The 135,182-nt window shown below is 38.7% G+C and overlaps 3 protein-coding genes across 5 annotated transcripts; all 3 read left to right on the forward strand.

Annotated features, from left to right (window-relative positions):
* Positions 1 to 5,254: 5,254 nt before the first annotated feature.
* LOC306871337 (histone acetyltransferase KAT6A-like) lies at positions 5,255 to 53,740 on the forward strand. Its single transcript, XM_079419176.1, has 17 exons — positions 5,255 to 5,379; positions 7,123 to 8,361; positions 23,639 to 23,747; positions 24,653 to 24,768; positions 26,324 to 26,405; positions 26,570 to 26,684; positions 28,282 to 28,637; positions 29,559 to 29,674; positions 32,753 to 32,868; positions 34,799 to 34,940; positions 40,301 to 40,462; positions 40,847 to 40,940; positions 42,291 to 42,522; positions 43,687 to 43,876; positions 45,566 to 46,255; positions 47,127 to 47,385; positions 48,537 to 53,740. The coding sequence occupies exons 2-17, from the start codon at positions 7,741 to 7,743 to the stop codon at positions 51,707 to 51,709; spliced, it is 6,573 nt and encodes a 2,190-aa protein (XP_079275302.1). The 5' UTR covers positions 5,255 to 5,379; positions 7,123 to 7,740; the 3' UTR covers positions 51,710 to 53,740.
* A 1,684-nt stretch (positions 53,741 to 55,424) lies between these two features.
* On the forward strand, positions 55,425 to 64,807 carry ap3m2 (adaptor related protein complex 3 subunit mu 2). 2 transcript variants are annotated; one of them, XM_079419179.1, is made up of 9 exons: positions 55,425 to 55,507; positions 55,836 to 56,124; positions 57,137 to 57,308; positions 57,394 to 57,531; positions 57,656 to 57,741; positions 60,493 to 60,626; positions 61,962 to 62,169; positions 62,968 to 63,112; positions 63,771 to 64,807. In XM_079419179.1, the coding sequence occupies exons 2-9, from the start codon at positions 55,852 to 55,854 to the stop codon at positions 63,869 to 63,871; spliced, it is 1,257 nt and encodes a 418-aa protein (XP_079275305.1). In that variant the 5' UTR covers positions 55,425 to 55,507; positions 55,836 to 55,851; the 3' UTR covers positions 63,872 to 64,807. The 2 variants fall into 2 exon arrangements, with proteins under 2 accessions (XP_079275305.1, XP_079275306.1); XM_079419180.1 differs by lacking the exon at positions 55,425 to 55,507 and having other exon boundaries at positions 55,586 to 56,124.
* Positions 64,808 to 87,568: 22,761 nt separating this feature from the next.
* LOC306871338 (methylcytosine dioxygenase TET3-like) lies at positions 87,569 to 120,543 on the forward strand. Of its 2 annotated transcripts, XM_079419177.1 has the most exons (11): positions 87,569 to 88,113; positions 88,515 to 88,574; positions 104,978 to 107,900; positions 109,457 to 109,547; positions 113,068 to 113,161; positions 113,415 to 113,623; positions 114,234 to 114,384; positions 115,032 to 115,121; positions 115,582 to 115,719; positions 116,319 to 116,667; positions 117,503 to 120,543. In XM_079419177.1, exons 3-11 carry the CDS (start codon positions 105,026 to 105,028, stop codon positions 119,209 to 119,211), a joined length of 5,706 nt encoding a protein of 1,901 aa, XP_079275303.1. In that variant the 5' UTR covers positions 87,569 to 88,113; positions 88,515 to 88,574; positions 104,978 to 105,025; the 3' UTR covers positions 119,212 to 120,543. The 2 variants fall into 2 exon arrangements, with proteins under 2 accessions (XP_079275303.1, XP_079275304.1); XM_079419178.1 differs by lacking the exons at positions 87,569 to 88,113; positions 88,515 to 88,574 and adding an exon at positions 102,481 to 102,770.
* The last annotated feature ends 14,639 nt before the right edge of the window (positions 120,544 to 135,182 follow it).

Here is a 135,182-nt window from a genome sequence, read left to right on the forward strand (position 1 = left end):
GATTGTGATGTTTTTATCAGCTGATGATGGATTTGTTTCAGCTCAAGATGTTAACTGATGGACTGGAGTGGTGTGGATTATTGTGATGTTTTTATCAGCTGTTTGGACTCTCATTCTGACGGCACCCATTCACTGCAGAGCATCCATTACTGATGCAACGGTACATTTCTCCAAATCTGATGAAGAAACAAACTCATCTACATCTTGGATGGCCTGAGGTGGAGTAAATTTTCAGCAAATTTTCATTTTTGGGTGAACTATTCTTTTAACATAATTTTGTCCTAGACGTCTGCCAAAATTTAAAGGCATGAAAGATCATGAAAACAAACACTGGAATAACATGCACTGATTAATCATGTACAATGTGACCACTAGCATATAAAGGAATTAAATCTGGTCAGTTTTGAATTAATGTTGACTATAAAGTGCGTGCCAACAGATAGGTTAGTTGAAGTGGGTGGGGGGCATGTTCTCTCAGTTATGCCTGGACATTTCCGTTGTATGTCTCCGTCTGCTCCAGGATGGAAGGGGTGTGTGCGTGTGTTATGGAGAAGTAGAGCAGTGGTTTGGGACTGGAGTTGGGGTTTGAGAGTTGGCCATGAGCCAGACCCAGCAGGAAGCTTGCTGATTCACACGGACAAAAGCAGTAATGACTAGTTCCAAGGATGTCTGTGGTGGACATGACTGTCATCATCCACCCCAACCCCCTTCAACAGTGTCTCTCTTTTTATTCAAAGCCAATGTCCGACCCATTGTAGACATTGAGAAAACACTTTAAATCCATAGAATTGTTAGTTATGCACTTTGTGTGCACCTTCTATATATTAGTATTTACCCAAGCTTGTGGAAAAACTAATTCATTATGTGGCTGTCTCTTGATTTTAAGGTGGTTGTCAGTATATTATCAAGGTAAAAAACAGACTTTGGCCACCTCAGGTGCCTTTTTTTATATATACCATGAATTTCATATATTTTTTTAAGTGTGTGGTTACATGACTTACATTCTCTAAAAATCATCTGGAAACCAACTGGTTAAAAATGAGAGCTTAAAACAATAAGGTTGGTTTTGAGAAAAGTTACAGATGTCACTTGTTTTGATATTTTGATATTAGCATTAATTTTAGTGTGATTTAAGTGTCAAAATAATTTGTGGGACCACTGCATTGTTTTTGCAAGAAGTATTTACAGAATTCACTACTTAACAGAAACACAAAGTTTAGAAACTTTTCTCCATGGTTTTTGTCTGTTGTTGCTTTGACCCTAACTTTCTTCAAAATATTTTCTTCTGTGTTTCATAAAAAGCAGAAAGTCATAAGGGTTTGGAATGACATGAGGGTGAGTAAATGAAGACACAATTATAATTTTTGAATAAACATTTTAGATCTCTTTTAGCAATTTGCACTGTTACAAATAGAATAGAATAGATTTGTTTATCAGCAATAAGCTAAAGCCGGTGGAATTTATTCCACTTACTTCCAGGTCGATGGCACACATGTGTTGCATTGCATCTTAAGTTACAGGGACGGTCCCACTGGAGCAACCTAGGGTTAAGTGCCTTGCTCAAGGGCACAATGATGATAGTACAAAGATCAATCTTATAACCTACAACCTGTTTTCACTTGTCCCGATCTTTATCCACAAAGCCACATTAGAGAAACCAGTGTTTGACAGAGGAGTATGGGTCTTTTAAAAGTTCAAGTACATACTAACAATAGGTCAGAGGATGTTTTTCTAACCCGAATTGTGCTCGCAATTTCTCAGTGTGGAGCCTAGCAACGCAGATGACCCCCAAAATAACATCATCTTCTCAAAAAATGTATGTACAAATTGCTTTTGTGTTGCAGACAAGGTCAGTACTGCTCTTTTATTCCACTACAAGTTGTGTGCTTGTTCTTCTTTTCATTTACCAAACAAACATGCTTTGATCCTAGTTAACACTTCATGCTTATCACAATGGGACTGACTCAACAGTTAAACTAAATGTTTTAATTAAACTGTGATGATCTTTATTTGATGAAGTCTGTGCTGCAGGGCAACTACAGCTCGCCCACATGTGTTATGAAAGTCTATCAGATGCCATTGCTTCCTCCTCATAGTACAGCTTTATTTATTTATATATGTGTGTGTTTCTATAGTGACAGTGCTGGTAGCACTCGAAAACAGGACAACCCCCTCATTCCTTGAGAATGTTGACATGATGCTGTACTCACACTTTCACCAGCATTCAAATATTAGAAGGACTCCCAAAATTGAGGATTTATTTCACATAACATTAGGAAAAAAGACTACCAGAAATTACTTTAGAGGTGAACAACCCATAGGCATCAATGAGCAACTGGAAAAATATTTGGTTGTTTTCAAATACTTCAGAGTATTTAAGGAATAGTTCACCCAACATTGAAAACTTGTTGAAAATGTACTCCCCCTCAGGCCATCCAAGATGTAGATGAGTTTGTTTCTTCATCAGATTTGGAGAAATGTACCGTTGCATCAGTAATGTATGCTCTGCAGTGAATGGGTGCCGTCAGAATGAGAGTCCAAACAGCTGATAAAAACATCACAATAATCCACACCACTCCAGTCCATCAGTTAACATCTTGAGCTGAAACAAATCCATCATCAGCTGATAAAAACATCACAATCACCCAAATCGTCTCTAGCCAAAATATCACTACATATTCCATAATAGCGCTTCCTCCAGTGAAAAAGTCTATCCCCTGTTGTCCTCTTACATCAGAATCCACCAGCATATTGGTTTAGATCTGTTTTCACTTGTATGCATTGCCTGATCTGTGCAGATTTCTTTACTGATTCAGAAGAGTTTTCATTTGTGGGTGAACTATACCTTAGAGAACCCTTTAAACATAAAGCCAAGCAAGAAACCAAAGTTAACAAATACTGAGGCTTAAAATCTGGTCAGATTGGTGCTTAAATTACTGTTATTTAACAGCACAATTGTTTACAGTGATAAGCGTTACTTAAGTCAAATTTACAAACAAAGAGTCAATAAAAGTTACTAGGAATTCTCAAATAAACTTACCTTTAAAAAAGGCTACTAATAATGTGTTTGGGCTTTTACATTACATTTACATGTATGCATTTAGCAGACGCTTTTATCCAACGCGACTTACACTGCATTCAAGTTACAGTTTTTACATTTTATCAGCTCTTTTATCAGACTTTTACTTGTCCACTCCAATTTTTTTACAGTGTGGTTGAGTTATAGTACCTCTGAGTCATGTTGGCACAAATGAACCATGAAACAACTTTTATCTATTTTTTTTACTGCAAGCGTTTAAGATGAAAGGAGAATATACTGTGTGTGCTTGTCACAGCATCATAGTGGTTTTAGTATGTGAAATTAGTTTATGTTTATAATATATCAGTGATATATTATTCAAAACGGAGTATGTGTTCTACAAAGTAATTGTGCTGTGCATGATGTCTCTTCATAACTGCAGTTCATAGAAATAAGATTTGAGAAGTATGTTGAAGACTTCTCACACTCAACTTCCTTTTGGAAAGTTCAGATCTCACAAAGCCTGTCAGGTCTCTTGCTCATTTTCATCTTGTCCACCTTAAACACAGTGATAAAAAAGAAAGCATATCTATTCCACTATATATGAGAAACTGGAGGGCAAAGTGGGCAAATCTGTCTCCTTGACTGTGCATCAATAAAATGTCTAGATGATACTAACAGTAACAGTTGAGCATGGCGCTAGCAATGCAAGGTCATGGGCTCAGTTCCCAAGGAAAGCAAAAGCTGAAATCTGAAATAAAACATGAATGCAATATGTCACTTAAACGTGTCTAATGCATAAAAAAGTCAAAATGTAATCGTTTAATATCTTTCAAAAGACTACAGCTTTAAAATAAATGGTCACAAATAGCTTAAATGTGATCTTTCCTTAGTACAACGTCATCCAACAGGTGAGCCAAAAAGCTTGATTTATAAATACACACAAGCCTTGACCAAAACCTGATTTAAAATTCTGAATTCAGTTCCCTTTTAGTAGTTCCTGTTCTTAAAACAACACACCTGCCAGCTAGCTCTGCATCTGACAGCTGTCCTTAAAAAGACTGCAACATTCAGAACTTCCTGACTGCTGTTTGTAAAGATGTATAAACACATTTAAAGCTGGCTGTCTAGATACCTTTCGAGACCTTGACACCAGTGAGCCACAAAGCTGCGGGGTGCTTTTCAGGAAATAATACATGCAAACATATGATATGAACATGCATTGGTCCACTGGCTCACGATGTGAGTTCATGGCAAATGCACCAAGCATATTTTCTAAGATTAATTTTGGCTTTCATTTACATGTTTTCACTTATCATAGCATATAACACTGGTTTCTGCCATGGTCATTCACAGGTGATGTATCAGTGTATGTCATGATATGTATGATGATCCGTTAATAGATGTGGCAAATAATAAAAGCATGTTTAGGCTATTACATAATCGCAATTAGGCTATTCTGAAACAATTAAGAGAGTATTTACTAATTCATATTAAAGTTTTCCTCTATTAAGATTCAAAGATGGTCTAGAGCATGCCCTGAATAGTAATTATGCATTCATAATATTAATATATTCACGCAGCTCAAACATTACATCAATTACAACGCAACTACATCATATCATAAATATTCTATTAATGACTTCTGATGGCATTATCGCAACAGATTCACATTTCCCGAGTGGGTGTTAAATTGAAAACATCTCTGGCGTGGGTCACCTGTCATCCCTGCCTCATACGGCACTGCGGGACATTTACATAAACCTCTCTATAGTGTCTCTCGCAGGCAACCCAAAATAAAAACATTTGCTTTGTCACGAGCGCTAATGCATTTTTCATTGCATTATGAGTCCTGTTGGAAACAGGAGCAGAAAGGCTACGCAGAAGCACGATGGGAGGTGTGGAGGGGCCGTCTTTGATCTTTAAATACCCTCTAACATTAAAATCTCACTCCGTCGCTTTGATTTCTCTCGGGCGGCTGCAACATTCAGACGCTCCCTAAGCGCGCCACATCGCCTTTTCTTTCTTTTTTTTTTGTTTCTTCGCTTTACCATCTGTCCCTTTCTTCCATTTCACGCAGAAGCAACGGACATTCGCCCTTCAGATGTGTGCAGCCGTATCCCCCGCCTCTCTTTCTTCTCTCCTCCCGCTGCAGTCCCATCTCTGATTCGGATTCGCACTTCGCAGACGCTCCCTAGCGCCGACTGTTCCCCCTCCCCCACGCGCAGAGCTCCTGTTTCACTCAAAGATGGCGTCAGCTCTGGAGCCACTGCTCTCTGGCTGTATTTTTGGGCTTGTTGTTGTCTGTGTTTCGAACGCGTTCTGGCACCTTCTCCTCGTCCACTCGACCCAAAATCCCGGTGAGTACCACACAAGTACATGTAGCGATTAAAATGGTCTCGGTTAGTGAGACTCGTGGTTCTGTCTTTCAGGGAAGAAGCGGGAGAAGGTAGAGGGAAAGGGGGGGAACGTTACGCGGAGATGAAGGGGGAGGGTGGGGAGAAGCTAACGTTAACCGAGGCCTAACTACTTCCCTCACGGGCCTCGTCTGAGGAGACCGCAGATTTGGTTTACAGTAAGCGGGGAAGGAAGTGGGGGAGAAAAATGGTGGAGGAAGCGCGGAGAAGCAATCTAGCGTGAGGATTGTTATTTGTATCAAGCGCTTCTTCGAGGCACAGATTGAGGCAGAGCGAGGCAAGGAAGGATCTTGGCGATCTTTTTTTAACGGCTGAGGCGCGCGGTAGCCGCTGGCATTGTGTGTTCAGTTACACTGCGAGGTTTTTTAACGGAAAACAAGGATGGAAAGGTCTAGAAAAAGCCGTTTTCCGATCGTTATGATGTGAAATCTCAGGCTATGAAGGGAACGTTGTCCTTATTCTCAGCTGCTGCACGTTGCTTGTGTTTTGAAGCTAACATCATCCGTCTAGTGCACTAGCATCAGTAACGTTACTTACTTAAAACTTTACATCGTTTGGAATTGAAACTGATGCTTAAATAATCGACACTAAAGCATATTTTCACGTGTTATGCCACTGTTACGCTGCTGTGTGTAATACTGTTTACATTTTTTCCAGCGTTCAAGCTGTGTTGTTTACTATTAGCCATGTGTTGACATTTAGTGCTTTCCTTTTTGCAGTTTGACACGTGATTAGCACCTAATTTACACAGAATTTACCATGTCATAGTGTTGTGAAACTGCTAAACTTTTGTTTGAAGTTATAATAAGACATTGCATTATAACATTTAGATTGCTGTGTACATAAAAGAACCACTGATTCTGTTTTCTCCCACTCATATAACTTTGTTTCAGGCACTTTTAGACATATTTTTAATATAAGCCTTTTGTGTGGAAATAGTGTATTTTAGTGAGTTCACAAGACAGCTCTCTGTTTTTTGGGTTGCACTGTTTTAATTCTCTTGTTACAGTGTAATTACACATGTACTGACTAATATTAATTAACTACGGTGTTTGGCTTCAAGTTTGCTTTAGTAATAACATCAAATGACGCAATAATTAAATACAAATAGAAGGACAGTAAAATAAAATGTATTGCTGATAGTGGCTTTAACTTGTTTAAACTGTATTTTAACTGATTGTATTTGAATGCAGAACCTAACATGTGCATCAGTTGATGCATGTATTGTGAACATGCAATACTTGCATTTAAAATCATCTGTATGCTGTAATTAATTTCTGAAATTATATCTACTGCTGCAGTTGCCCCATCTTTAAACCTAACAATCCCACGTAACCTTTGCCTAACTTTAACCGTATCCCACCTCAATACCAGTAGAAGTGTTTAGCAGTACAATAAGTACATTGTACATAATTATTAAGAGCATAGTAGTACAAACTCCTGATATCATGTGGGGCCCAAACTTTTTTGAAGTGTACTGTGGAGTTGTTGTAGTTCGCTGTCATTGTGCAGTAGATGCATGTAGATTAATTCCCCTTCTTTAGCATGTCCTATGTGCTTCTGTAGAACTGTTTTTTGCCCTTTCTATGGGCTAGATGATTAATATAGATGTGTTCAAAAATTTTATCGGTTGCAGTGTGTTTTGTGTATTTTTCAAAGTCTGATCCTTTCATGTTTTTCTTGCAGGTTGCAGGAGCTTCTGAAGAATACTTCTCTGTTGGATGATGGTCAGCCTGCGTTGCTTTCTGGAGTGAGGGATCTGCTCTGGACGGCTTGTTCCAACAGGTTCAAGCCAGACAGTATTTTCACACTTCGTTAAAAGAAAGTCTACAAAAGTGCTGCTACAATTCTTTACAAAGATGCTCCATCTAAACGGATAACACTAATCGTCAGAATTAAGGATTCTACCAGACTGACAGCTTTTGAGACGGACGGATAAGACGACACCTAAGGCTCTTGCAACTCTACTTTCTCTTGGAGTAGTTGCTGTCTGTTGCATACCTCACCTCTTTGCTTTGGTGTGGCAGCCCTTCAGAAGGAAGGGTCACTGGGTTTGAGGGATCTGTTCTAGGTTGGGGGGGGGATTTAGGGAGCCTATGCTATGGTGATCGGCTCCCTCTCTAACAGCTCCTGCTCAGGCACAGAGAGACTTACTACACCTCCCCGGGACAAAGGATAGCCTCCTGGACGAAGAGAGAGGAGGAGGAGAACAACGACGAGGCAGCGCCAGGGCTGAGGCCACTGGGTGCTTCCTAACGGTTGTGAGAGTGTGTTGGGCCTCGGCCCATCAGTATTACAGCAGCCATGGTGAAGCTGGCCAACCCGTTGTACACCACCTGGATCTTAGAAGCCATCAAGAAGGTAAAAAAGCAAAAGCAGCGGCCGTCCGAAGAGCGCATCTGCAATGCTGTGTCAATGTCCCATGGGCTTGACCGCAAGACGGTCCTGGAACACCTTGAGCTCAGCGTTAAAGATGGCTCTGTACTCAAGGTGTCTAATAAGGGGCTCAACTCCTACAAGGACCCCGAAAACCCTGGGCGTTTGGGGTTCACAAAACCTCGGGCGGGAGGCAGTTCCAGCACCTCCAGCTCTGGTAAAAAACCCGGTCTGGACTGGAACAAGCTCATCAAGCGCTCTCTAGAGGGGCTTCACGAACCCGGCGGATCGTCCCTGAAGAGCATCGAACGCTTTCTGAAGTGCCAGGCAGATGTTGCAGGTTATCTGTCTGGCAGCGGCTCTATGGGGCCGGGCCTTTTCCACCAGCAGCTCCGACTGTCTCTGAAGCGGGCCGTTTCTCACGGACGGGTGGTAAAAGAAGGGCCGCTCTTCCGGTTGGTAAGCAGGAGTTCTCATAACGACGGGACGGGCTGCGTGTCTCTGGATTCTCTGCCTCCGGTTCGTCTGCTGCCTCATGAACAAGATCGGGTGAGTCAATGAAGCTGTTTCCATTGTTAGGTGGAAGTTTTGTGCAAAGCACACTTTCGGTTTCCCTGTCTGATGACCAGTATTTACATATTTCACTTCTGTTTAGAATAGCGGCTCTCACCTGTGACATGATTTGAGTAAGCAAACAGCTTTCCGAGACTCGCTAAAACGTCCAGAAATAATTGAAAGCAGGTCAAAGTGCATGTTAAATTTCTGAAATTTACTTATAGGCCTTAACATGTTCACATGGCTTCCTAACAGACCAATTTGGAGTAGATGTCACAGTTACATCACTTGCATTGTGGCGACAGAAAAACACTGGTAACAAGTGGAGGGAAATGGGTAAAATCCGTGGAATAAGAAAACAAATATTTTTGTGTCTTTGGATGTCAGAATCGGAGTGCATATTATTTTTGTAGACTACTGTCGTCAAAGATGCCACTTGAAGCTAAATGCAGACATTTAAATGGACAGACTATGGATGAAAACTGCTATGATTACTCTACTTTTAAAGCATAAATTTGATTTAATAAGTCTACATAATATATTCTCACATGCAGTTCATAGGGGACATATTCTATTAGTCCTACAGTTACAGCATGAAATACTATTTAAACCTATTACTATTAACATTGTACGTAATACGTACCTATTTTCTCACAATTCTGACTTTTTCTCGCAAATGCAAGTTTATATCTCCTAGTTCGGACTTTATAACTCAATTTAATTCTGAGGGAAAAAAGCCAGAAGTGTGTGATATAAACTCATGATTCTGAGCCGAGGAGAAAAGAGAGAACGGCGAGCTGTTTTTCCTTATCAGAATTGAGATATAATCTCCAAATTGTGAGAATAAAGTCAGAATTTCGAAATATAAACTCAAATTTACCTTATTCTTGTATTCCATACTTGAAAACTGTCATTTTCTGCCACCATATAGGCTCCGGACACAAAAAAAACGTCATCACTGTTTGCGAACACCGAATTTATCTATAGATTTCAATACATACGATACATCTCTGTATTTTCTACATTTTTCATATTTTCATATTTATTTTAATATCCTGTCTAAGCTGATAAGCATTGTACATTCTAACATTGTAACATTACAGTCTAAAAACAAAAATAATGCTTTTTATAAAACAAAAATAAAGCAGAAGTTCAATTCACTAGACTAAAAATGAAAGTAAAGAATCACAAGAGCACAGGTTATATTTTGAGTACCCCATTACTGCTATCTGCCATCATAAAATGCACTTATGATAAGTTTAAAATTCTACATATGACACAATTATTGTGCTCTTATTCTATTGCGCTCTGTCTGTTTGGTGCGCATGAGCACTGCGTCGCTCGTTCCCTGAAGTCTGTGAAGTTTAGCGGAGAATCACATGAAGAAGGCTCATGCACTCCTGACAGCAAAATGGAAATATTTCCATGACTTTCTAACATTTACAGATGGAGAATATACCTGTGAAATGTAAGTTATGAACTGAGGAAAACAGCACATCTCAGATGCATTAAACAGCACCAGCAGCGTCTCTGTCAGTGGCACATGAGTCTATCAGAGCATCTGACGGCCCGAGCCGCTTTAAACTATAGACTGCGTGTTAACTATATCTTACGAGTAATTTTAAAACAAGTCTCATGCTCACTCCATGTTCTCTGTTATTATTCAGATGCGCTCGTGTCAAGCTACTGTACTATTGCCTCTTACCGTATCGCACAAACTCGATATACCGCCCAGCCCTACTGAAATGCTTTAAGTGAGATGGTCTGAAAGAAAACATGGCAGAGATGGTCAAGAATGGGCGGTCACGTGAGTTTTGCTCCCTGCCGAGGCTGCCAGCTGCAAGATGTGCCGCTGTTGGTGGGGAGAGACCGAGAAAGAGACAACGTGTGACTGAATGAGAGGGCGTGTGTTCGTTTTTATGTTTGGAAATGTAAGAAAAAACTTATGTGTTAGACCAGATGGGAGAGGTGAACTGGAAGTGTGTAGTGGTGGAAGAAAAGAGCCACACATGCTCCGACTGATAGACTCCATACCATCCTGCACGAGATGGAGCGAGGGATGAAGAGAGAGAGAGAGATAGATAGATAGAGGCTGAACTGCAGACATACAGGCGGCAAGAGCAGCACAATACACACCCACTTTTTTGTAACCTGATAAATAACAGCTCTGCCTTATGCTCCCCAGAGGCTAAACACACACGCATTCACACCCACCCACCTACCCCTCCTATCACATCTGATATGGGTCACATCCATGATGTGCACTGCAGGGTGTTGCTGTCAGAATGATGCCATGCTAAATTTGAGCTCGGTTTGCGGCTGTTCATGTCTGTGTTTTGATTCGGGAACTTGATGTTGAAGTCGTTACGTGCAACCAAGATTCTCCAAGTGTGTTGTGTCTGGCTCAGGATTCAAGGCTTCCACAAGTGGCCTGAAGTCACATGACAACTCCAGGCGTCTGCAGTAGAAGAAAAGGCTTAGAATTTGCCAATGGCTTTTTTTAAGATTAGATCACTATTGTGATGACAAGTGTTTTAAGATGCATTTTTTTTAGGATGCACAGGATTTTACATTTATTGTAAATCAAGCATTGCAGGAAAAATTAGAGGAAATGTTGGGCCTAGTTGTTGATGCGATTTTATATTTATAACATGGAACATTTTAATACTTTCGGTTGTGTGTAATTTAAAGTTTGATTGTCTTTCTTCCTCCTGCTGGTTTGCTTTTTCTAGAGGTCTGTGTTTTCTGTGATATTTTTGTCATCTATGTGAGTATTATCAGCAACTGTGTTATAGTCTTTGCCATACATGACATAAATGGCATTTCTAGGCCATTTACTTTTTTTTTGTTGTGAATTTTAGTTTTAAAGTTAAAACTGTAAAATGTTATTTGCTAAATATTCCTCTTCACGAGTCCAATCTCTACAAAATGTTTAAAGTCATTGTCCAGCAGTGAAGCCTGACAGGAAAAGTCATTGAAATTCATTGGTCAAGAAGTTTGGGAACCGTGAGGTTCATTAAAAGAATAGAACAATAGTCACGTCACTATATCTCATTATATTTTTGAACAGAATCTGAATGCTGTACACCCATGCCTGCAGTGAAGCTGCGTTATATGGAGAGAGCATTATAAGATGAGAATGTGTTTAAGAATTGGCATTGGGTGATAAGTCCCACAAAATATATGTAATCGCAGTTTGAATTGATTTCATGTTCAGACCAGATAGTTTTTACATTGTATTGCAATTCACATGCAGCGTTTGTCATCATTGCTTTTTACGCAGCCTTCACTAGGGTTTTTAGGTTCATCTGGATCCAGGTTCAGGAAACTCATTTAGTGCAAACAAAACACTTGTTTTCCTCACAAAGTTATACTTTTACTGCAGGAATTATCATTTGAGGCCATTGAATTGTTTGTGATGCAGCTTTGATTTTATGCTTGAATTTAGAAGAATGCACTTGATTTTTCACCAGCAGGTGTGTGTTTGTCTAATATATAGGCGGCTGTCAGTGATGCTGTTTCCAGCTTGACTGTTTATTGTCGTATATTGCTGACTCTGCCCATGCAGCCAGTATACGATCATTGAGGGTTCTGCTTCAGTGCAGTGAGGAAGGGAGCAAAACAAATGGGTGAGCACTGGCTGTGACCCCGATATAGAGGAGAGATTTGTGTAGTCAACACACGAATGACACACTCCTCCATTTAAACATGATCGCAGACTCACTCACATGTTCTTCCTCTAATAGAGGGTCATTGCCAGGGCATTTGTGGGGAGTAAGGGGGGGCTGGAGTCAAACAAGGGGCATGGAGGTATAGATGGGAAATCACAGAGCTTTTGGGGGGTTATTATGGGAGCGTGTGTATATAAGACATTAAGTGGGCTGGTCCTGATGAGAGGGTTTTGTGTAAGAGTCAGCAGTAAGAGGGATGGGAGCCTCGTGTTGCCCTTTCACAGCTGAAAGCTCAAGGGTTGAAGGAAAGTTCCTCGGGCGGTCATTCTGGGACGTGTGAAAATTCAGATGATGCTCTGGATGTGAACTTGCCGCCTGATGACGTTCAGTTCATAGTCAGCAGCATAATGTGAGCATAGACCACTGTAATGGTGCTCAGGGTAAAACCTGGACATTTTTCTTCCTAATTATTCCTAGTAAGTGTGTTTTCTGCTATTCTAGTCAATTAAGTTGCCAGAAATATAATAAAAAGCAGTCTGCACTCCAGGTTTTCATTGTAAGGTTGTCATTTCCAGGTCCAAATTAAATCTGTAGGTTTTTTTCACTTATTTTTGTGGAAAATCTGCAGAATTTGTTCAAATGTTTTAAGTTGGAGCTGAGTGTACTGCGCTTGTATTGGAACCTGAAGCATAATCAAATTATACAGAAATATTTAATAAACAAAACATGCTGGCAGGGCGATGTGTAGAACTTCTATGTATCCGCCATATTTTAATACCATATACTGTATCCATCATGTTTTAAACCCATCACCCACGTTATTTTAACTGTACTAAAATGGTCTGTTATGCTGCTTGATATCGCAAACTAGTATTTGTCATCATATTACTTTATTATCGTACTTATGAACACTATTTTTGTGACGCAGATAGTTTTACCGTTTACTGCACTTTGTTGCAGTTATTTACTTACAGCAGAAGTCTTCAAAGTCTTAAACATTCACAGAAAATAACTTGGGTGTTGCATAATAAGGTGGACACTCCCTCCAATCCTCTGGACAGCATTGTTGAAATGACCTGCACCCCTCAAACCCATCAGTACATATAAATGTGTACTTTTTCACCTTATTCTTGTTTCAAAGTGAAGCTGTAGAGAATACAGGAGACATGCATACAAAACAGCACCGACATTGATTATGTGTCCGTGTTAAGGGAGGTATGTAAGGTAATCAGTGTTGGCCCTTTTGTCCTGACTGCCCTGGTGTGGCACGAGTTGACTAGAAGCGCTTCTAGAATGTAAAGAAGCTCACAGGACTTGAATGATAACCATTGGCAATGCCATTATCCATCAAATGGCATTAGAGCATCAGAATAGTTGTGTACCTTGTAAGTAAACCAGGCGTTTATAGCCTCGTTCTCTATCTATAGTTACATTTTCATTGGTATGAAAGCTATTTTTAATGGTATGCTGATGCAGTCTGGCAAATTATGTAATATCTGATAAAGATAACGTGATGAAATGACAGCAAATGAGATGCACAATATTTGCAAGGCTATTGGTAGATTTTGTATATTTTCCATTAATCAGCCAAAATGCACGGTTATGAGCGGACTTTGCTTTCTCAATAGTTTAAAATCCAGCTGCTTGTTGTGTATTAAACATCAGTTGTGTTCTGATTGTCTGTGTCTGATTGGGGTGTAAGCAAATAGAAAGTAGGGGTTGTATTTGATGCTTTTGTTGTATTTTAAATATGGATAGCCAAATGTTTCACAATTTTTGCACCTTGGTTTATGTACCACTTTACGCTGACCCTTGTATGACCTTAGGAATGGTTTGGTCGTCATGTCCTATGATGGATTTGAGCTCTACAAGGTTGAATGTGATTTAGCGCACACATGTTCTCTGCTTCATTACTCCCTGCTGTAAGATGTATTTGCAGCTGCATGTTGTTTGTGTCACTAGCATGACCTCCAAATTTGAATCCCTCACGTTAGTTAGTAGGTCTGCGTAGAACAATGGATTTTGGCTTGTTTGCCACTTCTGTTTGTGAAGCCACCCTGAGACTTGATAAACCAAGCAGTGGACTTCATTTCTCATTGCTTCTCGAGTCAGCAGGAAGCTTTTTGTCAGTTGCACCTGATCTGAAAGGTGTTTTATTGTTTGGATTGCCATGAAAGGGCTTTTAGAAATAGAGGAAATACAGAATCTGTCAAGAATGTATCCATCTGTCATACTGTTGTTGTTGTTGTTCGATCTATATATCATTACACACATCTATCTAAAGATTAAGGGATGCACCGAAATGAAAAGGTTTGGCTGAAGTCTAACAAAATGAAACACTGGACCGAAGGCCGAATACCAAACATGTTTTTTTTTTTTCCATATGTGACCCTGGACCACAAAACCAGTCATAAGGGTTAATTTTCCGGAATTCAGATTTCTACATCATCTGAAAGCTGAGTAAACAATCTTTCCATTGATGTATGGTTTGTTATGATCGGACAATATTTGGCTGAGATACAACTATTTGAACAGCATTAATCTGAGGGTGCAAACAAATCAAGATATTGAGAAATTCACCTTTAAAGTTGTCCAAATGAAGTTCTTAGCAATGCATATTACTAATCAAAAATTAAGTTTTGATATTTATGGTAGAAAATTTACAAAATATCTTAATGGAGCATGATCTTTACTTAATATCCTAATGATTTTTGGCATAAAAGAGAAATGTATAATTTTGACCCATACGATGTATTTTTGGCAATTGCTACAAATATACCCCAGCGACTTAAGACTGGTTTTGTGCTCCAGGGTCACATATTTTGGCTTTTTTTAAATTTTCTTATTTCACCATTGCATAAATTAAATAGCCAGAATGTGCTATTCACTGCTTTGTCTAGCTTTTCAAAGAAAAAATCTATTACAAAACAACAATTTAAAAATATTTACTTAAAATATATTTTTTTAACATTCTAGCAGACGCTATACCAACAAAGCACAATTTAACTTGAATAAGTTGGTAAAATAATAATGTTTGGCCATTTTTGAGATCAGTTATGTATATTTTACTGTACAAATAAATGCAGCCTTGCTGAGCAGAAGAGAATTCTTTTAAAACATTAGAAAATATTGCATATCCCAATATGAACACTGTGTGGGTGTTATAATGTATTAGTAGAGCTATTGTAATTATTATCATTATTGTCTTTTCTTATTTTATTTTAAAAATGTTACTAAGCAGCTGATGAGTAACACTGTTTCAGCGCAGATTTTCGGTTGCCGAACATTCAGTGCATCCCCACTAAAGGTGTTTTTAAAAGGCAGTTGACTCAAAAATGAATTATTTACCAACATGTTACGTTGTACAGTACGTTGAGACTGATAGAATGTGCACTGTAGCATGATACTACGATGTTTCTTCAAAGCAGATCGTATTTTAATCATCCATGATCAAAAATCGTGATATCCCACACCCCTAGATCTCATTGACTTCCATTGTGTTTTTTTGTCCATACTATGAAAGCTAATGGGAACCAAAACTGGTTACCAACACTCTTCAGAATATCATCTATAAAATCCCTTTTAGTTTAAAAGTTAATCGTTGTAATAGTGTACATTTAATAGTTCGAGTTTGCCTTTGTTGAAGGTACCATGCAATGTGGTTAAAAACTCTTTAAGGTCTAGGCATATTCCCATCCAAAAGACATACTGTTGTTTTGGTCGTATGCAGAACCGGTGGGGCTGTAAGAGCTCGTCTTGCCCTGTCGTTTATCAGTACTGTTGCATCTGCATGTCTGCATCTATTGTGGTTTTCTTTCTGCAGGGATCAACGCTAAGGATTTTTTCTACTGGCCTGGTCAGACCAGTGGTTCAATTTTTATTTGCCCTGCCAACATTTTCACTGGCCCTGACACAAAAAAAAAAAAAATAGTTGCTGTTATCATTGTTTTGTTATCATCTCTACTATAATAAATAGGCTTATATGACACCAATATTTTAGATAGCAAATCAATTTTACAATCCTCTTTCAATTTCGATATCACAGAAAAAATTACTTGCCAGAAATAAACATAAATATAAATCTTAAAAATTATTAAAAATGTATAAACACATGAACACAGACCTATAGCACAAATATAGAAATGAAATAATGCTTTAGGTTTTTATGTTTGTAGATGTTCAGGTACAGAAATTGAAAAATCACACATTAAATAACATTTGCATATTCTTCACTCTTTGTTGCACCTTGAAATTAGAGACAGCCACTGCATTTTAATCATGAATTGATCCCAAAAAAAAAAGTGCAAGGTTTGATTTATATTAATCTGAAGCAAAAACAGAATGACCTGACTTTAGCTTTGTGAAATTATGCCACAAAACATCTGCATGCATGACACAGAAACAGCCAAGTATATCGTTGCAGCCCGGAGACCTCCAAGTGGGAGGGAATTATGCCGCAAGTAGGTTGGGACAGCTCCAAGAGGGAGGGTAGGTTTAGGGTTGGGTTTGGTATAGGGCATATTAACAAGGCCCAACCTATTTGAAGCTGACCCGCCCATTTGGAGCTAACTCCGACCTCTGTTTATATCTCGAAACAGCAGGTGGGCTGAATGAGATGCAGTTTCACTCTCTGCCAGCAGGTGGCGCTTATAGAACAACTCCTTGGTTACCACTGCAAACAGAGCAGCGCTGCGGGTTACTAATTAATACTAATTGAAATGCATTATACAGAGACAAATGAAAAGAAAACGGCATTTCTAAAAACAGACAGTTCCCCTCAGAAACATTCATATAAAATTCAACATTTGGATTTTCTTCCTATATTTCACGCATCATGTGAACAGTGATCTTGAGCTGTCTGCTACAGTATTTGTTTCCTCTTTGCATCCGTCTTCAGCGTCTCTGGCCTCTGTTAACGGACGTTTACAAGCTAATTATAATAATAACGTAACATTTCCACACAAATGGTATTTGGGAAAATGATTGCAGTGCAATTTGTGTGCAAGCACGGGACAGAGATGGTCTGAAATAAAACAAAATATGTCCGGTCGATCGGTGCATTTGTACTCTTGTGTTTAAATTAGACTAATCATTGTTAAAACTACAAAGCTTTATTTTGATATACTTTTGTATGTATCCGTTCAGGCGGCTCGCGGCTGTCTGTGCGCGCGCTGTTCACACAGAGTACTAAATGCTTTTTAATCGCTTGAATTTTTAAACTAACAAGGCTTTAATTAACACATGCAAATGATCAAATTTTGCCACGACGATGCTGTGGCCCGATCGGGCAAGTGACAAATCCATCTGCTCTCCCGAACGTCTTTCACACTGGCCCTGGGCCATCGGGTAGTCCTTATTGTCGAGCCCTGTTTTGGTTTCCTTTCTCTCACCTGTTTGTGTTTGGGTGTGTTTTTAGTGTGTCCCGCTGTCTCCCTCTGTGTGTTGATCAGGGAGGTTCTTGCACAGGGTTTGTGGGTGATGGGTAAGGGGCTACACAGTCAGGTGAATGCAGAAATGAGTTTCACATGTTAATGAGAACCTTGATGGAGCCAGAGACAAGGACAGTAGGTTTTGTTCTCCCTTCCCCTGCCATTCCTGTTGTATCCTGTGTACTCATTCAGGTTTCCAGTGTCTGATTGCCCACGCACAACATGCACTCAGCTTTTTGTACATTAAGAGGAAATTGAAGGCTGCATTAGAATGGGAAAAACTGGCAGATTGATGCATGCATGCATGCGAGTGTGTGTGTGTGTGTGTGTGTGTGAGGGGGCGGCTTTTGTCCTGTCAGATGTGCTTCTGTAAAGAATCATTTTTCTCTCCTACAAGAAATATTTTTAGATTTCCTGCGGTGGTCTTCTGCTTTGCAGCTGTGCTTTAATTTTGCCTTGTGAATAGTTTGCTCCTCTCATCTGAGTTGTTGTGCTGGTCTTTATGAAGAATGAAAGAGTTGTTGTATGAACGCAAGGTGTGTCCACAAAACTGCCCGGGTTTCTCCACTTGTAGTGACTTGTTCTGAACAAAAACAATTAACAAGTTGTATCAAGGCCAATACAGGTTGCAAGCTATCCTATGCTTTGCAGGTGTGTGTGTGTGTGTGTGTGTGTGTGTGTGTGTGTGCAAACTTAAATAAAAACAGTACTGTTCGAAAGTTGGTGTCAGTAAGATTTTTTTGTAATTAATAATTTTATTTAGAGATCGACCGATATATCGATTTACCAATATTTTTCCCGCTTTCATATTGCAATTCAATCAGCGGTTGATGCTCGAGAAATGCTCAGCACAGCCACTGCATGTAACTTTTAACAAGATTCACTTTTTTGAAGCATCCTAAATTGTATTCACACTTACTATATAACCATTATTTAGTTTATAAACATCTAAATTAATACAACTCTATGGGAATTAATTACTTATTATCTCTGCAATCGGTGGCAGTTTGAGTAGCCTATAGTTCTGTGTAAATGCAGATAAACCGCGCTGTCAGCAGCATAATTTAGAGCATGCCAGTTGAGAAATGCAATAAAATACAATGCTTGTTATATTCCAATATTCCAGAGAATATTATTCCGTGAATTAACATTATCCAGTGAATTATTCTTCACTCTTTATCCTATTAAACAGCTTATAAACCTACTAAAACTGTAGTTAAAAATGAAGTTGATATGACTCCTTTCCTTTATTTTCTCCATTTGAAAACATTAGACTTTCTATGTTCATTTTGCTTACTGCTAATATTAGTGTTGCTGCTAAAGCTTTTTATAAATAAAATGTTTTTATTGTTGTTATACGAAGATTAAATTTAACATGACAGGGCTCTAGACTGCGACCAAAATGGTAATTTTTTGCGAGTTAAAATAAGCAGACGGAGTGCAATGGAGGATTTTGTTTTCAAACTAAAGTAAAAGACCGCTTCTTAAACCAGAGAAGGTGAACATGCTGGTGTTCTTGTAGAAAAACATGCAAGTCCTGTCAGCGACAGCCAGTTTAGTTTGACTTTTCTTTTTGTTTTCATTTTGAGAAGCTTGTTATCTTTGCTGTTTACCTCACGTTACGCTATGGAGGCTTTCCTTAATTTTTTAATATTTTTATTATTTGATTCCTCAGTGTTTGCTAAACATTCTGTAATTTACAGAATATCGTATATAATACAGCATGTGATGTGTCCTGCCATGCCTCGTCTTATTAGCTTTTGTTAAATGTTATGTAAGCTAGTTTGTCATTGTTACCTACAGTTTTATTGTTGTTGTGCTTTTTAATTAAGAATAACAATGAATCCATCTTTTGTTTTAGTCTTAAAAAGTGAAAGATGTAGATATAAGCAAAACAGACAATTATCTTGTAAAATGTGACCCCAAGATCGCAAATTTGAAAGTGAAAGCGCACGAAAAAAGGAATTCCTGTTCACAAAATTTAAATCACAAATAATACAGATAAAAAAGAACGAGTTGAATGTTGAACACTTTCATTAACATATAACTATAAACTATGATAAAAGATCATCAGCATGGATTGGTTAATCAAATGTTGTAGCAAAAATAAAAAACAAATTGCAACCAAATTATGTGCTCGTGTGACCAACTGAGAAAGTTAGTCGCAAAATTGAGATCAGTGGGAAGAATGAGTCTAGAGCCCTGCGTGAAAGACTGCTAATTCTCAAAACATTTTTTGTTAAGAGATGACTGAAAGGAGGAAAAACCAAAGAGAAGTATGGACTTACTTCACGCAGTCATTTATTTACTTTATAACAGGAAATAAATATCGGTTCTGCATATCGGTTATCGGGCACATAAACATGCAAATAATTGGTATCGGTAATAAAAATCAATATCGGTCGATCACTACTTTTATTCAGCAATCATGCATTAAATTGATCACTTTTATATAAAAAAAAAATCTATTTTCTTTTATAATACTAAAAAAGATTTAATTTCAGATAAATGTTTAACTTTTTATTCATTTAAAGAATCCTCAAAAAATTTACACAAATGTTAAGCAGCACAACTGTTTTCAATAATGACAATAAGAAATTATTCTTGAGCATCAAATCTGCATATTTAAATTATTTCTGTAGGATCATGTGTTACTGACGATTGGAGTAACAACTGCTGAAAATTCAGCTTTGCTGTGACAGGAGTCAAACACATTGTTAAAAAAAATTAGAAATAAAATAAGTGGTTATTTTAAATTATAATATTATTTTGCAATGTGCTGTTACTGTATTCTTGATCAAAAAATGCAGCCATGATGAGCGTTAGACGCTTCTTTCATAAAATTGTACTGTCCCCAAACTTTTGAACAGTTGTGTGCTTGTGTATGTATATGTGTGTATATATATATATATATATATATATATATATATATATATATATATATATATATATATATATATATATATATATATATATATATATATATATATATATATATATATATATATATATATATATATTGTGGTGGGAAGAGCAAACGACAGACACAGTGGGCGTGGCGTCAGGCCTCGGAGAGGTTTTCATTAAACAATAAAAATCAAAATATTGTCCAAAATAAACAGGGGATCTGGTGTCCTCGTCGTGCTGCAGGGTACGTGAAGGAGGGCAGTGTTAGAAAGGAAGGGTCCAGGGAAGGGGCGGAGTCCGGTGGCCGCACGCGCTCCCCTCTCGGGTCCGGGAGCGAGTGGCGGCGGCTTCTCTCGAGCGGCTTCGTCCTACTCCTTGGCCCCCGGAGCTTCTGGGGGATTAAACGGCCCAGCATCCTGGTCCATCAGCCGTAACGGGTGCGGCAGTCTTCCTACTCGACGCGCCCTTCCTGGACCTGCGAGGACACCAGCGTGCATGCACGGGGAAGAGACCGGTCTCCCGAGGAGAGGCGCGCTCGGCATTTAAACGGCGGCGGTGATGAGGCTCTATTCTGATCAGGTGCGCCTCATCACACGCCGCCAGCCCTGGCTGTTTCAGCGCCCCTCCTCTCACACACACCCACTCCCGTCGGGAGCCTGGTGAAGGGCGGCGAATACGGGACGGGGTGGTGATGATGATAAGGGGGGAGGCAGCCGACTCGTCACTATATATATATATATATATATATATATATATGCATGCATACACACAAATATGCCAAAAATCATATTCCAGTTTAGGGATGGTCGATATCTTATCATTTGCAATATACCGGTAAAAGTTCTCCCCATGATAAGAATTAGTCTTTCCAGGTTAATAACGATAAAATCTGTTTGTTGACACTGACAGTAAACTTGCATTTTTGATCCACTTTAGTTTGTCTACATTGAACAGTTTAAAACTCTAGGAAAGTATGTTGAGACATGATAGGATTGTGAAAACTCATCATGTGTTTCTACGAGAGCTTTTGTGCTCCTGCATGAGCGGCAGAGCGCCACTGAACATCTGAACAAACTCTCAATATGACATGCACTTTGATGGCTTTTGTTTATCAAGATATAAACAAATGTGCTTGTTCAAGCACATCTTTACAACAACAGCAGCATTTCTTGTCAAATGCCATTCCAAGTTACCCACCACAGTGACTGGTAGATTAGCAAAATTACTGGCAACTGCTTAAAACATACCTATATTTGGCTGGTTGTGAGTGTTCGTTAGGGCAGATTGTATTATGTTTGTCAGCTAGTTATTCACTGAACAGTTAGATCTTAATATATTATTTTTTCCCCCTAATGATTTTCATTCTTAATGCAATAACAGCAGATGTTCAATCAAAACAATGTTCAACCAGGGCAGAGTAATGCAGGAAAATAAATTAGGTTTTTATTTTGTGAACTTGAGTGACATTTGTTTTCGTGGGGAAATCATCTGTTGTAGATTGCTCATGATTGTAAACGGTGCAAAATGTTTCTAGCTCATTCTCTCTGGCGGATCAGATAAGATGCTAAAGGTAGTAAGATTTCTATATCCTGTTGTGTATCAGATATGTAAAGTCTTAGTTCTGTTACAACATAAATGGAGAAGAGACATTAAATGGTTGAAGTATACAACAGTATTCTATTTAACCTAGTTCTGATTGGGTCTTTTGGCTAGGAGAAGTGTGTGTGTGTGCATGGGTTTGGTTTTCTTTCTTCGAGTCCCACCCTTGAGTATGTATGTGTGTGGACCTGAGTCAGAGGAAAATGAACCCAATAAATCACACTGTCCTCTCTCCTCCCTGCCTGGACCTGCTTTCTTACACACACACACACACACACACACACACACACACACACACTTAGAAACACCCTCATATGCGCACTGACCTTTTTTCTCCCAGCCTAAATCTGCCATTTCTTAATTCTTTCTGCAGCCAGTCAAGAACACCATATGAACACAATGTCCTTGTCTTTTTCTTCACAGCTACTGCCATGATAGCCTATTGGATTGATACAATCACATGATCAGAACCGTAGTAGCAGTCTTTGTTTGTACTGTTGCACAGCATCTGTATAGCTCTATACATTCAGCTCCTCTTCAGCAGAACCTTTTCCACACATCTGTCTCCTTTCATTCACATGCATGTGTTTGTTTGTGCACTGTGTGTGTGGTGTATGATGCATACTGCTTCGTGGGTGGGTCTCTCTTGGACACACTGAAAGATTAATGGTGCTCCAGAAGCAAATGTCAGATGGTGTGGCTTAGAATAAGCATCAACACATGCTTTTGTGCCCACACCCTGACAGTAAACCCACCTCTAGCCCCACACATTCACTGTGATCACGCCCAGTACAGCCTTTGATCCTCAAAAACTGAGCCACTGTGGTTTGTGTCAGTAAGGTCTTTGGGGGCTTTTTGATGCCCACTTATCGACTGACTGAGAGCTTTAAAAATGCCTTAAAACTCCCATTGAGTGATACCACTTTTTGTTGTAAAATTTGTTTGAAAAAAAATAATCTAAAGGAGTTTTAGGTGTAAATTGACCTTTGAGCACAATTTGTAACATTTATGCACTACGGGTCAAAAGTTTGGAATAATTAAGATTTTTAATGTTTTTGAAAGCCGATTATACTCAAGCCTGTACCGATAATTGATAATTTGGAAGAAAAAATAAAAATTGATGATTGAGCATTAAATCAGTATATTAGTATGATTTCTGAAGATCATGTGACACTGAAGACTGGAGTAATGATGCTGAAAATACAGCTGCAGATCACAGAAATGCTTTTCATATTAAATTGAATTAAATTAACAGAAAACGGTAAGCTGTAATAATTTTTCACAATATTACTTATTTTACTGTGTTTTTGAGCAAATAAATATAGCCTTGAGCATATGAGACAAACATGTTCAAAAACATAAAAAAAAAATATTCCAAAATTTTGACTGGTAATGCATGCAGATTTATTTTTTTCTTCCTGAACCAGAATATAAAAGTCGGTCTATTTTCTTCAGGCTTTGCTAAATCTGTGAAGAGGTATTAGTAGTGTCCTCAGCTCGGAATTGAATGACGCAGACCTTAATACAGTTAATAAAGGGCAATTAATTCATCCAAACTGTCCTCAGTTACACAATATTCAGACCTCTGTTTTTCACCATATTATTTGGATCCGTTTAGCCAATAACTCTGTCTTATTTGCTCTTATCTCTGTTTTTCTCTCTCAGCCTGTGGCAGAGCCCATACCCATCTGTAGTTTCTGTTTGGGGACCAAGGAACAGAACCGCGACAAGAAACCCGAAGAGCTCATCTCCTGTGCAGACTGTGGGAACAGCGGTAAGGAAGTGGTCAAAGTTCATTCGAACTTAAAACATTTTCATTATTCATTTATATAATAAGACATTAAGTATACTATAAGATGTCACAGAACTTACTATGTATGTTTTAAGTCAAGAATATTGTCCAAAATCATGTTCCCTGCATGACCTTAAAGTTGACATGTTTTAAATGAAGTTTTATCATGTTTTAATGTCATAAGAATGTAGTAAACGGTACAACAAAAGTCTTGAAAGTCAAGATGCAGACACATTCTACTGGCTCAAAGTAGATCGCAAACCGTGAATACCGCACATTTATGCCAAGCTTATGATCTGCTGTTAATGAATTATGACTCTATTTACTTGGTTTTCATGTTATAATGTTGTAGATGGATGTAAGAGTGTATTTAATCTTTTTTTTTTTCTTTTTCTGAATGAGCAGCTGGAAGTAGTAAATTAGAGACATTAAAAATAAGACTCCCAGTGCATATTGGGCTTGTTTATAATTAAAAGTCCCGCATTATAATATCTTTCTGGTTGTTATTGGTATTCTGGTTACACGATAAACTGTATGTGGCATTTAACGCAGTATAATCTCTTGTAGCTTCTCTTGGGGCCGTTCTGTCATAGGAAGGAAAAACATTACCACAGTCAATAGATTTCCAGATTATGGCACAATAATCAGTTTTTTGCTTTTATTTAAACTCAGTGTTGTTGAATCAACAAAAGGCAATATTGTTTGGCCTCTAATTTGTATGTATTGACATTGGTACGTAAACCAATTTCAGTGCATATGTATGCATTGAATAAAATCTGTTTAGTTAAGTGAAAAATGGACATACAGTGTTCAAGTGGGACTGCACTGTCTTCTCATCGGGATGAGGCTTTATTGTAGTTATTTAAGGCTGTCTCGTGTTTTCTCAGGGCACCCATCCTGTCTGAAGTTCTCTCCGGAGCTCACAGCACGGGTCAAAGCTCTGTGGTGGCAGTGTATCGAGTGCAAAACCTGCAGCAGCTGCCAGGACCAAGGAAAAAATGCAGTAGGTTTTTTTGTTTTCTTTATTGTTGCTGCCAGATCATGTTAATTTAGGCTGTGTCCTCATTTACACTACCGTTTAAAAGTTTAGGGTTGGTTTTTAAAATGTTTTTGAAATAAGTCTCTTATGCTGAACAAAGCTGCATTTATTTGATCAAAAATACAGTAAAAAAGTAATATTGTAAAGTATAACTTCAATATAAAATAGCTGTTTTATTTTTTAATGTTTCAAAATTAGGCACAGCTGATCACAGCAGTCTTATACTATTATGATTTAATTCTGATTTAATTTCTTCTTAATTTTGAAAATGGTTGTGTTGTCTAATATTAGTGGAAACTGATTGTTTTTTTTTATTAATTGAAAGTTCAGAACAACAGCATTTATATGAAATAGAAATCTTTTTGTAACAGTGCAAGACTTAACTGTAACTTTTGATCAGTATAACACATCCTTGCTAAATAAAATATTTACATTTAGTCATTTAGCAGACGCTTTTATCCAAAATGACTTACAAATGAGGATTGAGTATACAAGTCTCAGTTAGCTTAGTCTCAGACTCAGACGTCACATCTGATGCATATGGCACACTTTTCTGGAAACACTTCAGGAATGTCGAAGTCCTCGTCTGACTGGTTGAATTAAACCGGATTTCCGGGAGATGCGAGTGTCGTGTTTATATTCGGTCCGTCGGGAAACTAGGATTCCGTGGCGCCAAACCCCCTCACGAAAGCCGTCGTGTTTACAACGGTGACGACGAACGCTTATCAGGGTCAACTAAACACTGGATTTCCAAAAGTATGTGAAATATTTCATGTTCGTGGCATATCTTTAAAATACATCCGGGAGTTTCACACGTCGTGTTTGTTATTGTGGCGACATTTCCACACCCCTAAATGTGACGCTAAACTAAACGAACGATGATTGGTTGTTTGACATGTCGGTCAATGAATGCGGCCATCTATTCCAGACCTTCAGTCTGGCTACGCGAGACTACAGTTAGCTTAACGCAGTACACATAGCAACGTTTTTTTTTTAAATTATTATTATTATTATAAATAGGAAGAAAACCGATAGAATAGAAAAAGAATAGTGCAATAGTGCTAGTGTTAGAGGCCTTCTTTGCTTTTGTTAATTGTATAATAAAAAAAGATTAGAAAAGCCTTTTATTTTTTATTTTTTTTTATATAAAGAAAGCAGTTGTAAATGAATAGAGTGCAAGTCTAAAAGGGGCAAGTTTTTTTGTTTGTTTTTTTTTCTTCAATGCACTTCAGATATGTACTGGTTATGGGGACTCACAATAGTGGGTCAATGAGGACGTACTACGATGTCATAATGTCTCCTGATACCACAGATGTTTAGTTTTGTACATTAAAAAAATAAATTATATAATGCATTTTTTGTTTACTTTAAAATCTTTTTTTATTACTTTAGCCTTGTGATCCTTATCACTTCTCTTCAATTGACAAAAATAACTCTAAGAGCAGTCACTATCTCCTTTAGTGTTCAAAATACATAATGTCCTTGACGCTTGTGTTGTCTGTGTGTTTGTATTTTACAGGACAACATGTTGTTCTGCGACTCCTGTGACCGAGGTTTCCACATGGAGTGTTGTGACCCCCCACTGATGCGAATGCCAAAAGGTGACTGTCCACACACTCAAATGCAAGCCTATTGTACGTCGTGTAATCATTGCATTTGTCTCTAGGCACACTCTAGTAACTGTATATTGTGTTGATGTATTCATTTACACAAGAATTAGTTTTCTCTGTAATTATAGTAAGGATTCTTGATTGCTGTTCTGCAGGCATGTGGATCTGTCAGATCTGTCGACCAAGAAAAAAGGGAAGAAAGCTCTTACATGAAAAAGCAGCACAAATCAAGCGGCGATATAATGCACCACTTGGGCGGCCGAAGGGCAGGTATTATAAACCGTTTGATTCTGTTTACAACCACATTTGTGACCCTGGAACACAAAAGCAGTCATGAGTAGCACAGGTATATATGTAGCAATAGCCAACAATTGACTTCTTGACTCTTTCCTTCTATCTTTCGCTCCCCTTACTAGCTTGTACTTATTTGAACAATGACTGAGACTTGGTGTTACGAGCACTTCCTCTGTCTGATTGCCTCTTCAAGATTAATCGCTTTTTGTATTCCCCAATTGTAAGTCGCTTTGGATAAAAGCGTCTGCCAAATGACTAAATGTGAACAATACATTGTATGGGTCAAAATTATACATTTCTCTTTTATGCCAAAAATCATTAGGATATTAAGTAAAGATCATGTTCCATGAAGATATTTTGTAAATCTCCTACTGTAAATATATCAAAACTTAATTTTTGATTAGTAATATGCATTGCTAAGAACTTAATTTGAACAACTTTAAAGGTGATTTTCTCAATATTTAGATTTTTTTGCACCCTCAGATTCCAGATTTTCTAATAGTTGTATCTCAGACAAATATTGTCCTATCATAACAAACCATACATCAATGGAAAGATTATTTGTGCTGCACTCACAACCCACCACATGGTGAAATTTTTACCTATTATAGGTTTTGATACCATATAAAAGCTGGGTTCATGCCATTTCCAAAACTGTTTTTATTTTTATTTAGCTTGAACATAAAAGTTATGGCTATCTGAAGTTTGCTGATCACTATGATTTTTAGGAACAGAATTTTGAGAAAATCTGGTTTAAAGAGAGGCAATGAAAGCAAAAGCACAACAGTCAAGGATCACAAGTAAAAGTCACTTTACTGTGGTAAAAGACTTATTTTAGTCTCTGTACATGTTGTAAAAGATACAAAATGACCCTAAGGAACACACAACACTTGCAAACATTTGAACATTAAGTGTATATCTGTTCATATAACCTCACAGATTACAGCATGCATCTCCAGTTTTTCTCCTGTTCTACTTCTCTGGATTTATAATACATAACCAGACACCGTTAAGAACTGTAACTTGTAGTTTTGTGTTCTAAGCTTGTAATTTTATTTCACGCTGTCACCGTTTGAACAAGCCAGCCAATGTTATTTAAAAACAATCGTGACGATATTAGCCAGCTCGTTATTTATCCTGAAAACGTGTTTTTAATTTGGTTTTTGCGTTATTTTGCATTGCTAACAAGTCTTCACTAGCGTTCATGTTTGAGGAATAATTGCGCTTTTGCTACCTGTTGTAGCAAAAATGTACATAATGTACAAAAATGGGGAAAAATGTACCCTTTTGATTTAATAATTGTTATTAATAATCATCAAAATAATTGTGATTATCAGTTTAACCATTATTGTGCAGCCCTACTTTCAACCTATTTTTTTTTCATTTCCTGAAAACATCCCAGCGTGACATCCGATGGGTTTTCCTAGATCGCATCACGTTTATTCAGCTCTCAGATTGAATAAATCTCAATTTCAAACAACTGAACCTTATCACTGGTTTTGTGGTCCAAGGTCACATTTGCAGAACGCTGAAATTATATGCAAAAGACTACTACAAGTTCTCTTGTCCTCAGACCGGGCCGTCCCTTTAAGAAGCTTCGAGGTGGTGGGCGTGGCAGAAGAAGGCGGGGTGCTGGAGGCCATGACCAATGCTCACAAGGCTCCTCCTCCCCACACTCCTCCTCCAGTTCCTCGTGCGAAGGCTATCCCGGCGACGATCGCATGCTGTTCTCTCTCAGAGAAGACGATTCTGCGCATGGTGGCCTGCGTTTTAACAAGAAAACAAAGGGTCTGATTGACGCCCTCAGCAAGTTCTTCACGCCATCCCCGGACGGACGGAAAGCCCGCGCTGAAGTGGTGGACTATTCCCAGCAATATCATATACGCAAGAAGAGCAACCGCAAGGGCGAGCATGATGACCGGATAGGAGGTGAGACGAGTAAAGAACTAAACCTAAATTTTAGCTCCGTGGTCTCAAACTCATTTCCTGGAGGGCCACAGCTCTGCAGAGTTTAGCTCCAACCAGCTCCAACTCCCACCTGCTTGGACATTTCTAGTGATCCTGAAGACCTTGATTAGCTGGGTCAGGTGTGTTTGATTAGGGTTGGAGCATAACTGTGCAGAGCTGTGGTCCTCCAGGAATCGAGTTTGAGACCAATGGCTTAGCTTTCAACATCTGTGTTAGATGATCCATGCTTGCATGAAAAGGAAGGTAAATGCATTGAGAAATGGGCATTTCTTCCAAAATGTCACGTGTGTGTGTGTGTGTGTGGTGAGATTAAAACTGAAAGGTATTTCTTTTTGTGCTTTACAAAAAAAAGTAACACTTTAACTTGAGTCATGTACATTACGGTTCACAAACGTGAAGTTTATAAGATTTTTTTATTTTCTTTTGTTAGCAGTCTCTAATGCTCACCAAGGCTGCATTTATTTGATCAAAATGCAGTAAAACTGTAATATTATGACATTACTATTTATATATATATATATTTTTTTTTCTTTTTTTTTTTTCTTTTTTTTTTCTATGGAATTTAGTCCTGTGATTGAAAGTAGAATTTTTTTTTTTTTTTTTTTTTTTAGAATTTTTTTTTTTTTGTGATCCTTTAGAAGTCATTCTGATAGGCTGATTTGGTGCTCAGGAAACATTTCTTATTATCAATTCTGAAAACAGTTTTGTTGCTTAATATTTTTTTGTGAAAATGATGATTGTTTTTCAGGATATTTCAATAAATAGAACGTTTAAAAGGACAGCATTTATTTGAAATCTTTTATGGTAACGCTTTATTTTAAGTTGTCCTTGTTACACGTTACATGTATATTTTAACTGTCTTGGTGTTTTTCTGAATCATAGACAATCAGGAGAGTGGAGATAACTGGCGGGAGGATGAAGACAAACTGCCAGGACACGAGAACCTAACTGAGAAAGACGTGGAGCTCTTTAGGCACATTCAGGAACTGGCACTACAGGTACAGAACGGGACATTTTGCCACACAAATACCAATTAATTTGCTTTTGTGTAATGTCCCATCTGAATTTCATTCATAAATAATCCTTTTTTAATTTGCTGAGAAACATGCTCCTTTATGGGCTGCGTGTGTGAGAGACACTTTAAGTTTGTAAAGCCACACAGAACAGAATGATACTGTTAGAAGTCAAATTTAATAAATGCATTAACAACATAAAAATTCAGCGTTAAACATTTAATTAAACCCATATGCTAATGTGTAAACTTCGACGGCTTTTAATATAAACAAAGTGAATCCTTCTTGTTGATAAACCGTATGCTTGATGGTAGTGGTGCCTGTTGTTTGTTTGCACTCACTGATTCTATTTTGCTGTATTAGCAAAGACTTGGAAGCTGTGAAGGCCTTTATCTCTGCAGAATGTAATGTGGGGGATTTGAGAGTTTCCATTATCTTGACAGCTGGTGCCTCTCTTAGTGATACACACACAAACACAAATGCACATGTGTAGACTGATTGGCTGATTTGTGTGTGTGTGTGTGTGTGTGTGTGTGAAGGTCCCAGCAGAAGGAGCCAGTCTCTAACTGCCTGAGGCCATCAGTCGAAGAAAAACACTCTAACCCAGAGAGAGAGACAATCATATTCACACGCAGCATCAGACAGATCCAGCTTGCTTTTGTTTAGCAGCCAGAAAAGAAAGATACCATGCTGCAGTCTGACAGTATTAACTGAATGTGGGCTCTATAACATTTAGGACTTGTACACACTGCAAAGTTTAGGGAGCGATAGCTGCATTTAAGATTGAATCACCCCAAGTTATTATTCTGTATGTGTACAGAAATATGAGTCATTCTTGCGACGGCAACAATAATGCAACTTTAGGAATTCAAAAATGAGAGAGAGATGCAATACCAGCTCCAAAATATTGTATTGTATATTGTAGGGATGAGATGAGATCTCGTGGCACGTGAAAATATCCTCGCACAACATTTTGCAGTTTATTTTAGAGCTGCACCATTAATCGTTAAAAAATTTAGATCTTGATTCAAACACGCACGCAATGATATTCCTGAATGACAACGATTCAGCTATGTCTATTACGACTGTTTCACATCGCGAGTGTCAGCCCAGGTGAAAAACAAGTACACTTCCATAATGTACTTAAAGTGCTCTATTTCCGCGCACTACTGTACTTAATATACTAAAAATTATCCTTTTGTACTTCTTAAGATGAACTTAAGATCATCTAAGTGCACTCAACTATGCTATTTTGAGACACCATGAATATGAACTAAAATGCACTTTTAACATAATATCTTTGTATTTAAAATGTATTTAACTACCACTTGTCGTACACTTGAGTGTACTAGTGAATGAAAGATAGGTTCAAGTGTACTACAAGTGGTAACTTTTTAAATACAAAGATAGTATGTTAAAAGTGCATTTTAGTTCATATTCATGGTGTCTCAAAATAGCATAGTTGAGTGCACTTAGATGATCTTAAGTTCATCTTAAGAAGTACAAAAGGATAATTTTTAGTATATTAAGTACAAAATTAGTGCGTGAAAATAGAGAAAATAATGCACTTGTTTTTCACCTGGGAGTGGAGCATGAGAAGCACGTTTTGTCGCTGCCCATGTTAATGAATCAGATGGTCGGCCATCATTACGCTTCAGATGTGAGCTCTGCCATTCACTGATATGGGCGGCGACAAAACATGCGCTGCTCACGCTCCACTGATGCTTACGATGCGAAACAGGTGTTAAGGACATTCAAATCTGCTTCATGCTGCTGCTGATCCAGAAAGAGCAACATAAGCAGTCTTTTCAACAACACATCATTATTATAGTGTTAGACATTTAAAAAACAGAAGTACTGGGATAAAAGTTTATAGTTTGGGTATAAACACTTATTGTCTACAGTAGCGATCAAAACGAAAGTATCTTAACACTTATGTATTGTACCGCTTATCCTCTTCCACCAGGAGGTGGTGACAACCCGTTTAAAAAAGTATCTGTCATTGAATCATTCATTCAAAGAGATTTCAATAGTGAAAAGTCTTTGAAGTGATTTGTTGTTGTTGTTCAAATGAATATATATTTTTAAAAGACTTGAGCAATGAACATTTTGTCAGAACCACTAGTAAATTACGTTATTTTGTTTAGTTTTCTAATTTTTGATCTCAAATTTATAAAAAATAATTGTGAGTCTCAGTTTATCCAGAATCGTGCAGCTCTAGTTTACAGCATTATAATTCATTAAAATAGAAGTTTAATTTCATAAAGTACAAGTTGATTTCAAAAGGCACCTACATCTTTTGCATTTTTGTTTGTTTCAGTTGAATAGAAGACTATTTTTCCCTATATATTTTGAGGATTAAAAAAAAATCTTCTCGCCTCGTGTCTCGTCTCGTGGGATAAGTGTCTCCTCACTCCCCTAGTATATTGTTATTGCTATTATTAATATTGCAACAAATACATCTTGTAGGCTATTCACTGAACATGCACAAACTATTTCTATTGATCCACGTGCAGCCTGATTGCTAGCACTTGTTATATCAAGTGTAGACCTGCTCAGATTTGCCTTTGCTTTCATTTGTGTGGGCATGTTTATTTCCTCTTTAACAGCACAGTGATTGCAGTAATTATTTTTGAACATGGAAATGGTACAATTCACAAACATTTATATTTTTAAAACCAACATGGCATGTTCTGAACGACGGTTCGGCACAAGCTGTTTCACCTCCACTTTGCGTATGTGTATGAGATGCAGAGCAGTGTGTGATCACTACTGAGTGTCAGCAGGCTGGCAAGTGGCAGATGCTCTGAATTTCCACTTGGGCTGGGGATAAGAGCTAATAATAATCCTGTAAGCTTGAGTGTGGTGCTGTATGCTTGTGAGAATCTGTTTGTGATTATTAGAACAAAAGGCAGAGCCTAGGCGTATTTCTTGTGTTAAAGAGTGACTGTTTTTTGTGCGTGGCGGGATGCTCTAGGGAAAAAGGCATAGTGGGCTAATAGTCTCTAAATTGTAAATGTACCCACTTTATCAGTCTTAACTTTTGTACTTCATCTCTTATAGAAAGTCGGGGTGACTGGTCCACCGGATCCCCAAATGCGCTGCCCATCTGTTATAGAGTTTGGGAAGTATGAAATCCAGACGTGGTACTCTTCTCCATACCCACAGGAGTACAGCAGGTAACATACAACATGTGTCATAATCATCTACAAACTTTGACATTTTTCCATTAAAATAATAATATTCCCATTAAGATAATATTGTTCATTGCAGCTTCAGCATCCTAGAGTGCGTTCACACTTGTAGTTTGGTTCTCTTGTTTCGTTTGGTCCGGGCCAAAAAAAGAAAACGAGATATTTGGTCCTGGTCAGCTTAACGTTCACACTGGCATTTTTGACAGCAAACCTAAAGATACCGAACCTAAAGGCATAGTCTTACATTCACAACCTGATTGGTTGGGTTGAATGATGTATATTTTGTGACGGAACTTACCGAACTCCCCAACAACAAGTGTGTTCGGCTTAAAGTGGCGCTGCGCAGACCGATCAGTAGTGATGTGCGATAGGGGCTTAAAAATATATCACAATTTCTGGTATTTATTGCGATAATGATATCAATGACGATAATTTAGAGAATCTTATGCATCCACTAATAGACTAAAAAAAAAATCTTGTTTCTTTAGAGAAAGGTATTATTTTTCCCAAAAGAGGGTGTTGTGAGTGAATATTACTGAGTACACAATGTTTAATTCGTACTGGAAGCTGGAGGGGGCCCTTGTGCAGAAACTCCACACATGCATCACAGAAGTATTAGCATTGACAACGCTCCAGGAAATCCCTAATATGGACAAAGGTATCCAGTTATCACAGTAGCTAGAGAGATTTTAACTGATGAAACTTGAAGACGATAAACATACGTAAAACATTCCACAAAAAGCTGCAATTCCTGGTTTTCAAACAGAGATGGCGACAAAGAGGCAAAACTTACGGACTGCAGCTTTAAGTCGAGTGTTTGAAATAACTTTGATCGTTATTATCACAGAAAGACTAATTCTTATCGTTGTGAGAATTTTTACCGGTATATCGCCTCATTTTGTCATTACATCCCTTTTTTTGGTTGGTTCATTTAGTATTCGGTTTGTGTTGCGTTCATATTTCATTCGAACCGCACCAGAGTTTGTTTGGGAGCAGACAGAGACCCATCTTTTCAGCAGTCTCGGTCTGCTTGTTTTTTGCGCACCAAGGTTCGGACGGCAGTATTCAAAACTTACTCAAATGTACCACACTAACAGAGCAATTGCACCAGAGTTCGTTTTAATCAAACTAAATATAACAAGTGTGAACACGGCCTTAATCTATTCGTGTTCAAGAATATACATACAAGAATATTAGTGCTAAAAGGTCATATATTGGCCGGGTATGACTGAATCCTATTTGGCCATTTAAAATTTCTCCATCATCCAATAGCCATGCCCACTTTTCTGATTGACAGAATTGTTATTAATTGTGTCAAAAAAATCAGCTAGTAATCTTGGATGAGGTACATTTTATGACTTCCACTATATATATTTTTTATATTCTACTTGGGGCTGGGCGATATATTGCATGCGATGTGCATCTCGTCAGTAAAGCTGGTTCCTTGATTAGCGGTAAATCTCCATCACCTGTTTTCAAATGGAGCAGCATTTAATACACCGAGCTGTAGTTCACTGACAAGCTACACAATATCGCTTTCATCACATATCGCTGCTATATTGCCTTCGATAATGAACTCGATATTGCGTAGCTTGCCAGTGAACTACGGCTCTGTGCCGCTCCATTTGAAAACAGGTGATGGAGATTTACTGCTAATCAAGGAACCAGCTTTACTGACGAGATGTGCATCGCATGCAATATATCGCCCAGCCCTAATTCTACTGTCAATTTTACATGGTAGTTTAACAGTGATGTTATTGTTAAAGGGGTCATGAAATGGAGAATCGGTGTCAAACATCTTAACCTCATTTTTTTTGTGTGTGTGTGCGTTTATATGCATTCACAAGAGAGATGTGGTTATGCACCTTTGATGTTAGGCTGTAAAAACTGATGTGTGATTGTTTGGATGTGACAGGCTCCCTAAGCTCTACCTCTGTGAGTTCTGTCTGCGCTACATGAAGAGCCGAAGCATTCTCTACCAGCACATGCGAAAGTGCAACTGGTTTCACCCGCCTGCCAACGAGATCTACAGGAAGGACGACGTGGCCGTGTTCGAGGTGAGGAAAAGAAATCTCCACCCAGATAAAAACCACAAACACACGCAGACACTCGTGCACACTCGTCTTTGTTTATATGCACTTGGCAGCAGAGACAGATGCTCGTCGACACTCTAATCATGCACACGCAAATGTGTGTTTTCATACGTTCTGAGCCAACAAAGGAAATCTCATTCACACTGATATGTGCGCACACTCCCACACTGGCTCAGGCAATAACATCCGCCCGCTTACCGCCCTCACAAGGTGTTGTAATGATGCCACTCAGTGAGGTCATAAATGTAGAACGGTAAGCTCTCATAGTTTTAGAATCACTAATGATGATTTACTACATCCTTTGTGTTTCTATAAAATACCATTTAGGTGTAAACATGACATGCAGATCTGAATAAGTCGATGCTGCCAGACCAGATTTTACTGAACTTACATGGTTATGTCTGCAGATTGACAACCACAAATAAATTAAGACATTTTTAAGATGTTTAACTACTATTTGTAGCATTGGGATCTGAAAGCTAAATACATAAGCTTTCCATTGATGTATAAATCTCAAAATTTGCCCTTATGACTGGTTTTGTGCAAGGTTATTATAGTTTTAAATTTTTTAATTCGTTTTATTTTAATATCGTTTTCAAATTTGCTAAGAAGTTTTTATTAGTTTCATTAGTATTTTCGTTAGTTTTAGTTTAGTTTGTATTTTGTGAACACATTTTAGTTTCAGTTTTAAAGTTTAGCAGAATCAACCGATCACTTCCAGAGCGAAGGCCAAAGAAAGACTTTAACCTTAGTGAGGCAAACGTTTAGCGACAAAATTAACTCATGCTGAGATTGATAGACAGTCAAAGTATACAAATATACACCAAAGGAAGTTTACTACATAAAGCTACACAAGTTGCGCTTAATGTCATATCTAATGGTGTGTTGAGATATTTAATATGAAAATAAACGCAGCCTAATATGGCTATTTGGTTAACCATAATTATGATATTTTAACTGTCTGTGAACATCCGCGCATAAATCATAACTGGGACTAATGAAATTCAATAACGGCAATCGTAGGCCTATTTAAAGGCTTACATTTGAATGTGTTATTTTCTTTATTTATGAATAATTATAAGCATGTGCATGATGTGATTTAGCCTATGCATATTTATTTGTTCGAAGGTTTGGCAGTGATCACGAAATGCTAGGGCAAGTTTTGTATTGTTTACAGAAAGGTGCGTTCTCATCTTTTTTTCTGTTAATTATCATGTTGCGTGTCTGTTTTTCTTCAAAGCACCAACTTGCCTAATGTTGGTTTGATTGCTTGTGTTAGATGAGAAAATAAATAGGTTTGCCTTCCTGATGTTGTAGATTAATGCGGGTCCGGTTCGGGTCGCGACTCTGTCTTTATGTCAAACGGTTCTGGTCTGGTAGGCTACAGAAATAAATGAGTGCTGCTGTCGATAACGGGTCGGTGTTCTGTAAGTACTGCAGGACTCTGCTTTAAACCGCTTTGCGTTTCTCCGTCAGAGATGCGCCATTTACAGGTATTTCCCTAAACCGCCACACAGCTCATATATTTTTCAGCCAAGGGGTGAGAACTTAATGATTATGAAAACGATTATTTATTTTTGTTAATTATTTTCAGTTAGTTTTTCAATAACTGTTGTTAGTTTCGTTTTAGTTTTTCAAATATTTTTATTTTTTATTTTATTTTTTCATCAATCGTCTTAGTTTTAGTTTACGAAAATAACCTTGGTTTTGTGGTCCAGGGTCACATGTGATATGGCCTAATATGATTGCTATAAATGTGAGTGCTGTATGTTTAAAATAAAAAGGCGTTGGCTCACAGTTTCAAAGCACTTGCAAACAAATGAATAGTGTGCATTTATGACAGATGATTTATTATGATCTACTGTTGATAGATTATGGCAGTGTTTACTTTATGGTATTTATATTGTAATATGTTATAAGTGGTTGTAAGAGTGCATATTTTCTCACCTGTTTTGAATGAGCAGGTGTGAGTATTAACAGATTACATTACATTTATTTGTTTAGCATACACTTTTTAACCAAATTGATTTAGAAGTTAAGAAACAAATCAAGCAATTTATCTTGGAGTCAGTAGTATGAGAAGTGCTAGGAAAATTCTAACACTTTTTCAAATATAAAAAAATAAATATTTATTATCCTTCCCTGACACACAGGGGTGGGCGATATGGCAAAAATATCATATCACAAATTTGTTTTTAGAAATATTGCGATTTTCACAATTCTTTGTCATGCTGGTTTTACTATTTTGTTTGAGCAGTACAGCCAAAATAATTTCCCTGTTATAAAGACAAAACCTTTCAAGGTAACAAAATGTAAAAAAGAATGGTGGATATTTAGGTCAAAGTGGGCAAAGATAATTTAGTCATTATTTTATTTGTTATTAACAAATAAGAACAAACATGCACTAGAAATTCACATCTAATACGCAGGCGCGACCCGCGTGTCCGTTTCTCTCAACTGTTTACATTCGTTTTAGACATAACCAACAAGTCTACATGTAAATCTTGTGTGTTTTCACAGTATTAGCTCAAAAGATACCCGAGTAATCAGGCGCCGTTAGGTTTTTTGGTGCGCGCGCTTCAGGTGTACGGGCTCAGAAAAAAGGTACGTCAGAATGAAAAGCCTAACCGTCAAGGCTTTAAAACACGCAAATAATGTACTTTTGTGATTGTGAATAAGTGCAGTGTAACACTGAAGTGAATGTATGTGGTGTTGTACAGTATATTGAGACGGCGGCGCCAGAACTGCTTTTTAAAATCCCAAATATTTTTAAAACGGGTGCTTTTGAATGCAGTTTTGAAACCATTGTCTGTCTTGCCTCACTCTTCTTGTCAGCTTCCCCTCACGTGATAAATTAAATGAGATCTGTGATGCAACTGTTGTTCGGCACGCTGCATTGAGCAGCCGCGTTCAGTTTTAATTGTAGTGTCTTTTCTCTAACTGAACTAAATTATTTTTATTATTATAAAAAATCCAAATGATTGTGGTGTCGCAGTGGGCAAGTGTCTTCACACCGGTAAACACCGACTATCGCAGCAACCCTAATGTGATGTAACCATGTTTAACTCTCTTAACTGAACCGATGCCTGTATTCTGCTGCTGCGTGACCATAGCCTGTATGTTCCACATTAATCAACACTGCTTTGTTGTTGGGTGTGTTACTGCTTGCCTTCCTGTTTGGCCAGTTGGTTCTAGAGGCTCAGGTTTCAGTCTGGTCCTGACTCAGCAGGATACCTGTGGTGGCAGCACTGCTAAAACCTGACACTGTTGGCATTCAGCCCATTGGAAAAGCAGCAGCCGTGCAATTTATCACAGCCTCTGCTCCTGTGGAGCGAGTTTCGTGCCAGTCTCTGCTGCACGACTTCTTTCAAAATGTTGATTTAGTAATTGAGTCTTACAGACATTGCATTTTGCAAATATGAATTATGAATGAGTTAATTGTTAGTGTTACAGTATCTGAATCCTAGCAATGTCACTTCATGTTGGCTACGATTACATGCAACCAAATAATCCTTTTGTAATCGGACCTTCATGAAAACACCTTAACCGATCCGATTGAGCTCGATCTGAACAAAATTTCGAACAGATTTAAAAGAGGTGGTTTATTCCTTTTCTAATGCGATTGAGAGTGCATGTAAATGCTTGATCGGATTGAAAACCAAAACTGAAATGACTCTGCATGTGCAATGACGTAGAAATAGCATAATGACATAAGTCGTGTGGAGCGAGAGATTCTTCCTTTGAATAAAGTGTAGTAATGCGTGTCGTGTCATTCTAAAACTGTCATTTCATTTGGCAGCTATGAAGTGGAGCAGGAAGATATACGACTGGTTTTGGGTGCGGGAAGGGGCATTTTTACTGCGTGATAAATATAAACGGCACGCCACAGCCATGTGCTTATTTTCACCAAGTTATGGCCAGAAATGGATAAATATTAATTCTGCTGTTTAAAACAAATAAATAAACCTTGTAGGAGAACGGTTATGTGCAAACCGCAAGAAACTCTCTGTATCAGGGGTCTCCAACTTTATTTCATTCGGGAGCTACTTTTTAAAAATGCCTGAATGAATCAATCGTTTAAACGATTAGTTCAATCGCAATGACTCCAGCTGGTGGTTTTAATTTCACATTTACAGTATTTAAAAAGTTTTTTTTAATTTCAAATATCAGTATTCAACGTTTTATGAATCAAAACATTATTTATTCATTTGTAACGGCAGATTAAAGCATTCCATGCCCCTCAGAGCTGCATTAACAGAGAGTAAATATATCTATTCCTCTTCAGATGCACTTTCTGTGTTTCCTCTGCACTGCAAAGATGAATTTGGTTGATACTGATTTCATTTGTTTGGCAACAGCCCAAATGTCTTATTATACTAATTGCCTGATTAAATTGAACTCTAATTTAAAAAAAAAATAAAAAAATTAAGTTTTACATATAAAGTATATTTGCGTTTTATTTTTAAGTTTAATATAAAATAATTGTATTTGTAATTAATACTTTTTATTTTAAAATATAACAGTATTATCACACTTTAATTTTTTTCATTTTATTTAAAAAGAAAAATCTAACTAAATAAACTAAATGTGTTTTGTACAACTACAATAAATAATTATATTTATAACTCCATTTAAAAAAATAAAATTCTCTCTCCGGGCAAGTAACTTTTATTCTCGGACAAGTGAATGACAAATGTACTTGTCCAAAGGACAACCACATGAGAGTGCTTAATGTCAAGCCCTGCTTTGATTAGTAACAACCCCACAATAGGTACATCGACTTGAAAAAACAAGTTTTATGACAAAAGCAAAACAAAAATTAGCAGCACTATGCACTTTTTGTTTGCATAAACGGTGCAATAAAAACATGTAAAAATATGCATTCTAAAAATCTGAGCACTTCTGATAATAAGGTAGCCTATTTTCCATCGACCGGTTAAGATTTACAACAAACATGTGGTCTGATTTTTGCGCCGGTCTGAACAAAAATATGGCTGGCAGACTGAATGAATTTGTAAATCCACAGTTTGACAGCAGGTGGCACTTATGAGCAGCAGAACAGAGCTGCGTTATTATGCATTACATGCAAATGCCATCGAAACTTTTCTGAAGACAGTCGGTTTCCTGTTATGCATTCATACAAATAATTCAATCATACAGTTCATTCTTTCATATAATTTCCCTCAGCAGTCTGCCTATGTCCTCACACAAAACGAAACTATAGTCTGCGTGTTGCGTCTGCGTGAGACTCTTAACTTTGATTAAAGCTGAGTTAGGACACAGTAAGTCAACCAAAGGCTGAAAATGTATTTTCTACACTCCAGGTGGATGGAAACGTCAGCACAATATACTGTCAGAATCTGTGCCTGCTGGCCAAGCTCTTCCTGGACCATAAGACGCTGTACTATGACGTGGAGCCCTTCCTCTTCTATGTGCTCACACAGAATGACAGTAAGGGCTGCCATCTCGTAGGATACTTTTCAAAGGTGAGCTAAACCTTTTTTGAGTTACTTGACAATGTTGAGCAATTTGGGTTTGTGGTTAATGCTACTTTTTGCACATTTTTACTGCTTTTGTGGCTTGCTCACAGTAGATACTTTGTTTGATTCCTTATGGGTTGATTATCCTCCTGGAAAAGATGCTTAAAGTGAAAGATTTTTGTTTCTTCTAATTAAGAGGTTTTTGCCTATTGTGGGGGTGAATTGTGGATGCTGTTTATGCACTCTTTAAATAACTAAGACAGCTGTGTATGGTGTTCAGAATACAGAAACCGAATACGATCATACCTGACAAATACATTGTGTGGCACATGGATAGAAGTGTATTTGTTACATTTGCTTGAATTTTACTATCCCCCTTTTTATCCCCAGGAGAAGCATTGTCAACAAAAGTATAACGTATCCTGCATTATGATTCTTCCACAATACCAGCGCAAGGGCTATGGGCGATTCCTCATTGACTTCAGTAAGCACTCTGCATTATCTTTCCACTGTTTACTCAGTCTGTGCTCTTATTTATTCATTACATTTTTGTAAAGAAAATATTAGACTTTTTTCCAGTCTTAATGAAATTATTATTTTTATTATTAATCTTGTTGCTAATAACATGTTGTATTTCCTTTTTTAAAGTTATACTACTAATATCGGTTATTAATCTGTTAGATACTATTTAATTTGTATGCTCCCTCCCCCACCCCTAGACACAATCACACACACACACGCATGCTCTCTCACACACACACACACACATGCTCTCTCACACACGCATGCTCTCACACACACACACACGCATGCTCTCTCTCACACACACACGCATACTCTCTCACACACACACACACACGCATACACACACACGCACACACGCATGCTCTCTCTCACACACACACACACGCACACACGCATGCTCTCTCTCACACACACACACACACACGCATACTCTCTCTCACACACACACACACACACACATGCTCTCTCACACACAAACACACACGCATACTCTCACACACACACGCTTGCTCACACACACACACACACACGCGCATGCTCTCTCTCACACACACATACGCATACTCTCACACACACACACACACACACGCATACTCTCACACACACACACACACACACACACGCATACTCTCACACACACACACACACACACACACGCATACTCTCACACACACACGCTTGCTCACACACACACACACACACACACGCATGCTCTCTCTCTCACACACACACACACACGCATACTCTCTCACACACACACATGCTCTCACACACACACATGCTCTCTCACACACACGCATACTCTCACACACACACGCTTGCTCACACACACACACACGCGCATGCTCTCTCACACACACACACACGCATGCTCTCTCACACACACACACGCATGCTCTCACACACACACACACACGCATGCTCTCTCACACACACACACGCATGCTCTCTCACACACACACACACACACGCATACTCTCTCACACACACACACACACACGCATACTCTCACACACACGCATGCTCTCACACACACACACACACGCATGCTCTCTCACACACACACATGCTCTCACACACACACATGCTCACAGACACGTGAATGCAAATACAGGAGCTAATCAGAATGGACTTGTAATGTTGGCTATCGGTATACATGTTTGTTTGTCCAAGTGATTCTATATTTGGCACATGTAAATATTGTCACTGTTTACTTGCATAATTAAATAAAATAAAATATTTGAGAATTTTACTCCTTCAGATAGTGTGATTAGACACTGAGGATAAACGGTTATGATTGTCTCTGTAGGTTACCTGCTGTCCAAGAGGGAAGGCCAGCCGGGCTCACCAGAGAAGCCATTGTCAGACCTTGGCCGGCTATCCTACATGGCATATTGGCGTAGTGTAGTGCTGGAGTGCCTACATGAGATCAGAGATCGACAGCTCACCATCCGCAAACTCAGCAAAGTCACTGGCATTTGTCCCCAAGATATCACGGCCACTCTGCTTAATCTGAATATGCTGGAGCAGAGAGGAGACCGGTGAGAGAGATGCTCACACACTACAGCGGCTGATTTTCATTGATTATACATGGTTTAGTGCTAACAGTAAATGAACACAAGGATGCACCACACTGATCAAAAGTGACTGAAGAGACATTTGTTACAAAAGAGTTCGGTAACACTTTATTTTAAGGTGTCCTTGCTGCACATGTTAAATGTACTTGTATAATTGCATGCAAGTCACATTAAGCCAAACTCAGTAGCACTTTATTTTACAGTCCTGTTCCTCATGTATGTACTTATTAATGTTATTACAATAACTAGGTACTAACCCTGAATATACCTCTAAACCTAACCCTACCCCATTTAGTTACCTTATTACCATTACTTTCTTAGGTAAGTACATGTAAGTACACATACTGTACAATAAAGTGAACCCCAAACTCTAATCATAACCATTTAGTTAAGTACATGTAGTTAATTAATATTAGTCAGAATCAGAAAGAGCTTTATTGCCAAGTATGTTTCCATATACAAGGACTTTGTTTTAGTGTCACAAGCTTCCAGTACACAGAGACAACAACAACACAGATTATAAAAAATGTGAATAAAATACACACGTGTATATATAAATAAACAAGAAATGGAAAATATAAATTGACAAATAAAATAAATTGTATATTACATGTGTGCTATAGATATAATATAATATATTACTCAATACTTAAATGTATAATTACACTAGGACACCTTAAAATAAAGTGTAACTAAGCGTTCTGTTACAAATAAGTGCTTTTCTTTTTGAACTTTATATTTATCAAAGAATCCTGATAACATTTTTTACAGTTTCCACAAAAGTATTAAGCAGCAGAACTGTATCAGTATTGATAATAAGAAATGTATCTTGAGCAGCATATTTGATTTCTGAAGGATCGTGTGACACTGAAGACTGGAGTGAGTAATGATGCTGAAAGTTCACATACAGTATATATTACAGTAGAAAACACTTGTTTTAAAGTGTAGTATTTCTCCATATGACTCTTATTAATTGTTATATCAAAGGCAGGCTTGGTGAACATAAGAGACTTCTTTCCAAAACATTAAGAAATCTTACTGACCCCAAACTTTTAAATGGTATTGTATATTTGTTACATTTGTATCAGTCTGTATAGTAGTTTCCTGATTTGTCCTTTCTTGTTATAGAGTGATTATCCTGCGAAGAGAGAAGCTGGTGTCCTCTCACATGACCCGACTCAAAGCCAAACCTCGGCTCCTTGAAGTTGATCCAGACTGCTTACGATGGACACCTGTTATCGTCACCAACACGGTAGTATCTGAAGGAGAAGGGGATGAAGACGAGGAAGAGGAAGGAGGACAGGAGAGACCTAAAGATGTAAGCGTCTTGACTTTTTTTCCCTAGGTTCAGTGGATGCAGTGTTTGTGAACCAGTTACAGCTGCACGATTAATCATCAAAAGATCATGATCTCGATTCAATCACCCATGCAGTCTTATTTCTAAAATGGAGCAAATCATCTTTTGAAAGTAATTGTTGCTTCAATAATGTTTAATTACAATGTTGATTACATTGTTTCACCACTAGGTGGCGACACGTGACTGGTAAAGGGGACCTATAATGCCCATTTTTACAAGATGTAAGATAAGTCTCTGATGTCCCCAGAGCATATATGTGAAGATTTATCTCAAAATACCCCAAAGATACATTTTTATAGCTTGTTAAAATTGCCACTTTTAGGGTATGAGCCAAAACATGCTGATTTTGAGTGTTGCTTTAAATGCGAATGAGCTGTGTCTCCCGGAGAAGAGGGCGGAGCTTCAAGAGCTCAAGCTGGAGCATTAGCCTTTGCAAATAAACATTCCACTATTAATACAAGCCTGTTATCTTTACAGACAGTGTACTCTGTTTCAAAGTCAGTCATCTGATTATACTGTGCATAATAAATTCATGTTTATGAATTACACAGACGGGGAACACGGCGGGATAAAAATAACAACATAGCTGGTCTCATGCTATCACCAATTTTATAAGTCCCTCTTCTGATTATGAGCTCGACAACTTCAAGCAATCGACTCACGCAACTTTTAACTACCGCAGTCCTATTCACAATCATTCTGATAGCACTTGAAGGCAGCATCAGTGAAAACAGACAGAGACAATGATAGCTTTAGCAGTTAGCCTTAAGTGTCAAGAAGCTCTTTCAAGAAAGGCAGTTTGGAAAACAAACGCATGACACTTTGTCTGGAGCTGACGTTCACGCACGAAGCATTGGTATTAATTCATAAACATGTAGGGGATGTTACCGATTTTTTTTTTTTTCCAGGATATTTCCTTCGAAAATGATATTTAACCACAGTGTCCTCGGCTCAGGGGAGGTTATGGCGACTCCTATGTTTATTAGTGCATCCCAAAACACAACACTTGTAAAGCCTCTTTGGCGCTGGCATTGTATATATCTGCAGTAATGGCGGACCGCAGCTTCTCACTCAGGGCTGTTTATGCTAATAGGGCAGAGAGCGTCACAAATGGGCGGGACTTTTTCCCCTCAGTGACGAGCACAGAGGGAGAATCTGAAACAGCTCGTTTGGAGATACTGTTCATGATTTATTGGTTTTATAAAGATAAAAAAAAAGGAGTTGGTGGAATTTTAACATTATAGGATGGATGTTTTCTCACACTGCAGCCACACAACTGTGTTCAAACACCTTTAAGTGATTTTTGCATAATAGGTCCCCTTTAAATAAGGCATTTGCCATTGAATCATTCATTCAAGAGATTTGTTCAAAACTGCTGATTCATTTAGTAATGGACCAATTTAAGTATTTCATTCAAAAATAAATTAAACATTTTTGAATAGAATAGAGGCAATTAGTATTTTGTCACAGCCTCTAGTAAATTTACACGTTATTTTGCTTAGTTCAGAATCGTGGGTGAATTATGATCTCTTTTCAAAACAAAAAAAGTGATTCTCAATTCCAGAATTGTGCAGAATTGTCCAGAATTGTGCAGCTCTAGTACCAGTACATACTGAAGCTGAACTTTTGTTCTCTGCATCTCTCCTACAGATCAAACCCAGCCACAAGAGCTCCCCACTCTCTTGGCATATGAAAGGGGAACGGGAAAAGGAGGAAGAGAAAAAGAGCTTCCCAGCGTTCCCAAAAAACCAAAGCTCTCCTCCATCCTCTTCTGTTTGCAACAGTGTTCTCAGTCCTGAACGTTCTCCCCTTTTTCTTACGGCTAATGGGGAGCGCAGGGGACCTGGCCGCCCTCCCAAAAACTGGTTATTGGGCAAGGTGAAGGATGTACCACGTACAGGACCAGGTCGACCACGTAAACTAAGGCCCCCAGAGGAGGAAGAGGAGGATGAAGAAGAAGAGGAGGAGGATGATGATGATGAGGAAGAGGATGAAAGAACTGGCATTAATAAAGTGACATCACCACCAATGATCTTGGCCTTAGAAAATGAGCCTGACTCCACATCAGCCTGTCCCATGGAGGCTTCTAGGCACCCCGCAGTTCCACAGTCACGCAGCAGAGGGCGGCCTCCGCGGAAAAAGCGTGGCCCAAAACGCAGGCTTATTGAGGAGCCTGAGGATGACCTGCCATCGTTGCCCCACACCACAAGGTTGAGTGAACCCGCGCTAGCCTTCATCAGTGAGAGCAGTGAAGATGAGGATGATGATGAAGATGAGGAAGAGTTGAGGAGTCGCTCACCACCTGTCCTCACCAAGCCCACATTAGGGTTTAAATGCAAGGTATGACACAAACAAGTCTGTTTTCGCTGCACATTTCAAAGCGAAGAGCCCTCTTCGTTCATGTGATCAGCTCATGATCCGGTGTTTTCCGCCCCTCAGAACAGTTCCGTGAATGAATGCAGTGAGCTCTTTATTGCTCATGCTGTAAGTTTAGCATGCATCTGGGAACGCAACGACCACCAGTTATGCTTTATTTTCATGGCAGATGATTACAGCATTTCACTAGATTTGTAGAAAGACGTGTTTTTGTAAGCCTGTTTTCACTGAAGCTGGAGTTTCCCTTCAAAATTATAGCTCTACTGCAGTTTCCGCCAAAATAAAAGCTGTCTTAAAATGAAAAGTGCAGTATGAATTGCTAGCGGTTTAAATGCAGTCCAAATTCAAAATATCTCTTTCAAGTGTAGAAATTAGGAAAGAAGTATTGTAATTTCCCTACTGCAGTGTAAAGCAAAAATAATATACCTATGAAATATTCACTTATTTATTTTACAGTGCAATTGTTTTACAATATATGGCCATTACTATCATAGGAATAACAATAATATAAAATTGTTGTTATTATTCTAATTAGTTTGGCTTCCTAAAACAGCAGTGTGAATGAAATTTAGATTGAGACAGTATATCACAAATAAAAAGAGTTCCCTTTAAAGTTCAGGTACAAGTCAAGGCTTAAGTTTTCTTAGTTAAGAGCATGGGTTGGAGCATTTTTTGCAATAAATATCACACGGTGGACTTCGTAAAGATATTATCATATTGTGAGATTTTGATACCGTTACATCCCAAGTAGGATTTTTCTAAGAGGCTAGAAAAACCTGGAAATAAAAATGTTGTGGCTTATTCTAGATCTTTCTTTGCTTTCCTCCTCTTGTAGTCTCAAAAGTCCTTACGCAAGAGGCGTGTACGTCAGCGCAGCCATCCCCACAGCAGCGTCATTACAGAGACCATCTCGGAGACAACTGAAGTTCTGGATGAGCCATTTGTTGATTCAGATTCTGAAAGACCCATGCCCAGACTAGAAGAAGAAACTCCATTTTGCAACCCTATCCGACGCTACGCAGCAGCCCGCAAACACATGGGACCTGCCCCAAAAAGCATCAGCAGAGGCAATCTGACTGAATCGGAGGAAGACGGTTAGTACAACTAATAGGAGTGGGAATCTTTTGGTACCTCACAATTCAAATCATAGCGATTCTTGGGGTCAGGATTCATTTAAAAAGTCGATTCACGATTTTATCAAGTTTTTTTGTGCACACTGGACGTTAAACGCACAGGATTTTGATACAAAAACACACCAGTATGGGTAGTCCTGATTCAAGAAATCAGTTTCCTATTAACTTCCGGTAACACTTTATAATAACGTTCAGTTGTAAGTCATTTTGAAGTGATTATTTAATGATGAACTAATCATTTACAAAACGTTCATAAGCAATTAATAAGTGATATGCTAATAATTATCAGCAGTAGCTAATAATTTGTGTATGTTTTGTTAATTCATTTACAAGTCATTTGTTTATGATGAACTAATCATTTACAAAACATGCTAACGATTTACAAATCTGTCATAAGTTATCTTTAAAAAATAGCATCATGAAATAATCAAACAGATCCTTAATGGTTAATACTTACTAGTTAATATATTATTAATCACTTATAAGTCATTGAAATGTCAACACTGTACTATTATCTCAATAAACATTATAAATCATTTACAAAGCTTTCTACATCCCCTAATCTAAAGTGTAAACTACTCATCAGTTGTAAATGTTTTACTAATTTTATGGTTTCCAGTTGTGTCTAAGTAAATAAATATATATATATATATATATATATATATATATATATATATATATATATATATATATATATATATATATATATATATATATATATATATATAACACACAGACAACCTGTAACCGGAAGGTTTGTAAAACATTTACAACTGCTTTGTAAAAAGAAAAGCTTTGTAAATGATTTATAATGTTTATTGAGATAATAGTACAGTGTTGACATTTCAATGATTTATAAGTGATTAATAATATATTAACTAGTAAGTATTAACCATTATAGGTGCTGTATGTAGGATTGACACCTAACGGTTGAACTAGGTATTGCAGTCCAAATTCAAAATATTGGAGAGGGTTTTTTTTCACCTGGCCAAATACTTTGGTGAGTTAATAAGAATATTGGTAACTCTTTAGTGTCCAATTCTCACTATTAACTTAGCATGAATATTACTGGCAATTAGTGTGATTTTCTAAAATTCTTCTCTTCTGTTCAGATCCCACTCCTGTGCTGAAGCCGGTTGCTATCCTGAGAAAACCTGAACCTTCAGAGGCCACACAGAGAACAGGGGCAACAGCTGAGATGCCTGAGGTTCCAATAAAAAGAAAGAAAGGTTGGCCTAAGGGCAAGAGTCGCAAGCCACTCCACTGGAAGAAGCGTCCAGGCAGAAAGCCTGGTAGTGGAGCCGGTCAGACAGCTGACACCAGTCTAGTAGACCCATCCTCGGAGGACCCACCACCTCCAAAGATCAAAATGAAGCCTGGCCGGAAACCTCGCAGCTATTACCTGCAGCGTGCACAAGAGGAGGCTGCCAGACTGGAGTTTGAACAAAGCCGATTAGCTCCGGAGCAGCTAGACAATTCAACGCTGGAGGGCAAAACTTGTAAAAAGACAGCCAGAGCCTTAACATCCGACCTCAGTCCTGAGAAACTGAAAGACTCAGAAGAGGAGGACGATTTCCTTCAGGACTTCAGAGAGCCATCCAAACCCAAAAGGCGAGGTCGGCCTCCAAAAAATGGCAACCTACCTCCCCCTGTACCCAAACCTCCTCCTGTGTCTGAGCCAGAAGAGGAAGATGAGGAGGAAGACCGACCATGGTCAGTTGAGAAGATCAGCCGTCCTCCTTCTCGTACCATGTCGCAGTCTTCCAGTACAAGAGCTTCTCAGCCGAGAGCAGAGGAAGATGAAGAGCGGGATGATGAAGATTGCGATAACGGGGTTAATCGGAGAACAGCAGCAACACCCGGCTCAGGAAGCCGGCGCAGCGATGATCACGATGCCGACGACGAAGGAGATGGTCGTCTCGAAGAGAAAAGTGACAGCAGCAGTAGCAGTAAAAGAAGAAAGGGCCAAGACTCTGAAGATGATGTTGAGGAGCAAGAGGATGAAGAAGAGGAACCATCATCACCTGCTCGCTCTCCCCCCGTGAAAGAAGAACCCCAGAGCAGTGAGGGTTTTTTAGACATGCAGACAAACGTGGCAAGGGATTACGTCAGCAAACAGGAAGAAGTTGAAGATGAGGAGGAGGATGCCGAGGAAGTGCAGGAGGTGAAGACTAGCTCTGCAGATACGGATGAACGCCGTCGACGAGAGCAGGAGGAATCTGCAGCGGCCGCGGCGGCTGTAGAGACTGTAACCGTAATCGCGGTGCCTTCTGAGCCGCTGGAAATGCATCCTTTACACGTCGAGGATAAGACCGTGCTCATGATGGAGGCTGAGCACTCACACCAGCATCCCGACTTCAAAGATGACCTGAGCCACCAGCAGCACACACATCACCACAGCAGCGAGCTGGATCTGGAAACTGTGCAAGCTGTACAGTCTCTCACGCAAGGCGAGGCCCAAGAGGAGGATGCAGAGTCCCATGGAGCTTACCAGGATTGTGAAGAGACGCTAGCTGCTTGCCGGACTCTGCAGAGCTACAGTCACGGTGAGGGTGAGGAGGAAACGCTAGCTCTGGTGGAGGATTGCGGAGCCTCCCAGCACAGTCCCATGCCTAACCCACCCATGCCTACGTTACCGAACCAGTCTGTCCGTTCAGTCAGCAGCCCTGGCATGACTCCTGGTCCTATGGATCCTGGATCAGGAGTGCCTGGTCCTACAGGAACTGGAGCAAGTGGAGCATATACCCAAATAACCCCAGAGCATCCCAGCTCTCTATCCGCTCCCTCATTGCAAAACATGGAGACCTCTCCTATGATGGACGTGCCGTCGGTTTCTGATCATTCCCAACAAGTGGTAGACAGCGGATTTAGTGATTTGGGCAGCATTGAAAGCACTACGGAAAACTACGACAATCCGAGCAGCTACGATTCAACGATGGGCGGCAACGGAGGAGGGAGCGGAAGTAACGGAGGTGGCATGTCCACAGCGGTGGTAGCATCTTCCTCGTCTTCATCCTCAAGTTCAACCACACCATCATCGTCATCGTCTTCGCAAGGCAGCAGCTGCTCCTTCATCTCCACGTCCTCCAGCACAGGAGTCGGCTCTCAGATCGCCATGGGCAGCTGTAGTCTTATCCAGCAAGCGGGTCCTGGGCAAAACGGTGGAAACGGTGTACCACAACCACCTCCTCCTCCGCCTCCGCCTTCCTCTAGCACTCCAAGTTGCGGAATAAAATCTCCGCAAGGCTGCGTCATCGAAAGACCGCCGAGTGCTAGCCAGCAACAGCAACAACAGAAAAAAGTCTCTCAGCCGACTCAACAAAACCCTCAACCGCAGCCTCCACCCTCCGCTCCTCCACCTCCTCCTCCTCAACAGCAATCGCTCTCGCAGTGCAGTATGGGAAACGGCTTCGCCTCCACACCCATGATCATGGAGATTCCCGAGAGCGCGGGCAGCGCCGGAGGAGGCCGGAGTTTGTATGACCGCATGGGACAAGACTTTGGTGCCGGCGGTTACAGTCAACACTCTGCTTCGTTCAGTTTAGCCAAACTCCAGCAGCTAACCAACACCATCATGGACCCCCATGCAATGTCTTATTCGCATTCGGCCGCGGTCACGTCATACGCGACGAGCGTTTCCTTGTCCAACCCAGGCTTGGCGCAGCTCGCTTCTTCCCCACACCCACCTTTGCCCCAAGCTCAGCCAACTATGACTCCACCTCCAAATTTGAGTTCTGGCTCCATGAATCTCGGTTCCTCTTTGATCCAGTGCAACATGACAGGCGCCAACATTGGATTGCCTCCTCCGCATACGCAGCGTTTGCAAGGCCCGATGGCCACAGTCAAAGGCCACATTGCAATTCGTTCCAAACCCTCTCAGATTCCTACAGGCTCCCCTCACCAGCAGCAGTTGTACAGCCGAAGCTCTGGTGCTGTGACCATGCAAGGCTCTCCGCGAACTTTAGCGGTGCAACGTGGCATGATGACGAACCTCATGCCTACCCCTGCCACTTACAACTCCATGAACATGAATCCGCTCAATGCTGCCATGTCTGCTGGCTACCGAATGCCACAGCCCATGATGAACAGTGGGTACCACAGTAACCCGCCATACATGAACCAGCCAGCCCAGTACCCCATGCAAATGCAAATGGGCATGATGGGAGGCCAGGCTTATCCGCAGCAGCCTATGCAGCCCAATCATCATGGCAACATGATGTACACGGGCCCCTCGCACCACAGCTACGCCGGCGTCCCCAAGCAGTCGCCTTACATGAGCAGATGAGCGGCAGAGAACGAGCAGAGAGAGACGTTCCCCGCCGGACTCTGCATCTCTGTACTTTATCCATTTGTATCCACCACCCTCCAAAGTCTGGGCGAAACAGCAACAAGATGAGCTTGGTGGAGGAAGAGGACATAGAGACTGCGACGATTTCTTTTTCTTTCTAAATATGTTGTCGTCAAGCTCTGTTCCTTTTAGGTTCATTTCCCAATTGCCTGAGCTGGGGAGATGATCTAATGGACCTTTATTGTGGCAAGTGTCATGCTCCCCTGTGTGGACCAACAGGGGTTGGTTTCCACCGAAATGTGACCGAAGGGGTGAAGCATCAAAGCAGCTACAGGGGAAGTGGACCTAACTTTTCAAACGTTGTTATTTACGTTGTTATTGAACATGCATCGAATCATGCACACAATCGTTCAATTGACATAGGAAGCCTTACCTTAAAAAAAGAGACAAAATAATTGTAGATGGACTATTTTTTTTTCTTTTTTTTATTATTATATTATTATTATTGACTTTATTTTTAATATGTTCTCGTTTTTTTCAATGACTGTTGAAATGCTTGTGTTTCAGTCTGACCTTCTCATGCTTTATGTGTGTGGATAAAGTGATTCACGCTCGCTCATACGCCCACTCATGAACACATTCGCTCACACAGAGCTCGTGGAGACGCACAAGGCGTCTGAGGTCTCTGTAAATCGGTCTTCCCAGTACGGAATCGTGTATATCCAAACACAACAGTGGCCCAAACGGACGTCTGATAGTAGTGACCATGCATCTATAGACTGGACTAAACAAGTCCTTGGAAACTAGTTAATGTAAATATTCTGGTACTACCTGGTTCACAGCACAGAAATCATAAACACTCCACAGATGTCAATAGTGGGAAGGTCTTTAATGGCATACTGCAGCGTCCATGTAACGTTAAAGGGGTTAACCACGCCTGCAGAGCAGTTAGCATCGCGACTGTGCTCATCCGGTGATGTTAATGATTAAGAAGTAAGTAGCGCTCCTCGTACTCCAGCTGATCATGGGGTAGTGATGTTAGCTATTAGCCACCAGAGCGAGTTGTACAAATAAGTAGATCCGTGTCTGCAATGCACACACGGACAAATGAACACTCACACCCGGGATAAAGGTTAAAGTGCATGATGTCCTGAGATGGTTACTGTTTTAGGACAACGGGCAGAGAATTTCTTAATGTTCCAGTATTCATTGTCAATATGAGGAATCTTTCTCAAAGACCTGACGTTTCATATATTATTTGTGCGCTTTTGTTTTTCTGAATTTTATCAGACTGGGCAGCTTTCTTTTATGACGAGCTGACTCTTTTTGACTTTAGAAGACTTATTGTAGAGAAAATGTTTTTTCTAAAATATAAAAAAAAAAAAAAGAAATTCTGACATGGATATTGGTACTGTCATTTTTTTCACTTCTGTTTCAGGAAAAAACAATGCATATTTTTTAGCTCAACTCTTGGGGTAATATTATTAAGAAATTCAAAACAAAAAAAATTACAACTCACTTTTAGTGAATTTAAGATGCCTTTAACCTTTCCATTCCATCTCATCTCTAGAGTTTTCTATCTTTGTGTAGTATATTAATGCTATTTTAAAACAAAAGGAAAAAAGAGATATCTAAAGGTCACTTAGCGTTATTTTCTGTTTCTTTTCTTTTTTTCTTGGTTATTGTGTGTGTATAGGACAACTTCCTTACATCTATGAGGCATGTAAAAATGAGCTCAGTATATTTCTGTCTGTTTATATTGCTTACCTTTTCGTATACTTTGTAATTGTACATGGTGAATTGTAAGCTAAGAGAGAGCCTGGTAGCCGGCGAAAGAGAGAGAGCCAAGCTGGGGCGCTCGGTGATGGTCGGAAGCGTCCACCTTCCACTCCTCTCTGTTTTGTCCTTGTATGTATTTCCATTTATTCGTTTCTTTCTAATTTCTTTTTTTTTTTTTTTTTTTTCTTAGCAAGTACTTTCAAAGAACTCTGTACATTTTAACATGGAACAAAAATAAATTATGTTGAGCCATTTCACTTACTGCATTTCTTGAAAAATCTCTAAAGTAATGTTTTTTTTTTGTGCTGTCAAACGATTAATCGCATCCAAAATAAAAGCTTTTGTTTATGTAATATATATGTGTGTACTGTATATATAAATATGAAATATAACACTTTTCTTAAATGTATACATGTATATGTACATAATAAATATACACAGCACACATAAACATTATGTAAACAATTGTTTTTATTTTGGATTAATTGTTTGACAGCACTAATGTTTTTAAATTAATTTGCATGCATAATTATTAGGCACGTTGATATTCTGATGATGTTTTATTTTATATTTTTCCCCAAGCACATTTTACCAATTCCAAACCACATCAATCTTAACTACTATTGATTTTGTATTTAATCATTTATAAGTGATATATATAATTGTCCATGAAGGCTGGAAGTGAAAAACTCCAGATAAAATGAGCTGGTTTAACTCAAACTGAGATGTCAAAAATGATTAAATCCCCATGAGAACTATTCTAAACCAATGCAATACAGAAATTGTAACAAATTTAAGACATGACCACTGGGTCAGAAAAAAACAGGTGGAGAAGAAAAGGCACATGTTAACTGCAAAAGAATTAAGAATTAGGTGTGAAACCATCAGGAAACGTTTCCAGCACCATTTTCATTTTTACTATGCTGTGAAATAGCTTTTGCATTTAAAAACAAACCGGGTTGAATGTTTTAGAGTTTACACTATCCTTGAACATGATTATAACTCTTGTGTATTAGAAATACATGCTGATTTATCTACAGATATCCAGTCTAATAATAGCTGATTAGTGGATACAATAGATAAACTTAAAAGTTCATATTAAATGACATTAATAACATTGTTGATCAATTTTAAGCAGATCTCAAGATGTCCGTCTATCATACTGTACTGTATAATGCTGAGACGCTTAGATTCACTCGAAGCATGCAGAATCATAGTGTTTTTGATTGATTTATATTTTGACGGATTTTCTTTGTCAATCATTGGTTATCTGCCAAACCAGGGAAATACTTGTTGGTTTTTAATTGGAGAATCTGTAAAATTTACATTATTTTATAACGTCGCAGCACAACTTCAGGTCTTTTGAATATAATGTCTAATACTGGAATTAGATTTCTTAAAGTAAATCAGAGTTTTATATATATAGACCGAGAACAAATACCAAATACAATCTTTTGTTTTTATATAATGCATGGAAACACAATATAATGTGGATAGGGACCGGATTTGTTGATGTGCAAAGAAAATGCCTGTAATAACAGAGTAAGTTAGAATCAGCTTGAGAATAAGGCACATTTTTATTATGTAATTAAGTTTATTATGCCATTTTTAACCTCAGAGGACAAGCTACCCTTGTATATTTATATCTGTAGACTGTAAACCCACGTTTATTTTTTATTTATTTATTTTTGGATGTGTGGATATAATTGTTTATTTTTTTCTTTTTTGTAGTTGTAATAAAAAAATATTTTGAAAAGGACAAGCTACCTTGATCCAATAAAACTACGCTGTGCAGTGACGTTTAATGCCCGCTGTCCAATCAACTTCGAGGATAATAGTCCACTCTCTTCTGCAATATATACCAATTATAAGTGGAGTGGGCGGGGTTAACGTGCTAGGCGTAGCCTGCCATTGGTTAGAGCGAGTGTCAATCATATTTTCTCGTCACAAAATAACAAGAAGGAAGCGACATTTCTGCTTCTAATTAAAGAATCCTGGGAAGTGGCAGAAAAAATTGTAAGTATTAATTTATCTTTACAATACAAGCATTCACACCTAAAGATAAAGACAGGTGAAAATGCGAATGAATGAAGCCTTTTAATCCGTAGCTAGTCACAAGACAGTCCTGTGATGCGAGAGAGAGGAGGATGATGATGAGGATGATGTGATCCTGCTGAAACCAAACCCTTTCATCCGAGCAGGCTGCGCTTTTAAAACGCTATTCTTCTCTCCGGTAACCGGATAGGGGTGTAGAATAACGAATGAACTCGGAGGCCTATCGGTTACCGGCTGTTCCGAACGAGTCAAGAGCTCTGCATTAGCTAATAATCTTGTTCTTACTCAGTCTTCCAGCTGCCAAGATGATCCACAGCCTGTTTCTGGTGAACGCGTCGGGGGACATCTTTCTGGAGAAGCACTGGAAGAGCGTGGTCAGCAGATCCGTCTGCGATTACTTCTTTGAGTCTCTGGAACGAGCCACGGAACCGGAGAACGTCCCCCCGGTGATCCCGACCCCGCATCACTTCCTCATTAACGTGCTCCGACATCGCATCTACTTCGTGGCCGTCATTCAGAGCGAAGTGCCTCCTCTGTTCGTCATCGAGTTCCTGCATCGTGTGGTGGACACCTTTCAGGTTTGATGCTTTATCACCACGGTGTGCTGATGCTCTGATATTTACCATGCTGGATGAAAGTAAAGTGGCTGTATCCTGGTAAACTGTGTGTTATTTCGAAATATGCACTACCAGGCTAAAGTTTTTGAACCCTATGATTTTAATGTGTTTTTTTAAAGTGTTTTCTGCTCACCAAGCTTGCATTTATTTGATCCAAAGCACTACTATTTAAAATAGCTGTTTTCTCTGTGAATGTGTGTTAAAGTGTAATTTATTTCTGTGATGCGCAGCTGTATTTTCAGCATCATTACTCCAGTCTTCAGTAATGATTCACAGCAGATTCACAGCTTTTGAATCCTGAAAAAAGTACTCAACTGTTTTAAATATTTATAATAATAATAACAATAATATGTTTCTTGAGCAGTAAATCAGTATATTATTATGATTTCTGAAGGATCATGTGACTCGGGTGATGATGCTAAAAATTCAGCTTTGAAATCACAGGAATAAATTGCATTTTAAAGTGTATTCACATAGAAAACAGTTGTTTTATATAGTAAATATATTTCAGAATTTGACTGTTTTTGATGTACTTTGAATCAAATAAATGCAGGCTTGGTGAGCAGAAGAGACTGCTGATACAGTGATGGTATCAGATGGTGATAATGTGGCATACTAGTATATATAACACACTGTATGCATATTCATAGACTGTCAAATATCATGTTATTAATGTAGCATCATAGTATTTATTAAGGGCTTTGCTAACACGGCGTTAGCCGGCATTGTGATGAAGATAATTAAAGGAAATTACAAAGTTTAGCTGCTGTAGTATATTTTATAAAAACCATAGTATGTGCATTCCAATTAATATCAGTTGGGTTATTTTGGTTAAAAAACAACTTAAAATACAGCTACTGTATGATAACATAATAAAAAACATGATTTTTGAAAATAAAAAAAAACTGAGTTATCTGCTTTTGCAAATAAACTCTTAAAATGTTCAATAAGCGTGTTGTGTGTCTCCCTTCAGGACTATTTTGGGGTTTGCACAGAGGCAGCTATTAAAGACAATGTTGTGGTGGTCTATGAGGTGCTGGAGGAGATGCTGGATAATGGCTTCCCTCTGGCCACCGAATCAAACATCCTAAAAGAGCTCATTAAACCTCCTACCATCCTGCGCACTGTGGTCAACACCATCACAGGTACTCTGTGTTAGCTTGTGCTTTATTAAATATCTGTCAGCCTTTGAATGCATAACTATTTATTCTGTTTCTTATCCGTGCACAGGAAGCACTAATGTTGGCGAGCAGCTTCCTACAGGTCAGCTGTCAGTGGTTCCGTGGCGGCGCACAGGTGTTAAATTTACCAACAACGAAGCTTATTTTGACGTGGTGGAAGAAATCGATGCTATCATTGACAAATCAGGTGTTCTTATATCTCATAATAGTGTACAGATCCAATCATGAAATGTCTTTGGCTCAAATCACTCACCTATGAGTCAGTAAATCATTCATAAATATATATAATGTATGTATATTTTTCCCCTAAGGTTCCACTATCACAGCAGAGATTCAGGGAGTGATAGACGCCTGTGTGAAGCTCACAGGAATGCCTGATCTCACCTTGTCATTTATGGTAAATCTGGACATCTTTTCTAAATAATAGCTTGTTTTGTTGAATGTTTTGAACAACTAATGACAGCTATCGGCCTGGAAGCATCAACATCACATACAGCAGAGGTGTTGTTAATCATAACTAAAATTATGAAATTATATTTTGTTAGATGAAATAAAGTAATAATGGAGGAAAAAAAACAAATATATATAATTAGTACATCATATGGAAAAATACATACATGGAAAAACACCCATTTTATTTCATTTAGTTACCAAGACCATTTTTTTTTTTTTATTTAGGTACTAAAATTACAAAAACTAAAATAAAAATATTTGAATATATTATAATAATATATAATTAAATTTAAAACAAAGCTCATTCACAATATGAATATTATAATAGTATGTAATTAATACTAAAATAACACTGATTTGCAGGCCTACAGCTGGTCATGTGATCTGAACAAGATTCTTCAATACTTGATGCATTCAAGGGCTCGCTAAATTTAACCAGCCCAAATAAAATAAAGACCATAAATGTCAATCAAAAACATTTTCAATACACAAATATCAAGGAAAGAGTTTTATTTTACTATTTACAAGGTATTTGCAGAATTCTTAAATCTTTTTAAGGCAATTTGAAAATCTTTTGGCCGGTCATTTCTGGCACCTGAGCAAAAGCATTCTTTACACCAGACCTGTACAGCACACACACAACACTGTAACTTTGAACTTTAATGAGCTATTTATATCTGATTTGACCCTTGATGTAACTAAATGATGTATATTTTAGGTTAAAGAGAAAACCTGTTTACTGAACAATACTCTGCAGCTCAACAGATTGGATCAATGATGTTTCTAAAGAAGTTTCTTACGCTCATCAAGGCTGTATCTATTTGATATAAAAACTGAATATTATTTCACTAAATAATATTGTGAAATATTATTGCAATTTCAAATAAATGTTTTCTATTTTAATATACTTTAAAATGTAATTAATTCCTGTGAAGCAAAGCAGTATTTTCAGAGTCACGTGATCCTTTAGAAATCACTCTAATATACTGATTTATAATCAATGCTGGAAACACTTGTACTGCTTTTTATTTTAATTATACTGTATTTTTTGGGACCTGTGATATTTATTAAAAAAAAAAAAGTAAAAAGAACAGTGTTCAGTCAAAATAGAGATTTTGTTTCAATATAAACTATTCAAAAGTTTGGGGTCAGAAAGTTAAATGAACTTTATTCAGCAAGGATGTGTTAAATAGGATAAAATTGATAGTAAAGACTTCTATTGTTAGAAAATATTTCTATTTTGAATAAATGCTGTTCTTTTAAACTTTAGATTAATCAAAGAAAAAGTAACATGTTCCAAATAAATATGAATCAGCAGAACAGTTTCAACATTAATAATAAATCAGTATATTATTATGATTTCTGAAGATCATGGGATACTGCTGGAGTAATGATGCTGAAAATACAGCTGCAGATCACAGAAATAAATACTATTTTAAAGTATAGGTATTAAAATAGGAAACCAATATTAGAAATTGCAATAATATTTCACTATATCACTGTATTTTTCTGTATTTTTGAAATGAATGCAGCCCATCTTTGCCCATCCTCCGTTATTTCCAGCACTTAATCAAGCCACTCTTCTTTAATACATGAGGATGTTTTATTTCACGTCATTGTGTTTGTGTTGTCTCTCGTGTCGAGCCCTGCATTCTGTAATGTTTTGACAGCTTTACCTTTCAAAACGGCTCTTTAAAGGAGTCATTTGATGTTGCTAAAAAGAACATTATTTTGTGTATTTGGTGTAATGCAATGTGTTTACATCGTTCGAGGTTATTTTCCACATACTGTACATTATCGTTGCTCTTCTATGCCCCGCCTTTCTGAAACGAGCTGATTTTTGCAAAGCTCATCGTTCTGAGAAGAGAGGTGTGCTCTGATTGGCCCGCTATCCAGTGCGTCGTGATTGGCCGAATACCTCAAGCGCGAGATGAAAATGTTACACCCCTCACCGTATTGTGATGCAGTCAGAAGCACCAGACTGTCCTTGCGATGTTGTAATTACCCACTTTATAGTGTTCCCATCACAGCCATTCATAGTGTTCACCTTCTAGGCTTATGTTACTCTCCCAGGTTCAGGAAATGGTCAAATCCATAAAATGCGCTGCACGCACTAATATTTGGGTTGAACTGTTCTGGAACAGTGTTGTAAATACAACTTAACCACTGATTTCTAGTTGTGTCCTCTTTTGGAAGCCCAAACAAAGTAGTTTCACTTTCACAACGAAACACAGCGTCTCCAGAACATGGTGCCGGCGGCAGCAACAATACTACAGCCAGAATAATAGCTCCGCCACCTTTCTGTGTGTAAACATTTGGCCGGTGTTTTGCAGATCTCCCCACACAGTGACGTAGACGTGGGGTCGTGTCTGAACGAGCCGTTTTAGGGGGACGTGGCAGAGTCTGAACTTTTATAAAGAATATCTCTTTGGGTTTGAGACTTCAGTCTTTGCAACTTTAGGGATCTTATCTATGCACAATCAGCTTGTAACACTCCAAAGTTGAAATTGCATCATATGACCCCTGTAATTCATTGTCGAACAATTTAATTTTTTACATTTATGCATCTAGCAGAATTTGCATCCAGCTGCACTTTGAAGTTCAAGCCTGTAATATATTCTGTATTCCTGTATACTACTAACCCATTCCATATTCCTTTTCTAAACATTTTATTCCTGCATCTTTGATTCTGTAGAACCCTCGGCTGCTGGACGATGTCAGCTTCCACCCCTGTGTCCGGTTCAAGCGTTGGGAGGCCGAGCGAATCCTGTCCTTCATCCCACCGGACGGCAACTTCCGCCTCCTGTCCTACCACGTCAGCTCTCAGAAGTGAGGACCTCCAGCGTATGACAGAAAGAGTCTCTTTTAGATATTCTCAGTAGTGGGAAAATCTCAAGAATCCCTTACTAATACTAATCAGATTCTGTTGTTGATACATTTGTAATTATAATAATAAGTTTTATTTAGTGCTCAATGTCGCTTTACAGTGAAGATACAAGTGGGTAACACTTTATTTTAAGGTGTCCTTGTTACATGTACTTATTATAATAACAATTATGCATAATTACATGCAAGTAACCCTAACTATATAGTAAGTACATGAAGTGAATTAATATTACTCAGTGCTTAAATATATAATTACACTGTAACAAGGACACCTTAAAATAAAGTGCAGCCCATCAGTAGAATAAACAAATATATATAACACCGTGAGAAAACCCAACACACAATAAGAAGGGTAACATTCAGAAAACAAACAGATGTAGGACATGCCTTATAAATGATAACATTCAGAGAACAGGTGAGTTTTAAGAAGTGATTAACATTCAAGAATATTATTGACACAGCGGAGAGATTTGTGTTCAGAAACACTGAATGATCTGCCCCCCCATCGGTCTGTCGTATAATATATAGAATATATCATTTCTTGAAAAAGAAAAGTTTCTTATGCTAATCGAGGCTGCATTTATTTGATAAAAATACAGTAATATTGGGACAAATATTGCCATATAAATGATTCTATTTGAGTATATGTTAAAGGCCTGGTTTCACAGACGGTTTAGATTAAGCCAGGATTAGGCTATAGTTCAATTCAACATTAAAGTAGTTTTTATAAACATACCTTAGAAAAAACAATACTGGTGAGCATTTTGGGACAAAACAATGGCACTGATTTATTTTAAGATCAGTCAGAGCAAGTTTCTTTCAGTTGAAACGGCTCAGGCTTACATTTTAGTCTGGGACTAGTCTTAAACCTTGTTTGTGAAGTCATTTATATCTGATGCGCGGCTGTATTTTCAGCATCATTACTCCAGTCTTCAGTGTCACATGATCTTCAGAAATCATTCTAATATACTGATTTGTTGCTCAAAACACATTTCTGATTATTATCGATGTTGAAAGCAGTTGGGCTGCTTCATATATTCGTGCAAACAGTGATGTTTTTATTTATTTTTCTCCAAATTCTTTGGAGTTTCGCAATTTTTTTTATTTTTTGTCTTTACTGTCACTCTTGAATAATTTAATGCATCCTTGATCAAAAGAAATATATTTTAATGTATTTATTAAGAAATCATACTGACTCTTGCACGTTAGTGTGCATACCTTTGCTTGTTATTTTGCAATGCGGTGTAGAGTTAGACCTGTGATTGCTGTTTTCTTCAGCCTGGTGGCCATCCCGGTGTATGTGAAGCACAACATCAGCTTCAGAGAGGGCAGTTCTCAGGGTCGCTTTGAGCTCACCCTCGGCCCGAAGCAGACTATGGGTAAAGCGGTGGAATCAGTCCTAGTGAGCAGTCAGCTGCCCCGCGGCGTCCTGAACGCCAGCCTCAACCCCTCACAGGGCACCTACACTTTTGACCCCGTCACCAAGGTAAACAAGGGTTTATTGTTTTCTGTGTTCATTGCTCTTCATCTGGTTCTGACGTTCAACTGAGGACAGACTGAGAGTCTTTTAAAAGTCAGTGTTGTCAAGTGTGATATTTTTCTGCTTGCATAAAAATTTTGTATTTTATTTTTACATAAGCTAGGAATTTCTCTGTTATCAGCTGATAATAATTATTTAAGTGATGACAAATGTTAAATACATAAATAGCAGGCCATAATAATTTACCAGAAAAGGGCTCGTTTGTTTCTACCTTTTTAATTCAACACAGCAAAATATTTTATGTTGTTAGTACACGCTTCAGTCTTCTGATATGTGACCCTGCAGCACAAAAGCAGTCATGAGTAACACAGGTATATTTGTAGCAATAGACAACAATACATTGTATGGATCAAAATTATACATTTCTCTTTTATGACAAAAATCATTAGGATATTAAGATCATGTTCCATGAAGATATTTAGTAAATTTCCTACCGTAAATATATCAAAACTTTATTTCTGATTAGTAATATGCATTGCTAAGAACTTCATTTGAACAACTTTTAAGGAGATTTTCTCAATATTTAGATTTTTTTGCTCCCTCAGATTCCAGATTTTCAAATAGTTGTATCTCAGACAAATATTGTCCTATCATAACAAACCATACATCAATGGAAAGATTATTTATTCAGATGTATAAATCTCTTTATGACTGGTTTTGTGCTCCAGGGTCACATCTGGTTAAATGTGAATGTTTAACTGGTGGTAGCTGCATACTAATGTTGCAGTGGATTGTTATTTGCAGCTTTTGTCTTGGGATGTGGGTAAGATAAACCCCCAGAAACTGCCCAGTTTAAAAGGAACTATGAGTCTCCAGACTGGAGCGTCCAAACCTGATGAAAACCCAACAATCAACATCCAGTTCAAGATTCAGCAGCTGGCTATCTCAGGTACCGTCCATCAGTGGTTTCTCGATTGATTTCGCTTCGGACGTTACACAGGACATAACGTGGTGGCCCGTTGTTTACCAAGATAGTAGAATAACAAAAATCACTTCTGAAAGCATTTCAGCCCTGCTAATTGTATTCAAACAGCAACAGTTATGGATTACATGTTTGCAAAAAAAATGCTTAGGCTTTCAGTTCAAATTTAATTCTGGTTGTTTTGTGTATTACTTAATTATGCACCATAGAATTTGCCACATAGGATATGAAATGCTTTGCATTCAAATATATAATTAGTCTATTCAAATAGCACATTTGTTTCAGGTACCCTGGAGATTTTCTTCTGTTAAAATAATTGTGAACAGATAAATTGTTTCTTTAATCCCCGCAGGGAATGTAATCAAGCACATTTCTGCATCTGAATGAGCCATTGAAAACATTTATGACGATTGTATTATGTGGCCAGGAGATGGAGCCGTTCTGATGTGTTTTGAGCAGCTGTGCATGTAACATGGCTCTGTAGGATGGAGCAATGCAAGCTCAGGTTGACTGGTTCTTGATTTAGTGCTTTAGCAGTCACAGCCTTTCCCCAAAGACTCTCTTGTGCCAAATACACACCTGGTTTGCAACTGACATGTTTGCTTTCCGCTTTCTCACCCAACAGGTCTGAAAGTAAATAGGTTGGACATGTATGGCGAGAAGTACAAACCTTTCAAAGGCATCAAATACATGACCAAGGCCGGCAAATTTCAAGTCCGAACCTAGACAACCTCGTTCTTGGTTTACGGCGAAATGGGGATGAAGAAAAGAGAGGGGCCGAGTTTGAGTAAATACATCATCTGTGGAATGCATTTCAGGATCAGTTCAGGAAAATGTACGATAAGACTGTCAGTCATTAATGGAAGCATATCATTTCCAGAGATGATGTTATGAACACTATCAAAATGTGCTTCTACAGGTCAACCCAAGTTAAAGGGGCAGTAACTACATATTCTTGTTTGATTGCGTCCATTTTATTTGCAGCTTCTCTGGATTATGGTTGCTCTCCTCTTCATAGCCTTGCTTGCTTGATATCTTATCAGTTTCAGAACGCTCTCCTTCACACTGTATCTTCATGAGCTTGAGCTGCACTGTTATATTGATCTGTGCTCTCGTCCTCTGAGAAGCCAGGCGATAGGTGACTCATTTCTGCATTGCAGAACAATAATCTTATATTACCATTACAGACTGGCTTCGGCCAATGATTGTGTGCAAAGTAAACCATTTTTCAAATGGTCAAACACTGAACTCTTATCTTTCTTTACTGTGGTATTATGACAGTATGTGTCTTTTGTTTTAATTATTGAAATGTGTTTCTTATGCTATTTATTGACTGTCTGGCCATAAGCAAATGATTTGAAGCATAACTGACCACAACAATCCATAATAACCGTATACGTGATGCTTGATTGTTTAACCCTGAATGCAACATGCATTTAATAATAATGGACTTGATGCACAAAGTGCAGATTTAGAGATGATTATAGATACAGAGTAGGAAATATGTGAATTTAGTTTTTAGCTTCTATTAATGTTGTCTTCTTTCCTCCATGCTGTTTTTCAGATAAATGACTGTTTATAGTGATATTAAATGATAATAATAATAAAAATGGCTCATGTTCGGCAGCATGCTTCTTTAAAACCAGGCGAGCTGCAGAAACACTGATTAAATGTGTATGATGTTAATATCTGGAGAATGACTTGTCACCATGTGGTAAGGGTGGTTTGTCCACGTGATCAGCATGAGATTAGAAGAAAACCGTTAACATGTTGCTTCCCTTAAATTCTGCTCAAATGACATCTTGTCACCGTCATGACGCAATTTAACCCCCTCGGTCCACGACACTCTCTGAACTCCATTCCGCGACTTACTTCAGTCTCTCGCCGCCTCTCCTTCCTCCTCCTCATCGACTTCAACTCTCAAACTTCCCTAGAGTACCTAGACGAGACACGGAGGAAAGTTAAAGGCTCTGTCCCATAATCAAATAGCAACTTTCTTCTTCTTCTCGTGTCATGTCTTCTTGACTGCTTGGCGGTTTTTAACCCGTGCAGCAAAAGAACTTCATGTTTCTCTCATTTGCACTGCATTTTAAACTAAAACACAATGACGTTTTAGTCATGTGGAGCTTGTATATGCATTTACTGTTTTTAAGCAGCCATCGTTTAAATCTAAATGGGATTTGACGAGACGCACAAAGAACGTGTCCATCTCTTGGTAAGTCATTATTATATCTTAAGACTGAACTTTTTCTGTTTGAAAATGAAAAATAAGAAGGGTATAAACTGCAGTTTTATAAGAATGAGAGTTGTGTATTGTCCTGTGAGGTGTTGTACCTCTAATGAGGTGATTAGCGCAATACACATCGATTACTGAGAAGTTTTTCCACTGTATTATGTGATGATGATGATGAGATATCACTGTAACAACACCAGAGAACACCTTGTTGTTACACTGTACTGCGCGCGTTATAAATGTAACATTCTATTTGCGCATATTGTTACATTTTAGTTTCTTTGTGAGAGTTCGCGCGCCGGGTGTTTTCTTTATGCAGAGGGGGGCTTGCTGATGTGTCGTTTCTCTCACCCTTACAAAGAAAACTGTCACTTGTTCGTCAACATAAATCGGAAAAGCTAATACAGGCGTGTCTGTGCCGCAGTTTAAGCGATCATCGCCGAGTTTGGCAGAATTTGCACCTTTTCCTCAGCTCTCCATTTTTGCCGCCAGTTAAAGCGCCGGCACGTGCTCGAGTCTCAGAGCGCGTGCGGAACACTGGACTGGCTCGGCTTTAATATGAGAGCCATTTAACAATAATGCAGGATTCCTTAGTACTCAACGGCACTGTATTAATACTTCTAATAGGGTTCAGACCGATGCATTAGCTCTTTGATACTCAGTCACACTAGGCTACATGTCATTCAAAAGATCGGTCATTAACCCTTAAATATTGCTTTAACACAGTTATAAACCACTTATCTTAGTTACTATGTTACCACCGTCCTCCTACGACAGTATAAGTTATATATGCAAGATGTAAGTATAATTTCAGTCTTGTCTAATTTGTTTAACTCGATGTAGATAATTTCCAATCAAGCTTCCATCTGCAAGTTACAGCTTGACTGATCTGGCAGAGAGCTAGGGTTGTAACTATTTCCTGTGTTTTTCTGCTGGACTCACAACAGACTTCACAACCCTTACGGAAATTAACCATGGTTTTACTATAAGAAAAGCGTAGTAACCATGTTTGTTTGCGTATTGGTTACCATTTATATAAACACAGTTTTACTACAAATACCATGGTTAAACTGTGGTCTCTATGGTTTAACTATAGTAACAATGCTTTGTTGTAAAACCATGGTTAATTTTCGTAACAACGAGCAACATTCTGTTATCTAGCCTGTAATGCTTTTAGAATTGTTTAAATGTTTTATTTGCTGTTTTCTTCTGCTGTCTATATATTTACACAATTTTACATGGTTTAGGGACACTTTTTAGGCTATAGCCTATGTAAATGATGTGAGCAGATGAATGAATATAATATGAAAGTTTAAGAGCGAGAAGAGCACCGATCTGTTCTGCTGACGCAAGCATTGCTGGATCTTCTGCAGATGTCATATGTGCATTAAAGAAAACACCCAGCCTTCTCTTCATATAGCACTTGAAACTATAAATGGAAAACACCCCATAAGGTTATGTTGCTCATCCTTGTAAACGAGTCCTGTAGACTAGACTGTAAAACTTATATGTTAATATTAAAAGTCATACTCGCCATGCCTTAGAGAGCAAGAGGACTTCCGAGGTTTTTTTATTTTTTGAGCGATGCTACGGTCTTAATCTACTTTATTAATTACTCAAGTAGCCTATGTGAGAATTCATAATCCATCGAAGCATGAAGCGAGGGAATTCCTCATTAAAGCGCTATTATCTACACAAATACTTTACAGAATAAATAATACTCCATTGTTAAACACAACGTTTCGTTAGCGACTCCTCACGTATCTTAACCACACAATACATTAACAGCGATACACAAAGCGTGACCCGTGGTTACCGTTAAAACATCTGAGTTTATGGACGGTCCCCGAGCGCCGAACAAAGAGCGTCGAGCGAAAGTCCTGCATTGACTCATAGCAGAGCAACAAAGAGCTGTGGAGAGAAACGCAGAGCTGTCTCAGGGGGGTTCGCCATTCTAACCGTGCATTTGCTCACATTTCGCACGTAGTACCTATCGTCATTCAGTACCTTTCTGTGTCTTGTATGGGTTTTCTTTCGCTTTGCACATAATTGTAAGAGATTTCACAATGATCATGAGATTTCAGGCTGGTATTGTCAATGTCTTTTCACTTATGACCATAGATAGACAGATAGATTGGCTATATATATTTATAGATACATGGGAAAAAAAGATAGATAAATAGATGGATGGATATTAACATTTATAGATAGTTTGACAGATAGATATTAACATCTATAGATGGATATACTTATAGCTAGACATACATATTTATTTATAGATCGATAGATAGATCAATAGACAGAGATAGATATTAACATGTATAGATGGATATACATATTTATAGATAGACATGCATGTAGATAGATATATGGATAGATAGACAGACAGATAGATATTAGCATGTATAGATGGATATGCTTATTTATAGATATACATGTTTATGACAAAACATGAATATGAGACAAAACAACAGAATGTCACATTTTATTATTGGGTGATTCAACACACAGATGTTTTACCAGCTAAGAAGTTCAGCACTTTTAGAGTTCATCCCTCTATCTGATGTGAGCATAAGTCTTTCTAAGTGATCTGCTGTGTCCTGTTGCATTAATTCTTCAGATATTAAAAGCAGGGATTGTGTCGTATCATTTATATCCATTACTTCTGTATTCTGAATCTTGCATTCGATGATGACACACAAACCAGGATGAAGACGAGGGAGCTGACTTTGAGAGAAAAGCAAGTGATTTTGATGCTAAAAGAAAAGAGGAAGTCAATTAGAGCTCTAGCAAAAACAAAGGGCATGGAGAAATCAAGAGTTTGGAAACCACCAGCAACCAACAACGACCTGATCAGCTGAGAAAACAACATGATGACAGACAAATCATAAAAGCTGTGAAAATGAACCCTAAAAGACGTGTCTGTAAAATCACCAACAACTTCCAGAAAGCTGGGGTGATGCTCTGACAATCTACTGTCCTCAGGAGACTTTGACACAGAATTACAGATGCTACACAGCAAGATGCAAACCTCTGACCAGCACCAAACATAGAAAGACAAGATTAGAGTTTGCAAAAAAGCACAAAGGTGAGCCAGAAGAGTTTTGGAACTGTGTTTATGGACCGATGAGACAAAGATGAACCTTTATCTAAGTGATGAGAAAGCAAAAATGTGGAGAAAAAAGGGAACTGCAATGATCCCAAGCATACAGCCTCATCTGTAAAGCATGGTGGAGGTGGTGTCATGGCATGGGCGTGCATGGCTGTCTCTGGAACAGGCCCTCTCAACTTTACTGATGACTTAATGTATGATGACAGTAGAAGAATGAATTAGGAAGGGTACAAAACCATCTCGCCTACCAATATTCACGAAAATACCACCAGATTCATTGGCAAGTGCTTCATATTGCATCAGGACAATGACCCAAAACACCCTGCAGTTCAGTCAAGGAATTTATAAAAGCAAAGAAATGGAACGTCTTAGATTGCCCAAGTCAATCTCCAGATTTAAATCTGATTGAACATGAATTTCACCAGCTGGAGAGGAGAGTAAAGGCAGAAACTCCCCAAAACAAGCAACAATTGGAATTGTCTGCATTAAAGGCTGGGGAAAGTATTTGAAAGGATGAGAGCAAGAGTCTGGTGATGTCTATGGGTCACAGACTCACTGCTGTGATTGTGTGCAAGGGATCTGCAACTAAATAATAGCTTTTAATCTTTTATATCTGCCTTATGTTCAACTGTCCGAATACTTATGCTCACATCAATGAGTGGGATGAACTCTAAAAGTGTTGTTCTTTTTATTTGGTAAAACATCTATGTGTTGAAACGACTAATAATAAAATGTGCCATTCTGTAGTTTTGTCACATATTCATCTTTTAATCATATTTGCAAATGTCTTGACTCCACAGCCAACAGAGCAATTTTGTCTTTACTGTTCCAATACTTATATATGCATACATACAATTATTTCTGCTTTATTTAGCTAAGTATAGTTAATTTGACCAAAACTGAAATATATCCTAAACCTGATCTTTTTCTCCCCATACAGTCCCCAATCTGCCTTCACTGGCAATGACCAGAACTGTTTTCTGTCTGCATCTAAAATGACATCAGTTCTGTGTAACAGAGAGATGCTCTCCATCCCCTGCGGCCGTGTTCCTAACGCACCTGCACCTGCAGGTGAATGACATCATGCCCAGAACTACCTCCTCAAAATAAGGAGTTCCTCTTTTGCCCTTTAAGACCTTTTCCAGACATTTCTCCCTGTGGCCCTAACTCAGCACACACACTTTATGGACTGGTTTGTGCTGTGCTGTAAAGAACCTTATTTTTTACCTTGTATTTTTAAACCGTTAGCGGCCACTTTTACCGCTCTCTTGTCCTGTACGAGAGCGGGACCCTCAGTATGCACAAGCTGAGGGGAGGCCCTGGCCCTCCTGTCCAGGACATATATGAATTCTCTCTGGACGAGGAGGACCCTAAAGTTTTCCTCGGGGCCAGGAGCACAAGGGTGGTGTCTCCTGCGGCCGACTACATCAGGTCCGAGCATGAGCAAGCCGGCATGTTCTCCTTGCCGCAGATGGAGGCAGACCAGGAACTGACGGAGGCGGTGGTACCTCTTAAAAAGAAGAGAAAGAGATGCGGTGTATGTGTGCCTTGTTTGAAGAAGGAGAACTGCGGTACCTGCAGCAACTGCGTAAACCGAAAGATCAGACACCAGATCTGCAAACTGAGAAAGTGTGACGAGCTGAAGAGGAGGAAGAGCCCATGGGAGGTAAAAATACTGCACTTCTGTTTTTGTACATAAAAGCTTGTTATATAGGTCTATCTATTAGTGCTGGGCAACGATTAATCACTTCCTAAATAAAAGATTTTGTTTATATAGTGTATGTATGTGTACTGTGTATATATAAAGACACACACACATACAGTATATATTTTGAAAATATTTGCATGTATATATTTATATTCATGTAATTTATATCATACATAAATATTTTTAATTTATAAACACAACATTTTTCTGAAATGTATACATGCATGTGTGTATTTATATATACTGTACATAATATATATATATGTATACACACACATTTGTGACCCTGGAGCACAAAAGCAGTCTTAAGTCTCTGGGGTATATTTGCAGCAATAGCCAACAATACATTGTATGGGTCAAAATGATCCATTTTTCTTTTATGCCAAAAATCATTAGGATATTAAGTAAAGAATATGCATTGCTAAGGACTTAATTTGGACAACTTTAAATGCGATTTTTCTCAATATTTAGATTTTTTTTGTTCACCCCCAGATTCCAGATTTTGAAATGTTGTATCTCGGCCAAATATTGTCCTATCCTAACAAATATTCTATACATCAACGGAAAGCTTATTTATTCAGCTTTCAGATGATGTATAAATCGCAATTTAAAAAAATGGACCCTTATGACTGGTTTTGTGCTCCAGGGTCACATATATTAGGTACACAAAAACTTTTATTTTGGATGCGATTAATTGAGGTTAATCCAGCGATTGCCCAGCCGGCCCTAATATCTTTCCATGTTGTCTGCTGGTGATTTTTGGAGGATTTAACACTAAAGGCTGGGCTGCAGTTATTAGTTCCTGTTTACTAGCTGTTATTGGTCCTCCTAGACACATTCCTCACCTGTCCTGTCTTGACACGTCTCCTTTCATCCTTCCATACTTGCCTAGATTGTAATGACCTGAAAATATGGCCAGTTTCTTAGAGTCTCAAATTAGGATCATCTTATTCTTTTTATATAAATAACATTTATGTCGATTATGAACCTTTAATGTAGTCCTTTCAAGTACAAGACACTCACAGCATTCATTTCCATATATGATATTCAATATTATATTTGGTAACACCGTTTCATTTGTGGACATAACTATCCCTCGGTTTCACAGACAAGGCTTAAACCTAGTCCCAGACTAAAATGTAAGTCGCTGTTTCAACCTGAAGAAACTTGCACGGACTGATCTTAAAATAAATCAGTGCCTTTGTTTTGTCTCATGATGCACAGCAGAAATTTTTATTTTTTTCTAATTGAACTATAGCCTAATCATGACTTAGTCTAAGCCTCGTCTGTGAAATCAGGCCTAAATTAGTTAACCTGAACTAACTATGAAAAATACTTCTAAAGGACTTATTATTATTACAAAATCAAAAGTTGTATCTGTTATTATTTAATGATCCTGAACAGTTGTGTTTTTATGGAACTAGCGTTATTTAATTAGTATGAGATTTTGATTTCTGTTACTCTACATGCTATATGAGATGTTTAATGGGAGTTAGTAGTTTATTACACTATACATGGCTTGCATTAAGAGGCTTTGACTCTGTTGTGGTAACTGCTGGCTGTTTGTGTGTTAAGGAGCATGTTTGTGTTTGCACATGGCTTTGGGAGGTTAGTTAAGGTATGAAAATCAGCCCAATGAGACTAAAAAGCATTGAAGAATCGCTCAGCTGCCCACAGCAAAGCTCCTCTCAACAGCTTAGCTAAATGAGCCTCGCTTTGTTTTATTGTTTACAGCGTGCTTTTTTAAGAAGCAGCTGCTGTAGTGTGTCTTTTTTCCACCAATGATCACATACAACAGTGGCTGATCATGACTAAAGCTGCCTAACTTTTTCTTTTTTCAAACAGCAGCTGTCTGAAAGGCTGATGTTCTGACAAATAAATCAAGAACTTTTCTGCAGCAAATTTACTAACTCTAATTTTTATTTTTTAAGAAAAGATGGATGTTTGTTTGCCCATATCGATATCATTGCCATGACATCAGGGTGTTGTGGATGGTTGCCAGGGTGTTGGTTTGTGGTTTGTGTTCTGAGCGGTTTTTGGCACATTTGTTGCTAGGGCATTCTGTGAGGTTGCTAGGTTGAGGTTTACTGGCCTTTTTACTCTGTATCTTTGATTCGTTTCCATTACAAATATCTAAACATTCTTAAATCAAGATACATTTACTTAAGAAGTAAAATGACTGTTGTGTCTGTTAAATATTTAGTCCTATTTTCTAAAATATCTACCAAAATGAAGTGAGTTTATACTTAAAACAAGATATGTCAGTGCAGTATAAGAAAAAAAGTCAAATATTTAAGTAACTATTTAATTACTCTCTTAAATAGTAATAGCACAGCTCTCCTCAACAAGCATATTCATGTCCGAAGCACAAACAGTGTGAGTTATGCACAGATGTTTAATACTTATGGTTATGGGATTGTGCAAACAGAATATTTCCAATGACGCACCACTAATAAAATGGCTGGGTTTTCTAAATAATCTATTTAGCTTAAAGTGTTTAGGATCTTTTGAGGCTCACATGGGTTCCAGGTGTGTGTATATGTGTGTTTGAGCAGGTTTAGAGTCTCCACGCGGAGAATTCCTTTTGCTTACTTTATATACTCTGCTCTTTGACCTTTGACCATTGGAGGCGTGAGGGCTGACCTGTGGCCAAATAGAAGAGGAAGGAGATCGGGGGAAGGAGAGAGCGAGAGAGAGAAAAGAGAACCAGAAAGAGGAGATGAGAAGTAAAAAATTACAAAAATCATAATCACTATTATTTTGACCAATATTGTAATCACGATTATATGAAATGATTATTAGTGGGACATGTGACCAAAACTTTATATGAAAGATTTATTTAAAGACAAACTGTGCTTTAAGGTTTTTTTAATGCAAGTCTAAAGTATTCAGTTAACATCCTACTAGAGAAATTGAATAATCTAATGTAAAATAAAATAGCATAGTCTTCAAGTAAGAATTGAACTTCCTTAGTTTTTTATTAAAGCTACAAAGTCTTTCAGTCAAGAGCAGTGAGTGATTTTTTTTGTCTTTGTCTTTTGTTGTTTGATTAATATAAAGCACACAGTCGCAGCAGGAATATAGCACGCTGTCACTTTAAGAGCCGCACGGATCCAATTTACTGTTACACAAGCATTTTCATTCTCAACTCTTTATGTTCATTTAATACATAACCGACAAGGTTTTGCGCGAATAATCACCAAGTGCCGCATTTTGACTAATTTTTGCATGCATTTGCCCGTTTAGGCGTTTAAAGATGACTTTACATGTCCGTGTTCTGTTTCGATTCTGAGTGCATAGACGGTAATCCTCCCGAGAAACAGCGCAAGTTCTCTTTCACGCGTTTAAAAGCATGAATACATCTTATCAAATTTAATAAATCAAGCACGTCCCATGTCTCGTTACATGATTTTACTGATTTACAAATGAAATTGGGCTTTTATGTAGGAACAAAAGAGCACCGCTGGAATGGGGCGCAATAATCGTTTTATATTGATTGCAGTATTTTCATAATCGTCGGAGGCCAAAATCAAAACTGAATTTCGATTAATTGCACAGCCCTGGCGGAAAAGTAAAGGAGAAATGCAGATAAACAGGAAATGCTGAAAGTGCAAAGGACAGGGAGGACAATTGAAGGAAAGGTATCCATGTCTTTGTGTGGGAAATGGACAGAAAGCAACAATACTTCCTCTCTCTTACACTCCTGCCTGCTCTGTCACATTTTCCCTCAACCTAATTATTGACCATACAATTCAAGACATGGTATGCAAGACTTCTGGTTAGGGCTGGGTATCGAGTTCGATACTTTTTAGGCACTGACCGAATTGCCTCGATACCACCGAGTATCGAAAAACATCTTGTCGTTCGATACCAAATTTGGATACCTAAGGGGTTAATCTCATTAACGTCAGTGAGCCAATAAGCCTGCAGCACTAGGTGTGTTTGACTAGAAGTGGCGCGGCGCTGATTGATCAGTGTTTGACCTCCGCGAGAGCGATTCGAAAGCGCACGGAGCAGTCTGCTCTCTATATCGCGCAGTTTCGCTTACTTCACACAGACTGAAGCTCGCGGGACATTTCAGCGTCTGCCGTCTCACTAAATGAGGACATAAACACATGAACAACATCTCCAGAACTGCTCTGAGAGTCACTTCATGAGCATTTTACCGTTTGATTCGAGTAAAACTTGCGTCATATCATATACACACAGAACTGTAAAGGTGTTCCCGGAAACCCGTCAAAATAAAAGTTCGGTTTAACTTGGAAGACACTGCGGCAGAAATAAATTAATATTGTTAATATTAATATTAATATAATATAGAAAAAATTTTATTAGGATATTTTAAGAATAAATTTGAAGTAGTTTTTATGCATTCAAATAATTAGACATACGACAACACAGAATTTAATAACAATAAAACATATTGTGAAAGAAAATAAAACATCCACTTATGAAAGTGGATAAAGATTTTAAATTTCTTGAAGTCTTGAACAACCTAGAATAAATGAATAGAAATGATGATTGTGTCTGAGCTATGTGTTTTAAAACGAGCACGCACTAGTGTAAACTGAACTATTTGAGCTTTATTAAAATTATTTGCATTGATTTATTGTGTTGGCTATATTTTGTTCCTTTGTGCAGCGGCTCAGTCCGTACACATGTCAACAAGCTGAAAAAAAAATGTTTTTTTGAGATAATGTCATTTTGTAAAAACTGATTTCAGAAAATTGGTATCGAAAAAAAGTATCGTTCAGGAACCGGTATCGAACTCAAGGTATCGGTATCGAAAATATTTGAACGATACCCTACTTCTAGTTACATTTGATCAGAAAAAAGGGTTGGTGTCTAAGTAGATATGGATGTTTGGCCACTCCGGATACTGAAAATTAATTTCAGGAGCTTCGTTTCACACCGAAGCGTGATCTTTCACTAAAGCAATCAATTTGAAAGTGCATTCCTCAATTTCCTCACGACAGGGGATTTTATAGATAACAAGGTGTTTCTGAAACTCAACTGGATTATCCAGGAGCATATGAAAATAGACGCTACCTTTCAACAATGCTGATGTTTTTGAAGCAATCTCTTATACTGACCAAGACTGCATTTATTTGTTAAAAGACCGTAAAACAGTAATAGTGTAAAATACCATCACAAGTTAAAATAACAGTTTTATATTTGACTATATGGTAACACCTATGGTAAAGCCCTTATGTATAATTCATTATAAAGGGTTATTAAAGGCTACAATGCATTATGATTATTAATAATGTGCGTTGTAATACATTATATCTTGTATAACCTATTTTTAAAATGCATAGTGTAATTGATAAGTGTTATAATGTAGTTACAATTATTCATGAGATTGTACAATGCATTACAAGGCATAATTAATGTATTATAACTACTTTATAATGCAATATGCATAGGCTTTAAGTAAAGTGTTACCCAATATTTTTTTAAATTTTATTTAATTTTCAGCATCATTACTCCAGTTGTCAGTGTTTCATGGTCCTTCAAATTTCTCCGGATTCTTTGATAAATAGAAAGTTCAAAAGAACATCATTTATTGAAACAAATCTTTTATAGCATTATGAATGTCTTTACTGTCACTACTGAAACACTACTGATACAGAGTGCATGAAGTGCACATTCAAAAATGTCTGAAATTAATTTAGTGACTTATGGAAATATGATCATATTTTGTAATTATCATTTTTGTGTGTCATAAATTAACATCTCAGGAAAATGTTACGGGGTTTCAAATCAAAATATGACTTTGTGTTACAAAACAGGATGTTGATTTCATACATGTCCTCATATGAGGACAAGCATATTTTTTACGCATTTTGGGAGACACAACAAATGAATAGGGAAATAAATTATATTTCAATAGTCTATGAAATATTATATATTATTATGGAAATCGTGTCAATTAATACTCCCATTATTACACTTCTTTTGCATTATATGTTGCCCCAAAAATTCATTAATATGCAAATTAGATTTAGTTTATAGATACATTGTATATAATGAAAAAAAAAACGTTTATGGCCATTTTACACACATTTTGCATAAAGAAAAAAAGGTATATTGAATCATTCTGTTATAACATAGTTGAGAATCATCTTTATACAAAGATTGGTAAAGAAAAAATAATCTTAAACTAAAAATGTATTGGTGATTTAAAAAATCTATTGTTTTTGCCCATTCATGTCTTCTTAGTTTTTCAAAGAAATTGAGTCCCGATGTCCTCAACCGAGGACATAGCATAACTTTATTTTTATAACTTTTTTTTTTTTTTTTTACATTATTCTAAATGCTCTAAACAATTTAAAGACATGAAAAAAGACACTTTTTTTCCTAAAACTTTTTTCTCGGGTCTTAAGAGGTTAAGTAAAGATCATGTTCCATGAAGATATTTAGTAAATTTCCTACCGTAAATATATCAAAACTTCATTTTTGATTAGTAATATGCATTGCTAAGAACTTTATTTGAACAACTTTAAAGGAGATTTTCTCAATATTTAGATTTTTTTGCTCCCTCAGATTCCAGATTTTCAAATAGTTGTATCTCAGACAAATATTGTCCTATCCTAACAAACCTTACATCAATGGAAAGCTGAATAAATAATCTTTCCAATAATGTAGAAATCTCAATTTCGAAAAATTAACTATTATGACTGGTTTTGTGGTACAGCATCACAAATAAGTTTGTTGTTTCTTTCAAAATGGAAATGTTTAGCTTGTATACACTTTTATACGCAAGCATCATTATTACAATTGCATGCACAAACCATTTTAGCTAAATCATAACTCTGAGTAGTCTATTCTCCTTTAACATGTAACTGGTTCCTCATTGTATTTGCCACAGACATCATGTGCTAAAATTACTTCAACTGATTACGTAAACTTGTTATCATCTTGTTGATAAAATTAGTGAAAAAAACATTGAAGGAGGCATCCGAGTTGTATCTAAAGAGCAGAATATCAGAGACTTGGACTCTCTTGACTTGAGCTAGGAAGAAAGCATCTTGCAACCATCCAGAACACCCCAGCATTATGGTGGCTAACTTTGAGAGGAAATGCAAGTCGTTCTTGCCTGTACAATTTCAAAACAAATAGTAGTAGTAGCATGGCTGTCAACAATATCAGTTTCTGATACCAGAGATATGTTTTTAACTAGTCAAAGACATTTTTTAAAAGACCAGTTTGCTGTTTTTGTTTTTGTTTACTAGCTAAGATCAGACAAGGGATCAGGTGGATTAGATTTATGATAGATATTAGATAAATTGTGTGTGTGTGTGTGTGTGTGTGTGTGTGTGTGTCAGGGTCACCCATCCCCCGTTTCCCTCCTCATCACTTCACTGAGCACATGAAGGAGACCGGCTCCAAAACCTACCCATGCAAGTCTCACATGTGCAGCAAAACATTCATTAATGCATCCCTGAATACTGAACAACCCAGTAGTATTCATTCAGACTAATCCAGATTCCCAGAGCATTTTGACCTGGCATGTGTGCACAAAATCCTATTCTGAGCACCTGTGTATTTGAGATTGAAATTGGAAAGATATTATCTTTGGAGAGCTGGAAGAACAAGCCTTGCTGTGCTACAGTGTCCGTACTGGCCATATTTCATTGAGCTGACCTCTGCACTATACCACCGGCTGACTTCACTATTGCCTGGCAACCAAATCACATTCTAGCCTTCTCCACCAATCAGAGGTTTGCTCTGAGTCAGAATGAAAGCAGACCCAGCATGCATGACAGGTAGCAGCACTCAATAATGCTAATAAACCCCAACCAGTCACTGAACGGGAATAATTACTGTAGCTGCTGCTTGTCTTTGTGTTAGGAAGACGAGCAACATTAAGGGGTTTGGAGCTAAATTTGCATTATATTTGAAATGAATGACAATTATTGATAATGCAAAACTAAAGAGGGCTCTTCATAAATGACCATCACAGGCCGTTTATTGATCCATTCACTGCAGTGTGTACAGCATATAGAGATGCTGCATCAGTCGTGTGAGAGTGCTTTGGAGATATATAATCTTAAATGTAATGCATTATTGCATCATACAAATCAAGTCATGCAGTTTTATTATTTTTTCAACACTGTCATGTGACACTGTCTCTCTTGCTATGTTTGGCTTGCAAAAGATGTTTGATTTATTTTTAACTGATCCCTGAACATAATTATTTGCAAGCAATGACTGTACCATTGTATAGATGTTGTACCGCTTTCAGGGTAGACATGGTATCATGCGGACTGCAGCAGATTATCATTTTAGATTGTTTTTTTGTCAGTAAATAAATAAATAAAATAAATAGAAACTTAGCATACATTAGTTTTATTTAGATAGGTCAGGTATTAGGGTACACTGTTTTTTTTTTTTGGAGTAATTTATACTTTATGTAATTTTCATTATTCTCTATGATCATACTTTTTGCATTACAGTGAATGCATTGCTATATTACAGTGGAAAAACATAAACATAAATAATATACATAAAGGTATTAAAAGCAAATACTATCACGATAAGTTTGATAATGTAGCTGCTTTACAATGAAAAATACACACACACTTTACATATATTTGTATTTTTATTTTATATTTTTATTTTTTTTAATATATATATATAGGGTAAACGTACCTATTAAGCACACTTCCATTTTTGCGATCAGATTATAAAAAGTAATTGATTATCCTACTTGATATCTTAACTCATTGATATGTTTGTTACTATATATCTCCTATAATGTGAAGTCAGTCAGATCATCACACGCTGAGATATGAGTCTCCTTGTGTTCACTCTGTCTGATAACTTTCACCAGAAGAGGAGATCCTTAAATGTGCTTGTTTTAGATGTTTAAGCCTTTATTTTGGGTAGGATTCACTACTTACTGTAAAATTAAGAGATTAATATTCAGACTCTCGCATATTATAACCTGGAGCTTGGATGTGGGAAATAATTACATGAGATCCAAAGATAGTTTTATCAACACAGTTAGCTGACTAGCTGGATAAGATTGTGTGCTACGCTAACATATTACTGCACAGGCATTACTGGCACGTACTTTTACGTCCATAATATTATAAATGAACAGTTTATTGCTGGTCTGTGGTTTTACAGTGCTGTAATTTTTAAAGATTTCATATTTTAAGGTGAGCTTAAAGGGTGCACTACAGCATCAGTGTGACATCAATAAGAAAAAGGATCAATATATTGTTAATAATAGTTGTTCATATTAAAATATGTATGAACTTATTACATGACCTACACTATTTATTTAGCAAACTCCTGTCATTTTAATATATTAATAATTGTTGCTGCTCTAATTAAGCTCAGTGTGCTCTCTTTAAGCTTATGTTCATCCTCATGAATTAAATGTTTTATTTGATTTTTGAATTTTACTTCGCTGAAAGTAGTCTAGATGTTGATGTGTGCTTAGATGCCACTTCACTATGAATATATAACTGATCAAACTGAATGCCTTGTTGCTTGAGTCTAGTGTTCTTTTTTGTACCTTCAAAAATACATATTTTTACACTTATTCTTTAAACATTTTCCCTAAAATAAACAAGATTTTTAATAAAATATGATGTGAGCTGAATGGGAACAGGGGTGTGCTTAAAGGGTACAGAAATGTACCCACAGCCAGGTGAAGAACTCAGTTCTGTTCCTGTTCTTTTAGAGTTAATTACTTCTTTTGGGAGATTATCTGGGTATACAATCAACCTGTCGAAAAGTAGCTTGCCACTCTCTGATGCTTACAGACCCAGCTTTTTAGAAAATATTCCATTCAAAATAGTTAGGGACCACTTTGTATATCTAGGACTGACAATTCCTAAAGAACTCAAATGTAACAGAGAATTGGAAAATCTTGCCTTTATCTATGATTGGACGCATAAATTCAATAAAAATGGTCTCTCTTCCTAGATTCTTATATATTTGTCAAAATCTTCCAATTTTTCTTACGTTTGCCTTTTTTAAGGAACTGGATTCTATAATTTTGTCTTATGTTTGGAACTGTAAGACACATCGGATATCTAAAATTAATTTACAAAAGCCCAGGTCAGTGGGCGGTCTGGCTTTAATGTACTGGGAGAAGGGAGCCCTGGGAAACCTGTCCCCTGAGGTTCCCTTATGGGTGCAAGTGGAGACAGGGCTGGCTGCTGGGATCTCATTAGTGGCCATGTTATTTTCCAAGTTAGATAAGCCTACAGCTATAAATAAGCTAAGTATTGTGTTCAAAAATTATCAAAATTTTAAATCAAGTAAGAAAAGTCCTGTCCCTGCCAGAGACCACTGTGTATACACCGATTTGCTACAATCAATCTTTTTCAGCCCCATGGTCTGACAGGACTTATTTTGTTTGGAAGGAGAAGGGTTTATGTTCTATTAAGGACCTTTATGTCGAGGGAAGGTTTGCATCTTTTAACCAGCTAAGAAAGAAGTTTGATCTGCCCCATTCACACTTTTTTCGTTATTTACAAATTAGGCATTATGTGAAGTCTAAAATTTGTCATTTTGAATTCCTTCCTGAGAACCATGTTTTTTTTATATATATTTTCCTAAATCCTCCTCACTCTACGCGTCTTATCTCTAAATTTGTTGGCTTATTTGAAAGTTGTATGGCAGCCCCTAATGAGATATTTAAAGTGGCCTGGGAGGATGAACTGGGAGCTGAGCTCTCCGATGAAACGTGGGATAGGTGTTTGAATGCAGTACGGTGCTGTTCAGTCAACAGTACGCATCAGTTGATACAATTCAAGGTCATTCACCATTTGCATTATACCAAGACCAAACTGCACAAAATCTTCTCTTCTGTTTCACCATTCTGTGATAAATATATACTCTATGTGTGTGTATTTATATATACATAATAAACAGTACACATATATATATTATGTAAACAAACTTTTATTTTGGATGTGATTAATTGCAATTAATCGTTTGACAGCACTAATATATATATATATATATATATATATATGAAGTATTGTATATTATATTAGAGTATTCGTCCTCTTTTTATTAAAATTGTCATGAAAATATTGCACAATAACAAAAAAGTCATTATTTGTTGCCCTAAAAAAAGCTTTATTTAGAAATATAATTCTTATTTTATAATTTTGTGTGTGTGTGTGAGAGTGCGCATGTTTTTGTGACATATGAGGACACAAATTTGTATAGTGACACAGGTATGACACGGGTATTACAAGGAGAAGGTGATTTATGAGGACATTTCCCCATGTCCCCATTTTTCAAAAGGCTTATAAATCATACAGAATTAGTTTTTTTTTTTTTTTTGAGAAAGTAAAAATGCAGAAAGTTTCCTGTAAGGGGTAGATTTATGTGTAGGGTTGGTGTAGGGCGATAGAAAATACGGTTTGTACAGTATAAAAACCATTACGCCAATGGGATGTCCCCACAATTCACAAAAAACAAACCTGTGTGTGTGTTTTTGTGGTTTATGAGGACACAAATTTGTATAATGACATGGGTATGACAGAGGTATTACAATATGAAGGTGGTTTATGAGGACACTGCCTATGTCCCCGTAATTCAAAAGGCTTAAAAAACATACTAAATGGTGTTTTTTTGAAAATCTAAAAATGCACAAAGTCTCCTGTGAGGGCTAAGTTTAGGTGTAGGGTTGGTGTAGGGCAATAGGACACACAGTTTGTTCAGTATAAAAACCATTACGCCTATGGAGAGTCCCCATAAACCACAAAAACCAACGTGTGTGTGTGTGTGTGTGTGTGTGTGTGTGTGTGTGTGTGTGTGTAGGTTCGGTTGTGTTTTGGAGCAGGGTCTTAGAAACTCTATGTGGATTAATTCAATTTGGGGTGGCTATTGTTCAAGAAAAGGGGGAGGAGAGAGTTAATTAGGATTGTTAATCCTTCTGTTATTACAACGATGTCTTAACCCTCATTTAAACTCATGCAGACACGTATGCACACAGAGACCTTTGCTATTGTTTGACAATGAAGCCTTAACGATGTTTCTGTAGTCTCACTTCTCTTATTACGAGAACTGTGTGTGTGTGTGTGTGTGTGTGTGAAAGTGGGTTGGGGGGTCACAGGTAGGATTACGACAATTTTCTGACTGCCTTAAGGGGATTTGCTTTGATACGGCCTGAATCACCTGGCCTGTTGCGCGAGAGCCGGGGAAGAAGATTAATGACCACTTATGCACTTTGGCTCTCGTGACAAACCAGGTGATTCAGCCAGTATCAAAGCAAACAGACGAGATAACATCAGGAACATCATTCCCAATGCATTTGCATCGCAGCACAGTCAGTGCATTGCATTGTGCACATCAAAATGATGTTCGCATTTTCTTACGATGCCAAAAGCGTAAAAAGAGAAAAGTTTGAGTGCCACAGCGCAACCTTCCCTAGCCTCGTAGTTACTGCAAGCCTTCACGCAGATACACACACGCACAAACACGATGTTCCTGGAACTCCCACGCTGAGTAATCCGCTCTCATCACAACTGCTGCGTCACCAAACGTCCGCTGGTTCTGCGAAAGCCTCCGTCTTAACGCATGTCTTCCATTAGCCACGCTTCCTGTTACGCTCTGATCAGGGAAAAGACAGATCATGCAGTAAAATGAAATCAAATGTTGATCTGTTTATGACACATACAGTTTTCACATCAGTCGCAGTTGCTGTTATCTTAATAAATGGAAGCGCGTGCGCTGCTAACCCTCATGGATGATTCAGCGTCAGTTTTATTATAACGACTCGCTTGCATTTCCATCTAGCAGGCGTTTGTAGGTCTGTCCAGCAGAGGTTGTAGTCTACCATGTTTGGTTTATAGACTTTGAAAGACTGAAATCGAAGCTCTTATAGTGGTATTTTAGGCATGCACAGCCGAGTATTTAAAACAGCTGAGATTCGACTCGCATTTGCAATGCCAGTTGCGTGTAAAATGTTGTTGCTTTCACTTTTTTGGTTGGAAAAATGGAAATTGCGTGTTTTCAAACCACCGACTCTGTTTGGTGAAGAGGATCGCATGCGTGTTTCTCTGTCAGTGTGCGTCGTTGCACCAAAGACACGGCGTGCAAATGCATGTGCGCAGTCCAGTCCAGTTGTTGCATGCAGCCGAGACACAGATGGTCTTCAGTGATACCACATTCCAGAGCCATTGTTTAACCCTCTGGTTGTGTTCGGACTCCGGTCACGCCCGTTGTGTTGCCAGTCAAAAATGACCGGACTCCAAACAACTGCTTATAAATCTGTCATTATGCTATATTATCACCAAATATTGGATTCAATCTTTTTGTCAACTTGTTTTCTTTCATTTAGGACTGGTTTTGTGTTTCTATTTGCTTCTGATTAATCGTAGGCCTCATTTATCCGAGAGTAGGTACCTCATTTTTTGAGTGAAAAAAGCATTTTTTATGAATAATTTTCACAATATTAAACAAAAAATTATGAAAATTTGCACTGTTTCTCACACTAGTGTACTTTAATGTTTAATCAGGAAGTTTGCTTTTAATTGCTTTTATTTTGTACAAAATTGCAAAAAGTCACACTCGTGGTGTTCCCGGTCAAAAATGACCGGACTCCAAACAACTGCTTATAAATCTGTCATTATGCTATATTATCACCAAATATTGGATTCAATCTTTTTGTCAACTTGTTTTCTTTCATTTAGGACTGGTTTTGTGTTTCTATTTGCTTCTGATTAATCGTAGGCCTCATTTATCCGAGAGTAGGTACCTCATTTTTTGAGTAAAAAAATTATTTTTTATGAATAATTTTCACAATATGAGAGAAAAAATTATGAAAATTTGCACTGTTTCTCACACTAGTGTACTTTAATGTTTAATCAGGAAGTTTGCTTTTAATTGCTTTTATTTTGTACAAAATTGCAAAAAGTCACACTCGTGGTGTTCCCGGTCAAAAATGACCGGACTCCAAACAACTGCTTATAAATCTGTCATTATGCTATATTATCACCAAATATTGGATTCAATCTTTTTGTCAACTTGTTTTCTTTCATTTAGGACTGGTTTTGTGTTTCTATTTGCATCCGATTAATCGTAGGCCTCATTTATCCGAGAGTAGGTACCTCATTTTTTGAGTGAAAAAAGCATTTTTTATGAATAATTTTCACAATATGAGAGAAAAAATTATGAAAATTTGCACTGTTTCTCACACTAGTGTGCTTTAATGTTTAATCAAGAAGTTTGCTTTTAAATGCTTTTATTTTGTACAAAATTGCACAAAGTAACACTTGTCAAAAATGGCCGGCCATTGAAAGTGAATGGGGAAGAATGAAAGAAACAACTAGTGTTCAGGAGCATGTTGTGCTTGCAAACCAAGACCTTGGACCTTTGCATGTGTGGATGCATTTATACTCAAGCTATCACACACACACATACACACACACGCGCACGCGCACACACACACACACACACACACACACACACCCATCCATCCATGCATACAAACTATTTTATTACACCTATTTCATCCTACCCTGAACTGCATGCAATATCCTTTTATGAATCTGATATAACTCTCTCTCACACACACACACACACACACACACACACACACACACACACATGCTCAGACTGCCTTGTCTTTAGCCTGCATTGACCTCCATAATAATCTTTTCTTTCACCACATATTTTAGACTACGGAGCCCCTTAGAGCTTGTGGTGGTGGAAAGATTTCGGGGTGGGTGAAAAAAAATCGGGGTGGGAGGAAAAAATATTTTTCAAATCTTTTGCGTTCCCTCGCAAAACTTTGCGTACATATTTGCGAGAGAAAGCAAAGTTTTGCGAGAGAACGCAAACATCTTTGCGAGAGAACGCAAACATCTTTGCGAGAGAACACAAAGTTTTGCGAGAGAACGCAAACATCTTTGCGAGAGAACGCAAACATCTTGCGAGAGAACACAAAGTTTTGCGAGAGAACGCAAACATCTTTGCGAGAGAACACAAAGTTTTGCGAGAGAACGCAAACATCTTTGCGAGAGAACACAAAGTTTTGCGAGAGAACGCAAACATCTTTGCGAGAGAACGCAAACATCTTTGCGAGAGAACGCAAACATCTTTGCGAGAGAACGCAAACATCTTTGCGAGAGAACGCAAACATCTTTGCGAGAGAACGCAAACATCTTTGCGAGAGAACACAAAGTTTTGCGAGAGAACGCAAACATCTTTGCGAGAGAACGCAAACATCTTTGCGAGAGAACGCAAACATCTTTGCGAGAGAACACAAAGTTTTGCGAGAGAACGCAAACATCTTTGCGAGAGAACGCAAACATCTTTGCGAGAGAACACAAAGTTTTGCGAGAGAACACAAACATCTTTGCGAGAGAACGCAAACATCTTTGCGAGAGAACACAAAGTTTTGCGAGAGAACGCAAACATCTTTGCGAGAGAACGCAAAAGATTTGAAAAATATTTTTTCCTCCCACCCCAAATTTTTTTCACCCACCCCGAAATCTTTCCACCACCACAAGCTCTAAGGGGCTCCGTAGTCTAAAATATGTGGTGAAAGAAAAGATTATTATGGAGGTCAATGCAGGCTAAAGACAAGGCAGTCTGAGCATGTGTGTGTGTGTGTGTGTGTGTGTGTGTGTGTGTGTGTGTGTGTGTGTGAGAGAGAGTTATATCAGATTCATAAAAGGATATTGCATGCAGTTCAGGGTAGGATGAAATAGGTGTAATAAAATAGTTTGTATGCATGGATGGATGGGTGTGTGTGTGTGTGTGTGTGTGTGTGCGCGCGTGTGTGTGTATGTGTGTGTGTGATAGCTTGAGTATAAATGCATCCACACATGCAAAGGTCCAAGGTCTTGGTTTGCAAGCACAACATGCTCCTGAACACTAGTTGTTTCTTTCATTCTTCCCCATTCACTTTCAATGGCCGGCCATTTTTGACAAGTGTTACTTTGTGCAATTTTGTACAAAATAAAAGCATTTAAAAGCAAACTTCTTGATTAAACATTAAAGCACACTAGTGTGAGAAACAGTGCAAATTTTCATAATTTTTTCTCTCATATTGTGAAAATTATTCATAAAAAATGCTTTTTTCACTCAAAAAATGAGGTACCTACTCTCGGATAAATGAGGCCTACGATTAATCAGAAGCAAATAGAAACACAAAACCAGTCCTAAATGAAAGAAAACAAGTTGACAAAAAGATTGAATCCAATATTTGGTGATAATATAGCATAATGACAGATTTATAAGCAGTTGTTTGGAGTCCGGTCATTTTTGACCGGGAACACCACGAGTGTGACTTTTTGCAATTTTGTACAAAATAAAAGCAATTAAAAGCAAACTTCCTGATTAAACATTAAAGTACACTAGTGTGAGAAACAGTGCAAATTTTCATAATTTTTTCTCTCATATTGTGAAAATTATTCATAAAAAATTATTTTTTTACTCAAAAAATGAGGTACCTACTTTCGGATAAATGAGGCCTACGATTAATCAGAAGCAAATAGAAACACAAAACCAGTCCTAAATGAAAGAAAACAAGTTGACAAAAAGATTGAATCCAATATTTGGTGATAATATAGCATAATGACAGATTTATAAGCAGTTGTTTGGAGTCCGGTCATTTTTGACCGGGAACACCACGAGTGTGACTTTTTGCAATTTTGTACAAAATAAAAGCAATTAAAAGCAAACTTCCTGATTAAACATTAAAGTACACTAGTGTGAGAAACAGTGCAAATTTTTATAATTTTTTGTTTAATATTGTGAAAATTATTCATAAAAAATAATTTTTTCACTCAAAAAATGAGGTACCTACTTTCGGATAAATGAGGCCTACGATTAATCAGAAGCAAATAGAAACACAAAACCAGTCCTAAATGAAAGAAAACAAGTTGACAAAAAGAATGAATCCAATATTTAGTGATAATATAGCATAATGACAGATTTATAAGCAGTTGTTCGGAGTCCGGTCATTTTTGACCGGGAACACAACGAGTGTGACTAGGTGAAATAAAACCCACAAAAAATTACGAAAATTCTAAAAAAATTTATGAGAAATACTTGTACCCTATGTGCGCAAAGTCAGTAAGTTTGAGTCCAATGCGATAACGTTAACTAGTATTTTCAGGAAAAAGAAAAAAAGTTTCGGGTCAATTTGACCCGAACACAACCAGAGGGTTAAGGAAGGCAAGCCGGGTTAGATAATTGACAGCCACAGCGTGCATGAGAGAAACCCTTCCCCCAAGTCTGAAATGCACAGACGCACATGCACACGCATTGTTCATAGCACGTGCCCCCTTCTCTTTCTTTATCCAGCACATCCCGCTCTCTGCGTCTATGTCTCTCGCCCGTTTTCTCTCTCTCTCCTCTTGTCGGCTTCACCCTAGCAGCAGTGCTCATGCTCGCCTCCGATTGGCCGGCGGCCGCTCTTTGTGAGCTATCAGTGGCGTGACGTTACGTTAGTGTGTGTAGGTCGGAAAGGAGTATTCACATCACGTATTCTGTTAGCTTTTTTGTTTGGAGAGGGGGGAAGGGGGGTAGAGGAACAAGAAAGAGAGGGAGGAGGCTATAGTGCAGCAGTGATAGCGATCACACTGCCTTTTAAAAAAAAAATGCTTCTGTGTGCATGTGGTCGAGCCATGAATTGGAGGAAGTGAGAGAGAGAGAGAGAGAGAGAGAGAGAGAGAGAGAGAGAGAGAGAGAGGCTGGGAGGGCGAGAGCGAAAGAGCGTACGAGAGCTAATGTAAAACAGGATTAAGAACACAAGATGGCTTCCTGAATGGACAGAGACCAGAAAGAGAGAGGGAGAAGAAAAGAAAGATAAAGAAAGACAGAGCGAGAGAGAGGTGGGGGGGACGCAGAGAGAATGCTTTGGGTCTTCTGATGGGGATACCTCTCGCCACCGACGAGCAAGACGCGAAGGCAGCGAGGCTGAGTAGGTAAATATTTATTAGCACAGGGGAAAAAATGACGGACAGTAATGGCAGATGGGGGGGGGTTAGACTCTGAACAGCACCGGTTTATTAGAAAGACTGGGGTCAGAAATAACTAGCTGGCGTTAGCTCACATTTAAATGTCTCTTTGTGCCATACTGGTATGTTTTAGATCATAATTGGCATGACTGTATACATGCAAAGGACAGAATTTGATTATGTATTTAGCATGCTCTATTTTAGGAGCTTTGTAATAATTTAAACCTTTCTGACTCTTGACTTGAGAAGATAAAAATGATTCATGTCTTTTTTCACGCTCATGGATGATTGTGATGTTTTTTATTGTCATTGATTCTTCTCAATCTGCTTTTTTCCCCTCTGTCTTTTCACCACGATTGTCCTGGAAGGTGGAATATTTTGAAGACGTAAAAAATCCCCGGTCCATAATCCCAAACCTGGCTAAAGAGGTGAGCTAAATACCCCATGTCCAGCTGTCTGTCTGTGTGCGTCTTATGGCAGATGTTAACACTTTTTGATCTTCCTCTCTGATGGGTATGAATCAGGAATGGTGTGATGTTTTGAGCTGCAGTTGATGATTTGTGTGTTTTGCGTGACTCAACAGGCCCAGATGCGGCGTGACAGCTGCGTTTAGGCATCCACCTGTGTGCTGCAGGTGCAACTCAGTGTTTGTGGCCTTCGTTTCTGATCCTGTGCGCTTTAGTGAAGACTCTCGAGCGGGGCGAGAAGACGCTAGCCTGGACTAGGCCCCGGTTTAAAGAGACCCGGGCTCTGCGCTCATTGGAAGAGATGTAGGCGTGAGCTTCGCCTGGCAAACAGAGAGAAGAGAGGAGGAGGAGGAGGTGGCCTCTCTCTCTCGCACTTTCTCTTTGGCTCTATCTCGCTCGGTCTGTCAGTCTGTCTGTCTTCCTTTTTCTCTGCGCTCTGTGTCAAGCCCAGGAACAGAGAAAAGAGTGGCGGGCGGGATTGCCAAAGTTTCCAGTCATCTGAGGTAAAGGGAGTAAAAGTTAGTGGGTCACATAAACGCACGCATGCGCGGTGACTCCGCTGTATTTGTGTGCCCGTGTGAGCGAGCACGTGGCGGAGTGTTTATGGACTGAGAGTAACATCTAGCGTCAGAGTTAAGAGAGACTCAACGGTCCTTGAGAGCTTTAGGTGCGAATAACCCTCAGCGAATATGCTGATTTACTCGTAGGAGAAATCAGACAGTCTCAACAGCACCGGCGCTCCTCTTTGCGCTCTCACCACACAGCGGCGGGTTTAACTTCGGCTTCGGCCAGAAGTCACTGTTTAGATTTATAGATTTACAGTCATTTAGCAGACGCTTTTATCCAAGCAAATGAGGACAGTAGAAGCAATCAAAATCAACAAAAGAGCAATAATATGTATATATACATACATGCATACATACTATATATATATATATATAAAAATAAGAAAACACAGTACACATACATATGTTATGTAAACAAAAACTTTTATTTTGAATGCGATTAATCATTTGACAGCACTAATATATATATATTAGGGGTGTGACGAGACACTTGAGACGAGATGAAACATGAGACTGGGTTCACGAGAACGAGACAAGATTTTTAGAATTTTTTTTTTTTTTTTTTTTTATCCTCAATGATGAAATGTATAGGGAAAATAGTATTTTATTCAACTGAAAAACACAAAATGCAAAAAAAAATGTAGGTGCATTTTGAAATCTGAATGAATGATTCAATATCAAATACATTTTTTAAGCGGGTTGCCGCCACCTCCTGGCAGAAGATGATAAGTGTTACAATACACAAGTGTTAAGATACTTTCGTTTTGATCGCTAATGTAGACAACAAGTGTTTATACCCAAACTATAAACTTTTATCCCAGTATGCCTCCTTCGGTTATTTAAATGTCTGTAACACAGAAATAATGATGTGTGGTTGAAAAGACTGTTTGTGTTGCTCTTTCTGGATCAGCAGCAGCATGAATGCAGATTTGAATGTCTTTAAGACGCTTACGATGTGAAACAGGTGTTAGTGGAGTTGTTGGTATGAGCGTGTGTTTTGTCGCCAGCCATATCAGTGAAGAACAGCGGAAGCGTGATGATGGCCGACCCTCTGATTCATTAACATGGACAGCGACAAAACATGCTTCTCATGCTCCACTGACACTGACGTAATAGACACAGCTGCATCGTTGTCATTCAGGAATAAGATCACATGGGTGTTTGAAGCAAGATCGCAATTTTTTAATGATTAATGGTGCAGCTCTAATGTAAACACTGCAAAATGTTTGCGAGGATATTTTCACGTTCCGACTGGTCTCGCGAGATCTCGTGCCACGTCACATCCCTTATATATATATATATATATATATATATATATATATATATATATATATATATATATATATATATATATATATATATATATAATGTATATGTGTGTGTATATATAAGAAAGCTGATAAAGAATAGAGAAAGCTAGTGATAGAGGGCCTTTTTTAAAGAAAACAAAACAAATGGAGTGTGTTAGAGGGTCAAGATAAGAAAACAAATAGATAAAATAGAATTAGAATAGAGAGTGCTAGAGTTAGAGGGTCAAATTAAGATAGAAGAGATGTTTTTTTAGCAATTTTAACTTGAATCTAGAATGTATAATCCACGCCAGATCATTTCTGACCGACTATTTTGGCTGGAAAGATCAAATGCATCGTCTCTAAATTCCATACACCTACATGCACTCGCAAGGTCTTACATAACCTCACTCAGATGCATTGGTTTATCTTACTTGCCTAAAAGTATCGTCTCATAATTTTGTTTGCGGCTTACCAGTTGGCCCGCACGCCCCTCGTCTGTCGCGCTTCGCTGTCACTCAGCCACAAATTGCCAGTTTGCCGTGAGAAGATGGCTTGGATCGCATGCTCATTTGCTCTCAAAATACTTTAGATCTGGATGACTGTGGATTGCCATTGTCAAGGCATTTTGCTGTGATGCAACACATGTGGCGACGTTAACGTTGTGTTGTTATATAATTACTCTCCTCTACCCAGAAATTGTTAAGTGGTACGGACAAAATGAAGATCATTCGTATTGTTTCTGTGTAGTGTTTCTTTCCTTTGGCTTTGCTTCCGATTGACGTAATGTATGGTATTTGCGGGGATAACCAAAACATGAAACCGCTCTAAAAGCTGACGCTGCTCTACTGTAAGCGTTTGATCTGTGGGGTAAATGTATATCATCACCCCTTTTATTCGTGCAATAGGCTCCGAAAGTTGCATGGGAGGCAGCACCACATTAAAGAGCTCATGGAAAGTCTGTAGTAATGGCTCATTTGGAGGTGTGTGGAATCCCCTAACGTGACGGGAAGGGGTTAACGGTGACCTAGATTTAGCGGCAACAGTGAGTGGCAGATGACATCACGGCTGTAATTATAGTTCAGACCTGCCCATGAGGCCGCTCATGTGATGAGGTATTTGTGTGTATGTAGTATATGTGAATGTGTGCTTCTGAGGGGAAATGGCTTGCGAGCGTTTAAAGTTAATGCGAAAGGCAGGAAGCCGCTTGTATTCGTTTCTCAAATAATGCTCACGATGTAATTCGCTCTGAAATAAACCAGTTGTTTTCTACAGATGTCACTGTGAGTTAACTGGGACTGCAGTGCACTATTGAGAAAACAGGATGTTAGAAATGGGAAACTATTTTAATTAGCTGATGCGTTGTCATCCTTTGCACACATGACCTGAAAACACACACACACACACACACACACACACACACATACACACACACACACACTCAAGCTATACTCAAAGCAAAGTTTGTGTAACATTAGGTCTGTTTTTCCCCGGTCTATCCACCCAACCAAACATTCCAAAGTCCAGCGAGTGATCTGAAAAGGATTCTGTTGTAAAGTATACCACCAGTTTAGAAGCACATACTTGGACTGAGTTTAGAATAACTGGAATGCATGATTAATTTTACTCAGTTGATTCTATGTTTACTGTTCTTTGTTTTGTTGTATAGTCAACATTTGAAATGGATCAAAACTTTTCATCAAGTTGTTCTAAAACTTAAAACCATAATGCGTTCTTGTGACAACTTTGAACTTTTTTGATCCACTTCAAATGTTGACTACTATATACTAACCTTTGTTGAGCTAAACAAATAGCAATTTTGTTAATGTGTTTAATTGTTAACTGGGATAATCAATATGCTTTTGTTGTAAGACAAGCTAGTTTTATATAACAAACATGCTTACTGTAGATTAAATTTTAAATGATTTTGCCTACTAATATAAGGTAAGCGCCACATGTTCTTGGAATTGTGTAATTCACAGGTGTTTTGTGTTAAACATGCAATGATTTCCCATTAAGATAGTGATTTTTAAGTAAACCGCTCAACCAATTCAGTTTAACCTCAACCAATGAAAGTTAAATTGGCCAGTTTGTTTGTTTAGAAGAACAGATAGCTTATTCATGAACCAAACATGCAATATAAGAACATGAATAAAATCAGTCAGGAAAGCAAAAACAAAATCATTATGATAATGTTACAGCACTGCACTTTTTAAAGTGTCACAAACATGCAAAAAAACTCTTTTTAAACCGGTTTCCCAAACGGTCCTCTTTTAGCATTGGCATATAGTTTCTGTGCCAGGTTGGGATGTGCAAACAAACAGAAATGTTCTGATACCGGTACAGTGTACTTTTCAAGGTATCAGCCAACAAATGGCTTGCTTATGGCTCTACATATTAAGCTGGTATAGCAGAAAATAATTTAACTTCCTAATAAAAGACACACTTCAGCAGACCATGCATCCTGTTTTGCATTTTTAAATGTCAAGTGAGCTGGTTTGTGTGTGTGTGTGTGTGTGTGTGTGTGTGTGTGTGTGTGTTTGTGTGTGTGTGTGTGTGTGTGTTTGTGTGTGTGTTTGCAGAAAGAGCAGATGTGTGAGAAAGGTGTTTATATTGAACAAACTGTATGCGGGAGTCTTCACAAAACAGGTTAAACATGTTCAGATGATATTTAAAAGCGCCAGCTTCAGCTATCCACTTTTGATCAAAGTCAGGAGGTTGGAAACTGATACAGCTACGATAATGCTTGCAGATTCTTGTCTGTTTTTGTAAAGAAACTACTCTGTGCTAAACCATCATGAATGCGCTGAAAACTTGCAGCTGTGTGCAGATGCTTTTAAGATAATACAGTCACCAATGCAACTTGGGTAGTTAAAGGTTGAAGTGGTCGCATTTGTTAAATGTTTGATACTAAAAACTCCCACAGCTTAATGTGCAGAGACAGCTATGATGAAGTCTCATACCCTAAAAACGATAAACACTGTGACGTCATCTCTGCACAGCGGCAATGACTCTATGAATTTTGAATGGTGTGAATTTGATAGATGCAGTGTTTGGGCGAACCTGTTTGAAAACAGGCATTAGTTTGGTGAGAAGTTGGTTGTTATGCAATGTTAGTAAGGAGTGCATTGATGAGAGACCATTGCTTGGTGGCCTAATACAGTTTTTTTTTTTTAACTAAAATGCTGTCTCGTTCCAGTGCCTTTGAACCTCTCAATCTGTTGTTTGGTAAATCCAATTTTACATGCATTCACCTGTTTGCCCTTCACTTTGGCTTGTGGCTTTGCATCTCCTGAGGAATGGATGACTGCACTATTGCAGTTAATGAAAAATGAATGGACCGGATGTACTGTGGCACGTCAGCTGAGAACTAGTTCAATAACGGTGTTATCTCTCTCTGTTCATCTTACCCCTGATCCCCAGTGATTTGTCATTTCTACCTTAGATCTATAGATATATTATGTATATGTATATAAAATATACTGTACGAATGCGCACAGATCCGTTGAGTTTTTTAAACATGTTTTTGAAAGAAGAATCTCTTTTGCTCACCATTTATTTGATCAGTGGAAACAGTGATATCGTGAAATGTTGTTACAATTTAAAATAGCCATTTTCTATTTGAACATATTTCACAATATAATTATTTGTGACCCTGAACCTGGATCTTAAGTGTGAATTTTTTTTTTTCGAAATTGAGATTTATACACCATCTGAAAGCTGAATAAATAAGCTTTGCATTGATGTATGGTTTGTTAGGATAGGACACTATTTGGATACCATTAAATCTGGAATCTGAGGGTGCAAAAAAAATCTAAATATTGAGAAAATCACCTTTAAAGTTGTCCAAAATGAAGTTCTTAGCAATGCATATTACTAATCAAATATGAAGTTTTGATATATTTACAGTTGGAAATTTACAAAATATCTTCATGGAACATGATCTTTACTTAATATCCCAATGATTTTTGGCATAAAAGAAAAATCAATAATTTTGACCCATACAATGTATTTTTGGCTATTGCTACAAATATAGCCGTGCTACTTGAGACTAGTTTTGTGCTCCAGGGTCACATTTCTGTGATGCAAAGCTGTATTCTCAGCATCATTACTCATTACTCCTTCAGAAATCATTCTAATATGCTGATTTGATGCTCAAGAAACATTTCTGATTATTATAAATGTTGAAAACAGTTGTGGTGTTTAATATTTTTCTGGAAAATGCAATGCATTTGGAATCTTTGAACACTTATTTGAAATAGATTTTTTGTAACAATGTAAAAAAGTATTTACTATTCCTATTGATCAATTTAATGCATCCTTGTTTAATAACATTTCTTAATTTTCTTAATGTATACATTCCTTTAAAAAAAATGTCACTGGTAAAGCATGCGTGTATACATTTTTATCTAAATTTGACCGTGCATGCATGAAAGGGAGATTGGCTGATAGCTGGAGGGCGTTTGTGCTCATTGTGTTGCAACTGCATGTGAAAGAGAAGCCGAGACAAAACAGCGCATGCAGTGCTGCAGTGTACTTTGTACCATTTTCAAAGAGACCCTGGCCCTTTAAGAGCAGCTACGCTTGACTTGAACATATGGGGAGCTAATCTTAGCCTTACTCCTGAGAGAAACAAGGCTGGCAACCAGCCACTGTGCAGAACTGGAGAGATAGTCTTCTCTCTCTCTCTGTTACTGCTTCTTTTGTCATAGAAGTTGAACAGAATAGGGTTTTGGGGTTATTAGTGGCACATTTTTCCAAACATAGATTGAGTTCTGAGGTTATTGCATCTTTTTTTATTATTTCGAGGATTATTTGTCAGCCATATGAGAGCATATAGCCGAGCTAATGTGGGTTATGGATCAGATTTCTTCCCATTTTGAAAGAGATCTGCATGATGTCGTCCATCTATCTCCTTCAGCACGATTGTCTTTCAATTCTTCTCTTTCAAGCCTCCATCTGCTATTTTCTGCTTTCCTCTCTCTTGTATCCCCCTCATCAAATTTCACCTCAGTTTTTTTCCCCTTCTCCTCCAAAACTTCTAGCACAAAGAGCACTCTTTAGGCTGTGTTATTCCTCCGTCTCATACCTCCTCCTTTCCCACCATATTATTGAGTGATGAGGGTCGCTCCTCCCTTCCCTTCCCCCTCTTTCCTTATGTCTTTTCTGCTTTGCTTCCCCCTCACTTTCTCTCTCTCCCTCTTTCTTTCTGCCTGTCTCTCCCTTTCCCTTTGTGAGTATTTGTGGGGTAAAATGAGGAGGGGTCTCTCAGCTGAGTGGTCTGTGCTGACTTGCATGTGCCATGTGTCAGGCAAGGCAAATTATGACAGGCTCACACAGACATTTACATTCGACCTCCTAAACCTCACAAACCTTGCCCTAAAGAAAGAAGCATCATGTCAGGGGATGCCAAAAATATGGTGCATGCATAAAAAAGAAAAAAAGAGGACAAGGATGGGAAGGGGGGTCAGAGAACAATAGATAGAACCAGAGAAAAGGAAATTACAAAAATAAAGACGTGGGAATTAAAAATGGGAAAACATGGAAATGTAAGTCTAGAGAAACAGAAATGGATGTCTTGATAGTTTCAATGACTGTCTGAGCCATTCATGATCTGCCCCAGACCTACTGGACTCACTGACCCTGAGCTCATTTGCATTGGTGTGTACGCATGCGTTTGAGTGTGTGTGTGCGCGTGTGTGTGCACATGTGCCCTCGCACGCAGCTGTATACATTTCTTAGAAAGCATGCTTGAAACTCTTCTGTGGTTTAGCCTCTAGTTGGGCCCCTAGTTTAGCGCACGCAGGCTTTATCTGTGCATGTTAAAGTTTTTCGAATCTGGACTAAAGGGAGAGGTTTAATAAACAAATACGGAGAATGAAAGGGAGCAGGGTATGTGTGTGAGAGAGAGAGAGAGAGAGAGATAGAAAGGGAGTGTAGATGGACTTTGTGAAATAAACAAAAAGACAGCTGTGTTTTAATGTAAAGTTTTATTCTTGTCAATGCTGGCCAAAACAGTATCCCTGTGTATATACAGTACTGTGCACAAGTCTTAGGCCACTAGTATTTCCAGCAGCTAAAAAATGGTGTTAAGTCAGTTATTTCTATCTTTTGCTGTAGTGTGTCAGTAGGAAATATCAGTTTACATTTCCAATCATTTATTTTGCCATTAATAGCCCTATTTAGCAGGAACATTCAAGAAACTGAATGAACAAATATAAAAATAAAACACTCTATAGATTGATTCCTATTAAAGTAACTATTTTTTTCAGTCAAGAGTAGTTTTTTTTCTCTCTCTCTCTTTGTTGTTTTAACATTAAAGAATAAAAATTCTGTCATCTGTCTGTCGATTCTGTCATAGTATTTTATATTTAGGCCTATACCAGCATTTACTCACTCAAAATTAGTTTTAAACCTTGAATGAGTTTCTTTCTTCTGCTTAAAATACATGCTATTTTGAAGAATATGGAAAACAGTTGCTGGTCCTCAGTGACTTCCATAGTATTTTTTTTTCCTGCTATCAAAGTCAATGTGGACCAGCAACTGTTCGGTTACCCATGTTCTTCAAAATATCTTCTTTTGTGTTCAGCACATGAAAGAAATTAATACAGGTTTGGGACAACGTGTGAGTGAGTAAATAATGACAGAAATGAAATATTAGGGTGAACTATCCCTTTAATTACAGTCGACTGCATGTTTAGTTCTGGCCCTTTAAGAGCTGCGCGCATCTAATATACAGACACGCATCTGTTTCTCTCAACTGTTTGCTTTAATTTTAGACATAACCAACTGAGTCTATATGTAAACCTTGTGTGTTTTGACAGTATTGGCTCAAACGATAACTTAGTTCTGTAATCAGGCGCTGTTAGACAGGCTTTTAGTTCACACACTTCAGGTGTACGGGCTCAGAAAAAGCACACGTCAGACCAGCGCGTGAATTAAAAGTTTAACCAGCAAGGCTTTAAAACACATGCAAATAATGTACTTTTGTGATTGCGAATAAGTGCAGTGTCCCGTGAATGTCAAGTCAAGTCTGCTTTATTGTCAATTCTTCCACATGTACGGCACATACATTCAGAGAACTGAAATTGTGTTACTCTCAGACCCTTGGTGCATACAGTTAACATTTAAGACACTGACAGTAGACGTTCAAATACAGATAAATACAGTTTAAACATATGTACATACAACTATACAGATATACACATGAGGACATTGTAGAAAAATAAAGAAAGAGATAGATAAAGTGGCATAAGGCACATGACAGATAGATAGAGTGCAAGAAGAGCTTATCAGTCTGTTAAAGTGACAAGAGAACAGTCTTTTATCAGACTATCAGAAGAGAGTTACATTCGACTATCGACTGTATAGAAGTTAATTGATCAAGAAAATGTATTTTTGACAGCATCTTCATTTTACAGCATTTTTACACAAGAGCCTAAATCTTTTAACAGCGCTGTAGCTTTGCAGGAGGTTTCTTGAAGCGTCTTGGAGACACAGTTCTTCTGGATTTAGTCTCAGTTTGTTCTGTTTCTTCATGTCACTCCAGACAGACTGATGATGATCAGATCAGATCTCTAACATCTCACTGGATTATTACAATTAATGGCTAAATGAATGATTGGAAATGCAATCTGATATTTCCTCCTGACACACTACAGCAGAAGATACAAATAACTGACTTAAAACCATTTTTTTTTAGCTGTTGAAAATAATAGTGGCCTAAGACATTTGCACAGTACTGTATATGGATTACACAAAATGCATTTTTAACTGTACGTTGCAATAATCTCACATGTTCCATAAATTATTTCACACAAATGATTGATTTGCGTTGCATGCTAATGCATTTGCGTGTTTCCTATGAGTGTGGTTTTGTGTAGGTGGGGGGGTTTGATTTTTTCTCTCTCTTTTTCTTTCTCTTTTCTGTGATTGTAGGTTATTTTGAGTTGACAAGAGCAGCAGATGAGTCACTGATGATCCAAAAGAAATCCTCAAACGCTATAACCGTGTCAGTCATAGTTTTTCTGAGAACTTCTCAAATCTGAGAGTAAACCGTGTAAAACTGAGAGTTCTTAAACAAACATGAGTATTGTTTTAGAGATTGCTTGTAAGGAAACCGTTGTTTAATTATTAGTGTTGTTTTCCTAAGACGTGACAATGGAAATCAAGGGACCTGCACTTGAAGATCACTTTTAGTTTTGACTCATTCAGGTTTTTTCATCTAAACAACAGGGTGTTTGCCTGGTCAAGCTACAGTCTTACTAGGCAAGAACACACTCTGGGCCTCATTTATCAGTCTAATTTATATGTTTATTAAATATCAGTACATATAATGAAACCTATTAGTTCCTATTAATACCTATTTAGTTCCTCCTCGCTCCACAACAAATCCTTTAAATTTAACAGTATTACAGAAAAATAATGAAAAACTAAGTAGCTGTAAAATGATATATTAAACTATAAAATAAAACACAAATTAGGCTATAGTGGCATTCATTATAAACAGCCATGTAACATTTGGTTGCTAAACTATTATTCATTATTTAAACAAGGGTTTGTGCTTCACTCATGTTCCAATATCCACCTAAACATCATCCTTCAATTGCATAAAAATTATTTTTTTGGGCGCTGCACACTAATTTTACAGCAGACCTTTGAAACTGCGCAGTTTCTTTTATGATTGGTTGATTGCATTTTAGTTTAATGATGAATGGCTTAAATGTCATCTTGTATGTGCGTGCATGAGGTGTCTGCACAATCAGCTGGATTTAATAACATTAAGATATAAACAAAACAAATAAAATGCATCAAGAGTGTCAAAAAACAAGCGTAGCCTATACTAGTCACACAGATTTATTTTTCTTTTAGACAAATATATTTTGTGTAGCCCTATTTATTTTATTCCTTTTATAGGCATAATTTGTTTAAGCTGCTATTTGTGCATATAAAGCTAAAGCCCTGAAAGAAAAAAAAGACATACTAATCTTAGTACCCAATTTTCTGTCATACGTTCATTTCGTAAATGAGGCCCAATGTCTAACTAAATATTTGAAGGGTTAAAGAGAGGTGGTGTGTCATGTCTGCTAAATATAATCCAATTTATGTGTATACATGGAAAAAAGCTAGATCTATTAGTTTGCAAAAATTGGCCTGGTACAATTTAATTCGAATTAAAGCATGTACTTGATATCTTAGTACCAGTCCTACTCTATGAATGTTGTGCTCAAAAACAATATCTGCCCAAGCTGCTTTATTTAAAAGCAAATTTCAATTTCAATTCCTGTCTAATGGTAGTAGGTCAGTGACTCTCATATCTAAACCTACTATTTTAATGTTAGCTCAGAATTCAGACTTGTCTGATGAGTAATTTAGTGAGCATTTAGTGGTGACCTTTTTGTTTCACCCGAAATGCTAGATCTTTCCGTGCATTACCATGGTCTTTCTGAGACCTGTCGAGTTTCACATCCCCTGTGTCTCTTGCTTTTGGATCAATGATCATCTGTCTTGTGACACGGTGGATGTTTGTGGCTCGCTTGGTTAAGATTTCTCACATTTTAAAAGACACAAGACATTTCAGGCATTTACTCTAATTGCAGAAGCAAAAGTCCCCTTGTACATATTAGAGAAGAATCAGAATTATCCTGTATGGTTCGGTAGAGCTGTTTATATGGGCAAGGTATGTATCCTTTTTGTCTTTCAACATTAGCTAGTGTCACGTCTCTCACTGAAGTGACAAGAAAGGGATAGTTCAACCAAAAATGAAAATTCTGTCATTATTTACTCGTGTTGTTCCAAAACTGTATGAACTGTTATGTTTTCATACAAAGAGAGTCCAATGCTGTTTCACAGAGGAGAAAAAGTCGGCACAAGATTGAACTATCTTTTGGGTGAACTATCGCTTTAAATGTGTGTATGCTTAAAAAATTGTGTCTGGTCACCTGATTTGTGTGTCTCAGAGCACGTGGAGCAGTCGTGGCATAAATCATTCGCCCGATAAATGAAGTACAAAGGCAACCAGAGGAATAAAGAAAGAGCGCTGGTGGTTGTAATGTTGCTATGTAATCGTTATGTCAGCTCCGCATTGCTGCATATTATGTTAGCGCTCTAGTTTCACTTCTCTCAGTATTGATGCGCCTTAACATGCAACAGGAAGGGTGAGGTAACTACAGGGCACAAGAAGTGCTTCGTCACGCTGAGAGGAGCGAGGGAGCACGCTTAGACGGCGAGTGAATGTGTGTAAGGGGAGGCTCATCTACATTATGTGTTATGACACATCTGCCCAGCCCTCTATCGGCGTTGAATGACGCAACGGCGACGTAATAACGGTTCCCGCTCTCCGTTTTCCCTCTCTCTCATTCACTCGCTTCTCCTCCGCCGGTGACAGTGCACTTTACCTCTCCGCTCGGGCTTGTGTTTGTCCGTGGGGTAGCCTTGCCTTCACTGTGTTGACGGTGGCGATCCAACTGGCAGGAGTCAACAGAGAGAGCGAGCGGGAGAGAAAGACACTGATCAGAAGGAAAGACGACAAGACGAGAGAGTCGCGAACGTGGCAAGAGGTTATGCGGGTTAATCCAAATTGCGCGTAGTCTGTGTTCGCATCTTCATAATGCGAAAGCGATTCTACCGAGGCGACTGTCAAAGGCGGTTGGCATGTTTTTCTCTTCTACTGAACATAACAAGTACCAAAATCAGCCCATGGAGGAAAGGGAGAGATAGAAAAGATGCAGAGTGTGAAAGACCCAGCTGAGAAGCTTCAGAGTTCGCAGAGATGGGTTGGCATTGAGCAAAGTGTTTAGGCAGGAAAGAAAGCGCAAGAAGAACTGTGAGACTAATAGCAAATTCGTCCTTCACACCGAACACTCACTTACCATCGGGCTTTCTATACTCTATGCTGGACTCCCTCACGCGAACATCACCTCTTCAAAAGCTCCTCGTTACCCTTCCTCGCTTCCGAACAGAACAAACACCATCGACGAATCAAACTAGATAACCAGCAGCAAAATAAAAAAAGTTGTTTTCTCCCTCAAAACTTCATGCTTCCTATGTCTCTGCGGTTCCCGTTAACCTCGCTGTACCTTGTGGTTGCTTCTGACAGTCGCTGTGCTTTCCTCCTCACATCCTGTGTTTCTTGGCTTCGAGACTCTTTTGCTGCTGCTTGACTCCTATATCTGTGGTCTCTATAAGCGCAGCCATGTATATGCTTCGTATATGTTGCCATTTTTACACATTTCTTTCCCCTCACGAGTTTGGGTTGACAGCAGCACTTGTGTATGTTTGGTCTGTGTGCATCTCCTGCCAGCCATCATCTGTTCGAAATCAGCGTTAAAGAGCACCATAATAAACGTTTCGAACAAACTGAAGCGCCGAGGAAAGCACAATAATGGCAGGAGTAAATATATCGATTTCCTTTTCCTTGTTTGTTTTTTTGTGCCATTCTTAGTCATCACACAGCAGCTGCCATTTAGTGTTTGAGTAGACGTCTGCATTTAACTGCTGCAGCCTCCATCTTATGGAGCCTCTCAGAATTCACAGCCAAGACCGAACAACAAAAAAACGTCACCAAAACACCTCTACGATAACAAATAAATGCTCATTTTCGTTTTGCATGCTCGTAAGCCATAGATCTGTTCAGCCGGTCCTTTATTTAGCGCAGTAGCCAGCCAGTCTGCCACTTGTGCTCTCTCTCTCTCTCTTTACGCTTTGCAGCGGCTGTATTTCTTGCACGCTCCACCATTCCATCGTACGTGCCCAGTGTGGCTCAGATAATGGCCTCTCTCACTCTGCACACACAGACGAGAGAGGGGGAAGGAGGAGGAAAATGAAGGGAGGGAGAAAACGAGTGAAGGGGGGAGGGAGTGAGCGAATGAACGATAGAGAGAGAGAAAGCGGTGGGGGCTGTAAGGCAAAGCAGACGGCAAATGCAAAAAGCAGAAAGAAAAAGGAGAATATAGAAAAAGGGAAGGGAGGAGCAGAGAGACATAATGAGAGAGGGAGAAAGAGAGAAACGATAGTGGCGATAGGAAGAGAATCAGAGCGAGTGTGTGTGCTTGGGGGAGGTGTGTGCGTGAGTGTGTATGTGTCCGTGTGCCGCACTGCCTGGCTGACTGAGAAGAGAGGGAGAGAAAGAAAGAAACACTGAAAGAGAAAAGAAAGAAAACCGTAGTGGATTTCCACCGGCTGGCGGCTTCTTTTTTTTTTTTTTTTTTGGCACTGTCGCGAAAGCCGTATTCCATGCACTTTCTTGTCCACATTTCCCACCTTTGTCTCTCCAGCAGGGTTATTGGGACAGCTAGACCACTGTGAGTAGACGCCGATCTGTTCGGTTCTCACTCTATATGCTTGAGCTTTGTATTTTGATCGTGATAGACACAGGAGCAGGGGGGGTGTTGTGCGTCTTACCGTGTTCAGCTGTCTACTACTACGCTTTAAACCTCATCTGCAGTCTCTCGGGTTTTTCTTTTTCAGTTTTTTTTTCTTGCTTTGTGCTGTCAACCTTTGAGACAGTTGTTAATTGCGTATAACACTGTGGAAGCAGCATACGGTCTAAGTTTAAAGGGCACCTCATACTTCTGAGTAAAACCGGTTTTACAGTATCTTCTGGTTGGGCGTGTTAATGTTTTGGTAGTAGTTATAGCTGTGACTAAGAAGAGGGAGAGAGAGAGTTTTGGCAGCACTGAAAGTCCTGGCAGGCCTCGTATAATTGCCTAAGCACGTGCTTTCGGCTGTCAGACAGGTGTATGTATGCAGGTGTAAGGCATATAGATGTGTGTCACTGATCCAATACACATCTTGCACGGCGCATGTAATAAATCAACTCTCTGATGTTTGAAATACAAACTATCTAGTCCTTTTTTGTGTGTAAGTGCATTCATGTGGTGGCACTAAGACTGTATTGTGAAAGTTTTCTGCATGACGGTGTGCACGTGGGTGTTCATTGCATCACTGAAAAGAGGAAAAAGAGCCTGTTGTAACAATTGTGTGGTACGGCTTTTTTGAACAGTTGGAGTGTGACCAGTGTTGGTAAGTGGGGTACTAACTCACGCTTCACGTCTGACAAATGTTTTTGAAACACACACACACACAGTCTGCTCTGTGGCTGGCACACAGCCCATGGGGGTCTGACCAGACACCATCACAGAAGTGTCTGAACAACTTGCCCATTAGTATAACCTATCAAAAGAACTGTCACAATGAAGGCACAATAAGAGAGATTTGGACATTTAGTTACGAAGCTGTGAGATGAACTCTTCAACATGCAAGTCTTGTTTCAGAAATCTAAATGATTTCATTTTATTAAAAAAAAGTTAAAGTACTATAGATTATTTTACATAATTACTGCTTAAGGCACCAGAATAGACAGTTGCATGTTAGTTTTAATGTTTTAGTTTAATGTTAGTTTAGTATTAATGGGTGATTCGTTTCATTTAGCTGGCGTGATAAAACCACAAGGTCATATTTTCTAAGATATGCCTTCATCATAGACAAAGCACTCTGTATTTGATATCTGTGCAGCTAACATGTTTTTATTTCATCCACTTCTTCACATATAAGAACACTAAAAGCATTATACGCATCAATCACTTTGTCAATGATGATCAGATCATCTATTTGTGATGATTTGGTCTCTTTTAAAGCCACATTATGACCTAGAAGTGCCAGGAAGATCTTGTTCCATGTAGAGAATGCCCTTTCACACTTATCTGGAACCAGTTTACAGTTTCCACAACATTCATTTCACCCTTTATAGAAAAAAGCACAATAGATTGTTCAGAGACCAGTGGAGAGGATATTTGAAAACCAAGAACCAGGAAGAGGTTCTCAGTATGTTGACTTGGGCATTACCAGTTGTATTATAAATGTAAATATGGGTTTGTATTTGCATGAGACAGTTGAACATGATGCAGTCCTGTTCTGTCTCCATTGTGCCCTTGAAAAATGTACAGGTATGCTCAGGTTGTTTTAGTCAGAATATGCCTGGAGTTAGTGTATGTACATAATTTGGGCATAAATTATGCCCAATGCCGTAGTTTAAATTTGACAATAGACAACACTGCAATAACCAGTGGTCATTTTATGTCATCTTTGCGGAATGTGTTTTCTTGAGAGCAGAGAGGAAAGACAGAGAGGGAGCATGAGAAGAACATAAGAAGACCCAGGGATCTCCATGGAGCAAAGTATTATGTAGTCTTTTCTCAAATCAGGCAGCAACCTTACAGAGAATACCGAGATGAATCAGTCCAACAGGTCAGGGTATGTGTATATTTAAAAGAGGTCAATGGTTATGTCGCAATTCCGGAACAAAATACTATGATCTTTGTTTGAATTAGACTGCAATTGATATATTAAAATAGTGTTTGCCCTATATTTTTGTATGTAATAAATGCATCACAGCTACAAATGGTTTACAAAGAGAGAGTGTTGAATCGGATGCATGAACTCAAAACGTATATGAACTGTTAGTTTGCTGAAACATTGTCAAGTAACTCATGTTTTTACTCTTCCACAGACTGTTTCTGTGGTGGGTTCAGTGGATGGCCCCAGAGGAAAAGGCCAGATGGAAATTGGGTCCCATGACCGCCTGGATGAAGGCGTGTTAAATCAGGAGCTGTCTAATGGCCTAAGCAAACATGCAGCAAATGAAGAAAATATCTGTGATGAAGAAGTCAGAAGCGTGACCAGGGAGCAACACCAGCACAACTATCACGAGGGAGCTGGATGTATTTCCCAGACACCAGGTTGGGTCCCTGAGCATGCTGGCAAGTCAAATCCTGAATTTCAACAGGGTGCTTGGAATGGCCAAAATGCCAGTACACCAGTGAATGATGTGGATATGGAGGATGCACGAACCCTGGTGGCCTTTTCTGCTACTGTTGGCTCACTGCCACCTTTCACCAACCGTCAACTTTGTCAGACGCCTACAGCTCAGCTGTACGAAAGGTTCAATCAGGAAATGTCTAATGGAGGTGAGGAGGCCAGACAGAAAGGTGTGGATGGTGAGATGTACCCCCCTGAAGATCTAAACACTCTTCAGGCAGCACTGAGCAAGGCCCGTCATGGCCACAAGCCACCTAACTGTGATTGTGATGGTCCAGACTGCCCTGACTACCTGGAGTGGCTGAAGAAGCAAATCAAAATAGTGGTTCAAAACTCCCAGGATAAAGGTTCCTGTAAGACTCCGGGTGCTCTTCCACAGCCACATGCACAGCATCGTCAAGCTCAGTCCCAGCCTCAACAATGTGGAGGTAGCCCCTCATGTGTGCAAGACACAAATCCACATCCCCATGTTAACCAGCCTTCTGCTCCTAGACCCTTTGGCCCACCAGCACCCATTCCCTGTTCCCCGAGTGTTCTGTCCATAGCCAAGGAAAGAAATGTTAGCTTGCAAACAGCAATTGCAATTGAGGCTCTAACCCAGTTGGCTGCCACTGATCCGCAAACTGTTGTTCCTCCAGGTGCATCTTCACCTGCAAATCACCATCAGCATCTGCCAACATCCTATCCGCAGAGTATGCCACAAGTGGTCTCTTCATCATCTGGTCCTCTTTTGTCCTCCTCTGCTATGCCACAGTCCATCCCTCTGGGACAGTATCCTCAAAAGGAGCTGTCATGGGATCAGCAGAGACCTCAGTCTCAGGGTGAGGCCCCTGCACCAAACATTTTGTCTAGCCCATCTCACTATGCTTCCACATGCCCATCCTCCAAGTCCCCTTTTACAAGCGTACACCCGTCGACCCCCAATCCCCGACCCCAGCAGTGGAACCAGGGCACAGCTGGAAGCTGCGAGAAAAGCTCCCCTCGGAACCCATGGATGATGCTGAACACTGATTCCCAGCTTCGTTTTGTAAACCCATCCCAAGGCGGTATCGACCCAGTGTCCGAGCTAAAGCTGCTCCTTGGAGACACCGGCGCAAAGTATACCAACTCAGCCTTCAAGTTCCCATTCCCTCACCCCAGCTTGCAGGATGGTCGCAAGGGCAGCCTTACTGGGATGCCTCACATCAAGCAGGAGGTGGATGCAAAGGAGTACCTGGGCTCAGGGTGTGCATTCTTGGGCCAGGAGGGGTTGGTAAATGGCCAGCAGCAGTTCCAGGGTCAGCAGTTTTCCCCCACCATTAGGCACTCAACTCAGGCAGCACTACAGCAGCACCTTCATCATAAACGTAACCTCTTCTCTAATTCCCCCGCCTTCAATCCGTTAGCCCCCATGGCTTGTCAGAACCTTCGTAAGTGGTGGCCACAGACTATGCCCGAGGGTCCTGTAACTATCAAACAGGAGCACAAAGAACCCAAAAAGAAAAAGAGTTCTCCTCTTCTCAAGCAGCCAGTGGGTGGGCTTTTTGGTCCACTGGGCACACCTCTTCCAAAACCCAAACAGATTGTCATCAAGAAGCATAAACAGAAGGCTTCCCAACCATCTTTCCTCCCACAGAACCAGATTATAGTATCGAAACCGCCCCTCGTTTCCCCAGGATGTGCATCATTCTTATCTCCGCTTGCTCCATCTCTTCTAGGCATGGAAGCTGGGCTTCCCCCCTCTCAGGTGGCTGAGAGCCACCCAGCTCCAGCTCAATCTCAGGAATCCATTTTGAATAGCAGTAGTGCACCTATCTCTGAAAACGCTCTTTCTTCTTTTATCCCCTTGTCAGTCCCAGCACCATCCACCCAGAAGGTGACAGCTTGCTCAGGCCCAACTGGGTTAAATGATAGCATCCCAACAACCAGTATCACACCTCAAACCTCTACAACACAGCAGACTCCTTCTCTGGCTGGCATCAGTAACCTAGATCCAAAATTCGAGGAGCTTATTCGCCAGTTTGAGGAGGAGTTTGGGGACACCATTTCCTCAGCTTCTGCAGCAGAGACCCCAGAGAATGGTCCTGCTCAGCCAGCGGTGACCGAGTCACAACCAAACTCAGGACAAGCCCGACCCGAGTCACCATCCCCAAAGCAGCCAAATAACTGCCCTCCTTTTCTCACTAATGATTCTGAGCCCATGGATGAAGGTCAAAAGGACGGGGCTGAAAGATTGAACGAAAAAACACCATGGCAATCTGAGGAGCTCTGTACCATCAAACAGGAAAGTGAGGAATGTGAGGTAGACATGAAACCTTCTGGGCAGCCCCTGTCTGTAGCTCAAGATGCATTTCTGGAGCAACAGCACCCTTTCATTACACCTTTCTCCCCTCCGGCTAAACGTATAAAGATTGAGTCATCTGGTGGCGTGACAGTGGTCTCAACAACTGCATGTTTGTCTGCAGACAGAGAGAGGGCTGATTTGAATACTCCCACCAAGGATATGTTTCCTTCCTCCCCTTCACTTAAAGGTTTTCTTGAGTCACCATTGCGCTACTTGGACACTCCCACCAAGAACCTGCTGGATGCACCTGGAAAAGATACCCAACCTGAGTTTCCCACCTGTGACTGCGTAGGTAAGTGAGAGAATTCGATCCAGCAAAATATACTGGAGGGCAAGATCACTCATATTCTCAAACGGGACCAAAAATTACGACATTTGAAATTTTGTGATAGTATATTACTTCACACCACCCCACATCCCCTCACATTCTACTCATCATGAGAACATGAGACCCACTTAGCTAACTCACCTAGCATTTTTCAAAAAAAATTTTAAGATTTATTTTTGGCGTCATGCCAAAAAAGTGGGATTCGCTGGGAAAAGTGGGATTTGAACTCAGGACACCCGTAACACAAAGGCTTTATATATCAGCTCACTGCCCACTAGGCTATCGCTGCCGACAACGTAATTCATGTTTAATATAGTTTCACTTTCTTACAATATAGACTAAATTGATCATCAGAGTTCCCTTCAGGAAGCCCCAAGTGTTTCTCTTTCAACATATAGTTTCTGCATCAGCACATTTCTCAGGGTAATGTTGGGCCGTGTCTGAGAATGCACGCTCTATCAGGGGCCCATGCATTGCATTGGAGTTCTCTGTGCCTCTTGCAGAGGAACAATAGATTTGAAGAAAGGAGCCCATTGTAATTCTTTGGGCCAGTGCAGTGTACCGCCTTCTGTCTGTTCAGACGGTCGGTACAGTGAGTACAGCTAGTTTCTGCAAAGGAGGCATACACAATGAAGAGAGTCTGCTCATATATCATATGATATACTGTGGTCAGATATCAAAGAAGGGAGGAAATAGGGAGGACAGGGTGAGAAGAAATGGACTGCAACCTCTCAGCTTGGGCCTCGTATCTCTTATTGTGTCACTTCAGAGGTTTTGGTTAAGTGTGTGAAATTCGTATTAAACGTGATATATAAATATCAATATTCTTTGGCATAATTGAAGAAAGTGTGCATTTAAGGATAGTAAACTATGCCTGAACACTTGTTGAAGCTTGACTGTTGCTAAGAGCAAAGGACAATAGAAGGGAGGTTTCCATAGTGAATCCTTATAGCACTCTGTCAACACCACAGGGAACACCCTGTGTAATTTGATACTTGCAAACACACTCAAACCTGCCCCTAATGTAGTACCTTCAGTATTCTGCCATGTTAGAATATTTTTAGAATAGATTTTTGGCTTTTTTTCTGTCATGCTTTGTGCTTCTCTATGTAAAGCACTCATTTTCCCCATGCTGTTAGCTATTCTTACATCTATTGTTGGTGTTTTACTCTGCTGAGTAAGCAGGTAGTAAGCAACCACTAGATGTTTTTCTTCTCACAAACACTTAAAAAAAAAAAAAAAAGACTTGCGTAGGACGTTCCCACAAATCATTTCCTGACTTGTCACGCCTTTATCCCTTCATACACCCTGAGTGGAATGTGACCTTAGATTGCCTCTTTCCCACACAAGCTCTCTGTCCCATTCTCTCTCTTGCTCACCCACACGCGACTAACTCATAATATTGTTCTAATGGATTACACATTAGCGGTCTAAACTGTTAATATCATTTGGATTATTAGCCTTTACTGTACAAGAGCGTGTCCATGCTTTAACCTCCTATCACTCTCTGTCTCCCATAGATCAAGTCCTTGAGAAAGACGAGGGTCCATATTACAATCATTTGGGATCTGGACAAGACATGGCTTCGGTCAGACAACTGATGGAAAAAAGGTGAGAGGCATTATTATTGGTTCGGATATTATTCCATAATGTCACCTTCTTCACAGCTCTTGATGTATGCAAACACAGCCTGCAGGGCCATGTGGGATCCTACTTTAAAATCAAGATTTGGTAAGACTTTATATTGATGGTCCCTTTTGACCATTCTGTTGACACTAAGTAACTTTGCACCTACATGTCAACAAACTCTCATTAAAAGGTTCTTCACAGCGATGCCAAAGAAGAACCAGTTTTGGTTCCACAAAGAACCATTCAGTCAAAGGTTTTTTTAAAGAGCCATCTATTCCTTACCTTTTTATAATCTGAAGAACCTTCTTGCGCCACAAAGAGCCTTTTTGTCTAAATGGTTCCATAAATAACCTTTAACATCTGAATGGCTTCGTGAAACACCTTTATTTTTTAGTGTAAGTAACTTTGCAAGTACATGTTAACTTAATCTAACCCTAACCCTACCAGTCTACTAATACTCTATTAACACTCTGAGTAGATATAGGGGCAGCGTTACTTAGTCAACTGAATGTGTGAAAGGGACTATCAAAATAAAGTGAAACTCAAGACAGACAGGAAAATCACAAAAACTAAAGTGTGTGCCTATTGAATTATTTCTTGATCTACTATTAGAACAGTACAATTAGCTGGAGAAACTATTTTGAAGGTTGTATTTAAAGATCAGCTTGCTTTTTCTGTAGCAGTCACATTTCTGTCTTGTCCCTTTTTTTAGTAACATGCTACCAAAAAAGTAACTGGAAGAAGACAATTCAATGAGTATGAGTAACAATCAGACAAACTCAAGTGAAAATCCATTTATAGATAAAACTATATTTTCTACTGTTTGAAGCATAGTTTTAAACTTCAAAAACCACAAAGGACTACTACTGCCCCCACATCATTTGCTTTAAGAGTTCCCTAGCGACCCTGTCATTGTTCTGCCAGAGTTGTTTGGAAGTTCAGGCAGTTGGATCCTGGCAACAGATTCTTAACCAGCTGAGGATAAGCATCTCTCTTTTCTGCCATTTGCTCTCCCTTCACTCCTCCTCCCACCTTCCTTCTCTATGATCTTGTCCCCAGGGAATTTCTGACCCAGAATCCAACAGGAAATATTGGCATCAGCAGATCCACACAGGGGAGAGACAGGGAGACAGACAGGCAATGAATAACAGGGCAAGAGAGAAAGAATTTAAAGGAAATTAAAGAAGTAGGAGGTGAAATGATGAAAGGGGTGGAGTATATATTAAAACTTTAAGCAATGAGTATACTGTATATTTTTTTAATAGGATAGACGAGTGCTGTCATGCAGGCTGCATTTGTGACCCTGGACCACAAAAGGGTCAATATTTAATAAATAAGTTTTCCATTGATGTATGGTTGGTTAGGATAGGAGGAGGAGATTTGGAGGAGATGCAACTATTTGAAAATCTGAGTGTGCAAAAAAAATCTAAATATTGAGAAAATCACCTTTAAAGTTGTCCAAATTAAGTTCTTAGCAATGCATATTACTAATCAAAAATTAAATTGATGTATTTACGGTAGTAAATTTACAAAATGTCTTCATGGAACACAATCTTTACTTAATATCCTAATGATTTTTGGCATAACATTTTTTAAATTTTGACCCATACAATGTATTGTTGGCTATTGCTACAAATATACCTGTGTTACTGATGACTGCTTTTGTGCTGCAGGGTCACATTTGTTAAAATCGTATATGCTGTAAATAAAGTTAATTTACCCTATATGAGAATACTTGACATATTCCCTGAGGTCTGAAAACTGTATTTACTTATACTTTAATGATCCTGTAGAGGAATATGAAAACCTCCACAGGGTGTTTACCCCCTTTCCGCTTTTGGACAGAGTATCTCCACCTTTGTTGACCTCTGGTACACTTGTCCACTCTCGTTGCTTTACTTGAGAGCTGATTGAGGGCATAGAGTCTGTATTTCTATAGCCTGAGTCATCTCCTCTGAGATAAGGGGGAGCTGGTGGGTAGAGGAAAAACCTTCCCTTTGTTTGTCTGTCAGACAGTGACTACAGCCTCCTTAAGCCTAGGCTGACCCTTTTGTGGCCTTTGACCTCATAGCCCACCCCTGTGGATCTTTGAAGCTTCTCTTTCTAGACTAACTGAACAGTATTTATATTTAGCACATACTGCTGTCATGCTCGTGCACGAGAATTTTATTTGAGGAGACAAGCAGTTGTTGACTGAGAGCATGACTGATCATATACACAGTATTGAAAGGTTATTATAAAAGGTTGCTATAAAACAGTTATCAAATGTAATCGTTAACATTTTCATAACTAACTGTAATTTAATTACACATTTTTTCTCAGTAACTGTAACAGATTACACTGCATATACACTTGTGTGTAAACATTAGGACTGAGTATCACAAACTGCTTCAATATATCACATGCATCACATTACATGTGGAACTGTTCAATACAAAAGAAAAAGAAGAAAAAATGACAGAAAAGGAAAAAAATCAGCTATATGCAAATTAACCCACATTTGGTACAATGTGTACAATTTTACAATTTATTCATGGAGAGATCCCGATATCTCTGGAAATGGACAAGAGAGGGCCTTAAAAAATGTAGATACCAAAGGAAAAGTTTGTTTAGAACCAGAATCCAAAAGGATATTGAGATATCGCTAATACTTCTTGAGTTATAGGCATGCAAACTTTGGGGGGAAAAACTTAGGAAGTGCTTTTTTCCCATTTTTGAAGTGTCCCCATTGAAGTATAGTACTTCAAGAATTGCTAAATACAACAGATTTTACTAATAGACCTACTGATCTCTGTGTAAAAATAAAATAATGATGCTGCCATCTTTCTAAAGTTATTTTTGCCCCCCTGTAATTTGGCTATAAATCAAAAATTGCCATTGTTGACCTCCCTGTAAAAATCTGTGGGTTACTCAGTAAATATACATCCATGACATTTAATATTTTGGTTTTCTCATTCATTTATATATTTCTTTCAACCGAATAAAAATGATAAAAATCTAAAATTTAAGCCGGGGACCTCTGGTTGAGTTGACACAGAATGACCCAGTATCATCATCTTTTTTTTTTTGTTTTTTTTTTGTTTTTTTTATAATTCCATCATTACTGAAGCTTTACCAAACTCGAACTGCTTAAATCCTTGATTTGATTTCTACAGGCATGCACCCAAATCTGTACTAAGTATGAGGTGACTTAAATGTGGTGGGCTGTTGTTTTCAATTCAATTCAAGTTTATTTGTATAGCGCTTTTTACGATACAAATCATTGCAAAGCAGCTCTACAAGGAATTTAAGTTTCCACAATATATTTATATATTGCAGAACCTTAATATGTTTGACTTATGGCAAAATTTGGTAATTCTGTATGTTGTCTGAGCGTTGGCATCCTCCGAAGTCCTCTGAGGGGCTGGCATTATCTTTTCTCAGGTGTTCGGTCATCTCAGATCATTTTCGTTTTCAAACTGTAATTGTTTGTCACTTAACGTCTGTGCCCTCGTTATGGCAGGTATGGGGAGAAGGGCGAAGCCATTCGTATTGAGAGGGTGGTTTACACAGGGAAAGAAGGAAAGAGCTCTCAGGGATGTCCTATCGCTAAATGGGTAAGTGTGCAAATAAAATACTTCCAATTCAGGTAGCCCAATGCTTTTAGATGACAAATCAGGCTTAAGGAAGTCCTGCATAATTAGGCTGGCAACAGCAAGTCAGTTTTTAATTTACAATACCACAGCAGTCAAAGTAGTCCCTCTCAATGATTACTTAACATTGTGATTTCTGCTTTGCTGCTATAAACACACCAACAGCTCAACATCTATGAAATGCCTTTATCGTTACTGACTGTCTGTCTCTCTGTAGGTGATTCGTCGCAGCAGTGAGAAGGAGAAATTGTTATGCGTTGTGAAGCAACGGCCTGGGCACCACTGTGCCAATACAGTTATTGTTGTTGTCATCCTGTGCTGGGAAGGCGTGCCCCGTGCTCTGGGAGATAAACTCTACAAAGAAATAACAGAAACCCTCATCAAACACGGCAACCCCACCAGCCGTCGCTGTGGACTCAATGACGAGTGAGTTTCCAACACAACTAATATGTTTTTGACTGATAAGTTTGAACACAACTGATATGTTGATGACTAATGTTGGGCATAATGTGGGTCTGATATATCTATGCATTGGTCACATGCATCAGGTGGAGTTATATTGGATGGTTTACTGCCAAAGGTTGTTGACCTAAAGACAGTTTCTTATGAAATATTGTGCATTATAACCAGGTTGCATTTTTCAAGAGTTTTCAGAGAAATAATGAAATAATAATTTGTGCAAGTCACATTTTTGACTAATATTGCAAAGGTCTTACATCATATATATACATCATATCGTGGTGGTGGTTGAGGAGAGACCCCCCACATGATTGTAAAGCACTTTGGGTGTATAGCAATACTTAATAAAGCGCTATATAATGCATCATTCATTCATTCATATAATTATGTTTAATTACACACTCTACACAAATGCAATCATACATGCTCCCTATTTGTATCTTTCATAAGACTTATGAAATCTCCCAATGCTTGTAGCTAATGTATTGTTCTCACAAAGCATGATTTATAGTAAAAAGGCTTCAGAGGATGTCATCCATTGTAATTTAATTAAACTCATTGTGGATGCCTTTTGCAGTCGAACCTGTGCATGCCAAGGGAAGGATCCAGAAAACTGTGGAGCTTCCTTCTCTTTTGGCTGCTCCTGGAGCATGTACTTCAATGGATGCAAGTACGCTCGAAGCAAAACCCCTCGCAAATTCAGACTGCATGGAGAGCACCCCGAAGAGGTTAGTTTCACATAAAAATGTGTGGTTATTTTTACAAGCCTAATAAAAATAAGTTAATTTTACCTCACCCTAGCTTTGCTGTATTATAATTGTATATAATAAAATATATATTTTTTAAAAAGTTTAAAAATGTTCAACTATGAATGGAATAATTTACAATTACTTTTCTCTTTGATTATAATTACACAATGTGTGTTGCATTTTGTTTCCTCACCAAGATATGAGTTGCCATCCAAAGGTCTTAAATTTAGTATCTGCTCCCATCAGTGTCCTGGTCTGGGTGCCACCCAAATACTACACTCAATTTACAATAAAAGCATTTGAAGTCGTTGCCAATCGATTTTATACTGGCAGATGAACTTGCACCTTGTTTATTAAATAACTTCTGGTCATGTATTACTATTATAAGACATTTTGGTTAAAAGACTTTCCAGTTTTATGAAAGTCACCATCTTTGATACTTGGGAGCTGGGAGAAATAAGGAAAGGGGAGTTGATTTCATTTATTTGTTTCACTCATATAAGCTGTGATATGACTATTTTGAGTCACTGTTAATAAGTCGATCCCAAACCCCGTCTGTGTGAGCAATAGCCTTTACTCTTCACGATAGCCCATGTAAACTCATTTGCTATTTTTTTTTCGTACAGGAGGACAATCTCAGGGATAACTTCCAGAACTTGGCCACACATGTGGCCCCTGTGTATAAGATGCTGGCTCCCCAGGCCTACGATAACCAGGTTTGTTTTATTAGAAATTTCACACTGCACTAAATGGTACACAGTTTTTACCAGTAAAAGAACAAACGTAATGTCTGCACATTGAATTAACTTCTCCATAAAAAAAAAGAGTTAAGAGTTGTACCTCAGTTTGTTATCTGTGCCTGACGAAGACCTGATGGTGGAAACGTTGCAATAATTTTTATTATCTTTTACTATAATTTTTTTTTTCACCTGAGCCCTATTTGGGTTTGTGGGATGTGCGCAACTTTAATTTTGTCTACACAGTTTTTACCATTCATTAACATTAAACCAAACCGCTTTTCTGGTAAATGTGGAGTTTTAGGTGATCAAGAAGTTTGTGATTTTAATGTTTCAGAACTTTTATTTGTGTTACGGTGAATTATGCTGAGGTGTTACAGAAACTGAATTAATCATTTGTTTATTTAAAATAATGATTTTATTTTTCTGTGTTATTCAGTGTTTAAATGAGAAGATTGCTTCAGATTGTCGGTTGGGTTTGAAGGAAGGACGACCATTTTCAGGAGTCACTGCATGCATGGATTTCTGTGCACATGCTCACAAAGACCAGCATAACCTCCACAATGGTTGCACTGTGGTATGTTATTTATCATTTATGATTATATGTAAATAATGTGTGTTGGTTAGGCTTTTGCATTATACTTATTTTTAAGTGAATGAATGCTCTCCGGAGATGTACTGTGGTCACTGTCAAGAAAAATACTATTACAGCACACACATTGTAAATTGTTCCTGTACATATAAATGAAAAGGATTCACTGGTCAAATTTAGATTTGTGTTTGTGTTTGATAGGACATTTACCCTATATATGGAATTAGTTCACACTAAGGACGATAACTCTAAAGATAACTTTTGGCGTCCACACCAGCGAAAGATATCGTCTGTTTATTCTCAGTGCTTGCTCATCTGCCGCTTTAAATTCTTGAGCTCGTGACAGCAGGATGGATTCTGATTGGGTGTCAATGTTTTTATCGTTCATCAGCTGGAAAAAATTGTTCTGAAAGTGATTTCAAAAATATTGTTTCTCTGTGCCTTTATCGTTATACGTGTGGTGTGGACTCTGCTACTCTTTAATATTGACAACGATTTTTAGAACTATATCTTTATCATTATCTTTATAGTGTTCGTCCTTGGTGTGAACGGGCCTTTAGACTTCCTAATTTTGTTACTTCCAGGTGTGCACTCTTACGAAAGAGGACAATCGCAGGGTGGGCATAGTCCCAGAAGACGAGCAGCTGCATGTGCTTCCGCTCTACAAGATCTCTTCAACCGATGAATTCGGAAGTGAGGAGAACCAGCGTCTCAAAATGCAGACAGGAGCCATCCAGATGCTCACTAACTTCCGTCGACAGGTTAGAAAACTTCCAGAACCTGCTAAATCCTGCCGGCAGCGTCGGTTGGAGGCCAAAAAGGCTGCGTCAGAGAAGAAGAACAGGAAATTGCAACTTGCAGAAACCCCAGAGAAGACGATTAAGATGGAGATGCACCACATGGAGTCACCCCACCTTCAGCAAGGCAATAAAGGTCAGTGGTAAAATATCAGTTTGTCTCTATATGCATAAACCAGCTCATGTAAAACTCTAAAAGGGAGTTAAATTAACTACTGGTTGTTTAATGTAAAGGACTACTGATTTGGCTGAAGTTGGTAGTATTTTAGAGATTTGCTCTTTGGACTTTGTAGTGTCATTATTTACAGCAGTGGCCAAAAGTATTAGAACACTTGGCATATTTAAGAGGTTTCAGTTGTTTTTGTTGAATTGGCGATTACAACACCGATAAAACAAACTATTGTCGGAACTAACTGCGATGGAAGGAATCTGCTGGAACATTAAATATGATGGACTGGCCTCCTCAAAGTCCGGACCTCAACTCCATTGAGCAAATTTGGGGCGAGTTAGAAAATAATCTAGACAGATCTATTGTACATTCAAGAAAAATCCTTTGGCTTGAGTTGCAGAAGGCATGGGATAACATTAGTGTTGAAGTTCTCAGGAAATATATTGACACTATGCCAGAGAGATGTGATGCTGTAATCGCTGCAAATGGTGGACATAACCAAATACTAAAGTTAAAAGTGGATAATAACAGTACGACTCACTTCATCTGATATATGTTGTGCTCCGAGCAACCTTCTGCATGTTTCACAAACATTATGAAATGAAATCAGATTTTGGAGGCAAACAAGTAAATATTTTCAGAATTGTCAGGTGTTCTAACAATTTTGGCCACCACTGTAAATGTAATTTACCATCCCCATTTAAGGTGTTGAACTTGAGCTCTCTAAACTTATGAAACTGACACTCAGCAACTATAAAATACACATTTACTACATCATTTTTTTTGTTTGTCTGTTATCTAGCTATTCCAAAACAGGAGGTGAAACCAACCATCAAAAAAGAGCCTGTCGACCGCTTCCAGCCCTTCAATGGAGCCATACGTGGCTACCCAGCACTAGGGAACGGCAAGACACCCTCTGATCCTCGGAGCATGAACAGTTCATTATCATACCCTGGAAACTATGCAAGAGGTCGCATTCCTACCAACGGCCAACCTCCTGCGCAGAGCCCCATCAATGGCTTTCACCCCAACCTCCAAGAGATACGCTATGGTTATTATAACTATCCTCCCAGTGCACTTTTTCCTCCTGAGCTCTTGGGATATGATAATGGAGCCTGGCCCAAAGCTGGAGAAGCCTCTGCCGCACCATTTGACCAGAAGCCAGATGTTCAGTGTCTCCAAGCCAAGCTGGCACAGGCCTATCCCAGCTGCCCGCAACAACAAATGGCTGATGCATCCATTCAAGGGTTCCCACACCCTTCTGAGGTTTCCCAGTCTCCTGTTCCATCCAGTCGTACTCCATCCCTGGAGCAGACACACCGCTCTACGCCCATCATCAAGCAGGAGCCAATGGATGTGCCACTGTATGATGGCAGATCAGATGGGCAAGCTCAAAGCTGCCCATCCACTCCCAGTACCACACCAAAACCCGAAGGCTGGCCTGGGCACAAACCAAACGGTAGCCTTATCCCTAAAGGCTGGGATGGAAATATCAGACCAGGTCCGACCAATTCGCCTTTCACTCCGGACAAGCAGAGGCTCCACCAGCAACCTGAACACCCTCAGTATCTACAGCAGCAACAATGGAATTCCTATTCCTGCCCTAACACTCCAATGCCATCCCCTTCCCCATCTCCGTCCCCATCCCTGAAAGCAGGTCCATCACCTGCACCTTCTCCACTCCCGTCCACCCCAAGACAGTGGGGTAGCCCTGCCCCAAGTCCCCAACCTAAAGCATGGGGTCCTTACGGACCCATAGGTTATGGCATTGGTGGCATAAGGCAAGGCAGTCCTGCTGGTGCTTTCCCCGATAAAATGCTCTCCCAAGCAGGTGAGAATTGTGGCTCTGCACCTTTGGGACTCCAGGAGAAAGCGTGGAAATCTGGTGGCGGCTCAGCAGCAGGGAACACACCATCTCCAGCTCCTGAGGGACGCTTGTTTCCCGACGCGCTGCAGAAGTCAGATAATCAGGCATGTTGGGACAGCGAGGCAGAGACCCAGAGCGAACGTGACCCCGAGGAGGAAGAGATATGGTCAGACAGCGAACACAACTTCTTGGATCCCAACATTGGCGGAGTAGCAGTGGCCCCCACTCACGGCTCAATCCTGATCGAATGCGCCCGGCGGGAGCTTCATGCCACGACGCCACTCAAAAAGCCTGACCGCTCGCACCCGAGCCGCATATCCCTCGTCTTCTACCAGCACAAGAACCTGAACCAGCCCTGCCACGGTCTGGCTTTGTGGGAGTCCAAGATGAAACTCCTAGCCGAGCGAGCGCGACAGAGGCAGCAAGAAGCAGCTCTTTTGGGTCTCTCACAGGAAGAAATTAAGGCCTATGGGAAAAAACGCAAGTGGGCGGCTGGATCGGCAAGCCCGTCCCCTGGACAAACCAAGGACAGACGTGAGGGTATAGTGACACGGATGGCGCCCACACAGAATACCACCACCATAATCACAGTTTCACCCTACCCATCCACACAGCTCACTGGTCCATACAGTCGATTTGTGTGAACTCTTGCAGACTGTTGCCCCCTGGAGCCTGAGATGGGAATAGAAATGATAAGGATCATGAATCTAACTCCTTTACCATTTGCTTCCCCTCTTCTAGCTCCAACAGCTCTCTTAGGCCACCACAAGGGAGGGAGAATAGAGGACGGGGCACTTTTTTCACTTTTTTTTTCTTTTACCTCAAATTTTGGCAGCAGTTTGGGAACTCCCCAAACGGACATGCTGCCTATGGTGCTCTTGCTCTCTCCAACGTGGGAGGGATTTCCATAGCTATCCCTCCTTAAGTGAATTTGATGATCCTAATTATTATTGCTCTATTATCAATATTATTACAATTGCTATTGTTACTGTCAACGTTGATATTACAGGTATTGTTATTATTATATTATGAAGATGACTATTTTTTATTTTATTGTTATTGTTTTTTTCATCATTGTTATTTTTTTTTGCCCTCTCTTGACTAAGAGGGACCTCCTTTCTTCATTCTCGCTTGTTCATTATGAACATGAGAACAAGCTAATCAGCATTTTTGTTGCGCTTTTTGCCTCTCCCACCCCCAACAACCTCTCTATATTAATGAAGCGCCTTCACATCATTGCAAGTCACATTTCTGTGATTGCATTAAAGCATCTTTGTGCTAGTCACTGAACGCGTGACCAAGAAAGGGAGGACCAGATACCAGCTTGGGCCTTTCTGTTCGGTGCCACTGATGAAATCTGTAACGTTTCTCATCCCTTCAAATGGTGCTTCTTTTCTGTCTCAAGTGTCTCTAATTTTGACCTCACAATATGGAGGCAGGTGCTGGACCTGGGTGCTCTTTAGCAGCAGATGTCAGTCATGTTCAGTGACAGGGACCTCACAGTCCTGGTAATTGGTTCAGCCTTCTATCGTGTCACCTGATTGGTGCCGACTCATTTGTCTGCAGTTTCATTGGCCATTCTTCACTACCCATGTGACATTTTCAAGTTCTCTAAGGTGCTGATAGTGCTAGCAAAAATCCACCTTGATTGAACCGCCCTAAAGAGCTGCAGATAACCCACCGTGGGTCTTAAGCATTTTCACAATTCAGACTCGGCTCAAACAGGGAATTCCAAAATCATCAGCCAGTTATTATTGGCTTGAAATTTTGCAATCTATTCATGTGTTCAGTAGAGTAGAGACTTGCACTGCAAAAAAAGATTTTCTTACTTGGTATTATTTTTGTCTTGTTTTCTAATATAAATATCTAAACATTTTTGAATCAAGATGCATTCACATGACAAGTAAAATGACAAGATATCAAGTCTTGTTTTCAAAAAAAAAAAAAACTGTTTTTGCATAAAACAAGCATAAATATCTACCAATGAGGGAAGAAAAAGGTTCTTGTTTAGCCTTTGAATTAAGAAAATTTTTCATTAACTTAATATCTTGAGTCATTTTACTTGTCATGTGAATGCATCTTGATTCAAGAATTTTTAGATATTTATGCTAGAGAACAAAGTAAAAATACTAAGCATGAAAATCATTTGCTGTGTGGAGCTGCGGTAGGTAAGAAATTGTGATTTTTTTTTTTTTTTTTTTTTTCAACAACAAAAAAATGAATAATGACTTGCTACAAAATTTCCATTATGGATGAGTATCAGTAGATTTGTAACATCACTGTATCTGGTTGTATCTGTATCTGGACACACAGGGTAAAAGCTAGAGGGCGACATGCCTAACTGGTTCCCTTAGATGCCAGTTCTTGTTTTTATGTAACACGACTGGCCCTGTGTAAACTGAACATGTCTTCCATGCCCTGATTTATCTGTAGTTACCCATTTGTGATGATGATGATGATGATGATGATTTTATTCGGAGTCTGATATTCTTTTACCCGCTGCTGGTTACACCCACCAGCCTAACAGACAGAGCACATTTCTTGGAGTTGGTGCTACCATGAGCCTTTATGCTCCTGTAAAGTTGCCCCTCTCGTTACAAGCAGCCCTCGTCTCTCGTTTTGCCCACCTATACCTGGAGTTCATGGTGCTGATTGGCAATGCATACGGTTTCAGCTCAGTAGTTCGTGCGGGTGCATGCATAACTACATAATGCACGTGTGTGTGTGCGTGTGTTTGTGGATTCCTAAACTGGTTAGAATGTATGTGAATGCCTGTCTGTGAGCTACACACAGAGAGCAATGCAGGGCTGCTGCTGGTTTACACAGGGCTGTAAGATGCTTGACACTCACAGAGGAGATCCTGGTGCTCATGAAGTGGTCCTAAAGCTCTTTACCTCATGTTGTACAGACACTGGTCCCAGTCACAACATGCTATAAACACACGGCGCTACAGACTGCAGGCTTGCTGCCTACATCCACATTCGTACCTTCTTTTTTATTCTTATTTATTATATGATAACGATGATTATTGTTAATGTGATTGCTGTTGTTTTATTTTTATGATGATTTTTTTTGGTTTGTTCATTTTAGAGAAATTGTAAATATTGAAGAGAGGATTTTATAAAAGCACTTTTAATCTTGATTTTAATGAGAAAAAAAATAAGAACGGATTATTGACAACTTGAAACCTAGTTTTTGTTTTAATGGAATTTTATTGGGAGGGATAGAAATGTAAATAGTTAAATATTTAGGTAAGATTATTTAACTGGTGAGGGATGATGGCCTAATCATGAATGATTCCTGAATTATTAGTCTTCAGTTGTCTGTATGTCAAGCCGTCAACAACAGACCACAGAGTCTACTCAAGATACTGCTGTCCTTTCTTTCGTGAGTACTGTACTTACACCAATACCTCTGTATTACCATTGTCACCGGCTTCCTTCCCCTGCATCTGATCCATATCTAGAACCCATAAACTAATGGAGAACAAAGAAACGAATGTGAACATGTTGACTAATACGGTTCGCAAGGATTCAGGACTCACTTTTTTATTTTTGACGAAAGGATTGAAAGTATCACTTTTACATGAAAAAAAAACAATTGGCCATAGAACCGAAAAGAGTATCAGGTGTAAACTTACAGCAAATGTGAGCGCTTTCAGTTCAAAACTCTCGGTAGATCATGTAATGCTTATTATTATTATTGTTTATTTGATTAAATATTGTGTGGGGCGAGTCTTACAGAGCTCTGAGTCTGCACTGACATTAAAGTATCTAGATTGTCACTTGTTCTTGGAGATGTGAGACATAACCCTGAAGTTTAAAAAGCTGCGTTTCAAGGCCACTCTTGATGCCCGGTGCAGTTTTATTCACCCTAAATGGCTTTTGAACCATGGTGCTACCCCATAGAGTTGACTGTGGAAAAGACTCTTGGCAAACACTGTTGTGCTGCAGTTCTTCGGGCTCTTAAATTGATATGTGAACTAGTTTTGAGAGGAAACCTATATGGTGCTGATCATTTTTAAATCTTTGTATGTAGTTATTTCTGAAACAACATTTCTGATGATCACGATTTAAAATAAGCACTCCAACTGATCCAGTTTCCCTTTTTAGCCATCACCCTAAATAACTGAAATGGTACTTGAAGAGCATGTTGGCAGGTAGAGGAGTAGGTACTCTCATGCTTTTGATGTGAATAGACTGTTAATGTAATATTCTGGTGCTACCTGAACTGCCCAGAGAAACCTTTTCACCCATTCTGATAGCCACATTTGGTCATTTTATTGGATATTCTCATTCTTCTTCCTTTACTCACATCTACCTTTTGGCCACGGTGCCACATAAACGCATTCAAACACACACACACACACACACACACACACACTTACTCTGCCCCTCTATCGGCACTATCAATCATGCCCAGTTTTAAACATCAAAAGGACAAAATGTCTAAAGATGAAAAAAAAAAAAATGAAAAAAAAAAAAACTGGCAGCTACATTCCTTTATGAGTTAAAGATTGTTCTCGGTTCTATTTTTCATGTTGAGTATGCAGTATGTAAAAAGTGTTATCTTTTGTTTGGTCTCTCTCCTTGTAGCTGTATGGTGTATTATGTGAATACATAGTGTATGTGGTAAAAGCCACAATACTGTTTTATGTTCTAAACTAAGAAAAAAATAAAAAATATCAAGAAAGTTTGTGGTAGCGTTTACGCATTTATTGAACCGACTGACTGCCAAATTGCCAATCTTGGCTGATCACAGAAGACTCTACAAATGTATGTTTTGTGTGAGACATTCATTTTAAGACTAACATTAAAACCAGTCAGTTTTAACGCGAAATGACTGAAAGTCTAACCAGGACTGCTTTATTTATTGACATCGAGGTGTATTTTGCTACAAGCCCACACGATGGCAACAGAATTCATCGACATGTGCTGAGATCTAGAAGTGAAGAGGTTATTTGCAGAAACAGGCAACTCCGTTTTTGTTTTTTATAGGGTGAAGTCAGCTAAAATGGGCCATGTTTAGGTAAATGACTTACACCATCAAATAAGCTATGCATGAGATCTAATGATATTCTTATAAATTAGCATGGGTCTCTTAAATATATTGATATTTTTTAAATGTGAAAAAGTATAAAAGTTTTAAAATGATGAGAGTTAGAGTATCAGCAGGTACCTTCTTGAGCCACGGCACAACATTCAGGTAAAATGGGTCAGCTGTTCAGGTAAAATGGGCCAATATAAAAAGAAAACAACACAGGTAATTTCAGCTTAAATCATTTTATTTTTAACAGTAAATTGACACTATTGTATTTAGTGTGCCATAGCAACACCATAAATGTATTTCATTATATAGAAAGTGGAATGAATATTTAATTAAACAATGCAATTAAAAATGAACTGATCATGTTGTATAGGTGTGTGTTTCTGTGCATTGGTGGCTTTTGTGTGCATGTATGTGTATGCTTGTATTTTTGTTGTTATTTTTAAGACTTAAGATTTTGTATGGATACATATCTACAGTATCCATACAAACCTATAAACCTATTTTCACCCTGAATATCTGTCTAAAGGTGTGTGTGTGTGTATGCAGCCCATTTTAGCTGAAAATTGTTGTCCATTTCAGCTGAACCTACCATTTCTACCTAAAATGACTTTTTTTTTCCCACAAAAATCTAAGTTTCTTTTATAAATTAAACTTTTTATTTGAAAGAGCATGTCAAAACATTGTTCATATACCTTTGCTTTGTTGGTAAGCTTACTTATAATTGCTTTAGTACCCTCAATTACCTTACAATTTCTCTGACGAGCTTCATATACTCTTCCCTGAACGCCTTAAAAATTATTGTTACATGTCAACAAGTGTTGAAGCAACAATGCAAGATCAGTTATTGTGATTTTCTGTAAAAATGTAAAGAGATATGAGGCCTAACTAACCTTATTTGGCCCATTTTACCTGATAGCCCATCTTAGCTGACTTCACCCTATATATATATATATATGTGTGTGTGTGTATTATGTTTTTATTGTGTTTTTATTTTTACTTGATCAAAATAAACTAACTGCAGTTTGATTGTGATTAATTGAATGCACAATGAAAAAAAACATGATTTTTTTAAATTGTTAAAAACGGAGTTATCTGTTTTTGCAAATGAACTCGTCATATATGTAGTAAGTACACACCTCAATGTTGCAGGTCATTTTGTCAAGTTGTCTCAGTTAAAATGATTATATGATCTTTTTCCTGGACTAAAAACTACATATATATATTATTAAAGTTGTATAAAACAATTAGATCTAATCATTTTCACGCTCATTAAAGTTCCTGAATTGTTCTATTTTTATCTATGCTAATGACTTGCCTACAAATGTTTGATTTAAAGCTAGTGTGACACTTGCACACAGCCTCATAGCTATTTTTTTACTGTACCTAGTCATAAACTAGAGCTTTTACACACACAGCTCTAAATTTGAAAAATGCATAAAAACTATAAGCAGCAGAATATGCAGACATAAATAAATAAAAACACTTGCACAACCAAAAACCTTTTTTTTAAGCAGCAGAGAGAAATATGCAGACATAAATAAATAAATACACTTGCACACCAAGTTATTTATTTATTTATTTTGGTCTTTGTTCCGTCCGAGCCAGAGTTTCTGTTGGAGTCCTGAGTAAAGGTTTCCTTCCAGTAATAAAATATCACAAGCCACAGACAACTACCACCTAATTTATTAATACCTAATTGTAGTTTAGCTCTGCGTTATATGATCCTGTCTGTTATATTATCACTGTGTAACAGCGCCCCCTGCTGGACTCCTTTGATGTAACGTTGCACGAGTTTATATAGTCCCAAATTTATAGAGAACAAAACTTTTATTATTATTAATATACAGATACATATTTGTGTTTTAAACTAAATTGTGGCAAGGTGCTAATACTAAAATAAAACTATTTTGCATGTGAACTTTGACGAGGTGAAAGGAGTGATGTTGCTCAGTAATAGGGAATGAGTGGATATGAGCTTTTTCATGTTATGTGTCCAATGTCAAACAGCACATCTGAATATTTTTCTGCTGAAGTCTCTGTGCTTACTAACAGAACACTTTAACCAAGGTTGCTGTGAAGAATGTTTTTATTTTACAAGTGCTGTCATTTTCCACTTGATGTAGATTCTTTGAATTGGACGCTGTATAAAACGCTTGTCTGGATGAATTTTCCCTATGGAGTGTAAAAACTGGCAAATTCAATTTATAATATAGTTACCATTTGTTCAGCAGCTTCTGCATTTTTCAGCGGAATAAAGCATTCAATAAGTTAATGCTGGTTTTGACAGATAAAATGCTTGCTTTCACAAATATAAGTTATAAACCTTTGACAAATTAAATATGAAGGCAATTAAATATGAGAATGGAAAAACTAAGGGCATGTTTTCTCTGGTCTTCAGAAATAGAGAATATATAACAACACCTCCAAGATCATGACAAATCCCAAGGAAACTGCAAAAAAAGATGATGAAACTGTTTAGAGCTGCAGGTGGTAAAGGATGACAGAAACTTGATGATGCAACTAAATGATGACATGATTTCTGCTGTTAATAATAAAATGTCATATACTCACTAACACCTTATGAATTTAGTACCCCTAGATATTGACAAACATTCAGAATATAAGAACACATTGAAAACCATCTAAATTTGCCCATTACTGACGTCAAAAGAAAGTGAGAGAAACGGAAGGTCAATCGAGTTTATGTCCAGGGACTTTGCAGAGTCGCTGAATAGCTTTTATATATGAAAACGTTCAATATCTTTTCAGACCAAATTGAACATGCTGTTGACTTCAGGAGAACCTTTGATCTAATATTCATGTCATGAGCTGAGACCATCTATATAAATGCGGTTGCCTTCATTCGCTATTTAAATGCATTAACTCAGATCCTTTACGTGATTTTCATTTGCTATTGTGTTAGTTAGCTGGTGTGTGTGTGTGTGTGGGGGGGGGGGGGGGGGGGGGTGTTGTTATTTTTAACCTAATCAAAATAACCCAACTGCAGTTTGATTGAGATTAATTGGAATGCACAATGAAAAACCATGATTTCTGAGAATGAGAAATTAACTATTCATATATGTGTGTGTGTGTGTGTGTGTGTGTGTGTGCATGTTTATGTGGTTTATGAGGACACAAATGTGTATAATGACATGGGTATGACAGAGGTATTACAATATGAAGGTGGTTTATGAGGACACTGTCTATGTCCCCGTAATACAAAAGGCTTAAAAAACATACTAAATGGTGTTTTTTTGAAAATCTAAAAATGCACAAAGTCTCCTGTGAGGGCTAAGTTTAGGTGTAGGGTTGGTGTAGGGCAATAGCACACACAGTTTGTTCAGAATAAAAACCATTACGCCTATGGAGAGTCCCCATAAACCACAAAAACCAACGTGTGTGTGTGTGTGTATATATAATATATATATATATATATATATATATATATATATGCTTTTACCCTTCCTTCAGCAGCTAATAAGTCTCTGGAGGTCTGAAATGAACCCACCCAAACCTGATCTTAGATTGGATTCCTCCCATTTCATATACTGTGTGTCTGTGGTTCAGCACTCCTGTTAGAAAATCTGTCTTTCTGACGACAAGTATTGGTTGTTTACACTGGAAAACTGGAAATTACTGACAAGAGAGTGAGTGCCTTCTGAAAACCCAGAATAATGACCAGCACCAGGAATAAAAGCCCAAAGGAAATGGGGCTATTTGTCATTTTTACCATGCTTTTTGAATAGCAGACCAGAATTCAGCTTCTTCAGGTTGAGAATTTAGCATGGGACTACTAATCTAAAATGTTGAAATGGCATTTAATTGGCTATGAATAATGTTTATGCTCTGAAAGGCTTCTCAGTGCATTCAATGTGTGATGTTGCTGTGTCATCCGTTTCAAATAGATGGGCAAAATTGCATCTGAACAAATTGGTCTGATTAAGTCTCTATATGAAGGTTTTCAATAGATTTTTTTTCAATAGTGGCTGTGTTCAGCACCATATCATAGTGGTCAGACCTACCAAGGTGGCCCTTTGAAGATAAAAAGGCTTGAGTATTTCATTCAGCCATTACCAGTGACACTAACTATTAAAGCCTCGCATCTCACAGATTATACGTGTCCTGTCTCGCACTGTTTGTGCTCTAAATGTGAATGGCACCTCCAATTGTGTAGCTTGCTGGGAAAAGGTGTGCTTTTTGGAATCTGATTTTTGCCTGCTGGGTTTCTCAAACGCCAGAGCTATATCTAGGGATAAAACCATCATGGATGGACTGCAAAACAAAGCCAGGACACTCGAGCATCCAAACACTAATATGCTAAAAACACTTTGAACATGCTGTGGCTCATCTAGAATGTGTACACATCTAGTTTATCTTGTTAATCATCTCTCAACATCTTTAAACTTTGTAGTTAACACCGCTGAGCACAAAAACAACACTGCTGTCTTCTGCAGAACTGCTCAAGAAGTAACTGAGTTGAATTATAAAAAAACAATGCAATCTGAGGTGGCAATGAGCTTTTGTTTGTCATATTTGTTTGCTTGGCCAGGGTCTTTGTGGATTTTGATCCATTTGCTGTTGCAGCTTGAAAGGACCTTTGGAATAACTGAATCATTTAGCAAAGTGTTATGAATCTGTAATGAGGTAGACAGACCTCAAACTACTTTATAACTCTGCATTCACAGGAAATTAACTGCACACATACATTTATCAACCAATCAGAATCAAGCATTCAGCAGCCCTGTGGTGTAAAGCTGGATTAAACTGGTTTCAGAATTGATGAACTTGATGCAGTTATTGAACTGAAATAAATGAACACTGAAATGACTTGCTGAATGATGTAAAATATGTCAAAATATGTTTTCCGAAAAGTCTGAAAACTATTTTCTTTGTCAATTGTTGCCCAGGTGAATATACACTTTATTTCAGTACACTTAGTGCACTTCCATAATGCATTAAAGGGCTTTATTTTCACACATGCACTAATTTTTAACACTAACAATTATTCCTTAGTACGCTTTAAGATAATATTTAGATCATAAATGAATATGAACTAAAATGTGCTTTTAACATACTTTTTAAAATACTACTACTAATAATAAAAAAACTAATAATTCTGTTCTTTCATACACTTTTAAATATACTCATCATACATAGAAAATACTCTTATTATTTAAAATCTAAGATTAATATTTAAGGAATTTATACTAAATGTATTTACAATCTATTGCCCACATTGTTATAGATTAAATAATTTATTTCAAATGTATTGTAATTATGTTAACATTCTCTTTATATGATATATTTAACTACATGTTTATGGTGTCTTTAAATAGTACAATCAAGTATGTCATTAATAGCACTTTTTCCACCTTAATAGCACTTCAAGTACTTTAAGCTGAAAGTATACTTACTGTCAAATAGTGAAGTTTGGTACACATCTAAACATATGAATGAATAATCAGTGCATTTATAACAGAATAAGCACAGTTACTATAGGGTTTAACTGTATTTCATGAAAATCCAAATAAGTGATGGTTTGTATAAAAATACTCTCAAATTTGATGTAAAGCAACGATAGCACACTAATGTACTTATAACTATTACATTACTAATATATTTGAAATAAAATCAATTTAATTTATACTTAGGATAACTATATAAAAGTATACTAGCATTAAATTCATTTTTAAATCATTCAAAGCACACTGTTAAGAAATACACTAATAAAAGTATATATTTGTGTATATATTTGTGGTAGTATACTTTATTTCAAAGTACTTCAAATTAATTTAAATATCAGTGGCATTTAGTATACTTTTGCAATCACACTGAAGTAGAAATATACTTTTAATTAGTGTATAACTTTTACTGTTTTATTTAGCACAAAAAAAGAAGTGTGCTTGCTTGTATTTACAGTCGTGGTTAGAATTATTGGAACCCTTGGTAAATATGATCAAAGAAGACTGTGAAAATTAACCTGCTTTGTTAATCCTTTTGATCTTTTATTTAAAAAAAATCACAAAAAGCTAACCTTTCATTGGATAATAAGAATTTAAAATGGGGGGAAATATCATTATGAAATAAATGTTTTTCTCTGATACACATTGGTCACAATTAACGACACCTTTTTATTCAATACTTTTTGAAACCTCCATTTGTCAGTTAAACAGCTCTAAATGTTCTCCTATAATGCCTGATGAGGTTAGAGAACACCTGACAAGAGATCAGAGACCATTCCTTCATCCAGAATCACTCCAGATCCTTCAGATTCACAGCTCCATGACGGTGCTTCTTCTCTTCAGTTCACCTCACTCATTTTCTACAGGGTTCAGGTCAGAGGACTGGAATGGCCAGCAGAAGCTTGGTTTTGTGCTCAGTGACCCATTTTTGTGTTGTTTTTGAGGTTTGTGTTTGGATTATTGTACGGTTGGAAGATCCAAACATGGCCCATTATAAGATTTCTAATAGAATCAGTCACTTATTGATTTTTTTATCTGTTGGTATTTGATAGAATCCATGATGCCATGTGTCTGAACAAGATGTCCAGGACCTCCAGCAGAAATATAGGCCCACAACATCACAAATACAGCTGTATATTTCATTGTACACATGGGGTACTTTTTATCCCTGTGTTCACCAAACCCATCTTGAGTGTTTGCTGCTAAAAAGCTCATTTTTTAGTTTCATCTGACCATAGAAGCCAGTCCCATTTGAAGTGCCAGTCCTGTCTGATAACTGAATATGCTGGAGATTGTTTTTGGATGAGTGAGGAGAATTTTTCTTGAAATCCTCCCAAACAACATGCTGATGTAGGGGCTGTTTGACCATTTTTTTTTAAGGTTTTCTGACCCCGAGACTCAACTATTTTCTGCAATTCTCCAGCTGTGATCCTTGAAGAGTCTTTAGCCACTCAAACGCTCCTTCTCACCGTGCATTAGGGCGATATAGACACACGTCCTCTTCCAGGCAGTTTCATTACATTTTCTGTTGATTGGAAATTCTTAATTATTGCCCTGATGGTGGAAATGGGGATTTTCACTGCTCTAGCTCTTTTCTTAAAGCCACTTCACTAATTTGTGAAGCTCAATTATCTTTTGCTGCACATCAGAAATATATTCTTTGTTTTTTCTCATTGTGATGGATGATTAAGGGAATTTGGGCTTTGTTTTCCCTCCTATTTATATTTCTGTGAAACAGGAAGCCATGGCTGGATAATTTCATGTTCATAATCACCCTAGAGTGCTCAAAATTGTGAATATGAATGGGAGTATACTTCAGAGATATTTTACTCTTAAGAATTTCTAGGGGTGCCAATAATTGTGTCCAACGTGTGTTTGAGAAAAACATTTATTTCATAATGATACCCCCCCCCCCCCCATTTTAAATTCTTATTATCCAATAAAAGGTTAGCTTTTTGTGAATTTTTTTAATAAAAGATCAAAAGGATTAACAAAGCAATTTTCACAGTCTTCTTTGATCATATTTACCAAGGGTTCCAATAATTCTGACCACAACTGTAAGTATTTGTTTTAGTGCATTCAAGTACACATTACTTTTACCTGGGTATCATCATATTCATGTCTGGCATCAGATTTAGGGCTCTAATAAAACTATTTTACATGTCCAATGTCCAATTGAACAAGCAAGTCTCTATTATTGGTATAGTGCTTTGTACAATACAGACTGTTTCAAAGCAGCTTTATAGTAATAAACAGGAAAACAACAGAATGTCTAATTAGATTTTATCTCATATTTGCAGAGACAGTATTGTATAAAGAGCAGTTGAAATGAAAGTGACTAAGACACTGGACATGCAAAAGAGTTTCATTAGGGCCCTAAATCTGTTGCCTGGCATGCATGCAATGATAATACTTGACAAATAATATAGTTTGGACTTTTCTGAACACATCATTTTACTGCTAACTCAACCAGTGAGACAGAAGTCCAACCAGGCTCTGTTTCTATGTGAACTAATATGCATGCCATGTCAAGATTCAAGATTCAAGATTTTTATTTGTCACATACACAATTATAAAGAGTATAACCAGCAGTGAAATGTAGGTCAGGTCCGCTCCAAGGACAGTGCACTTGAATAGAATACAAATATTAAGGAAAAGAAAAGTAGAAAAAAATTAAAGAATAAAATAAAATAAAAGATAAAAAATATAAATATAAACGTAAATATAAATGTGCAGGTCAGTATGTTGTTGACTTAAATAGTAATAAAGAAGAATGTGCAAAAAAAATATGAGGTAGAGAAAAATTATGAATAGCTTATTGATATAGTGATATTAACATGGAGTCAAGTGATGTTATGACACAGAGTTAGAGTTTAGGAGCCTGATGGCCTGGGGGAAGAAGCTCCTCCTAAGTCTCTCAGTTTTTGCCATCAGGCTACGGAAGCGCTTACCAGATGGAAGCAAAGTGAATAGACGGTTACCAGGGTGATTAGAGTCCTTGATGATTTGAACAGCTCTATTTTTGCAGCGTTTGAGGTAGATGTCCTGCAGAGAGGGGAGAGCAGACCCTGAGATGCGCTCAGCTAAGCGCACAACTCTCTGTAGTGCTTTGCAGTCCTGATTGGAGCTGTTTCCATACCACACTGAGTCAATACACTTTCTATGGTCCCTAAATAGAAAGTTTTCAGGATTGCTGGTGAGACCCTGAATTTCCTCAGCTGTCGCAGATGGTACAGTCTTTGCCTGGCTTTCTTAACCTGTGTTTGGATGTGTGTAGTCCAAGTCAGGTTCTCGGAGATGTTTACACCGAGGTACTTGAAGCTACTCACCCTCTCCACACGGGTCCCACTGATCATAAGAGGAGTGTAGGGCTGCTGCTGTCTCTTTCTAAAGTCCATGATCAGCTCTTTAGTTTTGCTCACATTCAGAGAGAGACAGTTGTCCTGGCACCATGATGTGAGTCTCTCTACCTCATCCAAGTATGCGGTCTCATCGTTGTTGGAGATGAGGCCCAGAACCACAGTATCATCAGCGAATTTGATAATAGATGTGGAGCTGTGAGAGGACACGCAGTCATGCGTGTAGAGAGAGTAGAGCAGGGGACTCAGGACACAGCCCTGTGGGGCTCCTATGTTCAGAGTGATGGAGTTTGAGGTGAACTGGCCAACTTTCACCACTTGAGGTCTGCCGGTGAGGAAGTCTTGAATCCAGTCACAGAGTGAGGAGTTTAGGCCGAGGTCTGTGAGTTTAGAAGCCAGCTTGATGGGGACTATAGTATTGAAAGCTGAGCTATAGTCAATGAATAGCAGCCTTACATAATTCCCATTGTTGCTGTCCAAGTGTGTGAGGGAAGAGTGGAGGACGTGAGAGATGGCATCGTCAGTAGATCTGTTTGGGCGATAGGCAAACTGAAGAGGGTCCAAAGTATCAGGGATGGAGGAGCAGATGTGGTTCTTTACAAGTCTCTCAAAAACCTTCATGACTATAGATGTGAGGGCAACTGGGCGATAGTCATTCTGGCAAGAGGGTTTATTGTTCTTTGGCACAGGGATAATGATGGATTTTTTGAAGTGAACAAACCAGCGAGCTGATCGGCGCAGGACCTCAGAACACGGCCGGTTATCCCATCAGGTCCGGCTGCTTTCCTGACGTTCACTTTCTTTAGCGCCCTCCGAACCTCATCCTCCGACACGGTGATTACAGGATCATTGCTGCTCTGCCTGCTGCTTCCTGACGCGCTGGACGGCAGAGACGCGCCACCGCCATTGCATTCGAAGCGGCCGAAGAAGGTGTTTAACTTGTCGGCCAGCAACGGATCTGCTCTCACCTCCGCGGAGGATTTGTTTCCGATGGCACAGATGGTCCTCAGTCCCTGCCACATCCGTCGAGAGTCATCGAGCTGGAAATGAAACTCAATTCTCTCTCTGTATCTGTGTTTGGCGGCTCTTACTGCGCGTCGGAGAGCATAGCACGATGCTTTGTACTCGCTCATATTCCCGGTCAAAAGAGCCTTTTTGTAAGCGGCAGTGCGTGTGTTAACCGCAGCACAGATTGTTCTGTCCACCCACGGTTTCTGATTAGAGAAGATCCTTATAGTTATTGTTTCTGTAGCTTGCTCGGTTAGCGTGTTTATAAAGCTTAATGCTACATCCGTGAACTCGCTGACGTCAGAAGAACTCACCCGCAACATGTCCCTGTCGACGTCATCAAGAGCCGCCTGCAGCATAGCCTCTGAGTGGGAGGACCAGCGTGTCACTACTCTCTGCACCGGAGGTTCCTGAACGAGCCTTTGTTTATATTCCGGTGTGAGGAAAATGCGGCATGGTCCGATTTGCCAAAAGCCGGTAGTGAGCAGGCTTTGTAGGCTTTCTTGAACTGAGTGTAGCAGTGATCCAGTGTGTTTGGTCCTCTAGTTGGACAGGATACATGTTGATGAAAGTTCGGCATGACCTGCCTGAGGTTGGCTTTGTTAAAGTCTCCCGCGATGATAAAGGCAGCGTCAGGATGTTTGTTAATGTAGCCGCTGAGCACATCGTGAAGCTTAGACAAAGCTAAACCGGTGTCTGCCTGTGGTGGAATGTAAACAGCCGTAACAATGATCCATGAAAACTCCCGGGGCAGATAAAATGGGTGGCAGATAATGGAAAGATGTTCCAGATGAGGCGAGCAGGAACGCGACAGAATGGAGATATTCCTGGGGTCACACCATTTCTTGTTAATCATGAAACACACTCCTCCGCCCCTGGATTTACCAGCCTCTGCTGTTCTGTTCATCCGTAAAACAGAGAAGTTATCACTTGGCAACACAGCAGTGTCCGGGACCATGGACGAAAGCCACGTTTCTGACAAACAAAGGATGTTACAGTCCCTGATGTCCCGTTGGAAACTAATCCTGGCTCTAAGATCGTCCATCTTATTCTCCAAGGATTGGACATTTGCGAGCAGAATGCTCGGAAGAGGAGGACTGTGAGCCCTTTTCCTGAGTCTATCTCGAATCCCAGCGCGTTTCCCATGGCATTTCTTGATCCGTCGCCTCGGGGGGTTATTGTTTATCTCCGCGTTCCGAAGAATCTCAAGAGGCCACGCTGGATTCGTGGCTAAAGTGTCCTGGAACAGGTTAGTGTAGCGGTTTCCAATGTCCAAAAGTGTTTCTATGTAATAGGTGATCAGTGCCGACGTTAAATGTGTAAAAAGAGAAAGTAAAAGTAAGTAAAAAAAGTAAATAAAAACACGCTTAGCGGAGCGACCTGGACGGCGTCCGAACTCAGCAGCGCCATCTTGAAGGCCGTGTGCCCTTTCACATCCGAATAACCCACATGCCAAGAACTTTCGCTCTCGGTCTGTCTGTTTTTCTAGGTGCATTTCGAGTAATCTATGTACTCTATTCTTCAGTGATTCATTGCATTTTGGGAGCTCTTATCTGACACCTTCAACTGTGGTCATGGAGCTTTTACTAATGAGTTGATCAATTGAATTAGATAGAAGAGACATTCACAATGTGAAGTGCTGTGGATTCCTAAGAGCTGGATTGAGAATCTCCTTTACAGAACAAGCATGCTATTTTACTATTAAGTTGGGGGGGGGGGGGGGGGGGGCACAAATGA

This window comes from Barbus barbus, assembly GCF_936440315.1.
Source record: "Barbus barbus genome assembly, chromosome: 6".
Lineage (NCBI taxonomy): Eukaryota > Metazoa > Chordata > Actinopteri > Cypriniformes > Cyprinidae > Barbus > Barbus barbus.

Coding starts and splice junctions, on each gene's coding strand:
- LOC306871337 (XM_079419176.1), top strand. CDS start 7,741: ATGGTGAAGCTGGCCAACCCGTTGTACACCACCTGGATCTTAGAAGCC. Junction 24,769..26,323: donor AGGACCAAGGAAAAAATGCA/GTAGGTTTTTTT, acceptor TGTATTTTACAG/GACAACATGTTGTTCTGCGA. Junction 28,638..29,558: donor GCATGATGACCGGATAGGAG/GTGAGACGAGTA, acceptor TCTGAATCATAG/ACAATCAGGAGAGTGGAGAT.
- ap3m2 (XM_079419179.1), top strand. CDS start 55,852: ATGATCCACAGCCTGTTTCTGGTGAACGCGTCGGGGGACATCTTTCTG. Junction 60,627..61,961: donor TACCACGTCAGCTCTCAGAA/GTGAGGACCTCC, acceptor TGTTTTCTTCAG/CCTGGTGGCCATCCCGGTGT. Junction 62,170..62,967: donor CTTTTGACCCCGTCACCAAG/GTAAACAAGGGT, acceptor TGTTATTTGCAG/CTTTTGTCTTGGGATGTGGG.
- LOC306871338 (XM_079419177.1), top strand. CDS start 105,026: ATGGAAATTGGGTCCCATGACCGCCTGGATGAAGGCGTGTTAAATCAG. Junction 113,624..114,233: donor CGCTGTGGACTCAATGACGA/GTGAGTTTCCAA, acceptor TGCCTTTTGCAG/TCGAACCTGTGCATGCCAAG. Junction 115,720..116,318: donor TCCACAATGGTTGCACTGTG/GTATGTTATTTA, acceptor TGTTACTTCCAG/GTGTGCACTCTTACGAAAGA.